At 49.5% G+C, this 139,632-nt stretch overlaps 6 protein-coding genes across 8 annotated transcripts; 4 read left to right on the plus strand and 2 right to left on the minus strand.

The window, feature by feature from the left end:
• Nucleotides 1-2,035: 2,035 nt before the first annotated feature.
• PRSS45P lies at nt 2,036-4,410 on the plus strand. The gene is made up of 4 exons (XM_003257289.1): nt 2,036-2,148; nt 2,651-2,925; nt 3,720-3,883; nt 4,213-4,410. Exons 1-4 carry the CDS (start codon nt 2,036-2,038, stop codon nt 4,408-4,410), a joined length of 750 nt encoding a protein of 249 aa, XP_003257337.1.
• A 3,085-nt stretch (nt 4,411-7,495) lies between these two features.
• Nucleotides 7,496-24,474, plus strand: PRSS46P. The gene is made up of 5 exons (XM_012512127.2): nt 7,496-7,577; nt 9,623-9,800; nt 9,970-10,229; nt 10,986-11,149; nt 24,220-24,474. The coding sequence occupies exons 1-5, from the start codon at nt 7,496-7,498 to the stop codon at nt 24,472-24,474; spliced, it is 939 nt and encodes a 312-aa protein (XP_012367581.1).
• Nucleotides 24,475-26,347: 1,873 nt separating this feature from the next.
• PRSS50 (serine protease 50) lies at nt 26,348-32,567 on the plus strand. Its single transcript, XM_003256989.3, has 6 exons — nt 26,348-26,509; nt 26,591-26,791; nt 28,524-28,686; nt 29,758-30,041; nt 31,617-31,783; nt 32,202-32,567. Exons 1-6 carry the CDS (start codon nt 26,401-26,403, stop codon nt 32,436-32,438), a joined length of 1,161 nt encoding a protein of 386 aa, XP_003257037.2. The 5' UTR covers nt 26,348-26,400; the 3' UTR covers nt 32,439-32,567.
• Nucleotides 32,568-33,794: 1,227 nt separating this feature from the next.
• On the minus strand, nt 33,795-50,132 carry TMIE (transmembrane inner ear). 3 transcript variants are annotated; one of them, XM_030810182.1, is made up of 4 exons: nt 49,294-50,132; nt 38,737-38,854; nt 35,403-35,552; nt 33,795-35,096 (listed from the first exon to the last, which is right to left on the minus strand). In XM_030810182.1, the coding sequence occupies exons 2-4, from the start codon at nt 38,786-38,788 to the stop codon at nt 34,993-34,995; spliced, it is 306 nt and encodes a 101-aa protein (XP_030666042.1). In that variant the 5' UTR covers nt 38,789-38,854; nt 49,294-50,132; the 3' UTR covers nt 33,795-34,992. The 3 variants fall into 3 exon arrangements, with proteins under 3 accessions (XP_030666042.1, XP_030666040.1, XP_030666039.1); XM_030810180.1 differs by lacking the exon at nt 49,294-50,132 and adding an exon at nt 42,526-42,773; XM_030810179.1 differs by lacking the exon at nt 49,294-50,132 and adding an exon at nt 42,526-42,769 and having other exon boundaries at nt 38,771-38,854.
• A 48-nt stretch (nt 50,133-50,180) lies between these two features.
• On the plus strand, nt 50,181-74,729 carry ALS2CL (ALS2 C-terminal like). Its single transcript, XM_003256987.3, has 26 exons — nt 50,181-50,251; nt 54,444-54,571; nt 55,617-55,815; nt 56,229-56,294; nt 56,764-56,929; nt 57,472-57,603; nt 58,264-58,383; nt 59,861-59,919; nt 60,060-60,126; nt 60,583-60,779; nt 61,813-61,878; nt 62,308-62,406; nt 62,499-62,660; nt 63,365-63,476; nt 64,619-64,696; nt 65,516-65,646; nt 66,888-67,061; nt 67,172-67,268; nt 67,508-67,665; nt 68,224-68,292; nt 69,171-69,344; nt 70,523-70,565; nt 71,688-71,749; nt 71,856-72,005; nt 72,329-72,425; nt 72,848-74,729. Exons 2-26 carry the CDS (start codon nt 54,469-54,471, stop codon nt 72,926-72,928), a joined length of 2,862 nt encoding a protein of 953 aa, XP_003257035.2. The 5' UTR covers nt 50,181-50,251; nt 54,444-54,468; the 3' UTR covers nt 72,929-74,729.
• A 37,318-nt stretch (nt 74,730-112,047) lies between these two features.
• On the minus strand, nt 112,048-127,057 carry FAM240A (family with sequence similarity 240 member A). Its single transcript, XM_012510903.2, has 3 exons — nt 126,884-127,057; nt 121,979-122,124; nt 112,048-113,486 (listed from the first exon to the last, which is right to left on the minus strand). The coding sequence occupies exons 1-3, from the start codon at nt 126,914-126,916 to the stop codon at nt 113,396-113,398; spliced, it is 270 nt and encodes an 89-aa protein (XP_012366357.1). The 5' UTR covers nt 126,917-127,057; the 3' UTR covers nt 112,048-113,395.
• Between the last annotated feature and the right edge of the window lie 12,575 nt (nt 127,058-139,632).

Genomic DNA, 139,632 nt, shown 5'->3' on the forward strand with positions numbered 1-139,632 from the left:
TAATTTTGGAAAAATTACATCTAAAATATTTAGCTGTTCTTTCTTTTTTTTTTTTTTCTGAGACGGAATCTTGCTCTACTGCCCAGGCTGGAGTGCAGTGGTGTGATCTTGGCTCACTGCAACCTTCCGGCCCCCAGGTTCAAGCAATTCTCCTGCCTCAGCCTCCCGAGTAGCTGGGATTACAGGTGCCTGCCACCATGCCCAACTAATTTTTTTGTATTTTTAGTAGAGACGGGGTTTCACTATGTTGGCCAGGCTGGTCTCGAACTCCTGACCTTGTGATCCACTTGCCTCTGCCTCCCAAAGTGCTGGGATTATAGGCGTAAGCCACCGTGCCAGGCCTTAGCTGTTCTTTTAAGAGCAGGGACTGTCTTGCCATTTATGCTGATCATTTTCTGTGTCCTTTATTAGAGTTTTAAATTTATTACCACAGGAGTCTTATGTGGTGTTAGGTAAGTTAATTCCTATGAACTTTTATCATTTTTTTGCTGCTGAAAATGTATCTTACTTCAGTATATTTTCTGGTTGGTTGTGCTGGGATAGAAAAACATTATTGTTTTTAAAAGGAAATTGTTTTATTGAAGTATTATATGCATTCCAAAAAAAGTGCACAAATTATGAAGGTCCAGCTGAAGGAATTGTCACACAGTGAGCACACCTGTGTCATCACCACCCAGGTTAAAAAGTAGAATAAGTATATAGAGAGGCTGAGGTGCGAGGATTGCTTGAGCCCAGGAGTTTGAGACCAGCCCTGGCAACATAGCAAGACTGTCTCTATAAAAAAATTTTAAAAAATTAGCCAGGTGTGGTGGCAACTGCCTGTAGTCCTGGTGACTTTCGAGGCTGAGGTGAGAGGATCGCTTGAGCCTGGGAGGTCAAGGCTGCAGTGAGCTGTGACACTGCACTGCAGCCTGGGTGACAGACCGAGACCCTGTCTCAAAAAAAAAAAAAAAAAATAGAAAAAAAAATAAACCAGCACCCAGCAGCCCCCTTGCGTTCTCTCAGTTATTTCCTCTGCCCTCCTTCCACAAAGTGTCCTTATTCCTGGTCTCTGGTGGGATAGGTTCTTTTCTGCCTGTTCTTTAGTGTTGTATGATGTTTGTTGTAAGTTTGGGGCAGTCTAACTTTTGTAAAGTTAAGGATTTTCCGTCTATTTCTAGTTTAAGTAAGAGGGGATTTTTTGTAAGTCATAAATGTGTGTTAAATTTTTCAAATGCCTTTTTCTGTGTGCATGGAGGAAAGCACATGGTCTTTCTGTCTTCAGATTGTTAGAACCTTTTATGTGGAGAATCCACTGAGAATTCTTCCAATGTGGAACCACCCTTGCACTCCTGGGCCAATCCTTAATCATCATGGTGCATTGTTTTTTAAAAATACAACGTTAGCTACTATTTTATTTAGAATGCTTGCATCTGTGTTTCTTCATACATTCATACAACCATATAACTTGACTGATAGAACTGTGTGAAAACTGAGTGTGTGACCTGTGAGTGAGGGGCCTCTGGGGTCTCCCTGCTGGCACTTTGAATGTTCAGTGTGAAAACTTCTGACACAGAAGTCAGGAGCTTTTCTTGACTCTGAGCAGTGTAGGGGACAGAGGCCTTCTGCTCTAAGAAATGCAGCAAGCATTATAGCTTTTCAGAAGTGGCGGAGGAACTTCCCCAGATGCAAGAAAATGCATTTCTTGCTTTGGGGCTCCTTCTCTGCTTGCCTTTGTTTTGAGTTCCTGGGCTGAAGGCTCCCTGTGACTCAGAATCTCTCCCTCTCCATGTCTCTGCCTTGATGCTTTTTACCTCTGTCACTGTCACTTTCCCTTAAGCTCAGTGCCTTTGGGCAGGCCACTGCCCTTCTCTCACCCTCACTCTCCCCATCTCTGAAATGGGAAGAGGTCCTGAGTTTACAGCTTTGTGCAAATTGGCCCTGTAGGGCATCTAGGTCTCAGTCTTTCTCATGCTCCTCTATGTGGTTCCTGTGTCTCCCTGGCACACTTCTTCCTGAAGTTTGTGGTGAGCCCTGGTGGTCGGAGGATTTGGAAATGACCCGCCATTGGCCCTGGGAGGTGAGCCTCCGGATGGAAAATGAGCACGTGTGTGGAGGGGCCCTCACTGACCCCAGCTGGGTGGTGACTGCGGCCCACTGCATCCAAGGGTGAGTGTGGCCCATGTGTCCAGGGCTTGGAGACCCCGAGCTACCATGGGCCCAGCCCAGCTTCCTCATTTCCTGAGTGAAACAGTGTGGGAGGGAGGTAGGGAGTGGGAAGGGCATCTGGGATAAGTGAGAATTGTGCTCGGGGTCTCCTGGGGGCCAGGGACTATGCTAGGGCAGGAGCCCCAAGCAACAAAGACTGCACCCTAAGCTGAGCAACAGGAAAACCCAGAACATGCCCCCTACCCCATCACGCGTGAGAGCGTATGTGTATACCAACACTTCCACACCTGCACGCACAATACACAGACCAGGCCACCTTGAATCAATTTGAATGGTGAATGAGAAGGCAGTCAGCTCTCCGACCTTCAGTGCCCTCAGGCTGGATTAGGCAGATTGGGTGGAGGCAGGACTCCTGCTAAAGGGGTAGGGCTGCGGGGAGGTAGGAGTGTGTTCCTGCTTGGGAGTCTGATACCTACCAGGTGGGGCTCTCTGTCTCCCACAGCACCAAAGAGTACTCAGTGGTGCTTGGCACCTCCAAGCTGCAGCCCATGAACTTCAGCAGGGCCCTCCGGGTCCCTGTGAGGGACATCATTATGCACTCCAAGTACTGGGGCCGGACCTTCATCATGGGTGACGTTGCCCTTGTCCACCTTCAAACACCTGTCATCTTCAGTGAGTACGTGCAGCCCATCTGCCTCCCGGAGCCCAATTTCAACCTGAAGGTTGGGACGCAGTGTTGGGTGACTGGCTGGAGCCAGGTTAAGCAGCGCTTTTCAGGTGAGTGGGATGGGATGGGGGGTCGGTGCAGTACCACCGAGAGCACACTCCTTTCCTTCTGGGGCCTTTCCTGCTGGACCTGGTTCTCTGAATGTGTTAGGACCACTCCTCATGTGGTGACCATTGTCACTGTTTATGTGGACACCTCATTCAGGCCTGGTAGCGCCTGGGCTGGGCATGACCATCTGTGTCTTATAGAAGCTCAGAGCTGGGCATTCACTCATCCCTTCACTTGACACACTTTGAGTGTCGGCACCCAATCCTTGGGATTAGAAATGCATGCCCTGCCTGGAGGGAAGTCATGATTGGGTGTGGCTGTGGGCACAGGCTGAGGAGAACAAGGCAAAGTTCTTGTCTGGTGGTCTTGAGATCCAGCTGGGAGGGATCTGGAATGAGCTCTGGGCAGAGGGACTGCCTTGAGGCCCTGGAGGAGGAGCAAGTGTTAACGAAGGTGGAGAGAGTGGCCGTGCCAGCAGAGCTGAGAGTCTGCAGGGAAGCAGCGCGGGGCTGGGCCCCAGATTGGAAGCCCCTGCACTGAGACTTGAGTTATGGCTGGCTTGGTTCAGAAGCAGAAGTTTCCCAAGAAGGGGATCTGGACTCAGAGCCTTAGAGGGCGGGGGCTTTTCAGACAAGGCCTGCACTGCAGGGGGAGGGGCCGGTGAAGGAGGGGAGGGCTTGGAGGTATGACAGGCGGTGGCTGGGCTGAGTCTCCAGGGTGAAGGGGACAGGACCCTGGGCAGAGGTCAGGGTTGGGTGGAGTGAGAGGTCACTGCTCACCCTGCTGGGCTCCACAGTCAACTCCACGCTGACCCCAGAGCTGCAGGAGGCTGAAGTGTTTATCATGGACAACAAGAGGTGTGACCGGCATTACCATAAGAAGTCCTTCTTCCCCCCATTTGTCCCCCTTGTCCTGGGGGACATGATTTGTGCCACCAATTATGGAGAAAACTTGTGCTATGCGAGTTTCTGGGAGGTTCTGGTAGCTCCGCTTCTGTTGGGAACCACTCCCAGGTGGAGGCAGTTCCCTGGGGCGGGGTTGGCCCGGCCTCCCTCCGTTACCATCACCCGGCAGTGCTCTGCTCCTGTCTTCCTTTCCCTGTGATGCTGACTTTTGCCCTGATTCTGGGGTGTGGGTTCCAGCTGAGGAGCCAAAAGGGGACCCCAAGTAGTGAGGTCCTGGAGGAGTGAAAACCCTCCCAGCAGAGCTCAGAGAGTGGGCATGGGTCCCCAGGGCCTGGCAGGCCCAGCTGGACCCACAGCCTCCATCACTCCTCTCTTTTTGCCTAGGGGGATTCTGGAGGGCCATTGGCTTGTGACGTTGAGGGCAGATGGATTCTGGCTGGGGTGTTGTCCTGGGAAAAGGCCTGCGCGAAGGCACAGAATCCAGGCGTGTACACCCGCGTCACCAAATACACCAAATGGATCAAGAAGCAAATGAGCAATGGAGCCTTCTCAGGTCCCTGCGCCTCTGCCTGCCTCCCGTGACACAAGTTTACCTAAGTAACAAACCTGCGCATGTACCCCTGAACCTAAAATAAAAGTTAAAAGTGTGTGTCTTAGAACAAAGTTTGAGCCATAACTGATTGGATCAGGCTTGTTGATTGTGGTATTCAAATTATCTCAACACCTGACATATTTTACGGCTACATAATTTGTTGATTTCTAAGAAGTTTACTGCAAAACTTAAGAAATTGTCTATTTCTTCTTGCACAATTCTTGCTTTCTATGTTTCAAAGCTGTGTTGTTAGGAATACAGGGTTCATGCCTGCTGTATTATCTTAGTGGGTTACACCCTATCAATATAAAACATGCCTGTTGTCCTGTGTAACATTACTTGTTTTTTCAAAGATCCAGATCGGAGTTCATTCTTAATTTTGGCAGTTCTAATTGATTAAGGTACAATTTTATATTTTGTACTTTTTTTCCTTCAGATTTTCCTCTGGTTTATTTTCTACTTTTTATAGTTTTTAGATTTGAGTATTTAGGTCATTTATTTTCATTCTCTGTTATTCAATAATAAACATCTTTAAGGTTACGAATTTGCCTTGGGCACACCCAGTAAGGTTTTTTAATAATGTATTGCTCTAATTATTAGTATTATTTTATTAGTAGTTTATAGCTATTCCATCTCTCAAGGACAGAGTGAGTTGGAGAAGACTCTCCCACTGCAAGAGAGATTTTCCAGTTTCTCCTGTGTTGCTGATTGATTTTGTTTCATATGTTTGATGTTATTTTATTGATGGACAAAACTTTATGATGTTACATATTGCAATTTGTGCCTTTTTCAATACAAAATAGCTTTCTTTTTCTGTTTAAATCATTTGTCTTGAATCATTTTTAGAGATTAACATTGCCATTGCCACTTTTGCTTGCATATAAATATATTTTTGCCTATCTTTTAAAAATTTAATTAATTTCTAATTTTTTTAATTAATATTTTTTGAGACAGAGTCTTACTCTGTTGCCCAGTCTGGAGTGCAGTGGCGTGATCTCAGCTCACCACAATCTCAGCCTCCTGGGTAGCTGGGACCACAGGTGCATGCCACCACTCCTGCCTAATTTTTTTTATTTTTTGTAAAGACGAGGTCTCACTACGTTGGCTAGGCTGGTGTCGAACTCCTGGGCTCAAGCCATCTACCCGCCCCAGCCTCCCAAAGTTCTGGGATTGCAGGTGTGAGCCACCAAGCCCAGCCACATCTTTTTACTTTCACCTTATTTATGCTACTTTGTTTTTGGTGTGTCTTTAATAAATGGTATGTGGATGGGTTCTTTTCTACCCAACATGAGGATCTTTTTATTTTAAAAGTAGAATTCTATGCATTCACATTGGTTGTGATAACAGATATGCCTGATCTTTATTCAGTTATCCTGTTTTGTTTTATTGATTGGTTGTTTCCCCCAAAGAATTATTTTCTGCAAAGGCAGAAGAGTGATAGCGTTTCTCTTCTCTGAAGTTTCTCTTTTCTTTCTCCCTCTTTCCCTTTCTATGTCTTTCCCCCTGGAGGGAATCTGATTGTACAGATAATAATTTCCTTGATTTTCTACCATATAGCCCTAAAATTAGTTTGTTTTGCCTGTTTTTTAATTTCATACAGTACACAGACTGTATCTGACTTTTGTATCTGAGTTCTTTCACTCAGAATAGGGTTATGAGCGTCACCTTCCAGCTAGGTGTAGCAGCAGCTCATCCATTCTCACCGCTACTGAAGATTCTGTGTAGCTGTTGCACCTTGGATGGCAGTTGGGTAGTTTCCAGCTGGGACTCTTCCCAGGAGCGCTGCTAGTGAACAGTCTCTTGCACCTGTTCTGCTGCAGCTGTGCAGTTTCTAGGGCATGAAGCCAGGAGTGGAACTGTGGGTTGTGGGGTAGGCACACTTTCTGCTCTGCTAAATGATTCCAAACAGTCCTTTATAGTGGTCATGTCAGTTTATCTCCCCAGCAGTGTGAACGACCTCGTCACTCCATGTCCTTGGCAGCATTGGCTGCAGGGTGGAGCAGGAGCTTCCTGCGTGGACAGTGTGAGGAGCCTGGGATCCTTGGGGGGGAGACCTTGGGGGAGTGGTGACGAGGTGTCCCCAGCTGTCATTCATTCTGCTGATTTGTGAAGGCCCAAGTCTGCAAGTGGCTTCCTCTCAGGAAGCCACCCTCCCAGGTTAAACATACCTAGATTTCCTCAGCCCAGGAGCTCTTTCCTTTGAAAATACAGACCCTGGGCTGGGCACAGTGGTTCATGCCTGTAATCCATGGAGCTTGAGACCAGCCTGGGCAGCACAATGAGACCTTGTCTCTCAAAAAATTTTAAAAAAATTAGCCAGGCATGATGGTGCACACCTGTGGTCCTAGCTACTTGGGAGGCTGAGGTAGGAGGATTGCTTGAGCCTGGGAGGTGGAGGCTGCAATGAGCTATGATCTCACCACCATCACACTCCAGGGTGGTGACAGAGTGAGACCCTCTCTGAAAAAAAAAGAAAAAAAGAAAAGAAAAGTAAAGAAAATACAGACCCTGAGGGAAAAAAGAAACCTCCAGTTCCACCTCAATCACATCACATACTACAAGAACTAGTTATCGCCCTCTCAGTGCCTCAGTTTCCACACCTCCAGGGAGGCATGAGAGGGGGTTCACAAAGGAACCTGGGCTGGGCACTAGGGTGCTTCATGGGCCAGGCACCAGGCACTGTCACGAGCCAGGCACATCGTACTGTCACAGGCTCAGAACTACACACCGGGGCACCATCAAGGCCAAGGCTGGACATAGGGCACACTGCAGAGAGCTGGGCCCAGAAGGCACTGTCACGGGCCGAGCACGAGGAGTACCACTCCAGGGAGGTTCCTGACAGCAGCATCACCTTGTGGCCCTGGCAGGGCCTTGCCATGACCACACTGCCTCCTTCTCAGAGTCCTGTGACTGCCACAGCCAGGTAGGCCCCCAACCTTGGGGCAGATGCCTACTCCCCACAGTCATGAACACACAAACCATGAGTTCTAGAATCTTGGCATAGTGGAGGTGCCCCACCCCTTCTGCCTCCACATCCCGTTAGAAGGAGCATTGAGGAGTAGATACCCGCTTGCCATGGCCTGTGGGCTGGGGGATCTTCAAGGCCTTACACCTCCACTTTCTTCTGCCAGATTAGATTATCAGCCGTATATTGAAGGTAAGGCTTCAGGGACATGGGACGGAGGCTGGAGGGGTCTGTTTGCCGGGTGCCTGTGTCGGGCTGTCCTCATGCCTGAAGGGCCTTGGTGTGTCCATGTCCTGGTGGGTGGTACATCCTCAGCAGACTGGGTACCCAAACGGTGTCAGGGCAGTTCCAATTTCCAGGGTGACCATGACAGGAGGGAAGAGCCTTATTAAAAATGGGGGAACACGGCCGGGCACAGTGGCTCACGCCTGTAATCCCAGCACTGTGGGAGGCCAAGGAGGGCGGATCACTTGAGACTAGCCTGCCCAACATGGCAAAACCCTGTCTCTACTAAAAATACAAAAATTATCTGGGCATGGTGGTGCACATCTGTAATCCCAGCTACTCAGGAGGTTGAAAGCACGAAAACAGCTTGAACCTGGGAAGTAGAGGTTGCAGTGAGCTGAGATCACACCACCGCACACCAGCCTGGGCGACAAAGTGAGACTCCATCTCAAAAAAGAAAAAAAAAAAAAGAACAGACTAACACTAACATCCATGGAATGAGTGAGCTTGTTTGGGAGGCACAGTCATAGGAGACCCCATCTTGCGATGATGAGGGAGTGAGGCTTAGTGCCCACTCTCTATCAGCGCGGCTGAGACTGACTGTGGTTGCCACACCCTGTGTGGTGAGCTTCACCAGCATCCCATTTCACAGTGGGAAATTGAGACTCACAGAGCTTCAGTGGTTTGCGAGTGCTGTAGCAGAATTCAATACCTGTGTTCAATAGACTCTTTGGGAGTGAAAAGAGGATGGCATGCACATTCGTGAAGTGTTCCATATTTAAAAAAAAAAAAAGAGTAAAACTTTTTTAGAGACAGGGTCTTGCTCTGTCTCCCAGGCTGGAATGGAGGGTGCAATCCTAGTTCACTGCAGCCTTGAACTCCTGGGCTCAAGTGATCCTCCCGCCTCAGTCTCCTGAGTAGCTGGGACTACAGTTGTGTGCCACCAAACCTGATTAATTCTGCTTTTGTAGAAATAAGATCTCGCTATGTTGCTCAGGCTGGCCTTGAACTCCTGGCCTCAAGCCATCCTCCCTCCTGGGCTTTCCAAAGCTCTGTGATTACTGGTGTGACTTTCTCCCTTTGTTATCCTTTATGATGTTTAGTTAGTAAATACCTGTAGCAATCCAGACTGGGCCCGTTTAAAATCTCCATCTCATACCTGGTTCAGTGCAGCCTGCTCTCTTCTCACCCCTGCTGCTGGGGCCAGTGAGAGTCAAGGAGGGAATGGACGCACATCTCTATTCACTTCCCTACACGATCACATGGACTGCACCTCCAGGGGCATGGGTGGCCCCTGGAGCAGTGCAGTGTGACATTACTCTTCACTGGGGACAGGCAGCCTGGCCGACTTGTGCCACATCACCTATCCCCTGGCTGACAGCTCACCCCTGTGGTGATTCTCTCTTCTGCTTCTCTCCCCCAACCATCTGTTTGTGTAAACTATTGGCAAGGATGAGTCCTGGGTGATGGCTTATAACAAGCCCAGGAGGAGTTGTCTGGTCCTCATTGTTTGGGAACTCTAGAACATGGGGTACCTGCTGACCCTGGCCTTTGGTTGCCTTTTTTTTTTTTGAGATAGAGTCTGGCTCCATCACCCAGGCTGGAGTGCAGTGGCATGATCTCGGCTCACTGCAACCTCTACCTCCCAGGTTCAACCGATTCTTCTGCCTCAGCCCCCTGAGAGTAGCTGGGATTACAAGCACATGCCACCACGCCAGGCTAATTTTTGTATTTTTAGTAGAGATGGGGTTTCATCATGTTGGCCAGGCTGGTCTTGAACTCCTGACCTCAAGTGATCCACCCACCTTGGCCTCCCAAAGTGCTGCGATTATAGGTGTGAGCCACCGTGCCCGGCTGGTTGCCAGTTTTGAGGCAGTGGGAAAAGCCCCTTCTCACATGTGCATGTGTAAGTGGCTGCTTATGACAGGGCTGGAAGGCGGCTCTGTCTGTCTCAAATCTGTGTCCAGGGGTGTGAGGGCTGCCCTTTGCTGCCTGAGATCCTCTTTCCTCAGGGCCCTGGCTCCGGGCCTGCGGTCAGACCAACGTGTCCTGCAGGGTGGTGAAGGGGAAGCTGGTAGAGGTAGGCAAGTGGCCATGGCAGGTGAGCATCCTGTTCCTGGGCACGTACATCTGCAGCGGCTCCCTCATCCACTACCAGTGGGTCCTCACAGCTGCACACTGCTTGCAGAGGTCAGTCAGCGGGAGCTGGGGACTTTGCTTTCTGGCCTCGGGGGTCCCTGGTGAATCTAGGGATCTGGGAGCAGAGGGCCTGGCTGGGTGGTCCTGAGCTCAGGGCCCGTCTCCTCCCTTACTTATGGCCTTACCATTGGCGACCTGCCTCCTACCCATGGTCCTGCAGATCCAAGGACCCCAGCATGTACTCCGTGATGGTGGGAGTCCACCAGCTCCCAGAAAATGGCACTCAGCTCCCGCTCACTCGCATGGTGATTCATAAGGATTTCAGCAATCTCATGTCTCAGGACATTGCCCTCCTAAAGCTCAGGGACTCCATCTCGTGGTCCCCCTTCGTCCAGCCTGTCTGCCTCCCTAACATCAAATTCAAGCCATCCATTGGAAGCATGTGCTGGGTAATCGGCTGGGGAACTACAGGGAAAAAAGGTGAGTGAAGGCTGGCAGAGGTTACAAGACACTCGCCTCTTCGGAACACAGCCCCATCACGGGCTCCTTCATTCATTCCTTTATTCACTCATTCACTCAGGCAGCAAACATTTCCTGACCTCTTGATACAAAGATATACCCAGTGCTCTAGTGTAAAAGACACATGTGACCTGCATGGACCTCAGTTCCCAAAGTGAAGTTAAATGAAATGCCAAGTGCTTACCCTGCAGCACGGCAGGAAGTGAATTCTTGGTTATTAATGGAGTTCCCATTAATGGCATGAGGGCCACGATCTCAGGACATACTGAGGTATTGAGGCTTCTCTATCCATCTTGTGTACTGGTTATCCTGAGGTACCCCCAAATTCCTGGAGGTCTGGCCCCTGTTGGTGCTCTCCTTGGGTCCTAGAATCTGGGAGGCTTTGTGGGGGCCTCTCTAGGGTCTTGGCACCTTGCCAGTGGCCATGGGGCAGAGCTGAGCTCTTCACTCTCATAGAACCTGAATTCCTGGAGAAATTCCCTCTTGTCCTCCTTGTCCTTTGGTGCCTGGATATCACTCCAAGCCCCTTGGGACACTTTTGTGTAGTCTTTGTTAATGAGCTGGGCTGTTTCAAAAGTTAGGCTGTGGGCTGGGGCCTTTATCAATCACCATCCCAGGAAATGGCCCTCCCTCCCACCTTAGCAAATGTGGACAGCTCTGTGATGGGGATGGCCGAAAAGCTGAGGGGATGACAAGGCTGGCTCTCTGTTTCCTCAGTGACCCCAAGTACCCCCTACAGTCTTCACGAGATGGCTGTCAGGATCGTGAACAATGACGTCTGCAAACAGCGGTATCAATTCCTCTTCTTGAAGGACAAGAAGAGCTTCATCGGGAATGATGTGCTGTGTGCCCGCTCTGAATGGGGCTTGGACACTTGTCAGGTGCGGAGCTTGTGGACTGGGGCAGGAGAAGGCTTTCATGAGTCATGCGTTATTTACTGTTTTTTGACTTTTAAAATACCATTTGATCCAGCAATCCCATTACTGGGTATATACCCAAAGGAATAAAAATCATTCTACTATAAAGACACATGCTTGGGAGGCCAAGGTAGGCAGATCACAAGGTCAAGAGATGGAGACCAGCCTGGCACACATGGTGAAACTCTGTTTCTACTAAAAATACAAAAATTAGCTGGGCATGGTGGCACGCACCTGTAGTTCCAGCTACTTGGGAGGCTGAGGAAGGAGAATTGCTTGAACCCAAGAGGTGGAGGTTGCAGTGAGCCAAGACTGTGCTACTTTACTCCAGCCTGGGTGACAGAGTGAGACTCTGTCTCAAAAAAAAAAAAGGGACACATGCACATGTATGTTTATTGCAGCACTATTTACAATAGCAAAGACATAGAACCAACCCAAATAGCCCCATCAATGATAGACTGGATAAAGAAAATGTAGTACGTATACACCATGGAATACTATGCAGCCATAAAAAGAATGAGATTATGTCCTTTGCAGGGACATGGATAAAGCTGGAAGCCATGATCTTCAGCAAACTAACACAGGAACAGAAAACCTAACCACCGTATGTTCTTACTCATAAGTGGGAGTTGCACAATGAGAACACATGGACACAGGGAGGGGAACAACACACACCAAGGTCTGTTGGAGGGTAGGGGGAAAGGGGAGGGAGAGCATTAGGACAAATATCTAATGCATGTAGGGCTTAAAACCTAGATCATGGGTTGATAGGTGCAGCAAACCACCATGGCACATTATACCTATGTAACAAACCTGCACGTTCTGCACATGTATCTGAAACTTAAAGTAAAATAAGAAAAGAAAAGAAAAGAAAAGAAAAAATCTCCTTCCCCTGGGCTTCCATTTAGACTGTAAAATAAGGGTGACATACTCTTGTCCCTGCCCACAATGAAGGTTGCAATGGCAGTCCTTCTCAGGTTAGTTTACCACTTCTGAGCATCAGCTACATGCCCAGATGTGGGCCATGAGCGGGCAGAGCTTGTTTTGCATAAGTGTTTTACATTCATTCTGCAAGCATAGAATGAATACTTCTGCCACCTGCCACTTGCACCTTCTGTTCAACATTGGTTTTGAGATTTATTCATATGGATACATGCAGGTTTTATACAATAACTGCTCTACAATATTGTCTTTTGTGAATATGCCACAATTTACCCAAGCTCTTGTTTATTAACACTGAGGGAGTTTCCAATTTTTTCATATCACAAACTCTGCTGCTGCTCTAAGTATTCTCACACACATCTCCCTATTTACATGTTCCACAATTTCTCAGCAAGATGTATCTGCACAGGAGTGCTGGGTCATAGGCTGTATTTATCTTCATCTTTAATAGTCATGGTCAAATTGTTTTCCAAAGTCATCGTAGTAATTTATATTCTAACAGCAGTATTTGAGAGTTCCTTCTCCATTTCTTGCCAGCGTTTGGTATTGTCAGACTATAAAATGTTTTCCATTCCAATAGATGGGAAATAGTACCCGTTGCGGTTGTAATGTGCATGTCCCCAGTTACTAATGTGTTTGTGCAGTTCATATGTTAATTCACTATTTGTGATTCCTCTTCTATGAATCACTTATTCATATACTTTGGACATTTTACTGTTGTTTTCCTTTTTCCTTTTTTTATTTTTTAATATTCTGGATACAAATTCTATGTTCATTGTGTATATTGCAAAATCTTCTCCCAGTTTTCCATTTATCTTTTTATTTATTTTTTGTATTGTACTTTGCTGAACAGCAATTTAGGTTTTATTTTAGTCAAATATATCACGTCTCTGATTTATGCTTTTTGTGTCTTATTTAATCATTCCTTTTCCCAAGGTCATAAAGACATTCTCCTATATTTTTTTCCTCAGAATTTGGAAATTATGGTTTTCATGTGTTGAAACCATGTGGCATTCATTTTGGGAATGGTGTAAGATAGGAATCTATTTTTATTTATCTTCTCATGTGGACCACCAATTTTCCTAATGCTATTTATTGAAAAAGTCATTTCCTGCACTGGCTGTCACTACCTCTCTCATATATCAAGGTTGTGTAAACACAAGGGATAGTTTTTTTCAATTGGACACTTACATTATTTATTTTCGTTCTTTCTTCCTTCTCAATACAAATTTTTGAGGCTACATATTTCCCTCTAAGTATGGCTTTAGTTTCATGCCACAATATTTTATAAAGTTTCTATTTTGATTTTATTTTGACCTATGCATGGTTTTTTTGTTGTTATTGATTTCCAGCTCAGTTTCCTGGTCTTAAAATTAGTTCTAAAGTGGTATCAATTATATGGAATATGCTGAGAAGGTTTACTCTTTCTAGTTTTGTGTTTAAAGCATTTAAGATAATAAAATCAGTTTTGATTTGAACTTTAAATTCATCTCTTAAATTTTCACTGTTGTGATTCCATCATCACTAGTTTATTTTAAAATATGTTCTGTGATTTTGAAAAAAATGCACACATTTTGTTTAAAAAGTAATACATAAGTGCAAAATTAGAAAATGAGACTTTCCTATAATCAAACTACCTAGAAATTTCTACACTAAATTGTTTGGTTTATATTCCTAATACTTCTTTCTATACATATAAAATTCTACATTAGTTTTTTTTTTTTCTGGCTTTGATTTTTTTTTTTTGAGACGGAGTTTTGCCCTTGTTGCCCAGGATGGAGTGCAATGGCGTGATCTCAGCTCACTGCACTTCTGCCTCCTGGGTTCAAGTGATTCTCCTGCTTCAGCCTCCCAAGTAGCTGGGATTACAGGCATGTGCCACCACACCCAGCTAATTTGTATTTTTAGTAGAGGTAGGGTTTCACCATGTTGGTCAGGCTGGTCTCGAACTCCTGACCTCAGGTCATCCACCCACCTCGGCCTCCAAAAGTGCTGGGATTACAGATGTAAGCCACCGTGCCCGGCCTCTGGTTATGATTTTTAATAAAGGACTGTTATATAATTTATCTCCAACTTTTAAATTTTTACTTAAAATATATCTTGGACTCCTTTCTAGGTCTATACATATAAATATATTCCATCTTCCTTGGATAATAATTTTCTCATATGGCTATGCCACAATCTACTTAACCATTCTTCTATTGACAGATATTTGAGTTCATTTCAATATATTTTTTACTATGCCAGAATAAAAAAAATTGAATACCTTTTCACATTTGTTCAAACATTTAGCTACAATAATTTTTTAGAAGTGTAATTACAAAATCAGTTGTATATATATTTAAAATTTCAAGAGATATTTGCAAATTAGCCTCCCAAAGATTTTATCCATTTATATTAACACCAACAGTAGATAAATGACTTTTCCTGCATCATCACCAGAACTAGGTATTATTTTTATTTTAACTTTTGTCCTTTTGGTAGACTAAAACTTATATCATATTTTTGTTGTTATTTCATGACATTGAGAAATTCTGTAAATTGCTTGTTTAATAGGGTAAGTAGGAAGTTTCAATAAAGATATCAAAATACAGTAAGTATCAGAATTCAAAGAGAGTTGTGTGACTGATATTTGGCTACATGTCTGTATCAAAGGGTCCAGAGGGTAGGGTTGGAGGTGATTTTGTGAGGAGAATTTCTCTGGAGAGAACTGCATCTATGAGCTCACCTTTCTCCGTTTAAGGGGACAGGGATGAGCAGGCTGGGGATGCCTGTTCCACACGGCAAGTCTACTGGGAGTTGTACCCACAGGCTCACTCAGAAAGCCTGATGCGTACCCCTCAAGGTAGGGGGAGAGTCAGCTCTAAACCTCTCCAGGCTCAGAGAGCTCACAGTGGCCTGGAGGGGAGGGGTGGGGGCGGTTAAGGCAGTTCTTTCCCTCTCACTCTGCTGCTGTTACCTTGGCAGGTCAGGAAGATCAGGTTAGTAAAATGGGGTAGGAGGAGTGGAAGCTACAGGGAGGGAAGCCTCCTACTTGCCAAAGCCCTGATGGCAATGGGGAGAAGTTTTACTTTAAATCAAGTCTAACATTGTGATTATTATATGGAAATGAATATTCTGATTTCTGAAGTGACATGTTCATATGACACTTGGTATAATCATGGCGATTACAATTACATTAACCACAGTGGGCAAAATGTTCTGGTTCTGCCCAAGTTTTTACCCGGGGTCAGGGAAAAAACTCGCCTTCTAAATCAATTTTAAAAGAACAAAGGAAGTCCAAATAAAATGCTTGCTTCGTTTAATGTACCATTTACACTTTTCCATGTCCTTTGCCCATGTTCTTCTATTAAACTACTTTTGTTTTTGTTGATTTATAAAAACTCTGGATATTCTATTCTGTAGTAACTAGTGGTAAAGGAGCATTGTGTCTTTTTCAGCTTAATTTCAAATGGCTCATAAGCATTTATATATATATGTGTATATGTATACATACATTTGGAGACATAGTATAAAACATATGGTAAAACATCAAAATTAGTGAATCTGGATAAAATATTATACCTGCAACTTTTCTGAAAGTCTCAAATTATTTCAGAATACAAATTTACCCCCAAACTTTGAGTTACTGGAAGTTTTAACCCATTGTAAAATGCTTTACAATATTTTACCCTATTTGTACCTCATTTACCCTTTTTTTCTGGTGTAGGTTTTTTTTCCCATAAGGTTATGTAAAATTTTTATGTGTTTACATCTATCATTATTTTCCTCCATGATTTTAGTTTTTTTTTTCCTATCTTGGCCGGGTGCAGTGGCTCACTATTGTAATCCCAGCACTTTGGGAGGCCGAGGTGGGCGGATCACGAGGTCAGGAGATCGAGACCATCCTGGCTAACACGGTGAAACCCCGTGTCTACTAAAAATCTCCCCAAAATATTAACTGGGCGTGGTGGCGGGCGCCTGTAGTCCCAGCTACTCGGGAGGCTGAGGCAGGAGAATGGCCTGAACCTGGGAGGCGGAGCTTGCAGTGAGCTGAGATCCCGCCACTGCACTCCAGCCTGGGCCACAGAGCAAGACTCAAACAACAACAACAACAACAAAGAAATACCTTTCCTATCCTAAGATTATAAAATGATTTACTCATCATTTTCTAATTCTTTTCTTTAAATACTTTAAATTTTGATTCATCTGGATAATTGAGAGAGGAAATTCAGTATTATTTTTCTCCAAATGTGTAGCCTGTTATATAAAAATATTTTGTTGAATACTTGTTTTTTTGGCTATGAATCAGAAATGCCCCCTTTATTGTATTCTAAATTCCCACCCTATTTTGGTGTCTTCCTACCATTTACATCTCTTTGCTGCCACCACTCTGAAAGTTATTGTAGCTTTAGAATTCTTTTTTATGTGGTAATGCAAGTCCTCTTTCATTCTCCATCTTTTAAAGAATTTATCTGCTGTTCTCCCATGTTCCTTTTCACAGTCTTAGAATAAAGTTGTCAAAAAGAAAATCACATGGGGATTTTGGTGGAAATTAATAGAACCTTTTCGGGAAATAAAGACTTTTTATTTTGCACTACTTCTTTATGTCTATAGAGCAGGAGTTTGTAGCTTTCTCCACGTAGTTACTGCATGCTGCTTCCTGAGTCTATTCCTAAATGTTATATATTATGTCCTTATTGTGAGTGGTGTATGTATATTTTTAATTAATTAATTATTTTCAGACAGAGTCTCGTTCTGTGGCCCCAGGCTAGAGTGCAGTGGCGCGATCTCGGCTCACTGCAACCTCCGACTCCTGGGTTCACGCCATTCTCCTGTTTCAGTCTCCCGAGTACCTGGGATTACAGATGTGCACCACCACGCCCGGCTAATTTTTGGTATTTTTATTAGAGATGGGGTTTCACCATGTTGGTCAGGCTGGTCTCGAACTCCTGACCTCAGGTGATCCACCCTCCTCAGCCTCTCAAAGTGCTGGGATTACAGGCCTGAGCCACTGTGCCTGGCCTGGTATATTTTCTTTTGTTGTATTTTCTGTTTTTTTTTATTTTAGATTTTTGTGTATTTACTTTGTAATAAGCAACCTTCCTGGACCTAGCTAATTCTCTTCAATTGAGTGGACCACAGACACATCACCTGCCAATGTGTATGTGCATGACGTGAGGAATCTGTTCAGGGAACTGAGTGCACATTGAGTTAGAGCATACAGTCAGAAAACACATTTAGAAAGCTGAGCATTGTTTCCTAAAATAAAATCCTGTAAGTCTTCCTCTTATTTCTTTTTCTTGAGTAATTGCAAATATTCAGAACCATATTCCAGAAAAATTATTATTTCCCATGAGACAATGTGTCAGTTTTAGATGTATCTCTTGTAAACAATACAAAGCTGGATGCTCTTTTTTTCAACACATCTGAGAGATTGTTCTTTAATCTATTTACCAAGAAGACTGGGGATTTTTTTTTGTTCCCTCACCTTACATTTTCGTTTGATTTTTTTTTCTTCACTCTACTTTTATCCTCTAGCGGTTTAGAAGTTATGTATGTACATTTCCTTCTGCTATTGGTCACCTCGTATTTTCCACATATATATTTAAAATTGAATTATCACGTAGTTAATCAGTGTCTACCGCCTCCTTTGCAGGGGGCCAGAGACTTCCTGCATTTTTGCTTTCTTCATTTCCATCCTCCAGACTCCCCCTCTTGTTGAAGACATCTGGGACTTCAGCTTGCTTGACTCTTATTATATCTAAGAATTTTTAGTGGACTCTTGAGCTTTATAGGCCTACACTCATGTGAGTTGTAATTAGTAATGATTTCACCTCTTTTATTTGAGTTTTACTTTTTTATTGTTTTGAGTCCCCCTCTCTCCCCAAAACAACCTAGAGTCATAGCTGTGTTTTCTCTTGCTGCCCACTTTGATGGAAGTGCTTCTTACATTTCACCCTGAAGCATGCCATGGTGCTGATTTGGCCTGTCATCTGTTGAGGGGAGAGCCATTCCTTTCTGTTTGACCACAGCATTTGATTTCAGGAAAGAACGTTCTCCTTTATACATGTGTTTTCTGACTCTCTGCTCTAACTCAGGGTGCAGAGTCTGTTCCCTAAACAGATTCCTCATGTCCATGCGCCCTGCATTCCAAGATCATTCCTCCCTGCTTATGGTGTACTTTTGTTTCATTCATCTGTTGGATTCAGATTCATAATATCTTTTTGCCGGAGCACACTTTAATTTATTTATTCATTCAACAGACACCGTATGCTGGGCTCTGGGCCAGACATGGATAACACTGGGGTTAAGAAAGGTCTGGGCCCTGGGGAACAAATGGTACCACGTGGCACGGTCCACACAGCACAATGCACACAACCTTTTTACTTTTTCCTTCAGGGACGCTGGGCTCCACTTTAAGGTATGTAGAGAGAAAGGCACCCCTTTGTCAAGTGATAGTATCAGGACGATGCTTCACTTCAAAAATATTTGTTCATGTTCTGGAACATTTGAAATAACACAAATTATGTCCTCCTTGAACGCTGGATAGCAGTTGCCTATGAAACCACATAAGCCTGTTTTCCTTTGAGTGGTTGCTCTTGGGGAATATTTTAAGTTGTTTTGCCCATAGTTATTGGACTTGTCGGGCTTTCTGTCACTCTTTAAATTTGTTTAAATGATTTCTGTTTCATAGAAAAAGGTCATTTCATCCAGAGTGTAAATCCACAAAGAGGAAAAACGGTAGTCTTGAGATTCTGAGAAAGTATATTTTCCCTGGATGTGTTCTAGTTTCTTTTCTACTCAAACCATGAAGTGTTTCCATTTTTCCTTCTCTTTCTGTTTTTCTTGGTAAGAGTCACAAGGTGCTTATCTGTTTTGTTGTTCTTGTTGTTTTGTTTGAAACAAGGTCTCACTCTGTTGCCCAGGCTGGAGTGCAGTGGTGTGATCATAGCTCACTGTTACCTTGAACTCATGGCCTCAAGCGATCCTTCTGCCTCAGCCTCCTGAGAAGCTGGGACTACAGGCGTGTGCCACTATGCCCAGCTAATTTTTTAAATTTTTTGTAGAGACAGGATTTCACTATGTTTTGCCCAGGCTGGTTTGGAACTGCTGAGCTCAAGTAATCCTCCTGCCTTAGTCTCCCAAAGTGCTGGGATTACAGACGTGAGCCACTGTGCCCAGCCTTGTTGTCTTTTAAGAATAAGCTATTGATTTTTATTTCTCAAGTCTATGATTTTTCTGCTTTGTAACACATGAACTATCCTCTTTTTGTCTTTATTAATTCCTTTTCACGTGTCTTGAGCTGAATGTGCAATGATAATTGATGATAATAACAAATAATTTATTTTTATTCTCTCTTGCTTGATATTAAAAGTACTTTAGACCAGGACAATCTGTGCCCAGTTTAGGCCCACATCCTGTGCAATACGTGATGCTCTCTTTACTCTACATTCTAATTGTAGATTTTGTTTTTACTTTAACGTTTTGAAAGTTATTTTTTCCTGTTGGTGGAGTGACTCACATTTTGTTACTGAACTCTGGTTTTATTTCACTGAGGTGAGAGGATGCTTACCTACAGTGGATCTCTCTCTCTCTCTTCTTTTCTCATGTTCTTACTTTCTCTGGGCCCCTAGAGTCCCATCAGTCCTATCTCAGGCAAGGGCCCTCACACTATCCTTGCTGGTGTGATTATCACTGGCTTCATTTTCTCCTTCATCTTCCATTTGCCCTTCCCCCCAAAAGAACATCAACTCAAATCTGTCTAATATGTGTAATTAGGCCAGGCACGGTGGCTTAGGCCTGTAATCCCAGCACTTTGGGAGGCCAAGGTGGGTGGATCACCTGAGGTCAGGAGTTCGAGACCAGCCTGGCCAACATGGCAAAACCCCATCTCTACTAAAATTCAAAAATTAGCTAGGCCTGGTGGCACGTGCCTGTAGTCCCAGTTATTCGGGAGGCTGAGACAGGAGAATTGCTTGAACCCAGGAGGTGGAGGTTGCAAGGAGCCAAGATCGCACCACTGCACTCCAGCCTGCTTGACAGAGCAAGACTCCATCTCAAATAATCACAATCATAATGATAATAAAGTGAAATTAAAGATATCTGTCTTTGAAGAATGCGTAGTGTTGCTGTGTGTGTTTTAATTGGCATAAATTATATTGTGCTGTGTATCTCCTCTTGTAATTGTTTACTGAGGCATCTGAATTTGTTAAGGTATTCACATTAAATGGTTGTATTCTTTCAAATAATTGCCCCCACATATCCTATGTCAAATTTTCCTTCCTTCCCCAAACATCATTTTGGGCAGAGTTCATAATTTTTAGTCACTTTCAGTTATGAAATGCCTTGTGCCATTAAAAGTTTTTATTTAAATTTAAACCTTACTTCAGGAGCCCCCCACTCTCTGGTGCTCCTGGGGATGGGGTTCCCTGCCCTGCCAGATCAGGAAGCTGGCCTGGTGTAATCTCCATGGTGAGGCTGTGGAAGCCCCACATCTCCCCCAACTCACTCTGCTTGTTATTTTCTTTTCTTATTTTTTTTTTTGAGATGGAGTCTCGCTCTGTCGCCCAGGCTGGAGTGCAGTGGGGCGATCTCAGCTCACTGCAAGCTCCGCCTCCCGGGTTCATGCCATTCTCCTGCCTCAGCCTCCCGAGTAGCTGGGACTACAGGCGCCCGCCACCACGCCCAGCTAATTTTTTGTATTTTTAGTAGAGACAGGGTTTCACCGTGTTAGCCAGAATGGTCTCGATCTCCTGACCTCGTGATCCACCCACCTCGGCCTCCCAAAGTGCTGGGATTACAGGCGTGAGCCACCTCGCTCGGCCTGCTTGTTATTTTCAAGAGGTCCTTAGATATGTTCAACACTGACCTCTGGTTTGTTTTAGGCAGAGCCCTATCTTAATTCATCAGTCTTCATTGAGATTTGGTATCCTTTAGTGAACAGATAGCCTTAGTTTTGATGTAATCAAGCCTAACACATTTCTTCAGGTTTGTGAGTTTTGTTTTGTTTTGCTTTTTTGAGACAGAGTCTTGCTCTGTTACCCAGGCTAGAGCTCAGTGGCATGGTATGGTTCACTGCAGCCTCAACCTCCTGGGCTCAAGCGATCCTCCCACCTCAGCCTCCTGAGTAGCTGGAACTAATTTTTAAATTTTTTGTAGTCATGGGGTGTCACTATGCTGCCTAGCCTGATCTTGAACTCCTGGGCTCAAGAGATCCTCCCACCCCAGCCTCCCAAAGTGCTGGGATGAGCCACTGCACCCACCAGTTTGTGGGTTTTGAATATTATTTTTAAAAATATGCTTCATCTCAAGTCATAAAAACATGGTCCTATATGCATTTTGGTTTTGGTTTTATTTTTTATTTTAGAGACAGGGTCTGGCTCTGTTGCCCAGGCTAGAGGGCAGTGGCATGATCATGGCTCACGACAGCCTGGAAATCCTGGGCTCAAGCGATCCTCCCGCCTTAGCCTCCAGAGTAGCTGGGACTAAGGTGTGTGCCACCATGCCTGGCTAATTTTATTTTTGTGAAGACGGAGTCTCACTATGTTGACCAGGCTGGTCTTGAACTCCTGGGCTCTAGCGATCCTCCCACCTTGGCCTCCCAGAGGGTTGGGATTACAGGTGTGAGCCACTGTGCTGGTCTTATATGTTTTAATTAGCTTTATCATTTTTACTTTTCACATTCAGAGTTTTAATTCCTCTGAAGTTTTGTTACGGTAGGATACAACTTCCCTTTTCTCCTTCTGGTGAGCCAATGTTGCCACCATCTACTGCAGAGCCCTCATTTCCCGCAGACGTGATGCTTTGTGTAACATGTGTCAAGTGTCCTCCTGGGTAGGCATCAGGTTACGGGCTCTCCCGGCCCCCACTGGGCTATTTTTTTTTGTTTCTATGCCAGTACCCCACTATTTCTATAATTATAGCTTTCTCATCTTTAATTATATTTCTATAATTATAGCTTTAAAATATATGTAACTATCTGGTAGGTCAAATCTGCCCCCAACCTGACTCTCCAATTTTCTCTCCTTTCTCAAAACCATCCTAGAATTTAAGGACTATTATCCTTCAATATCAATTTTAGAATCAGATTGTCAAGTTCCCGAGAAAACCCTGCTGGTGTTTTAATTGTAATTGCTTTGAGAGACTAATGTAAGGAGAATTGACATTGTTATGATTTTAAATTGCTTTTACTCTGTATTGAATAGGCAAAAGGATATTTATAAAACATATATGGAGAATAAAGAACAACATTAGCAACATCCACGTACCACCAGCAAGCCTGTGAGAGAGTGCCCTCACGGGCATGTTAAAGTTTCCCTGTGGCCGTTCCTGTATCTCAAGCCTCAAAGGCTCTGACTGCTCCCAGTTATTTTGCTGGCTGACATTTGCTCATGGTGCCTCAACTTCCTTGTGTGGTGTGCAATGTTTTGAGGAGCGAAGACATGCTCCTTAGAGTGTTAATTGTAGGACTACTCTGAGGTGTGGCTTGAAAGACAGGTTCCTCCAGACAGAATCTACGTTTGCTTCAGCCAGGTGCCTGCAGGTGTGACCAACCCAGCATCACTTTATTTATTTACTTATTTTTAACTTTTAAGTTCAGGGGTACAAGGGCAGGTTTGTTACACAGGTAAACTTGTGTCATGGGGCTTTGTTGTACAGATTATTTCATCACCCAAGTTTTGAGCCTAGTACCTATTAGTTGTTTTTCTTGATCCTCTCCCTCCTCCTACCCTCCCCCATCAAGTAGGCTCCAGTGTCTGTTCCCTTCTTTGTGTTTATGAGTTCTCATCATTTAGCTCCCACTTACAAGTGAGAACATGTGGTGTTTGGTTTTCTGTTCCTGCATTAGGTTGCTAAGGATAATAGCCTCCAGCTGCAACCATGTCCCTGCAAAGGACACGATCATATTCTTTTTTATGACTGCATAATATTCCATGGTATATATGTACCACATGTTCTTTATCCAGTCTATCATTGTTGGGCATTTAGGCTAATTCCATGTCTTTGCTATTGCGAATATCCCAGCACCACTTTAAACCACCTCCATCCTTGGTTCAGGTTTTTTGAACCACCCAGACAGCGTGAAGTCATGTTGTGAGTTCATAAGAGAGTGTTTCCGGTTCACCCTCACTGTGAGGGTGTGGTCATTTTCTGAAGGCATAACTTTTTGCAGGGGTCTACTCTGAGTGAGGCTCCTCCCCTTAGTTAGGCCCTCGGTTTTGTCTTTTGTCTCCTGAACCCATGAACAAGGCTGAAAACTGAAGCTCAGTTTTGCTGGGTTTGACAAAGGGCCTTGGGACAAAAGCTGTCTTCTGGGCTCTACTGACCTCTATATTCTAACCCTCATTTAGGTTTTGGACTCTGAAGAGTCTTTATTTTCTTGCTAGCTTACCTATGCATTTAAAATCATAATTTAAAAAAAGTCTCACATTTGTAGGTATCTTTAGCAATAAGTTTGGTTAGGGTATCTTGTCTTCCATACTGCAGGAAGCCAAATGCTGAGAATTGACATTTTCACGTTGTTTTAAGTTATTTCAGCTTTGAACAACAGTATATCTGTACATTGATGTAGGTCTTTTTTTATGTTCTTAGGCACAGTTTATTTTTTCCTTAAAAGTCTTTTGCATTCTTCATTAGATTATGTCCTGTAAATCTTGGTGTGCATTATGTTTTAAAAATAAATATAATTGAGTGGTTTTTCTGATTTATAAAATTTTCTGACATTACAGAAGAGTGTAAAGAAAGTTTTAAAAAATCATAAGAAACCCACTATCAGCGGCAATAACAGCTATGACCTTTTGTTGTATGTCATTGTAAATAGTATTCTTATCTGTAAACCCATGTTTGCACAAAAAGAGGAGAACTGGTTTGCATTTCAAACAGCTCACTCTGCAAGCAGGATTTCAGGAAAGAAAAAGACCACCAGGATTTAAGGGGAAAGCAGAGGAGGGGATGGGGGGTTAGGGTCAGAGTTAGCAGGAAAATGAAGACAGAGGCTGGCGTGGTCCAGTGCAGAGCTTACGTGTCACAGAGCTCATCCTGAGGGGCGGGCTCAGGCCGGGGATGCCCTCCTGCTGCCATCCTTATGCCCTCTCTCCTTTTCTCTACAGGTTGACTCTGGCAGCTCCCTTGTCTGCCAAATGAACAAGACCTGGATTCAGATAGGAGTGGTGAGCTGGAGCTTTAGCTGTGGCCAGCGTCACTTCCCAGGTATCTACACCAGCACTGCCCACTTCAACCAGTGGATCAAGACTGAGGTTGCTGACATGAAGTTCGTCAGTAGGGCTGGCCCTGCCTTCCTGAGCCCAGTTTTCCTCACTGGTTACATTCTGCTGGGCTCCTTGGGCTCCCTGTGGCTCCTGTGAGCGGTGTTTCAAGGACAGTCCCTCCCGGAGGCTGCTTCTCCCTCCCCTCTGTTCTGCCCTCAGAGGTGGAGATGAGAGGTTGCACAGGATGGCAGGGCAGAGTGAGGGGGAGGGTCCAAGAGCCATTGTTACTTTCTGTTGTTCAATGAAGATGCTTTTGAACTTTGAGCCACTCAAGTGATCATCTCGCTTCCTGACTTCCGCCAGAGCCCTTCACAACCTTCCTAACCCCCAAGCAGTCCTGGCTGTTCTCTCAAGCTGAGCCTTCTCTGACAGCTTTATGTCGTGTCTGTCTTGTGCTTGTTGTGTGACCCTGGCAGACTGTTCCCCTCCCTCTTCTTCCAAATGTGGGACTGCAGCTCCTTCTTAGTCATCCCAGCACTCCAGTAATCCCCAGGTCCCCATGGCCCTCCCCTGGGTATGTGACAGACACTTTCCCTCAGGCCTTCCTGCGAGGCCTGGCCTTTTCCCAAGTAACTCACCATGGCCAGATCACAGACCCACAATCATGGACCGTGTTTCAGAACCCACTAGCTTCTCCCAATCCTTCATATCCTTCCATGGGTCTGCAGAGCCTGACCAATTCCTCCTCTCTCTCTGGCAGAGGTAGGTGATGTGGGGATAGGGCAGAGTGCCTGCCTGGGTAATGAATGTGTGAGATGACTGTGCCCTGAGCTCCTGAGCTGTCTTGGTGACCTCCATTAGACTCTGCAGCATGAGCAAGGCTAGCTGGAGGTAACCAGGCTGAGGACAGAGCCTTGCCCCTGTGTGAGGAATGAGGGGCTGCTCAGACCTGGTGGTCCTCAGGTGCTGAGCAACCATCCACCCCCATCCCTCAGGGCACCTGAAGGGTGTGATTTACTGTCTTTTCAGAGATTGGAGCATGGATTGGCCAGCTCAAGTGTGTATCCCAAGACCACAAGCCTGGACACATGTTCGAATATCTGGGCTTGATTTAACTTTCCCCATATCTTAGAAAAAATCATTTTCTTGTAGAGATGGGGGTGCTATGTTGCCCAGGCTGGACTTGAACTCCTGGGCTCAAGTGATCCTTCTGCCTCAGCTTCCTGAGTAGCTGAGAGTAGCTGGGACAGGTGCATGCCACAATGCTGGATCACCTTATCTTCTATTAGGCTAGAATTTTCCAACAGCTTTGAGTACCCCACATGGCTTTTTAAATGTATTACCCTCCTGTGTCACTGAACCATCAATGTGTTCACCAAATTGTAACGTGCAAAGTGACCTCCTCATCCCACAGTGGCGCAATGGTAAGCACCAGTGTTCCTCTGTGGAGGGACCCTTTGCCTGCGCTCTCTTTCCTAAGCAGATGTATCTGTGGGGCAAGGGCATCTGCTGAATGGGGTGGGGGTGGGGTGTAGTTGCTTTAGAATGAAGCAGTCTTTCAAAATCATTATTTAAAACACATCTATCTGCTTAATTTCAGTTCCTTGGGCAAAGCCCCACTGGAGGGGCTGGAGGGAAAGTAGGGTCACCTGGAGATCCTGGATGCCAGCCCCTGAGGTTTGGTCTTCTTCTCACCGCGGGAGGGGTGACACCATGAGCCAGTCCAGGGCAATGGGCTGCAGGGGTAAGAAGGTCTGAGAATCGGCCGAGGTTAAGTTGAGGGACTCCAGGAGACTGCTTAGACCAGTGGAGTGAGGAGAGGGAGGGGCCAAGGAGGGAGGTCAGCCGGGGCGTACCCAGCCGGGGAGGTATAAGGGAGGGCTGTCACTAGGGACGCCCTTGCAGGTCAGAGACCGGGAGCGCCATGGCCGGTGGCCCCTGGGGGGCGCCACGCAGGCGGGGCACTAGGAGCATCCCCACCCAGCTCACCAGAGGCCGCGGCATGCGGCCAACAGGGGGCGCCGTCGTGGGGGCGGCACCGGGAACGCGTTTCGGAGAGACGCAGTCGGCTGCCACCCTGGGATGGGTCCCTGGTGCCAGAGCCTGGCCCGCGGGCAGCGCCCCCGGACGTCTGCCCCCTCCCGCGCCGGTGCCCTGCTGCTGCTGCTGCTGCTGTTGCTGAGGCCCGCAGGTGAGTCCCTTCCAATCCCTACCCCACCTGCCTGACGAGGCCCTCGCCTTCCACCTCTAATCTGCTCGGCGTTCCCCGCAGGTTGCTGGGGCGCAGGGGAAGCCCCGGGGGCACTGTCCACTGCTGATCCCGCCGACCAGAGCGTCCAGTGTGTCCCCAAGGCCACCTGTCCTTCCAGCCGGCCTCGCCTTCTCCGGCAGGCCCCGACCACCCAGACACCGCCCTTGACCACCATGGAGACCCAATCCCCAGTTTCTGAAGGCAAAGTCGACCCATACCACTGTGAGTACCAGGAGTGTAGACTCCGTGGGGCAAGGAGGGTGACAGAGGAGTCTTAAGGACCTTGGCTGGGGCTAGGGGAGCAGAAGAGACGGGGGCGAGCAGGACAGAGCAGCGCCTCCTTCTACAGGTGTTCATTGAGCACTAAACACCTGTGGGCCAGGCCTGGTCCTGTCTGGAGGCCCAGAGCTCTGGGTGTCTTGTCCTCACAGGCCTCCCCTCCTGCTGAGGTAGGGGGCAGGAAAGTCAGAGGGGCCTGGGGCTCGCTGTGTGTTCCTGCCCCGCCTGAGCTGGCTGTGGGGCACGTGGCCTCTCACCCTGCTCCAGGCCCTGACCCATCGTGCCTCTGACCCAGGCTCCCAGCCAGGGACCTCTGGGATCTCCAGCACAGCTTTCAGGGCCAGGCTGTGTGAGCCTTCTTGTGGTGACTCCAGGGTGCACACCTAAGACGTTCTCTTGCCCAGTGGCTTTCAGGCATGTTTAACAGACCGACGTAAGACTGGGAGTCAGCAAATAGCATTTAACTGTCACAGAAAGTCACCCAGACAGGACTTCCAGTACCCTGTGTTGTGCATGCCGATGTTTTCTTGTCTATGCTATCGTTTAAAAAGGCCAGTCACGGCCCACTTACGTTTACAATCTGCGAATCCATTTGGAAAACACTAAGAATGGGACTCCTGGGATGTTGGATACGTGCATCTTCAATCTAGAGAAACTGTTTTCCAAAGCAGCTGCAGCAGTGAGCACTCCCACCAGCCGTGGGTAGGCATTCTGGGTGATAATCCTCACTGACACTCGGTGTCACAGATGTTGTGTTTTTGCCAGGTGGGTGGTACACAGCAGAATCTCATCGTGATTGAAATCTGCATTTCCAGGCTGGAGGTAGTGGGTCATGCCTATAATCCCAGTGCTTTTGGAGGCTGAGGCAGTAAGATCACTTGAGGTCAGGAGTTTGAGACCAGCCTGGGCAACATAGTGGGACTCTATCTCTCCAAAAAATTAAAAAATAAAAAAATTAGCTGGGTGTGGTGGTGTGTGCCTGTAGTCCCAACTATTCAGGAGGTTGAGGTGGGAAGATCATTTGAGCCTAGGAGTTTGAGGTTACAGTGAACAATGATCATACCACTGCACTCCAGCCTGGGTGACAGAGCAAGACCTCATCAGAGGAGGAGGAAGAGGGAAGAGAGAAGAGGAAAGAAGAAGCAGTCTGCATTTCCCTGCAGACTAAGGGCGGAGCAGCTTCTGTGGTCATTGGCTACTGGGATTTCCTCCTTGGGCTATGCCCATTTTTCTGTTGGGGCATCCACTTTCCTCTCATTGAGCCACAGAAAGGGGTTCCCAGAGGAGGGAGAGACCTCTGCCTTGGCTGAAGTAGGGGACATGGTGAGGGTGGAACTAGGTGGAAAATGAGAACAAGTTAGTGAAGGATCTGATTGGAGCTGCGAGTGTGTTGGTGACGGCAGAGGGGCTGGTGGTACACTGGGCTGGTAGGCTGGGGATGCTCTAGGGCCCGGGCTGTGGGAACAGGGAGACAGATATCTGGGCAGTGCTTGGACCCTTCTGAGGCATGAGACTCCAGTCCACATGTGGACAGCATGATTCCATGGTGACAGGTGGAAAGGGAGCACCCCTGGATGGGTGCAGGCCAGTGGATGGAGAGGCAGGAGGTCAGGCTGGGGGAGGGGAGGGACAGGGAAAGATCCATCCCTCATCAAGCTCTCACCTTCCTCCTCAGTCTGTGGCTTTTCCTACGAGCAGGACCCCACCCTCAGGGACCCAGAAGCCGTGGCTCGGCGGTGGCCCTGGATGGTCAGCGTGCGGGCCAATGGCACACACATCTGTGCTGGCACCATCATTGCCTCCCAGTGGGTGCTGACTGTGGCCCACTGCCTGATCCGGTGAGTCAAGGCCGAGGTGGGGTGGGTGGAGAGGCATTTGGAGCTGCTGTGGGCCCAGTCACCCCCTCCCTGCCAGCCGTTCTGGCAGTGGTGGCAGCAGTGGCAGCTATGTGCTCTGCAGAGCCCCACAGTCCCAGCCCCAGCCTCACCTGGGCTCCAAGCAGGTGGAGGCTGAGTCCTAAAAATTCCTTCACGGCTCCAGTCTTTTCAGTGTCCCACCGTTCGCTCCCCTCGCCTGGCCTCTCAGTCCCGTGCAGTCATTCCGCAGATGGGAAATGCAAGCTCAGAAGCCATTTGTCTGGCCTCATGCCTCCTCTCCATGGGAAGAAGCTCCTAGTTCCTTCATTTCACCCCCTTTGCACCCACATCCTTGTTCCTCCCTTCAATCAACCGTCTCTGACACTTCTTTGAGCAAGGCCCTGGCCTGGACACTGGGGGCAGAGGAGGGATGGATCATTCCTTCCAGCTTGGTGGGGGAGACAGAAAGGAAGATAGATGCTCACAAGGGTGCCTGGTTGGTGTGGGGACAAAAGAGGGAGTGTTCTGATGTTTTGGGGCCAGGAGTGCTGGCTGTGAGAGCTGACGAGTGAAATGTGTTCCAGGCCTAAGGGCCAACATACAGACTCCAAGGGGTACCCTAGGGGTGCGCAGCTAGACAGCCAGGCCATGGCGCATTCCATGGAGCTGGAAGGAGTGGAATTGCCTCCTCCAGGGCACAGCATGGGGTGAAAGAGTCCATGCCACGGACTGAGAGTAGAGTTTGGAACCAGAGAAAACTGGGTCCGCATCCCTTCCACTGCCTCCTAGCTATGCAGCCCTGAGTGGCTCCTTGGGCTTCTCTGAGCCTCAGTTTCCCCCTCCATAAAATGAAAGGTCGTGAGGACTGGACCACACAGTGAGTGTGCAGGGCCCTGTTCATGTCTGTGGTGAGGAGTAGGCTCAGGGGCTTGAAGCAGGTGGGTGGCCCCTCCTGGATCATCTGGGAGGGCAGCAGACTGGGGGAAGGCCCAGGCTGGAGGCTGGGGCAGGGGGCCTGGAGCTGATCATGGCCTCCCCTCACGGCCCCCCTAGGCGTGATGTTATCTACTCAGTGAGGGTGGGGAGTCCATGGATTGACCGGATGACGCAGACCGCCTCTGATGTCCCGGTGCTCCAGGTCATCATGCATAGCAGGTACCGGGCCCAGCGGTTCTGGTCCTGGGTGGGCCAGGCCAACGACATCGGCCTCCTCAAGCTCGAGCAGGAACTCAAGTACAGCAAGTACGTGTGGCCCATCTGCCTGCCTGGCACAGACTATGTGTTGAAGGACCATTCCCTCTGCACTGTGACGGGCTGGGGACTTCCCAAGGCTGACGGTGAGTCAAAGCCTCCGCAGACCAGGGCAGGTGCTGTGAGAAAGGACGTGGGTGCAGGCCAGGGTGCCACCACAGATGGATGTTTCTGAGGCACCTTCCCCAGGGAGCCTGCCGCTCCTGGGACCTTCCTGCCAGGCTGTCATCTCTGAGGTCTCCTTCCCCTTGAGGATCTCGCAGGGAACACCTCACTGCTGCTCCAGCCTCAGGGGACCTCAATTGCCTCTGAATCCTGAGCCAGGCCAGGGCATGTAAACAGAACTTCCTTGAAGGCAGACAGGCACAGAGTAATACCTCACAGTCCACACCCACTGCCCAGGCATCGGCAGCTTGCCGCAGAGCACCTGCATCTTCCCTCTGTGCATCTTCCCTCCCCCAGGTGCTATTTGGGCCTTTGTCTTCTGGTCAGAGATGCTTCTTTTAGGTGCCCGTAGTGGGAAATGGTAGAAGAGGAAGCTGCAAAGAAGCTGGCGCTGTTATGGTCAGCAGGCAGAAGTCCCTGCTGTGATCTCCTAGGGCCCTGGGACCTCCCAGCACAGCTGGGCATAGAAGGGGCCACCAGAACAGCCCGAGGTCCCCCTTGGCTTCTTAAACATACTCTGATTCCCAAGAGGGGCCCAGACTCCAGCTCTCTTTCCTGCACCCTCTAGCCCACTGGCCTTTAGCTCTGTGTACCCCTGACCCAGCCCTGCAGCCCCCAGCCCTGAGCTCGAGCCTCGGGGCCTCATGCCGGGCCTAGCAGCAGCCTCAGCTGCTGGGGGGAGCAGCTGTGGGGGGAGCAGTCTTCTGTGCTGTAAAATGCTGCCCAGAAGGCCCACATGGCTGGCTGGGGACCATCTGCATCTGGAGCTCATGATTTCCTCTCCCCTCACTGGGCCTCAACTCCTTGTCATCCCAATTCAGGAGCAAGGCCCAGAGAGCAGGTGTGTTCTCTCAGGAACATCCAGGAGACCCTAGAACTGTCCACTTCCTTCAGGGGGTCCCCAGCCCATAAGAAAGATGCCCTTCCCTGTGGCCTGAAGGAACGAACTTACTCTCAAAACAGCTCAAGGGGACTTCAGCCCATGTGGGAGGACCTGGGGGTTACTTTGTCATCCCTGCTGTGGCCTGTCTCCTGTCTCCCAGGAGCTTAGGCCAGGGACAGGGACACACTAGTCAGGGAGGCAGGAGGAAGAAGCAGTGCCTGGCCTCCATGGAGGGGTCTGGGAAGGCTCAGCAGGGAAGAGGCCTGTGGAGGAAGGGATGCTTGAAGAGAAGGAAGGTTTGGGCCCTGAGAGGCTTGGCAGGCCCTCAGGAGGGAAGGAGTGGCAAAAGCCAAGAGGCTGAGTGTGGTGGAGGTGATGTCAAGGGCCCCAGTGGCCTGGGCGCTGCAGGAAGCGAGAGCAGGCCCAGCAAGGCTGGGTTGGGGGCAGTCTGCTCTGGGGGCTCTGTGTTGAGGGCCCTAGATGGGTATGGGCTAGAACAAGAGCAGGGGTGTGTGGCTAAAGCAGAAAAGGTGGGACGTGGGGAACAGTGGAGAGAAGAGGAGGCAATGGGCAGTGGTGAGTGGCCACGCCTAAATGGGGCCCTGTCCCACAGGCATGTGGCCTCAGTTCCAGACCATTCAGGAGAAGGAAGTCATCATCCTGAACAGCAAAGAGTGTGACAACTTCTACCACAACTTCACCAAAATCCCCACTCTGGTTCGGATCATCAAGTCCCAGATGATGTGTGCGGAGGACACCCACAGGGAGCAGTTCTGCTACGTGAGCGGCCTCTCCTCGCTCCCTCACCTTCAGGGGCACCTGGGGGAGAGGCATCTGGGGAGGGAGAGGGGAAGGGTGGAGGATGGGTAGAGGAAGGGAAGGGGGTGGGCAGGACTCTGGGGTATGGGGATGGAGGATGTAGGGGGAGACTGGGAGGAAACAGATGGGGGCTGGGAATGGGGATGGCTGTTGGAGGTGAGAGGAGTTGGGGGTCCGTGGGGAGATGGAGGGTGGGTGTTAAGAGGTGGGGGATGAAACCTTTTGAGGAAGATCTCCTGGGTCTGGAGCACTTCTCACCTATGTTGGCACTGGGGGGCTGTGGAGGTGTGGTGTGAGGACATCCTGCCTGTCCTGGAGCTGGGTCGTCTCTGGCCTTGCCTGGCCTCCCTGACCCTTACTCCCCCAACCCTTCCCGCAGGAGCTAACTGGAGAGCCCTTGGTCTGCTCCATGGAGGGCACGTGGTACCTGGTGGGATTGGTGAGCTGGGGTGCAGGCTGCCAGAAGAGCGAGGCCCCACCCATCTACCTACAGGTCTCCTCCTACCAACACTGGATCTGGGACTGCCTCAACGGGCAGGCCCTGGCCCTGCCAGCCCCATCCAGGGCCCTGCTCCTGGCACTCCCACTGCCCCTCAGCCTCCTTGCTGCCCTCTGACTCCGTGTGCCCTCCCTCACTTTTGGGCCCCCTTGCCTCCGTACCCAGGTTGCTGCGGGTGTAGCTCTCACAGCCCTGAGAGTCAGGGTGGAGACGAGGTGCTCAATTAAACATTACTGTTTTCCATGCCTCCTTCTTCCCCGGCTTCAGAGGCCCCGCGTTTCCTGGGCCTGCTCTGTTGGGAGTCCACAGGTGAACCAGATGAGGGTGAGGTGGGGAACTCCAGGCAGTTTACACTGAAAATTGCAGAGCCTCCAGGATCTGCCCCCATTCAAAGGTTCGGGGTGGCTCCCGCAGAAGGTGGAGGGGGTGTGAAGGGGTGATATTAGGGTCAGATGATCGAGGGGCCTGGAACATACCGCCCAGGCTGAAGCTGGGGCTGCCAGAACCCAGCTGGGGTGCAGCTGTCTGGGCTGGAAAGTGGGTGCTCTTTCTGTGATAACTGTGGGAGTCGGGCTTTCCTTGACTTTGGCTGATGTCTGGCAAGAGGCTAGAACACAGCCTTTCATTGCCCCAAAGAGCCATAGTGAACTTTGACCCTCTATCTCTGTCTCCTGTCTGGAGACAGTGACAGACACCCACTGGAGTCAGCCATTATTCCAACCATCAGCAGCCAGGCCTGCCCATAAAAGGCTAGTGGTGGCCCCATGTCAGGGGAGGGGCAGGTGGAGCTCAGGCCTGGACTTCCCCCAGTCTTCAGCAACTGCTGCTCTGTGTGACCCTGAGTGGCCCCTACCCCTCTGGACTTCTGCTGCCTGGCCACATAGGAAAATTCTGCATAGAATGGCCTTTGTCACCCCTATGTATGAGAGGCCCATGGGTTGGACCCTAAGGGCAGAGGTCAGTCAACTGCCTCCATCTGGTGTCAGAGTCCTCAGCTTCCATGGCGGGGCCTTTTGCCATGGCTCTGCCCCTCACTGCTCCTAAGACCCCATGTCATGCTCCTTCCTCATCAGCCTGGATTACTCTCCTCCCTGTACAGTGATGATCCAGGTCCAGGTCAGGAGCCAGGTTTGACTCTTCTGTGTCCCCAGCGCTGGGCACAGACCATCACAGGTCTATTGAAAGTCATGAATGCAGCCTTGTGAACTCAGCACCCAGAGAGCTGGCAGCGTCCCTCCCGAGTCCCGTGCCTGCTTCCGGGGTGGGCCCAGGTGACTGCAGCTGCCCCTCAGCCTCTTGGCTCCCATTTCTCCCTCTATCTCATCCTAATTCAGGCTGGGAGAAGAGTCAGGGAGGGGACTTTAGCCTGGCCTGAGCCATCTGTCACAGACTGCTGCATCACCCTCCACACAAATGCCCCAGGAATAGCGCATCCCGAGGGGTCATCTCAGGAGGCCGTTTTCTAGGCCTGGCTCTGAGAAGGCACTCAACTTTATTCACAGACCTCTGCAGGCTGCTTTTCCAGCAGGCTCTCCTGGCTCAGAAACCTCTGGTGTCTCGAGACCTTAGTGTTCAGGCCTAGGTTTCAGAGCCTTAGTCTGTTCGATGCCATCTGGAAGTGCCTCTGTGCATCTTCCCTCCCCCAGGTGCTATTTGGGCCTTTGTCTTCTGGTCAGAGATGCTTCTTTTAGGTGCCCGTAGTGGGAAATGGTAGAAGAGGAAGCTGCAAAGAAGCTGGCGCTGTTATGGTCAGCAGGCAGAAGTCCCTGCTGTGATCTCCTAGGGCCCTGAGACCTCCCAGCACAGCTGGGCATAGAAGGGGCCACCAGAACAGCCTGAGGTCCCCCTTGGCTTCTTAAACATACTCTGATTCCCAAGAGGGGCCCAGACTCCAACTCTCTTTCCTGCACCCTCTAGCCCACTGGCCTTAGCTCTGTGTACCCCTGACCCAGCCCTGCAGCCCCCAGCCCTGAGCTCGAGCCTTGGGGCCTCATGCCGGGCCTGGCAGCAGCCTCAGCTTCATCACAACGTGTGAAATGAGGGTAGCCCATTGCCTTGAGCTTAGTATCTGCTGGGCTGGGGGGTTCCATTTCTGAAGCCACCTCTACTCATTCCCTTGAGCTGGATCCCTTGCCAGGCTTGGGGAAGTCTCCCCACCATCGGGGCTCCTCCCTGGCCAGACAGAGTCCCTCCTGCTGCCACAATGTCCCCAGTGACCCTCTCTGCCTCCTCATGGCCAGTCTGGGTGTGGTCTCACACCCTGACCCATGCACTTCAGCCATTTCGTGCCAGAAAGGGTGGCTGAAGTAAACCCTTATCCCATTAATCCTTCACAGCTACTGCCATCCCTGGCAGAAAGGGTGGGAGACAGGCAGGTCTGGGTGGGGAGAGCAGTGTATCTGCAGAGGGATGGTGGCACCAGACCACCTCTGCCGAGACAGTACTCATGTGGATGGGGTGAAAGGAGCCAAGCCTAGGCTGGGGGGCAGGACACCTACTAGATTGTCTGGTTCCTGCCCCTGATGGGCCATGAGGATGTGGCCATGGGCCTCAGCTTCCCCCTCTGACCACAGAATCTGTGGTCCCCAAATGAGCTCAGAGTCCAACATGCCTGGTCCCCGGCCACGGCTTGAGCTCCAGGACCTGCCAGCCCAAGCTGTCCAGGATGTCTTCATTTCTCTCCTTTCTTCTTCTTAGCCTCATTCTTCTCATCCTCCTCTACCTTGATGGCCACTGTGTCCACACTGTCCTTCTTCTTCTTCTTCTTCTTATCCTCTGTGGGGCAGGGGGAAGAGACCATGTGATAGTGGTGAGACAAGGTCCTGGGGTCTGACTGTCCCGAGGGGAAGAGCCCCAGAACCTCCTACACTCTGTCTTTTTAAACTTCCTTCTTCCTACTGGAGAATAGGCTCATCGTTCTACTTGCCTCATGCCAACCAATTTCTGTGCTCTGGTCTCCAGGGGCAGGGCTGGGGCCCCTCCCTGAACCTGCTGCGGTTGGAGCAGAGGAACAGGGTGACTCCAGGCAGCAGGACTGAGGAACTGGCTGGCGCAGCAGGGCTTGAGCCAGGGCCAACTCACCTCCTGGGACTTCTGTGAGCTCACTGAGGGGTGGCACAGTCTCCAGCTTGTCTGTGTACATCTTGGCTGCCTTTCGCTGCAGGTACCGGGCTTCAATCTCCTTCCGGGTCCGTGGCACACGACAGTTGAAGACACAGCACAGGGTGATAACTGTAGGGAGGACAGAGCAGGCTTGGCTGGGGCTGGGGTTCAGACACCCCAGGAATGGCATCCGCCTTCCTTCAGGCCCGCTCCCATCCACCCACATATGTCTCACCCACCAGACTCTGGCAGGAGGCTCAGCATCTTGACAAAACCCTGTGGACCCTATGATGACCAAGGTGGCCTTCCTAAGCAGGGCTGACTTCATGCAGCTGCACAAGCCCCCGTGCTTGGAAGGGCCCCTGGCTAAATTATGTCACCAGTCCTGGTCCTGAGGGTCTTTCTGACTGGACTGAGAGTCACTGGAGGGTAAGTCTGCACCATGACTTAAGCCATAGCTTCCTGGGGGCCACCCAGCACTTCCAACCCAGGCTTCCAGGTGTGCAACTTAGCTTCTCCTTCCCACGCCACTGAGAGCTAGGCCAAAGCTGCCTCAGTCATGAGAGGACGTGGCTCTGCATGTCCTCCTCAGCCTCCCTCAGGACATCCCTGGGCTCTCCCTGGCTAGGGCGGGAGCCCATGAGAGGGCACAGACCCTGCCCTGAGGCGTTCACCTCAGACGGAGTTATTTCAGGAGTGGTTTTCCGGCTGAGGGCAGCTGCACCCACGCCAGTTGGGCCAGGGCATGGAGCTGGCCTGTCTAGTGATGGGTAGGGCAGATCAGGGCTGCCAGGACCTGGCTGGACTGAGTTTATTTTTCTAAGGTCCCCACAGCCTGACCACCTTGGCCCCAACCCTAGGGGAGGGGATGGAGCTGGTTCCTATTATAAATCAGATGACCAGACATAACTTCCTGGCAGACTTCTGGGGGCAGAAGGGCCCACGGAGGATTAGCCAGGTCTATTTTGGGGAAGATGGATCAGATCTATGTAGCCTGGACTGGAGTACCTTCTGGGGTCATTTTATGCAACCAAGTCAGAACCCCTTCAGACAAATATTGTGGTCCCACTAGGTCTCACCCAGGCTCAGAATAAACGAAAAAAATCAATGAATGAATGAATGGGATGATCTCAAAGCCTTTGCTGCTGGGAACAGGACTGGACTCTGGAGTGAATGAATTGGGGAGCCAACAGCATCCAGGCATACACTTGGAGGAGGGTGCTGCACAAGGGCCCCAGCTGTAGATCTGACTGTCTGGGCGTGGACCTGAGCAGACAGTAGGCCTTATCCAAGAAGCTGGGTCCTGGATTTCTCCAGAACCTGTGCCCATGCCTGAGACCCAAAGTTGGTACCCAATCCTAACCCTCCTGGCTTAGGCCACCTCTTCTAGCCACCCCACCAGGAACCTCCTTGGGACCATGCCCACTCAGGGGCCATGCAGGCTGGTCCCAGGCCCTGGGAGGCTGGGGCTTCCAAAGGAGCTCAGTGGGCAGCTGATGGCAGCCAGAGCAGGGCTCAAACACCACCCCTCACTTCAGGCCTGCCCCACACAGCCTGGCCTGGTTGCTTCTCTTCAAAGAAGGGGAGATGCAAAGAGCTTTGGGTCAAGTTCCAGGGCCCAGGCAGGGGCTTGGGATATAAGTCTCTGGGGCTGGAGGAGACCTCCAGGGGCACCCCATCTAGCCCCAGCCCCTTTTCCTGCAGGGCTTTGGGGGTGATGCTCCAATAACAACAGCCCAAGCAGACTGGGAAGCAGGAAAAATGTTTCCCCCCAGGAGAGGGAGCTGTGTTGCCCCCACTGCCTGGATCTGGCAATGGAAGGTAACAAGTGCTGCCTGCTGCTCAGGCGTCTTGGGACTATCCTTCACCCTTTCTAGGAAATGGGGTTAGAGATGGTCTGTGTGGTTGATGTCCAAGTGCCGCTTGGGGTCTGACACTGCAATTTTCTCATGTGGCCCCAGGCACCTTTTTTGTGTATTGAGGCCCACAGTGCTCTCCCTGCTGCTCCCTAGACCTGCATCCTAGGCTGCGCCTGTGGCTCCTGTAGGGCAGATGACCCCCCAGCCCTGCAGAGGGCTGTTTCCCTCTCTGGACACCTGGCTGAGGCTGCAGGCACACCTGTCTGTCTGTGGGGCCTCCACGAAGATGCCTGACTGGTTCTCAGCCTCGGCTGGGAACAAAGCATAGGCTCTCGCTCAGATAGGGGGCGGGGATTTTCTGCAGGCAGATATTTTCTCTTGGGATGGCACTTCTGGTGCCAGGAGAAGCACATGCAAATCAGATGTCATGTCTTCCTTGGAGCCCCTCACACCTGGGTGGGCTCTCTGTGGGCACCTCATCCCGGGACAGCTCCAGCTGGGACGAAGTGCAGCTTTCACCTCCCCACCCGGGGTGCACTCAGCAAATGTCCACTTGGGGTCATCTGAGACCCTGTGTGAGGCTGCATTTCCTCCAGCCTCTGCTCACACTATTCCCTCTCCCAGAATGCCTTTTCAGCCTTCCCTCCTGCAAAACCCCACCTACCCTCCCGCTAGTCTGCAGCTCAGAGGACCCTCCTCTGTGACACCTTTGCAGGGGAGTGGGCTGCTCCTCCCTTTACCGCCTACATCCCCCCCACACTCTGCTTTTGCCTCATGGGAACCTCTGTCAGACTGCTTTGTGTCATGGCAGCCTCCCCACTCGGCCTCCGTGTCCTGTGCCTTTCTGTCCCCTTCCCCAACTCCAGACCTCCATTCTGAGGGGAGGGCTAAGAGGAGCAGGCCAAGCCCATTTCTGCTGCAATTTTGCATCAAGAAGCTCCCAGGGCCCAGGAGAGGAATGGGTTTCCTGCTTCTAATTGAGGCGGGTGTGAGTCACTCCCGGAAAATGGTATTTGACAAGGCAGGGATCGAAGCCTGGGAGCCACATCTGCTGGGCGTCTGGGGAGCCTCTAGTGGAGGATGGCCTTGCTGGGGCCCCTGGGTGTGGGCCTTTAAGCTGGCCAAACTGCAGGAAAAGCATCAGGAGGCCAGCCATAGGGAAAAATGACACGTCCTCGTCCCAGTCCTTGGTTCAGTGCAGTTCCCTGTAATTACCGTAATTGCCATGTGGCTACCTCCCTGGGTCCGGCAGAATACTTCAGGTCACCACCGGCCTGTCAGCCCTCCACGGGGAGTTTGTGTGGATCAGGAGGTGCCAGAAACCACTGCGGGTCTCCTGCGGGTGCCTGGCCTACTTGCACTGCCCAGAATTGCTGCTCCGAGCCCTCTGGGGGGGCAGGGGGTGCTGTGTTCCCACTGCAGTGTGGTGGAGAGGGAAGGGAACAGCTACTCACTGACGGACAACACGAAGAGCGAAAAGATGCCCACCACGTGCCACAGGCGCATGTCCCAGAACACCACTGTCTCCTTGGTCAGCGGGGGCGGCTTCGGCTTGGGAGGGGCCGTGCTGGGCTGTGGGTCAGGAGAGAGGGGAGTGAGTTAGGCAGAGGCCAGCCGGCTGGAACCGGCTGAGAAGGGCCCAGGTCTCAGCAAACACTCAGCCCAAGCATATCAGAATCTCCTAGAATCAACTCTCTTAAGCATGTGCTACCAACACCCTAGACCTTGGAAAGTTCCAGATTTAGAGCAAGAGAACTGAGCAGAGCCAGGGACTTGAAGTGGGAGGGTGGTTGATGCTTGGGGAAAGCAAGGCCTGGAGGAGCAAACGTGGATGGCTTGTCCTGGCCAGGTTTAAGGCCCCTACGAACACACCCTCCTACTCCAGTCCTGGGCTCCACCCAGGCAGATGGGGTCTCAGGACCAAGGCCAGAGACCTGGCGAGGCCTGGGGGGTGCTGGCTAACTGGCTTTGCTCTCACATCTCCCCAGTGAGGGTGGGGTGTGGAGCTACGAGTCCGGGCCTCATAGTTCTGCCAGCTGGCCTGGACCCCTGCCAGGTGGCCTCCTTTGGTCGCCTACCCTACTAGGAGTCACCCTCTGAACAGAAGACTCTGACAGAGTGTCCACAGGACAGGCACTGGATAAATAAAAGGTCTGCAGTGCTGTGGCGACACCTGGAGGCCGAAAGGCAGAAGTGCGGCTGTAGCAAGCCTGAATAGAGCACAGCCAGACACTCCCACTTTCCAGGGGTACATGACCCTGCCCTGGGGGACTGAGGGGTTAGGACACTGCCCCAGGGTCTAGAGGCCACAGTCCTGCCCCAGTTCTGAGAGGACATGGCCTCGTCCTGGATATCTAAGGGACATGGCCCAGCCCCAGGTCTGAGAGGACACAGCCCTGATCCTGGGTGTCTAGGGGACATAGTTCTGCCCAGGTCTGAGGGGAGACAACCCTTCTCCTGGCTGTCTAGGGACATGACCCTGGCCCTGGGTGTCTAGGGGACATGGTCCGCCCTGGGTGTCTAGGGGACATGCTTCACCCTGGGTGTCTAGGGGACACGATCCACCCTGGGTGTCTAGGGGACACGATCCACCCTGGGTGTCTAGGGGACACGATCCACCCTGGGTGTCTAGGGGATACGGTCCTGCCCTGGGAGTCTAGGGGACACAGCTCTGCCCTGGGTGTCTAGGGGACACAGTCCTGCCTAGGTCTGAAGGGACATGGACCCACACTGTAGAATTTGAGTAAGATCCGTCCCTGACCAGAGATGGATATGACCCCATGTCTGTCACTTAGTGTGGCTGAGGGACAGGGAGAGGGGTCTGTCCTCTGAGGGAGAGAGAACCCTGGGGCATATGAATGAGATGTTGTCCACTGATTACCAAATAACGACAGACACGAGAAGTCCCTTCTGGTTCTCTGAGAAGAAAGGCAACCTGTAGTTAGACCATCCAGCCCTTCTTCCCCCAGGTCCATAAACATGGATTAGGCATCTGTCATGAGCCAGGCGCTTCTTCATCTAGTGAATGCCACCCTTCAGTGTGGGTTGCAGAACTCAAGAGAGGATCAGCAACCTGTCCCAGGTAACCCAGAGGATCTGTGGGCTGGGATTGGTACCTGATTCTCAGGCTTTTTTCTCCTTGCCAGGGTGAGCTATTGACAAGAAGACACCATTCCTCAGTACTGTCCCCTGGCTATATGTGTGGGGTCAGACATGTACGTAAAGTTGGGGAACATGTGTGAGGTTGGGCACATGTGTGGTTGGCGTGCATGTGGGTGTGGTCAGGGACATGTCTGTGCAATTAGGGTTAGGGGCTTGGTGGTGGCAACTGCCCTAATTCTAAGGCCCAATGTGTTGGCCCTGCTGGTTGTACGACTGGAAGACTCTGAGGGCCATGGCAAAGTTCTCAGGTTCTGAGCCAAGGCAGCTCACTTCCTACACATTCTTGCCCCAGCCCTGATGTGGGTGGAGCTGGGCCTACTCTCACAGATAGGGGTCTTGGGTGGACGGCAGCAGATAACAGCCGGTTTTCTCCTCATGGTGGGCCCTGCTGGGGTCTGATTTGTGGAGCATGGAGGCCCCCACCTCCTTCAGAGCCTCACTGGCTGATGGAGGGTGATGGTGACCCACGCAGGGCTAAGGTGGGTGGTGACATGGCCCCCAGCCCTGCCCATGTCTTTGGTGCTTCCGTGAGGGAAGAGCTAGGGCCTTGCTCAGGCTGTAAGCAGATGGCCTCCAAATGCAATTTCCCTTGAACTGGGAGAAGATGAGTTCCTGGGGGTGAGGGAGAAGAGTCCTTGGCTGGGAGCTGACTTAACCCCTGCCCCCAGCTTTCTGTCTGCACCTAGGCCAGCTCAGTTTCTGTACCCAGGCCTCAGGGCAGCCTGTGAGGAGCCCAAGTACGCCTCACAGGGCTCAAGCCAGCATAGCTCCCCTTACAGGGACACTGGAGCTGACACCTGACTCTAGCCCAGCCTTGTGGTCACACCCTCTGGGCAACAGCAGGGACAGGCTACATCCGGGTCCAGGGCTCTGTCCCTATGTCCCCATCAAACCCTCCAGTTCAGGGCTGTGTCCCCCCGTAACGATTTCCCCATGGCTCTGTCCTCCCTATCCCACACTGTCCCCAAGTCCCCGCCCCTCAGGACTTCCCTGGGCACCTCTCACTGCCTCTTGCATTTCTGTTTTCCTGCTCCCTCTGGTCCGCCCCTGCCTGAACAGCCTCCATCCCCTGCTCCTCCCTGGCCCTGGCTCTTGGGCCTTCTCCCTCTAGCCTCACAATCCAGAACTCTAGGTCTGATCTGCCAGCTGCCTCGTTGGCTCCCCTTTTAGGCTCAGCAGGAGTGGGGTACAAGGGGGTTAGGGAGGCTACAGATGGCCCCACCCTTCCTGGCCCCAGCCAGGCTCTCCACCAGGGCTCTCCGCCAGCCATCCTCTCCACCTGCTTCTGTGCTATCTCAGCAGCTCCTTCTACCTCTCCCACTGTGTGCCTGCTCCCAGTTTACCCTCCTTCCAAACCAGAACTCATCATGAGTCATCTCTGAGCAGAAAGCTTCTAAAGCTCTCGGTTATCACCAGGACCAAGTCAGACTCCCCAGTCCCTGGGTCCTGCCCTGCCTGCCCCTCTGGACCTGGTGCTCCACATGGCTTCTCTGTAAAGGGTCTCCTCATCCTGCTGCCCCCACCCTCCGACTTGGAATGCCCTCATCTCCATCTTAAGGCTATGTCTCCCCCTCCATTAGACAGGGGTCCCTGGAGCATCTCTGGAGATAGAGACTGTTGCCTCCAGAAGACCCTAAATTCAGGGTCTGTTCCATCAGACTAGAGGTCCAGGATCTGCTCCATCAGATTAGAGGTCCAGGAAACCCAGGGCTGTGCACCTCCCTGCCAGTGAGACCAAAGGCTGGAGGATGGGGGCCCAGTATCCCCCATCAGTCTGGGCGGGGCTGTGTCCCCAGTCATGCTGGGACTCCCTAAGGTCAAGGTGAGTCTCCCCCGTCAGACTAATGTTCCAGAAATCTGGGACTGTGCCCTTCCATCAGACCAGGGACCCTAAGAGTGGGGCTGAGTCTCTCTCACAGCCTGGCAGGGCTTGGGGCAGGGCTGCATCGCCCAGGAGACTGGATCTCTCAGGGCAAGAGGAAGGGATCAAACAAGCTCCGGATCAGAAAGGCGTCCCCTCTCCCCCAGCCCCCTGCCTGGAGGGTGACAGCCTCCCCAGTCCCTGCGCGCCGCGGCCTCACCTCCACCAGCTGCCCGGCAACCCCCGCGAGGCACACCCCGAGTGCGGCGCCGCCCAGCACCCAGAGGGGACCCGCGCCCGGCCACCCCGCCATCTTCGCGCCACCGCGCCGCTTGCGGAGCCCAGGGACGAACCGGCCGGCCGCCGGTCACTGCCCCTGCCAGCCGGCGCTCGGTGGCCACGGGCTTTGGCCACGGGTAGTCAGCGAGCATCATTTATTCATCCTCGGTGTCAGGTTCCCGCGCCACCCGCCCCCGCCATCGCTGCGGTGGAGGGCCCGCCCCCTTCCTCCCGGGAGATCGGGCCGCAGGCTCCCCCTCCCTGCCCCCACCTTCCGCATCCCCAGGGACACTGAGGTGGGGGTGGGCGGCAGGGAGGACAGACTGGGGCCAGGTCCCTAATCAACAGGTCCCCCTCCCTTCTGCAAATGGGCATCAGTTTCTCCATCTGGGACAAGGGGGTGGGGCTGGAATCTGCTGATCTAGGAGGCCCTTCCCATTCTGTCATGCTGGATTTGAAAAATATACTGGATTTGAGTTTGGGGGGGGCAGAGAGGGCAGGTTGCCATGGTGACAGGCGCTCAGGGATGTCCTGGGCTTTCTGACTTGGCTTCCTGCCCAGAGGCAGCTCTGGTCACCCTGGACACCGGAGCTGGAGAGCAGGGCATGGTATGGTCAGAGCAGCCAGCCGGCAGTGTTATGGAGGGTTCCAGAAGAAGACAGCATCTTCAGCCCCACAGGACAGAAGTGGGCTGTCCTTGGAAGGGCTGGAGGACCATTTTCTGACCCTGGCTGCCCTCAATCTCTGCCCCAGCCTGAACACTGACTCTGACTTCAGTCTAAGCCAGGACCCTGACCTCATGCTGAAGTTGACCCACACTGCACTCTGGCCGTGACCCCATGTTGAGCCTTGACAACTGAGGGACAGAGGGAGGTTCTGAGGAGATGTAGAGATCTGGGTGAGGGGCTGAAGACTTAGGAAGAGGAGCGGGGAGGCCTGGAGTTGGTAGACTCCCCTTCCCTCCTTTCCTTCCTTCCTTCTATTCTTATTTATCTCCTGCTGCTGAGTGTTAGGAGAAGCAGCCCAGGTGTTGGGCCCCTGGAACCCTTATCACCAGGGGCACTGGTGAAGGCCTGCGCAGGCTGGGGATGGCCCAGCAAGGCCTGCCCTGAGAACCAGGGAGACCCTGTGGCTCCAGAGCCCTGTGAGGTTTTGGCCTGGACATGCCATGAATGGGCAAGGACCACAGCAGGCTGCAGCAGGGAGCAGAGGGCCACCTGCGGACACCTGCCAGTGTCAGGGCCTGGAGATGACAGCCAGGCAGGAAAACGAGAGCTGCTGGAGAAGGACTGCAGCCCAGGAGACCCATCGAGGAAACGCTCAACGAGGGAGGCAAAGTCTAGGGACTGAGTGGGCTGGGCCACCCAGTCCTCCCCAGGCATGCCCTGGCCAGGCAAACAGGAACTCTGCTAAAATCCAAATCACTTGTTGCAGCACTCCAATCCCCACTTCCTCATGCTGCTGGTCACAGCCAGGCTAGGGAAAGTCACACTGACCAGTCAGGGAGGTCACCCTCGGGACATGGGGTCAGGAAGGCTAGACAGGGTGAGGACTAAGTGAGCCTGTCAGTAATGCATTGAGCAAAGCATTACTCCTCTGTTTCTGTTTCTTATCCATGGCATGGGGAGGGCGAGACTCCCGTGATTGATGTGAGGATGATATGAATTAATGAATATGGGAGTGCTGGCTCTCCTTAGCAGGACAGGCAGCGCTCTGCTGCATACAGGCTCCCAATCACAGTTCAGCCCAGGGGAGAGCTGTTTCTGTTTTCTGTAAAGTTCATCTATCCATCCATCAATAAGTAGGGCAAGCCTAGTGAAGAAATCCGAAAGAAAATACAATCATGTGTGTCCCCCGGTGTCCCCTGAGATGGCCACTGCTCTGCGTGGGTTCCACTTCTCTGCAGACTCCTGAACACAGCTGAGATCTTACTGTACACTATTTCTAGTATACTTTTGTACCCAGAACTTTTTTTAACTAACTCAAGTACTCTAGATCCTCCTTGACTCCACCACAGCCAAATACTATCATACGGGCTTCAAAGTCAAACTGACTTAAATAGCAGGGTGTCCCAAAAGTCTCAGGGCAGTTTTAAGCTCTAATAACCTCAGAAGTATAAAGCTACAAATGTATGAGAAACACCATTTAGCCAGGCATGGTGGCTCACACCTGTAATACCAGCACCTTGGGAGGCCGAGGTGGGCGGATCACCTGAGGTCAGGAGTTCGAGACCAGCCTGACCAATATGGAGAAACCCCATCTCTACTAAAAATACAAAATTAGCTGGGTGTGGTGGCACATGCCTGTAACCCTAGCTACTCGTGAGGCTGAGGCAGGAGAATCGCTTGAACCCGGGAGGTGGAGGTTGCGGTGAGCCGAGATCATGCCATTGCACTCCAGCCTGGGCAGCAACAAGAGCGAAACTCTGTCTCAAAAAAAAAAAAAAAGAAGAAACACCATTTGAAAGCTTAAGTTTCCTTTTGTGCCCTCTGAAGATGGTAAAAGTTGACTGAAAGAAATTTAAGTCAGCTGAGTGTGGTGGCTTATGCCTGTAATCCTAACACTGGGAAGTTGAGGTGGGAGGAATGCTTGAGACCAGGAGTTTGAGACCAGCCTAAGCAATATAGTGAGACCCCTGTCTCTCTAATAAATAAAAAAGAAAAAAGAAAAGAAAAGAAAAAGAAACTTAGGTCATTCAAAATTCACAAAACTAAAGTAGCATAAAGAGAATTTAAACAAACTTTCAAAAAAATTTTTTGGTAAATTCGTAGCTTTATATGTCCTAACTTCTGAAGTTGTTAAAGCTTAAAACTGCACTAAGGTTTCTGGGACATGAGCATACTGACAGCTGTGAACCTTCAGGTGGGCTACTTAACCTCTCTGAGCTTCAGTCCCTCATCTGTAAAACAGGTATAATTCAGGATCATAGGCCAGGTGCAGTGGCTCACACCTTTGGGAGGCCAAGGCAGGAGGATCATTTGAGCCCAGGAGTTCGAGACCAGCCTGGGCAACATAGCAAGACGCCATCTCTATTTTTTTTTTTAATTCAGTATCATGCACCAGCATATCACAAGCCTTCATTAAATGCTAGTCATTATAATTATTATCATTCTTGTTAAAGGCTGTGTGATACTACACTGTATAAAAACTCAGCAAGGGCCAGGTACGGTGGCTCACACCTATAATCCCAGCACTTTGGGAGGCTGAGGTGGGTGGATCATGAGGTCAGGAGATCGAGACCATCCTGGCTAACACAGTGAAACCCCGTCTCTACTAAAAATAGAAAACATTAGCCGGTAGTACGTGCCTGTAGTCCCAGCTCTTCGGGAGGCTGAGGCAGGAGAATCACTTGAACCCAGGAGAAGGTGGTTGCAGTGAGCTACACTCCAGCCTGGGCCACAGCAAGACTCCATCTCAAAAAAAAGAAAAAAAAAAGAAAAGAAAAGAAAACAAAACAAAACAAAAAAAACAAAAAGCCTTGTTGGATCTCTGTCCTATTGTTGAACATTTCTGTTGCTTCCAATTCTCCAGTATTAAACACCATGTTAAGACAAACATCCTGAAAGTTACAGTAGTTTTGAAAACTCTCTCAAACTGTAGGCCTCAGTTCCTAAGACTGCCCACCCAGCCCCAGGACACCAGTTGCCAGTCTGGCCTCTGGAACTTCTGACCAACCGGCTTCACGTTGGGGTTCCTACAACCTCCTCTTTGGGCTTAATTTGCTGGAGTGGGTCACAAAACTCAGGGAAGCACTGATTTACTTTTACTGGTTTACTGTAAAGGGTATTACGAAGGGTACAGATGAAGACATGCATAGGGCGAGATATGGAGGAAGGGGTGTGGAGCTTCCATGCCCTCCTGGGCATGCCACCCAGCCTCCACATGTTCAGCTATTCGGAAGCCCTCTGAACCCTGTCCTCTTGGGGTTTATGGAGGCTTCACGACATCTGCATTCCTTCCTCCCAGAGTATAGGGCAGGACCCTCTCTGGGGAGGGTCTTAAGATTCGCAATCAGAAGGGCGTGGGAAAATTAGGGTCCTGGCTTGGGGCAGGTGAAAGCAGAGCAGGAGAGGGTCAGAGAGATTCCATTTCCTGGGGCCTGCCCTGAGGCCCAACACATTATAGCCAAAGACTGTAACAAGGGCAGTGGGAGCTATGAGCCAGGAGCCGAGGATGAAAATCAATACCTAACACCACATGGGTTTTTTTTTTTTCCCATCTTTGAGGGACTTTACATCTCTGAGGGCTTTTCAGTGAGGAATTTAAGCTCATAGAGGGGTTATGCCCTGCCTAAGGTCACACAGGAACTATGGCCTCCAACTCAGCCTTTGCCTCCAACCCAAGGCACTGCCCAGTGTCCAGTACTGTTTCTACTTCTTAGGAGGCCCCCACATCCCCCTGCACCCCAAAATCAGTTGGGCCCATCATATCTGGGGTTGGGGAGCTCTGGACTCCAAGTACCCCAGCCTTGCTCCCTGGAAGACAGTGTCCCCTCCATACATGGTGCTGTGAATGCTGGTCTGCAGAGCCCTGCTTCTCCCTCCTGTACTATTTTTAGCTCCTGTGAGTTTCCTGTAGGGACCCAATCCAGCCTCCAGGGCCTCTGAACTGGAAGCTGTGAGCAAGGCAGGCGGTAGTGGCCAGAGGACCCTGTGGAATGTTCTCTCCTGGAGCCTGAAATCCCAGGGCTTAAAGTTTAGCTCTGGGGAAGCTGGAGGTAGGAAATGAGGACCCCCAGTCACAAACCTAGGCTAGGATCCAGGGACTCAGCCTAGGGTGGGGGTGGGAGCTGGGCAGCCTACGCCTGTGCCACAGCAGCTGGGGCCTGCTGGGAGTTGGCTGTCCCTGACCTCATCGGCCCCAGGCTCAGCTCAGAATAGCTGTGGGGCTGGGCCAGGCCTGTGTCAGACCTGCGTGTGCTTGAGCACGTGCCTTGTGTGCTAAGGCACTGGTGCACATGGGCGTGCATGTGCATTCTGCACGCAGCTTTGTGTGTGGCTGGGTGTGAGTCTCAATGGCTCCAGAATCACAGGTGCCATTCACATATGTGTGTGTTCCCTGGAGCAGTGGCAGGTCTGTGTCCCTGTGGATGGGCACACGATCTGCACACTCGTACCCAGGGCTGCCACTAGAGTTGTGCAACTTGGAGTCCTTACTAGTGGGTTCAGTGGTAGATGGGTCCATGTGGCACAGGGACCCACCCGTTCCCTGACTGTGGAATTGTATCTGTGTGCAGCGGGTGCGGGAGTGGTGTGGATGGGTATACACATCTGTGATGGGATTGGCCAGGGGCCCTTGGCTGTGTTGCAGGGGACTGAAGGCAGGTGGACTCAGCAGAGGCTGTCCTTTGGGCACTACCAGAGGCCTTACCTGGCTCCAAGCCAAGAATGAGCTGGAAGAGAGGCTGGGCAGGTCTTGCCCCATTTAGCAGATAGGAAAACTGGGCTTGCAATGCCCATGAGGTCACCAGGGAATGGGGGAAAGGACTGGTCTGCCACACAGAGCTCAGTCAGCCTTCCCACTCCCCCAGATGTGGCTGAACAGGAAGTCTGGGCTCTAGGGAGGAAGCCGTGGGAGCCCTTCCCTTCCTGCTCCAGCCCAGGCAGCACTGCCTTCCCTCAGCTGCACGTACAGATGATGAAAGTGAGGCCAGAGACACCTAGCATAAGATCAGATCTGTCCTGCTCAGGGCCCTGCCCCACCTGCCCCTGTTTGTCACAAGTGGTGAGGCCATATGCTCCTCCTGAGGCCATGGCCACTCTCTGGCCCTTGTCTCCTTCCCAAGCCCCAGGGATGCCTGGTGGCCCACACCCATGCTCTAGGGGACCCACAGATCCTCTAAACCGTGCTCATCCCTGAAGGAGCCCCTTGAACCTACCATACCCCTCCTCTCAGAGTCCCACATAACCCCAAGAAGGAGGTGCAGGTAAGATATTTCACCAGCAGGGGCACTAAGCCATAGAGAGGCCACACACTGCCTGTGATCACACAGCAGGAGGAAGGCAGCACAAGGCCCCATACCAGGTCTCTTTCCAGAATGTTCCGCTACCTCCCATTGCCCCACAGGCACACAGGATCCCCACAGGGAAGGCCTGTTTAGAACCTGAAGCCTCAGTTCATTCCACCTGCTGGGGCGGTGGCTCTGCCAGGCTGTGCTGTAGACTCAGGGAGCCAAGTGCCGCAGCAGACAGTCCAGCAGGCCATCAGGGCTGTGAAGGGGGGTGGGGGCCGAGGTCTGGAGCCTGGGGGTGGAGGGCATGGGGAGGAGAGGCTTTCCCAGAGGGTCAGAGGGACACCTCACCAGAGGCCTCCTTGAGGCAGCCCCTACCCACCAACACAGCAACACCTCTAGCAGGCAGGGATCAGAGGAGCAGGGCCTTTGGGAGTGCAGCCCCTCAGGCAGCAGGGGGTGCAGAAGGGGGCAAGAAAACAAGGCTGGAAAAGGGGAGGCCAGAGCTAGGGCAGGCCTTGGCAGTGTGGGGAGGGATGGACAAGCAGGAAGGGGTGGCTCTGCAGGATTGGGACCCAGGAGGAGAGCAATGTGGGGCAAGAGGGTGATGTCACTGGGGCCTGCAGTCACTCAGGCAAGGGTCCCAGGCTGGAAACCCTCCAAGGGGTGATGTGCAGCTTGGCAGACGGTAAACTCCCACCTGGCGACAACACAGGGGAGCCAGGGGATGAGCTTGGCAGGCCCCTGGCTCCCACTTACCTCCACTGGGGGTCTCTTCAGCCTGGCAGGATGGGGGATGCCTCCCACCTCCTCACTAGGGGCTGAGTAGGGGGCTGGTGGGCCACCCTTTCTGCTCTTCCACGGCCGCCTTGGACCCTGAGCCTCCTCCTTACTGGAACCTGAGTGCCACTGAGAGCAACGGGTGACTAGTCTGGTGGCCAGAGGGGGAATCAGGCTGCTGACGGGGGGCTTTTTTGTTACAGGTTTGAACTAAGTTCCCTCCCGCTCCCGGGGGGTCTGTCCCAGATCAGTCTTCAGCCACCCTTTCCAAGGTCTCAGGCCTTCGCACAAAGCACACCCGGCCAGCTTCATACTCTACCAGGCCTGCGAGACTCAGGAGTGGGGAGGAAAGGGGACTTCCCCAAGGTCGCACAGGAGGGGCGGCCGGCCGTGGACACCCAGCCCAGGGGGCCGCAGGGCGCCTCAGTATACCCCTCTACCGGCTCCAAGTTCCACGAACCCACACAGCGCACCGCGTGTGCTGGCTTCTGTGACTCAGGGCAGACCCGGGAGGTCACGGGGCTGCACCACAGGCTCGCAGAGCGACTGACTGGCGGGGCGAGGTGGTGGCGCGGCGGTCTCGGAGCCTTGCAGGGGAAGCGGTGCCCGAGAGGCGAGCCTAAGTGTGCGCGTGGGTGCGCAGGGGGCGGAGGGGTCAAGTCTCCCACTATTCCTCCCCGCGCCGGGTCCCAGGGGCCTTCGGATCCCGGGGGACGCCAGAGAGAGGCCTCAGGAGAGGCTTGGGGCGGCGGGACGGATCAATGCCGCGCGCCACCTCCTCCGTGGCCCGCCCGTGGCCCCCGCAACTCCAGAGCAACACCCGGAGGCGGGGCGGGGCGGGGCGGGGCGAAGGGGGCGGGGCTGGCAGGGGGCAGGGTGGGGGTGCGAGCGAGGAGCCGTGCGGGCACTCCCGGCGCGGGGCAACCACAGCGCTCAGGTAAGGGCGCGACGAAGGGCGCGCGTCTGCGGGCGGGTGTCTGCGCTCCACGCTTAGCCAGTCCAGGTGGGCTCCCGCCTCCTCGGCTGCCGCGGTCCCCGCCCAGCTCCTTGGTCCCCGCGGGAGTCATCCCCCGGCCGTCCGAGTCCCTCGTAAGACCCCCCCGGTCCCCGCGGGGCTCACAGCGTCGTCCTCCCTGCCTGGCTGCTAGCCGGCTCGGGTTCCGGGCAGCGCCCCGGGCCTGACCTGAGCCGTGGTGCCAGGGCCACGGGCCCCCAGCTAGCAGGAGAGACTGCCAGGAGGAGGTGACGCCGGCTGGTTAGGGCGGAAGGGCCCGACCCGGCATTCCAGGAGGTGGCCTTTTCGCATGGGAGCGGCATGGCAAATGCCTGGCGGCCGGAACAGGAGTTCGGGTCTGGGAAACTCCAGCGACTGAGTGTGTGCCTGGGCAGGGAAAGGAAGGGAAGCTGGGACATACGCGACAGCAGGGAGGGGTGCTTGTCTAGGACAAGAGGCTTGGAGCCATGGAGGGGCCGAGGAAGGGTGCAGCTGGGAGAGGCGAGCATGAGACTGAGGGATCAGGTGTGACAGTTCAGCGCCCCCTCCCTTGGGCAGTGCGTCTAGTCTCTCTACTCTCCCCCACTGGGCACCGGATAACGAAGGGGCTTCCACGGCAGCCCATGAAAAAGCCTCCACAGCAAGTAGAACTTCCCTGCCTGTTCAGACCAGGAAATACCAGAGTGAGTGAGTGTCATGACAAGGTGTGTCAGGGGCCTGAGGAGCCAGGCCTGGGAGAGGACAGGGGAGGCCCCAGTGACCCTGCCCGGGAGGGACCTAGCGTGGACAGAGGCCAGGAATGCAGAGGAGAGACCAGGTCTGGCTACTGGTTAGAGCACCACAGGGGCAGCCGCTGACTCACCTGGGCACGCCGTGACTGGCCAGTTCTGTCCTCACCCTGCCCCACCCCACTCCACCCCGTGGTGAGCATCAGGGCTGCCTGAGGACAGCTATGAGGCAGGGCCCTGCCAGGATCTTGCTGTGTGCCTCAGGTGAGTTGCCCACCCTCTCTGAGCCATCTAGCTAGGTGAACCTGGTGGGCTGGAGCCAGAAGTCTGGGTCTGAGCCCTGCACAAGTTCTACAGATAGGGTCTCTGGATCCTCCCATTGTTCCTGGGCCTCAGTTTCCCCATCTGTACATTAGGCACAGCCTGCCACTAAGGAACCTTTGAACTGGAGGGAGGGAGAGGGTGAGGAAGCCATGCCCTTGACTGGATGGGGGAAAGTTAGGGATGGGACAGGGCTTGGGGAGGGGGGTACTCCTGCAGGATCCTCCTCATATTAAGGTTCAGCACCTCCTCCTCCTGCCCTGCAAACGTGCACACTCATGCACATTCACGCTGCCTCACCCCTGCACTTACACTCTCCTCATCACTTCCAGGATGAAGCCCCAGGCTCCCTAGCCTGGGAGCTGGGCCCCTCAGGGTCACCTAACCAGAATCCCAGCTTCCACTGCAGCCTTCCCCCAACCCACTGCCTCACCAGCCATGCTTAACTTCTGCCCGTTCCTCTGGGTGGTGTGACTCAGTTTCCCAGGGTTATAGATCCCTTTGGGGCCACAGATGTGGAAGACTCCCAGATTAACATTTGCCAACTTGAGTCTGGAGGACTCACCCCAGTGGTCGTAGGCTGCTTTGTGGGGTGGGGAGTCTAAAGACCAGATCCCCACACCCAGAGAAGCCCCCTTCCACCTGTTTGTCCTTTTGAGGAGAGACTTAAGTAGTTTGAAAAGCTGTGATCTGCTTTGGCTGGGTGCAGTGGCTCACACCTGTAATCCCAGCACTTTGGGAGGCCAAGATAGGATGATCACTTGAGGCTAGGAGTTCGAGACCAGCCTCGTCAACATAGTGAGATCCCATCTCTAAAAAAAACGAACAAAACAAAACAAAAAAAAAATAGAAATACAAATAAAAAGAAAAAAATGCTATGATCTGGTTGAACCCCCATTTCGTAGAGGGGTGGCTGAGGTACAGAGAGGATGAAGGCTGTGGATAAGTTGAGGCATGTCTAGGGCTGAGCAGCCAGGTGAGGGCTGCTCCTGGGGGAGCAGCTGAGACTGGGCAGTGGGGACGAGGGACAGGAAGCCTGAGGAGGAGAGGCGATCTCCAAGGTCAGAGAGCTCCTTGCCAATGTATGGTGTCGGCTGGGGTCGTGGTGCTGGCCTCCCGGAGAGTGTAGGGATGTTGGCGTTCAAGTCTTCCTAGCAGCGAGTTATTTACTGCAGTATCTTTTCAACTTGCACTGATCTGGTTCCTAGTCTGCATCTCCCATCCTAGCCTTACCCTTTCTTCCACTTCCCCAACCAGCCTTGGATATCCTCACCTCTTAGCTTAGACCCCAGCTGACTGCCAGCTGAGGGTGGAAAGGTCACCCCCAAAGGGCCTTTCCATTCCAGCAGTTTCAGGAGACATGGGTGAGAGTTAGGTGGGCCTGGCTGCACCCCTATTCCCTTGGCTGGGCTTTCCTGGTCTGCCTGAGCTGACCTGGAGCCCCCTGTGTCCTGGGGGCCTGGGTCTGTCTCAGGGGCCCACAGAGGGAGAAGAAGTTGCAGCACAGAAGCTGCAGCTGGGTGTCCGGTGGCTTCCCCTTCCTGCCTCTCCCTCTGCAGCCTCACCCTCCCGAAGCAGCAGTAGCAGGAAAGGTGGGGCAGGAATGCCTGGCCCGGGCCTTTGAACAGAGCTCTGAGGGACCCGCCCCACTCCATTCCAGAGCCAATTCCCTGGGAGTTGTAGGCTCTGCCAAGGGCCTGGGATGCCCCCATGGCACTCTCGGGGCGGGGTGGAGAGGGGAGGGCTGAGACCCCTTCCCATTCACCCTTTTGGGTCTGCCTGTGTCACCTGCCCATCATTGGCCGCCCTGATTATATCTCCTGCCCCACACAGGTTGGCTAACTCCAAAGCCTCAGCATGTCAGAGACAAGGAGAGAGACATTCTGCAGGTCTTGGGCTAAAAGACCCTCTAACTCTCCGCCCCAGATACCTGATCAGGTCATTTGGGCAGATGAGCGTTGCCAAGTGAGAGTACCAGGGTCTAGTGGGGGAGGGCTTTGTTGGAGCAGAGGCTGTAGACTGGCTGTTGGGGTGGGTTTGAGCCCAGGCCTCTCTTCGCCCTTCCCTTTAGGCAGGACGCCACATTCCTAGGTGATTCCTGCCTGATTGGGAATCACTCCAGGGCAGGAAATCTCAAGGCTCAAGCCCACCTGCCCACCCGAAGGGCCCCCACCCATCCAGCAGGCACCCCTTCAGGGTGGATGGTTGTGATCAGTGATCCCTCTGTCTGGTTGGGGGACCATGGAGGGTCCAGGCTCCCATCCACATTGAACTCTCTCTCACTGCCTGGCACCATCTCCTCTGCAACTGTCATACGTTTATTTCCCCAAATGTGACTTTGGATCCCATCATTACCTTGCTCTAAAGTCCCCCATGGCTGTCCATGGCTGACTGAGGCACAGTGAAGCTGTGGTCCTTTGGGGTGCTGCTTAGTGGGCTGCCCTCAGAGGCTGGGCTCTCACACCTATGAGCCTTTACTCTCAGGGTTCCCCCACTTGCCTGCTGGGTCCTCTCTTCCTTTTCATTTCTTGCCCATCCTTCGCGGCTCTAGCAGGAGGCCTCCAGACTCCCCCATACCTCCAAAACTCTCCTTGCTTACGCAGCCCTGTTGGGTGACAGGGAGTCCCGAACCATGGGCTAGAGGACAAAGCTGGGATCCTCTGACAGCATGGCCCTGTTTATAGAGACTGCAGAATCCCTGAGGGGAGACTTGATGGAAAGGGGGCTAAGACCAGGGCACCATTAAGACTATCCTGGGCACTTGGGATCCATGGTGGATATTTGAGCAGAGGAATGAGCAGGCCAAACTGGGCTTAAAGAACATCCACCCTTTGGGGAAGAAAGGGTTGCTTCCCTTGGCAGCTCTGAGCTCTCTCTCTCCTTCAAGGACCCCTCAGCTGGGCCCAGGCAGGGAGCAGGGCAGGGGTCAGTGCCCAGTCCAGGAACTCCCCTTTGAGGTGATCTGGGCTCACTGCTCAGTTCTGATGTGGGTGGTCATGGACCTTGCTTCTGGGCACCCTGCCTGAGAGGATGGGACTGGCCTTGCTCCTTCCTGTGCTATCTAGCTGTAACCTGTGCCTACCTAGGAGGCCCTGAGTCCGGCACCCGGCCATGTGCAACCCTGAGGAGGCAGCTCTGCTGCGGCTGGAGGAGGTCTTCTCGGCCACCCTAGCCCGTGTCAACAGCCTTGTCCTCCAGCCCCTGCTCCCAGCCGGTGAGTCTAGGCTTTTTAGTGGGGAGGGAAGGGCACCGAGGAATGATCCCAGGGACAGGAGTCCTATCTTGTTGGACTCGCTGAGCCACAGCTTTCTCAACCTCAAATAGGAGTGGTGACACCTGGTATCAGCATCTTCTGATGCAGGTGGTGCGATCTTGGCTCACTGCAACCTCCGCCTCTCAGGTTCAAGTGATTCTTGTGCCTCAGCCTTCTGAGTAGCTGGGATTACAGGTGCCTGCCACCACGCCTGGCTAATTTTCATATTTTTAGTAGAGATAGGGGTTTCACCATGTTGGCCAGGCTGGTCTCAGGGTCCTGACCTCAAGTGATCCGCCCGCCTTGGCCTCTCAAAGTGCTGGGATTATAGGCATGAGCCACTGGGCCAGGACCGACTGCTCCTTTCTTAAAGGAACCCTGAGGGGTCAGGCCATGAACCTACCTGTAGCCCAGACCAGGCTGTGCAAAGAGATGGAATTCCTCCTTTCCCAGGGTGAAAGACTGGAGACTGCCCTTTGCTTGAATTTTCATCTTGCTCCCACCTAGGACACCTAATGGTGCCGGGAGGGGAGCAAGACTGACTGGAACAGGATGCCTAGGTTTTACTTCCAGTTTAAGTCTCACTTGTGAGGCCTTGGACAGGTGCCTCTGTGCATCTGTGAAATGGCAGAGGACTGTGTGACCCTGTGGACTCCACATTCTGGATCTGAGGAGTCCAGGATGAGGAAGCCCAGAGCCAGGGGGGAATTCGTGTATGTACTTAGTTCCCTGAGGCTGTCAGGGTTGTCCCTGTTTAGTGAGGAGGTGGGTGTGTACTCCTATTTCCTCCTCGAGGATGCTGCCCGCTGCTCCAGCCTGCCCTTCCCCCGCTCAGCTCCAGGGTTCACCAATTCTGTCCTGCGGATCCCAGGGATGCAGACCCTGCCGCAGCTCCAGGGCTGGCCGGTGCTGGTGGCCCTGGTATGAACACCTGGGGCCTCTGCATGTTCCCTGGGAGATAGAGCCCATGTCCTCCACTCACAGTGTGATTGTGTTCCTGCCCCAGCCCCAGAGCCCTCGGATCCCTGGGGCAGAGAGTGCCTGCGGCTCTTGCAACAGCTGCACAAGAGCTCCCAGCAACTCTGGGAGGTGACAGAGGAAAGTCTGCACTCACTGCAGGAAAGGCTGCGTCACCCGGACTCCACCGGTCTGGAGTCCCTGCTGCTGCTGAGAGGTGCTGACCGTGTACTGCAGGCCCACATAGAGTAAGACCACTGGAGGTGGGGCTGGGGCTCAGCCCTGGTGTCAGAGTGACACCTGGCATTAAGGTTCACGTGGGGTTGGGGCTCACATGGGTCAGGTTTCAGGCAAAGGTTTGGGCTCGGTCCATGGTTGGTGCTCACCTGGGGTCAGCGTCACCTGGGCTTGGGTGTTCGCCTGACAGCAGGCTCAGACACTCCAGACCTGAGGCTTGGGGCCTCCCAGGGAAAAGAGACTGTATGTCAGCATTGTCTTGTTGGCCCAGGAGTTGAGGTCTCCAGTGCCCAGAGCCAGGCCACTGTCTGGGCCCTCAGGGCTGCAGCTGATTAGTGGGTGGGATCTGGGGATCCCAGGGACCAGGGGCTTAGGTCTGGGGCTGAGGACTGGGTTTGCAGGGTGTCCCCTGTGCTGCCTGCAGGTACATCGAGTCCTACACAAGCTGCATGGTGGTGCAGGCCTTCCAGAAGGCAGCAAAGAGGAGAAGGTGAGCACAGGGCTGGTGCACTGGCCCCTGACGGGGGGGAGTGCCTGAGTGAGGGTGGGGTTGGAGAAGTCCCCTCCCCGGAGCAGCGGGTGTCACAGCCCACAACTCATCCTGGAGGACCCCTGGCTCTACAAGTCTGCACTGATCCACACTGGAAGAGAAAGAGGGAAGGTCCAGTGAGGCCAGGAACAGAATCCAGACCCACTCTAGCTGGGCTGGCCTTGGGGCGGGGAAGGTGGGGAATCCCTTCAGGGTGGATGGTTGTGATCAGCAGTCCCTTCACACTCTGAGATATTGCTCCTAAACCTGTGAGGGTAACTCAGGTACCGTGTTGATCTGATAGGGTAGAGGTTTTCGGCCTGGGGCTGGCCCTGGGATCTGGGGGGATTAGCTGGGGCAGGGAGGTGGCGGTGTGGGTGCAGGAATGGAGAAAGGGGTGAAGGTGGTATGTGGCCCTCTCTACACGCAGAGAGTACTGGCGGGGCCAGCGGAAGGCACTGAGGCAGCTGCTGTCAGGTGTGAGCTCAGAGGGCTCGGTGGGCGCATCGCTGGGCCAGGCCCTCCACCAGCCACTCGCCCATCATGTGCAACAGTACGTGCTCCTCCTGCTGAGCCTCGGGGACACCATTGGGGAGGTGGGTACCAGGGGCAGCAGCATGTGGGGAAGCCGAGGGAAGGGAGGGATAGGGCCCAGACTCAGGGGGCTCAGCCTATACTCAGGAACCCTAGTACAAGAAGGACTCAGCCATGCCGAGGGGTGGGAGGGGGTTGAGGGAGTCACAGGCCTGTTCTGGGGTTTCCAAGGGACATGGGGGACATGGTCCAGCCCTGAGGAGGGGGTCCGAAGACACGGTTCCATCCTAGGGAATCTTCGTGGGTGACAGCACTGCCCTTCCCTGCGGTGTCTGAGGCATGTGGCCCTGCCCTGGTAGAGCCAGCAGAGACCCAGAGAGCAGGGATAGAATCACGTCCTGGGACTGGGACACGTGGGCCCAGGGCCAAGCTGGGGAAGCACCTTCATATTCCACCTCCTGCCCCACCAGCAGAAGAGGAGCTGTCAGGTAGAAAAGGGCAAAGTCTGGCCTAGATTCAGGCCTCTCCACCAGCCGGGACCAGGACTGGGCTAGGGAAGATTCCAATAAGCTCTCCTCTCACTGGCTGCCCTGTCCCCCTTCAGCGTCACCCAACCCGGGAGCTGGTGGTGAACGCAGTCACCCTCTTTGGGAACCTGCAGTCCTTCATGAAGCAGGCGTTGGACCAGGCTGCGGCCACACAGGCCCTCTGGCACACCTTGAGAGGCCGGCCGAGGGTGAGTTGGGGGCCTGAGGGGCAGTTAGGGAGGGAGTTCCACGTTGGGCATGGAGCTGTTGGGGGGCTTAAGCTGCTTGCTGTATTCTCCAGGCCTCAGTTTCCTTATATGAAGGGGGAGTGATGGCTGAAGCAGGTGGCCGTAAGGTCCCTCTGTCCAGCCATTCTTATCTGTCTGCTGAGCACGTCCTGGGCCAGGCCCTGACCTGGCCTAGGGAAGAGGCAATCAGCAGAACCGATCCTCTCCCCTGGGGATGTTGCTGATCACACCCTTGTGTCACTGCCCCCCATGGCGTGGACTGCCCCTGCAGGGAGGAGAGTCCCCTGTGCCCTGAGGTTTGGACCTGGTGTGGAGAATTAGGAGACTAGGTAGAGGAACGAGAATTGCGGAAGGGAGGCACGGGTGGCCGAGTACTGGGAGAGGACTGATAGGGGCATAGCTGGGGCCATGGCACAGAGGTGTGGGAGGAGACACTGAAGCTTCAAGAGAGCCAGAAATGTATATCAGTGCATTTCTGCCCATCACTGACCCAGGGTCCACTCCAGGTCTCTGGAGGGGGCCTCTGGGAGGTGTCTGGGGTACAGGGGGAGGTGGCAGAGTGGCTGGCAGCTTGCAGGACAGAGGTGCCTAAGCCTTGTACTGTCCTCTTTGTCCCACCAGGATGTGCTCTGCACCCCTGCTCACAGACTCCTTCAGGACAGCCAGGACGTACCCGTGACAGTCGCACCGCTTCGGGCTGAGCGTGTGCTACTCTTTGATGATGCCCTCGTCCTGCTGCAGGTTGGGGTGGGGCTGACCCGAGGTCTTGGGGCCACAGTAGGGTTCCGGGGTCTGGTTGGAAAAGGAGCAGTAAAGGGGCATGCTGCTGGGACTGAGAAAGTGGGCTTGGAGGGATGGTCATGGACAGAAAGGCATTGCGTTGGGGAGGGGCGGTCCACTGGAGCTGTCCCCAGAGGAGCATGGGCTGAGGGGAAAGGCTGTCCAAGGCTTGTCCCGGCTTCAGCCCTTCCCAGCTGGTGTCCTTGGTTACATGTCTTCACCTTCGTTTTCCCATCTGGTATGTGGGGGTCATTGTGAGTGAGTTTGTTCTACAGTAAACACCAGACAACTCTTAGTTCCCATTGTATTCAAATGAGAGAGGAACCCCAGACAGAAAGTTATGGGTGACTGAGGGGTGACTAAGGAGGACTGGATGAGAAGGCTTCTAGAGAAAAGTACCCCACAGGAGCCGTGCCTGGGCTTTCAGCACTGTGGAAGTCAGAAGGGAGCCAGGCCTGAGGCTGGGAGTTGTTACATGGCCAGTCACCAACTGTGGTCCTTCCCCCCTGAAATCACCTTGTCCTGGTGAGGTGCACAGCACTGTCTTCTCTACCCCTTAGAAGGTTGGCCTGGAGCCCCCTTGCAGACAGGTGGCAGGGGCCCGGCAGGAAGCTGCTGCCCAGCCTAGACCTGTGTCCCCTGAAGCCTGATTTTGGGATTGGTTCTGATTTAGTTTGAATTCCCCTCCACTCCCAACTTCACACTGCACTCCAGGTACACTGATGAGCTACTGTCCCTTCCCTGTGCTAGCCCTCTCCCGCCGCTGGACCTTTGCACATGCTGTTGTGTCCCGTGGGCCATCTCTTGTCCATGGCCTGCGGCTGGCAAGCCCCTCCTCACCCCTCAGGCCTGGGTCTCCCACCTCCTCCCCGTTCTGGTATGGAGCAGTGATTGGCCTGACTGGGCTGGGCAGGAAGTTGCTACACAAAATCTTCCCATAGGAAGGGGCTTTATTTCTGGCTCTCAGAGCAGGATGGCATTCCAGGTAGAAGGAATAGCACGAGCAAAGGTTCACAGTGAGGAGAGGTTGGGGCAAGCTCATGAAGGTGTGATTGTGGAGTGGCCGTGATGGCGTAGTGGTCTGTGAGGTCTTAAATGTTAGGCTCAGCAGTATCCCAACCTCCAGGCAGTAGGAGCCATAGAGAGGTTTCCAGCAGGGGTTGACCAGGTCCCAGCTTCATTTCCAGACCACTCTGGTGGCCACAGGGGGCTAGAGGCTGGTTATGAGTTCCTGGCCAAGCCCTGGGGTAGACAGGACATGGAGGAGCTGTCCCTGAGGTGGGGAGCAAGCCAGAGGGGAGGGGGACTCCGTCCTGGACATGCTGGGCAGAATAGCCTCGGTGGCCACGCAAGGTTGAGCTTAGGGCAAGCCTGGGCCAGAGGGTAGGTGAGCATCTGGCCTGGGCTCTGGATGACGCCTGTGTCCATCCTCTTCCAGGGCCACAACGTCCACACCTTTGATCTGAAGCTGGTGTGGGTGGATCCTGGGCAGGATGGGTGAGCAACCCCCTCGGCTGACAGCCCAGGCCTTCTTCCCTTTACCCCCATGACACCTGCCCACACCCTGGGACTCTGGCTTGGGCCCCTCCACCCTCCTGGACAGAGCTGGGGCCTACTCGTCACCTCCGTCTGTCTAGGTGCATGTTTCACCTCCTCACGCCTGAAGAAGAGTTCTCCTTTTGTGCCAAGGACTCCCAGGGCCAGGTGAGTGTGGGCGAGCTGTGAACTGCGGGAGTGGGGTCAGAGGACAGGGTAGGAAGAGGGCAGAAGTATGCAACCCTGCAGGGCTCCACAGGAGTGCCGGCGAGTGTCTGGCAGGCCTCTGGGGACCTGGTCAGAGTAAATCGGGGTCAGGCATTAGAATGCCAAAAAGAACAGGGTATTTTACTTTCTAAAGACAGAATTGGGTCCTGTGTTGATCCCTGCCCTGAGGTCTTGTTTGGCCCCTCTGGGCAGGCCCTGAAACTGCAGAGGAGGATCTCAGGTTGGGTGGAGGGCCCCAGAGAGTAGCAAGAAGCAGTTGAAGGGTCCCCCAGGTGACAAAACGGAGTAGGGGGTGGAGGGTGGAAGGGGTGGTACCTGGAGCTGCCCCAGAAGCCTTCTTGGAGGGAAAGCCTCCAGCAGCAGTGATCCCCTTCCCCATGTTCCCCCTCCCACCAGGCAGTCTGGCAGTGGAAGGTGACCCAGGCTGTTTGCCAGGCCCTGTGTGGGAAGAAGGACTTCCCCGTGCTGGGGGCTGGCCTGGAGCCCTCCCAGCCTCCTGCCTGCCGCTGCGCAGAGTATACCTTCCAGGCAGAGGGCCGGCTCTGCCAGGCCACCTACGAGGGCGAGTGGTGCAGGGGCCGGCCCCACGGCAAGTGAGTGGCTGGAGCTCTGGGTGGCAAGGTGGGACTCCTTGGGGGTCTGGGGGCAGAGAGCAGCACACAAACCTAATTGTCCCAGGACATGTACCAGGAGCGGTTACTCTCTGTGGACAGTCAATTCTCAGAGTCCCTCTTAAGTCCTCTTGGACTGGGCCTGGCCCAGAGACAGTCTGTGCCAAATAAAGTCTTGATGGTGACAGTAGAGGACAAGGGGCAGCAACCACGCGCTGGACTTAGAGCCTGCAGGTGCCATTCCATTCTTAGGAAGGTGGGAGAATAATTCTCGCATCTGTACCTTTTTGTCTGGCGGTGGTGAAATGGCTTGCACACATTCTATCTCCGTTGGTCCTCATAAAGACGCTCTGTATGGAGTGCATTTACCCATTTCATAGGTACAGACACTGAGGCCTAATGATGGGTATGACCTGCCCAAGGTCTCAGGGCAAGTGATAGGGTAAGCCAGCTTCAATCACAGGTCTGTGTGACCCCGCAGACGGGCAAGCCTTTATAGACCATGTGGCCCCACCCCATGCCACAGCTGGGAAAACAGACCCAGAGAGCAGAAGGGACTCACAAGGCTACACTCTCAAGCACCTCCGCTAGTTTCTAATACCCCGCCTCCTTTCAGAAAGGGCTCGAGAAGACTTATGAACAAAAGGACAGAAAAAACACAGAAGTGGGGAGGAGGATGGTAGAAACCCCACTGACTAGCATTAAACTTGAGCTTGATGCTTAGCTCTGAGCTTCCTGTTGGTCAAGGGAAAAAGGGAACCTAGATGTCTCCAGGGCTTTCCCTATGGGATGTGGTGAGTGTGCCCCATGAGGCTGCTGGTACAGTTCGGCCAGGAGTAGAAAAGGGCTAAAGGGGCTTTCTGCAGGGGATGTTTGGAGCTCAGGCAAGAGGGCTGGGTGGGTGCAGGGAGCCCAGTCCAGGGGAAGAGGAAGGGAGGGCGTCTGAGAAAGTAGGTGGCTGAGGTTGCTGAGGGGTGGGTGGGCATGAGGCTCGTGAACCTCTACTGTGTTCCAGGGGAACCCTGAAGTGGCCGGATGGGCGGAATCATGTGGGGAATTTCTGCCAGGGCCTGGAGCATGGGTAAGGCTGGCTGGGGCTGCTGCTGGGAGGTGTGTGATGGGCGCAGAGTGCTTTCCTCCCCTGCTGTGGTCGCCAGCCCGGCCCCATCCTGAATTCCCAAACCTCAAGCAGGAACTTAGAGACAATTTGGTCCAGCCCCCCGCACTGTACCAAAGGGGAACCGGGGACCTGAATAGGGGGCCCGTCTCAGCTCGAGGTCACGGAGGGAGTGGTACAGGCCAAAAGGTGCTCCAGGTTGCACGGGGGCCAGGCTGGAGGGAGGGGTCCTGAGAGGGGCCCATTGAAGAATAGGAAGGCTGAGGGCCTCTGAGAATCTCCTTATTGTCCGGAAGGCTCCTTGCGGGCAGGGATACTCCTGGGTGGCATGGAGTAGGTGTGATGGACGTCTCAGGTCAGGGCTGATCCCCATCCCCGCAACCTTGCCCTCAGCTTCGGCATCCGCCTGCTGCCCCAGGCCTCTGAGGACAAGTTCGACTGTTACAAGTGCCACTGGCGAGAAGGCAGCATGTGTGGCTACGGCATCTGTGAGTAAGTGACCCTGGCTGGGAGGCTTGTGGGCTGGGCCCATCCTCTGGGCGGAGCTCCATGAGGCAGAGTTCATTGTTGATGGCCCTCCCCAGGTACAGCACCGACGAGGTGTACAAGGGCTACTTCCAGGAGGGCCTGCGGCACGGGTTTGGGGTCCTTGAGAGTGGTCCGCAGGCCCCCCAGCCCTTCAGGTACACAGGCCACTGGGAGAGGGGCCAGAGGAGCGGCTATGGCATTGAGGAGGATGGTGACAGGTGAGCGCCCTGCAGCCACCACTCCCAGGACGGAGGGGTGGACAGGGCCCTCACAGACCAGATTGTTGCAGGACACGGGCTCCTGTTTGTCCCCCAGTGTGTCTCTCTTAAGCCCCTCACTTCCCCTCCAGTCCCTCGGTTGCTGCGGAGGCTCAGGCTGAGGGAATCCTCGTCACGCTGACTGCAGGGTCACCCCCGCCCCTCACCCCTCCTCATGGTGTTGGAGAGGCATTTCTGACCCCCTGCGCTATCACGTCTAAAAACTGCAGCCCTTGCTGGCTCTCTGGGCTGTGTGATAAAGCCCTGGATCCTTGGCCTGGCAATCACGGCCTCGCCTGCTTCTCTGACCTCACCCCAGCTGTGTCTCCTGTGCACCCCTCCAGCCTTTCTGGACCACTGAAGTCCCCACGTATCCATCACATGCTCCTACCTGAATGGCTTTGCACCCACTCCTATTCCACCTGTCCTTCCTGCCACCTCCACAGAGAAGCCTCCCAGATGCCTTTCCCGGGCTATCTCCCTCCCTTCTCCACTCTCTGTTCCTCTTGGGGGTCCTGACCTCTCTGACACTGTGTCCGTTGAGTGGATTCAGGTGATGTCACTGCCCCTTATCTGCACTCCCTGCCGCCCTGTGCCAGCAGAGTGCCCAGGAGGTACATTTGAATGAGTCTGATCCAACTCTGGCCACATTCCTCTCCCTCCAGAGGTGAGCGCTACATTGGCATGTGGCAGGCTGGTCAGCGCCACGGCCCAGGGGTCATGGTCACCCAGGCAGGCGTCTGCTACCAGGGCACCTTCCAGGCGGACAAGACGGTGGTGAGTGGAGTGTGTCCTGGGCTATCCCTCTCTTTGCACCCCACTTCTGCTGGGGGCCCTGAGGCTGAGCTGAGGCCTTTCAGGGAGGGATGGGAAAGGGGGCTGTGTTCCTGGGTGCTGGAGGAAGCCAGAACCTGGGCAGGAAGCCAGCTCTACCACCCATCTCCCCTGGCCCTGGCCAATCCCTGCTCTGCCTGACCTTGGTTTCCCCATCAGCAACTCAGGTTAAGAATACTTACCATAGACTCAATAAACTAGCAAGAATGGAGCACTTACTCATGATGATGCATTAGCTGACATTCATAGAGTCCTAACTTGACACCTGGCTCTGGGCTAAGCTCCCACCCTGATCTTGTGGGATCCTCCCAAGAGCCCTGCAGGTTGATGTCATTATTATCCCCAGTGTGTCCCTAGTGAATGACAAATGAGAGGTTCAGAGGGATCAGAGGACCCGCTCCATGTCACCTTCACTGAGTGGCAGAGCTGACACTCACACCCTGGTCTGCTGAGCCTGGCCGCCGAGCCTGGGACTCCCACGTTTGCCTCACCCATACCCTTCCAGGTGCCTGGGGAATGTGGGGCTCTGGCCTGATGGCTGTTCTTGTTATTATGGTCTGTTGTTTTGTTTATGCTCTACTTCATTCTCGAAAGGATTGAAGGAGGCCTTCGAGGAAAGAGGAAGACAAGGGGAAGAATAAGTACACCAAATAGATGTGGAAATAAGTTGAACACTAATTGTATCCCTTTCAGCTCTGAGCTTCCTAGCAGCCCATGGGGCAAGGGAGCCTGGTCAGCTCTGCCATTCCCAGGGCCAGTGACAAGCAGGGAAGCAGGGATGTTTCAGAGAAAGCCCCACAATTCTTGAGCTCCCAAGGGCTTCCTGAAGAAGCTGCTGGGGTGACGAGCCAGGGCAGAGGGTGTCATTTGGGGAAATCCAGGGATGGAGTCCTTGGGGCAGGTGCTCAGCAGGCCAAAGGCTAGAGTCCCAATTATGTACAGTCCTGTGGGGCGTGACGAGGCTCAGGGCCCCTCTCCCCATGCGCCAGGGCACACCTCCCTTCTTTGGCCATCTCTCTCCACCCAGAGTTTCCCGGCCCTTCCTCACCCGCCCTTTCTACCCTCCCTGGCTTCCTCTCCCCAAGGGCCCAGGCATCCTCCTCTCTGAAGACGACTCCCTGTATGAGGGCACCTTCACCAGGGACCTGACCCTCATGGGGAAGGTGAGGACCACCGAGGCCCCCTCCACACCCTGCCAAGGCCTTGGTTGGTGTCTGTAATCTCCCCACTTAGACTCAGGGCTGGGGGCAGGTAGGGGAGGGCCTGTCCCACCTCCCTTGGAGCCAAGGAGTGGGCACAGCGACTCCACCCTGCCACAGAGTTGCGATTGATTCTGGAGTGAGGTGAGAGGGGACCAGTGGCCTTGCCTGCTATCTGGAGGGTACCGGTTGTCTCTTGGCTGTGTCCCTCCGTACCCTCCTAGTTCAGAATACACGCCCTCCACCAGTACCAGTGCCTCGAGCAGCTGTCCCTGGAGGCACTGGCCTTCAGTGTGTGCCTCCCTGAGCTAACCCAGGAAAAGGCAATGTGTCCCCGCTGGGGCCTTTGGAAATGTAGGGGCTGTTTTGGTTTCATAATGACTGGAGCAAAGGGGTGGAGACCGGGTTGCTATGAATGGGACAGCCGCATATGGCAAGACACCGCCCTCCTCCGGCATTGCCTGTCCCTGGGCTTACCCCCACCCCAGCCCCTCAGTGGTGGTCTCCCCACTCTTGCCTGTGAGTCCCTTCTCCATCTCTCTCCTCTTCCTACCTCAGAGGCGAGCGAGCCCCTGAGACGTGGGCACAGCTGTTGGTGGGGGGCTCTGGCAGGCGTAGAGGATTATGAACCCCTCAGCATGGAGCAGCTTGAATAGATGGCAGGAAGCTCACTCATCAGTACTTAGCCTCTCTGACACTGATGGACAGGCATGTGGCCTGTCACGATTGGCTGGAAGGGTAACTGGGCAGACAGACATCCCTGCTCCTTCTCCTGGCTCCCAGGGCAAGGTCACCTTCCCCAATGGCTTCACCCTGGAGGGCTCGTTCGGCAGTGGGGCGGGGAGAGGACTGCACACACAGGGTGTGCTGGACACGGCTGCCCTGCCACCAGACCCGAGCAGCACCTGCAAGAGGTGAGTGCCTGGCCCCTCTGGCTCTGGGCCTATCTGGAGCCGTGTCTGTGTTTCCACCCCAAGGACTCAGGTCTCATCAGAGGGGCCCTTTTGCACCCACCTCTTAGGACTCTAGAGAGTTCAGAGAGTCCAGGGTGTACAACTCCAGTCAGAGACTCTTGGAATCAGGGGTTGTGTGGATATAATGAGGTACACCACAAAACTGGAGAGAAATATTATTTGTAGGCTTTGCTTAGGTCCTGCTTTTTTTTTTTTTTTTTTTGTCTCAAAAGGATACAATACGGTTTACAAACCAAACATACAGGAAAAAAAAAATAGAAAATAAGAGCATGTGTTAACCTTAAAACAAAGGGATAGGCAGACATGTCCTACAGCATTTACAACTGATCGTTAAGCCTGGCTCTGAGTTTCCTGGCAGTCAAGGTAAAGAAGGAAACTGGCTAAGTGGAATCACAGTCATTATCAAGGAGTATTTCAGGGGAGGATAGACTTCTTTTCCTGTAGGGACAGAGTTCCTCCTTGGAAAACAGTTGCTCTTGTTGTGTCTGTTGAGGAAGACTCAGTATTGCACAGAGGAAGGAATCTGTGTGGGTGGCAGTTCTAATGGGAAGTGGTCCCAGGCAGCATTTCAGATGTAGGGAGGGAGTACCGTTGACTACTTGGCCTGCTGTCTCTGCATGCTGCTTCTCCCTGACAGCAGGAGCTGGGAGTGGACAGCAATCCCTAGGGGCGGGCCCCAGCCTGGATGTGGGTGTGGGCTGCCTGTAGCCTACGAGCATGACACTGGAGTGCAGGGCTCCGTTAGACACGCGCAGCCAGGCCCCCAGCCTGTTGGCCAAGGTGGGATCAACTGCAGGAAGGAACCAGCTGTAAGGGAGGCCAGAGGGGTATGTCTTGGAGGGGAATCCCAGACTTTGGGCACTGGTCTCTCTTGGGCCAAGACCCACTCTCTGGCTTGGCCTCCAGATCTGCCCACCTTTCTGTCTCCACCTTTCCAGGATTCCATATGCTTCTGTCTGTCTTCTCATCGCAGGGTAGATTCTCTGTCCCTTTCTCTGCTGCTCTTCCTCCTGGAGCCGTGGAGGTCAGCCCCCTCTGCATGGTTCAATCCATCCACCCTTCTTGGGGCTTGATCCTGGGCCAGGCTGGTACCCTCACCCCTCCAAGGGCCTGGGCAGGGTCCTGCCTACCTCAGCTCCATCTCTCCCTGCCCCATCACCCACCCTCCATCCCCATCGCAGGCAGCTGGGTGTGGGTGCCTTCCCCGTGGAAAGCCGCTGGCAGGGAGTCTACAGCCCCTTCCGGGACTTTGTGTGTGCTGGCTGCCCCAGGGACCTGCAGGAGGCCCTGCTGGGCTTCGACGTGCAGAGCTCCAGGGAGCTGCGTAGGTCTCAGGATTACCTGTGCTGTGAGAGGTGAGGCCGGCTGTGTGTGCATGCACAGGTCAGGGTGGGCCAGGGAGGGCTTCCTAGGGGGAGGGGGCTGGGCCCAGGTGTGGGTGAGGGACGCTGTGCGTGGTGCCCAGGACCCACCCCGAGGACAGTGTGGGCAGTATAGAAGACATCCTGGAGGAGCTGCTGCAGCACCGGGAGCCCAAGGCCCTGCAGCTGTACCTCAGGAAGGTGAGAGCCCTGCCGGGGTGGCCAAGGGGGTGACATTCTCACTATCCCTGGTGGGGAAGGGCTCCCATTTTTCATAGCAGGGTGCTGACTGAAGGGGACAGGCCTGTGGGTCCCTTGTCCTCGGAGGACCTCAGTGTTCCCGTGTATGAGATGGGAGAAGTGTTGGGAGGCTGGTGTGGGCATGCCGTGCTCCAGACCCCGGTGCTTAGTCTCTCTCTGTTGCCTACGCACTGGCCCAGGCTCTGAGCAACTCACTGCACCCCCTGGGAAAGCTGCTCCGGACACTGATGCTGACCTTCCAGGCTACCTACGCAGGTGTCGGGGCCAACAAGCACCTGCAGGAGCTGGCCCAGGAGGAGGTGAAGCAGCATGCCCAGGAACTCTGGGCTGCCTACAGGTGAGCTCAGTGGCAAACGGGACAGCTACTGCCCTGTGACACTAGTGTGCCCTTTCCAGGCATCAGTTCTGCCTTGCATTTGGGAGGAATGCCAAGTGTCTGATTCAGCAACGAACCAGAGGCTTGGTCAGTGTGCAGCTGCTGAGCAAACGGGTTAGAGGGTGGGGAGGTGAGAGCAAAGGCCCAGCTGCAGCCCTCAGCTAGAGTGCAAGACCCAACCAGGCCCTGGGCTGACTCTGACCCCAGGGGCACTCTCACCCCACTGTAGGCTGAGCTTGGCCCTGGACTCGGAACACACCTGCAGTCCCAGGCTGGGCTGTGACCCCATGAAACACTGCAAATAGAAGCCTTAGATGCTATAGTTCCTTCTGCTGCTGGATTCTCAGGCTAACATCCTGGAGCTCCAACCTTCTAACTTCTGTGGTTTGAGAGGATGAACTCTGCAGGCCATGTCTACAGTTCTGAGAGGCCACCTGCTCTTGCCTTTGTTGACTGGTGGTGGAGCTCCAGTTCTGTGGGAAGTGGCAGCCACACCATTTCTCTCTCATTGACTCACAGGGGTCTGCTGCGAGTTGCCTTAGAGCGCAAGGGCCAGGTCCTGGAGGAGGATGAAGACACAGAGACAAGGTGACTGGCGCAGGTCTCCTTGGGGCCTGCCGAGTCCAGGGAGGCCTCATGCGTCTCCTCCTAGGACCTCCCTTGGGGAAAGAGGTGCTTCTGGGGAAGTGTTGGGCATTCACTCTATTGACCAAGCATTGTGCATTGATCGTTTGTGGATTAGAATGACCCATGACCTCTGTTCTGTGAGGAACCAGGGAGGGGGCACTGCTACAATGCATTGAATGCATTTTTGTTCTAAATGTATGATCCCAATCTCATCTTTCGCATGCAGAAGGTGAGTAGCTCCCCGAGGCACCCTCCTCTTCCTGCACACAGATGGGGAAACTGAGGGCTGGTAGGGATGAGCCTGAGGTTATACAGGAGTTAGGTGGGTCATGAAATCTGTCTCCCCTAGTCTCTGGAGCAAACCTTACAATTTGCCTTTAGATTCCAGACCTGAAAGTGTTCCTGATCAGAGAGGCTTTCCTGTCACTGCATTGCAGGAGGCAAGGGAAATGGGGTTAGACATTAGGGAGAACTCCCCGCCCAGAGTCCTAGCACAGCAAACCAGGAGGTGGAACTGAATCAGCCTGTAATGGCTGCTGAGAGCTCGGCTGCAAGTTGCTGGTCCATCTGGGGCCCTGGTTTTGCTTTCAGTCAAATGGGGATCCAACTCCTGCCCCACCTGCCATCTTGGTTGTCAAAGTCAAAGGAGGGAATGAAGTTATGAATTGAATTGGGCAAATGATGACTGAGAACAGGCTTGGAAAAGGTTTTCTGGGAGGAGGAGGCTGTAGGCCGGGACACTGTTTGTTGTGGAACTAGGAGCTCTTTGAGAGGAGACTCCAAGTAGTAATCCCAGACCCCACCTTGCTCATCCCAACCTGTTCCGGTCTCCCCATCAGGGACCTCCAGGTGCATGGATTGGTGCTGCCCCTCATGCTGCCCAGCTTCTACTCAGAGCTCTTCACGCTCTACCTGCTGCTTCATGAGCGGGAGGACAGCTTCTACAGCCAGGGCATCGCCAACTTGAGCCTCTTTCCTGATACCCAACTGCTTGAGTTCCTGGATGTGCAGAAGTAAGCCTTCCCTTCCCCCGTGCCGTGTTAGCCAGGACTCAAACTCGACTCAGACTGTCTTCAGCCAAAAGGTGGGGCTGGGGTTGATAGGTTCATGTATCCACCAAGTTCTAAGCTTAGGCATTCAGGTATGGCTGGATCTAGGCGTTCAACTGAATGACAGAGGGAAGCACCTTCCATTTCTCTCTGTTGGTCTTTCTCAGGCTCCACCTTGTGGTGACAAACACCATAAGCACCAACCGCTCAAGGTTCATACCCTCCCAGCTCCACTCCCAGAGTCCCCACAGGAGCTGGCATTGCCTTCCAACAGCTCCCTCAGAGCCCCTGAAGTCCCTCACTGGCTCGGCTTGGGTCTTGAGCCCACCCTTGAATGCCTGCCATGATTGACCAGGCCTGCCTGAATATCCACTGCTGAGGCTGGGGCAAGATCACCTGCTCTGAGCACTTGGGCTGAGCGTAGGGGAGAGGAGGTCCCTCAGGGGAAAATGAGGACTGCTCTGGGTGCACCTCGGGAGGTGTTTACCACACCCCAGGGCCTCCCTTCCACCCTCAGTCTCCAAAATGTCCTTTCTCTTCAGTGTCCCATCTATCCATTGATGCCACAAGTGACCCCACTGTCCCCAGTAGAGGGCACGGGCACTGTCTCTGCTCCCACATCCAGGTCTCCTTTGTTACACAGGGATGGTGCTTCCCACCCACCCTGCAAATCCCTGTTTCTTCCTCTATCTTGGTGACTGTGTCCTGCATCTGACCAGCCACCAGCCTAGAGATCTGGCTGCCAGTGCTTCCCAAGCGTGCCCCACCTCCCTCACCGCCTCAGTGTCGCTTCCTCACACCAGCCTCCAGCTCTGCTGCGTGAGGGCTGCATCCCCCTGCTCACAGCCCTGTGCTGGCTCAGCAGAGCCTCCTGGATGGAGTGCAGTCTCCTCACCCCTCCCTCTCTGCTGGTCACCATGACCTGGCTCATACAAGCCCCTGGGCCGCCCTCGCCTCCCTGGAGCTTCTGGAGCTCTGCCTTCTCCAGGAATCCTTCTGTCCTCCCCATGACCTGGGCTGATCTTCCCCTTTCCAGGACCCAGATCTGCCGGGGGACACAGTGGCATAGGGAATTTGCCCTCTGACCTCAGACTCTGCCCCTTGTCGAGGCAGAGCCTCCTGTCTCACTTTTTCAATTTCAGGCACTTGTGGCCCCTCAAGGACCTCACGCTGACGAGCAATCAGGTGAGAGGGAGGCCAGAGCCCCAAGCCAGGGGCCCCCAGAGGTCCTGCAGGCTTTGAAGAGCCCTTTGCCTCATGATTGCTGGGCGGAGGCTGCAGGGGAGCTGGGGAGGGGCAGGGTGGGTTGGGAGGAGACACCGTCATTCTGACCTCCCAGTGTGGTGGAGGTAAGCTGTTGGCCTATAACCACCAGGCTCAAACACAGGTTCTTACCTGGCTGTGTGACCGTGTGCAAGAGGCTCGTGCACCGTGCCTCAGTTGCCTCATCAGTAAAAGGGAGCTAACACTAGAACAACCTCAAAATTCTTATTTTATTTATTTATTTATTTTTCGAGAAAAAGTCTCACTTTGTCGCCCAGGTTAGAGTGCAGTGGTGCGATCTCAGCTCCCTAAAACCTCCGCCTCCCGGGTTCAAGCGATTAACCTCCCTCAGCCTCCCGAGTAGCTGGGATTACAGGCACGTGCCACCACGCCCAGCTAATTTTTATATTTTTGGTAGAGACAGGATTTCACCATGTTGGCCAGGTTGGTCTCAAACTCCTGAACTCAGGTGATCCACCCGCCTTGGCCTCCCAAAGTGGTGGGATTATAGGCGTGAGCCACTGTGCTTGGCCAGAACCACCTCAAAATTGTTGTGAGGGTAAAGTGGGCACATGAGGCAGCTGTTCTCAAAATGTGCTTGCCAGGCTGGAAGCATCAGGATCATCTGGGAACCTGTTAGGAAAGCAGATTCTTGGACCCGCCTCAGACCTACGGAGTCAGAAACGCAGGGAGTGGGCCCGGGAACCTGTGTTTCACCAAGCCCTTGGGTTTGAGAACCATCGACATAGGCACTCAGAAATGGGCAGCACCCAGTGGCCAGTGCCTGTTAGGATTATTATCTTCTTATCCATTTGGATCCTCCCAACCTCCTGGAGACTATTCACCCCGTTTTATGGTTGCACAAACTGAGGCCCATAGTGGAGCTGTGATTTGCCCTGGGTCACTCAGCCCTCAGGGTGGGGCTGCACTAAAGCCGGCAGTGAAGGGAAGGGTGGCCAGGGACTCAGGCCCGGCCCTGGGAAGGAGGGGATGTCAGAGCTGGGGGGTCATGGCCTCATCCAGCCCACTCCCTCCACCATGCAGAGGTACTCTCTGGTCAGGGACAAGTGTTTCCTGTCAGCCACCGAGTGCCTGCAGAAGATCATGTGAGTATGAGCCGTAGTGGGTTGGGGGTCCGGAAGCAGAGTGTGGGGTGCTCCTGGTTGGGACTGAACCAAGGGCCTTGACCTGGAGCCAGCTACCCTGCTGCAGGACCACGGTGGACCCACGGGAGAAGCTGGAGGTGCTGGAGAGGACATACGGGGAAATTGAGGACACGGTGTCGCGGGTGCTGGGCCAGGAGTACAAGCTGCCCATGGACGACCTGCTGCCGCTTCTCATCTACGTGGTGTCGCGCGCCCGGTGAGGCAGACAGGAGCTGGGGGTGCAGGGCAGGGGCAGGGGCAGGGGCAGGGGCAGGGGTAGGGTCCCACCCCCCACCACGATATCTTCTGACACCTCCGAACCCCAGGGTTTATGGATGCAGCTTCTCTCCGTACAGATGGGGAAGCCAAGGCCCAGAAAAGGGAGGGTCCCAGCCAGGGTGCTGGGGTGCTAGAGGCAGAGTGAGGACCACACCCCAGGTGTCCAGCCATCCAGGCCAGGGCTCCTTCCCCAGCTGCCTGTCCATGACAGCCCTCTTCTCCTTGTCTCCCTTGCTCTCTTGGTGGGGCGGTGTTCTCCAGAATTCAGCACCTGGGAGCCGAGATCCACCTGATCCGTGACATGATGGACCCCAACCACACAGGAGGCCTGTATGACTTCCTGCTCACGGCCCTGGAGGTGAGGGACAGGGGCTGTGGACCGAGGTGGAAATGCCCTGGCCCCTGGGGCAGACCTTTTCCCTTCCCAGACATCATAACACCATCGTGGGAGGGAGCTCCAATTCACAGCTCATGTGTGACTCTGGGAAGGGTCCTCACAGTGTCCCTGATCCTGCTTTTATTAAAAGAGCCAGGGAGGGGTCCCACAGTGCATCCCAGCCCTGGGGACCCTGGGGCCATGATTGCTCCAGGCTGCATTCCCAAGCACAGTGGGAGAGGAAGGGCCCCATTTTCCTTGCAGATTGTGGCTGAGGGCTGAGTTGGAGACACGCCTCCTCTGGGTTGGGAGGTGGGTGCACACAGCTATTGGGCCCTGGATTCTGTGCATGTGGTTGGGATCAGGCAGGTCAACTGGCCTCAGCCTTGCCTCTCTCCCGCCAGTCCTGTTACGAGCACATCCAGAAAGAAGACATGAGGCTGCACCGCTTACCTGGCCACTGGCACTCCAGGGAGCTCTGGTAGCTTGGCCTTTCCTGGACAGACTGCAGAGCTGAGCAGGGCACTACCGGCCTGTCCCTCGTTACCCAAGGCAAAGGGCGGGACAGGCCCTCAGAAGCAGCTCTTGGAGGAGATGAGCATTTTGTTTTGCACAGGAAGATGCTGCTGCTGCCCTGACTGGGATAAGGGTGAGGGGTGACGGGTGTGGCCCTGGATGCGGTGATTTTCCCTTGTCCACTAGCCCATCTCCAATGACCCCTTAATCTGCAGCAGCTCACAGGCTGGGGGTGAGGAGCCCCTGGCTTCTCTTAGCCTGAGCCTTTCTCCCAAGTTTGGGAGCCTCTCTGGGCCTCAGTGCTGCCACCTGTACAATGATGGGGTGAGTACGCTGTAAAGGACCTTCCATCCATTTTGCTGAATTCCAGAGTCCTTTTGGAAGACTGACTTTAGTCTGCTGGGCTGTACTGACCTCTGGCAGGCTCTAAGCCTCGCTGGGTATGCAGTCAACAGGATGGGCCTGGAGGTCCGTGAACTGCAGGCCACTTACCCATGACGTAAACGGCGGCACTGGAGCAAGCTGGGGCGGAGGGTGGGTAAACCCTCACTGCCAGCAGGCCCCAAGTGGCCTGTAAATCATTTGCCTGTGACGTCTGTGGGCCTGCGTGGGGACAGCAGGGGCACATGACGTCTGCCTGGGCCCTGACCAATAAACTCTCAGACCCGGGACCCGGGACCCTGCTGTAGTTGGGGAGCAGGAGTACCTTTGGGAGGGGAGGACTTTATTTAAACAGTGGTTCTAGTGTGGGACCAAGAGAGGCAGGAACTGGGTCTTGGGGCATTATTCCTGCTGGGCCTCAGTTTCTCTTCCCCACACAGTTTATCTTCCGTCACATTGTGCCGGGTGACGTGCATGGTCTCCCTCTGCCCTTGCAGGAGATGCATGATGACAGGCAGTGTGATGTGTTCTGAAAGGGTCCAGGGCAAAGCGTAGGGAGAGGGTGGATTTGTGCAGGGTGCAGCTCTGGAGAAGAAGCTGGATCACTCTCGGTCCCATTCCCTAGGCCCTGAGCAAGTCAGGCTCCTGGCTCTGGGTGTGGCTCCCCCAAATGAAGTACTGACTTCAGCCTGTGAGGGGAGGGTTGAGGGAGGCTCTGGAAAGCCCAGCCACACCTGAGTCCCTGGCAGTAGACTTGGGGCAGAGGGCAGCTGCAGAGTCCCAGAGATGATGTGGGCAGTGGGCAGAGAGAGCCTTGGTGCCTCTCTTTGCCACCACCTCCCCAAGAAGGAGGGACAGCATTTCTCTGGCTGGTTCCACTAAATGTGCCAGCCCAAATGCAGGGCACGGGCTCTGGTTCTGCTAGGAGCCTGGGACACTCCCAGGAAGGGGGTGGAACTGAGGAAGATCGAGGATATGCAGGGTGCACAGGGACTCATGCTTACTGGGATTGGGGCAGCTCACTAGGGTTCTATCCTTTCCAATCGGCATCAGCCAGCTCTTGTCCCCTGACAAGTGAGGACAGCCTGACCCTGGCCTCAAATGCAGCCATCCCTGAGTTCATGCGATGCTGATGGGACCCCAGCACACTTCCCTGCCTCCTTTGAGATCTGTGAGCCCTTACTGCAGTTCAGATTCAACAAGGCCCTCTGCCCACCCTCTCACTAGGCCTCACCCAACACCAGTGGAACTGGAGCCTCTGGCTGGGCACAGTGGCTCACTTTGGGAGGCTGAGGCAGGAAGACTGCTGGAACCTGAGAGTTCAAGACCAGCCTGGGCAACATAGTGAGACCCTGTCTCTACAAATATAAAATAAAATAATTAGCTGGGTGTGTTGGTGTGTTCCTGTGGTCCCAGCTACTCGGGAGGCTGAGGTGGGAAGATCCGTGAGCCTGGAAGGTCAAGGTTGCAGTGAGCGGCGATCGCATCACTGCACTCAATCCTGGGTGACAAAATGAAACCCTGCCTCAAAAATAAAAATAAAATAAATAAATAAATGAAAAAGAGCCTCTGGACAGAGCCTTAGGGGCTGCAGTGTTTTAAAAGGGTCCTGGAAGAGTCCAAGGGCAGACAGGGCTATATCAGACCCTTACAACAAAACCCACAGAGCAGGCAGGCAGGCAGGAGTCCTTCCTGTAGATGAGCCTGACCACTGCAGTGAGTGCTTCATGTACAGAAGACCCGCCCAGTCCACATTCCAGGGGTGACCTCTCCCAGCTGCTGCAGGAGCCCCTGGCTGCCCAGAGAGCACGATGGCGCCCAGTCTCTGGATGGCAGGGTTGGCCAGCAGGGACCCTAGCACCTCAGTGATCTCACTGATGTTCAGAGCAGCCTGGCAGGGCCCAGCTCTGGTCCCTCCACCATTCCAGTTCCCACCTCCTTCCCGGGATGAGGATTCGCTCTTCAGCCATGATCTTGAGGAAGTGTTAAGATTCTTCCTAATCAATCCCAAATGGCACTTCACAATCACCTGGGACAGAGTGGAGAGAGGCCCAGGGAGACACGGCCCATTCACGGACTCAGGCAGTTTCCTCTCCTGTAAGGGCTGAGTCCCAGGCTACAGTGGGACTCAAACACATTGGCCCTGCCCTCAGGGGCCAGGATGTGGGGCTGAGAATAACAGAAACCCAAGGGGCCAAAGGCCCTTTCAGGGAGCAGATGTGTCCAGGTTGCACAGCCGGACCAACTGCTTATCCTAGACAGCAGCCCTGGCCCTGTACACCCGCCCCACCCCCAACTGCAGCCCTGCCCGGGCCTGCATGCAGTCAATCATACAACCTCTAGCCCTGCTTCCCCCAGGCCCACTACTCCCTTCACCAGTCAACCCCATCTGCCACCCCGTTCTGCCCTGCCCTCCTGCTCCTGCCCCTCTCACTCATCTCTTTTCCCGCAGAAATGCCCTCCTCCAGTCCCACTGGGTCCTAGGCGGATCCATCCTTGCAGGCCTAGCTCATATGAAGCCCCTGTTCCCCTAGGAAGAAGCCTCCTCATTTCACAGCCCCTTTCCAGACCCAGGCCCATGTTTCATTGCTTTGGTGGGGGCTGTCTTGCCTCCAGAGTCAACAATCCTCCATGGTGTCTGCTTCCCATCCTTTCCCCAGGCACAGTGCAGGCCGCCTTGCCAGGGGCCCGTGCTCCACAGCAGTTGGGGACGAGGACAGAACACAGGTTGACATGGGAGGGGTTGGACTCTGAAGAGCCTGACTCCCAGAGCAGGTCAGCATCTCAGACTGGCTGGAGAAGCATCTGTGCAAACAACCCCTCTGGTGTGTCCAGGATGGATGGGCCCCAGGGAAATGGAGCCCCGGGCAAACACAGGCCAGGAGTAGACAGCAAGTTGATGCTGATGCCTCAGGAGAAGGGGAAGAAAAGATGGACACCCTCTGTGCCTTGCTCCATAGTCACACAGGGCACCAGAGGCTCAGGCCTGGCCCTCCTGGGGCTGTGTGCCCACACCAGGCAGCTATGATGCCAGTGTGGCAGGACACCTCCAGGCACTGCCCTACTGCTTGGTGTGGAGCTCCAGCTGCAGGAAGGCCATGGAGTGGTGTGGCCAGGCCATAACCAGTGACCCAGAGGTAGTGGTAGATGGAGAGGGCGTCCTGAAAGGGACCAGGGCACAGCATGGTCCCATGAAGTCCTCTGAAGGGACTGCTGACTTCTTTGTCAGCGAGCCTCTCCAGGGGCCTCTTGCATGGCAGCCCTGTTCCCTGTCTGGAGTACGGTCTGGAACAGCTACCCCACAGTGGGAGCTGGCAGGCATCCGAGGGACCCGAGTGCTGACCAAGCCTCTGTTTATTCACACCACCCCCGAGGAAGCTGGAGCCAGTGTGTGATCAGGGTGCTCACCGTGCATGCCCCTTGCCTGCTGCAGCTCCAGGGAAGGCTGGAGGGATGCTGAGGCCAGAGGGGTGACCAGGGGCTGCTGGAGAGGTGCTTAGTGTCACTGTGAGAGTGAAGCAGATGCTCACTAGTAGGGCCCTAAGGAGGGCCCCAGGACCTCAGCTGTCACCCTCCCAGAGGGACGGCTGACCACTGGGGCCCAGCAGGGGACAGGGGCTGCTCTCTTATGGGTGCCTGGGAAAGGATAAGGTGAGGGTCTGGGTTAAAGTCAGTGTGAGGGATAGAATTAGGGATTAGGGTTGAAGTCAGGGTCAGTGTCAAGTTAGATTTAGGGACTGGAGTGACAGTGAAGGTCAAGGTCAAGCTCAGATCGGGTCAGGGCTTTTCTGGTTGGCTTTGTCAAGGGTTGTACAGACACATACTCTAGTGTTTACTCTTGCTGTGGGCGAGAACCTGGGATGGGGTCCAGGCTGCCAGGTCTTGGTCTCTCTGGGACCTTGGCCAAGTCCTTTTCCTAACTGGGTCCTGTTTGTTGTCTGTAAGCAAAGGAGCTGCCCTGACACCCCTGTTCTGCCATCAGGAGCACCCTCTGCTGTGAAGGGCAGGCAAGAGATGCCGCTTGGGCTCTGGATGCGTTGAAGAGGACCCACGTGCGGGCTAAGCACTTTATGGACTTTATCTCAACTTCCTCATGACCAAAGCCCCAGGAATCACAACCCAGGAAACCTAGGCCCTCAGGGGCAAGCAGAAGCACACACTCTGTCCTCGATAAACAGGGGGCTGAGTAGCTATGTTGGACTGGACCCACATGGCCTCACACCAGAGAGTCCAGGTGCCAGCTGGGTGGACTGCACGACTCCAGCACTACCAGGTGCAGAGCTGGAGCCCAGGTGTTTGGCCACCTGTCCCTGTTCCTTGCCTTCAAGACAGGCAAATTTCTCCCAAAGTGATCTTCACATATGCCCCCTGGCTGAGGCCTGGCCCCTCACGTCCAAAAGTATTTGGGAAGAGGTGGAAATGAGGGGGTGTGGTCCAGTCGTCAGGGTCAGGTGGAGGATGATAGGTCCAGTGGCTCACTAAATTCAGAGCAGTAGCTATGATCTGTGAAAAGCACACTAGAGAGTGTTTGGTTTGTTTATTCGTTTATTTGTTTTGGCAGTAGGGTACCAGCAATAATAAGATGAGGCTAAGGGAGGCCTCATCAGCGTCTGGAAAATTAATCATGGTTCATTGCTTTGGCGGGGGCTGTCTTGCCTCCAAAGTCAACAGTCCTCAGTTGAGGCTCTCTTGAGAGAATGAGTGTCCAGGAGTTAGACTGAGGGCAGTGGTAATGGTCTGGGACAAGGTGACCACAGCATTCTGAGATGACAGGTGGGCCAGGTGTCCTGCAGGCGAGAGCCAAAAGACGCTAATGGTCTGGCCTCTCTATGCCTCCAGGAGCCTAAGGTGTTCCTTCTCCTCCAGCGGAGCTGCTCCCGTTTTCGAAATCCTCACCATTCCTAACCCACCGTGTCCAGCTGGGTCCTTCTGGAGGTGATTACTATCTATCGTCCCAGATGTGCGGGCTGCGCCAGCAGCACCATCTTAGGAGTGATCACTCCTGAGATAATGATCATCATCATTACCTTCAATATCCACAACTGCCCAGTGCTCGCACACAGAGCCAGGAGGTAAGAGTGACCGGATTAGCATCTCCCACACCAACCGCCGCCTTGCAGCCCACGGGTCAGTAGCCCGGGTTCCTCCATGCAGGGATGGAGGTGGGCAGAGAAGAGTGAGGAGGGTGAATTATGTGTCAGGGTCTCTCACAGCTAGCGTGGGTCTTTTCTTATTCCCCCTCCCTACCTCATAACTAAATATTTTATTTAAATGAGTGGTACCTTCCTGGAGAATTGCCACAGTTAGAGTCCACTTATGTTTTCAGTTTTTTTTTTTTTTTAGTTCATCTTTTAAGGCATCTGCTGTCTATGGGTGGTAGGGGACATGAAATGTCCCACACAGCAGCCCCCAGATAGCTGCCTATCGCTGCTTCTCTTGGCTACGAGGGCGGCACCATTGTCCGACCGGATGTGCTCCAGGAGTTCAGATATGCAGCAGTACATTTAGGACTTGTCAAGCAGCATGGCCCATGTTCCCCGCAGATGGGAATTGCTGTGTCATACCCAAGAAAAGCATCTACTGTCGTCAGCACCCAGTGGTGCTCCTGGCAGAAGGGGAAGGGGTCTGTGGAGTCTGTTTTCCAGGACTGGCCAGGTCTGTACTGGAGTGCACAGGTCGCTGTGTGCACTGGAGTCACTTTGTCCCCTGACTGTGGAGCTGGTACACTTGCAGGCTTGCTTGGCCTTGTGTGCTGGCCTCACTAGGCTTTGACGTGGGCCCCAGTCCTGAGCTATAGACAGATGGCCAGGCCTCGTGTGATGGTGTATCCAGGTGGCTCTGATGCTTACCTGGGCTATGCAGAATTGGTCAGCTTGTTGGTTTCACTGATGCTCACTGCCAAGGGGTCCTTTTCCCTGGGTTTTCAGAGGCCCTGGGCCCTGTGCAATCTGCAGCCTAATGTTTGTCGCAACCAGGGTTGGGACTTGACATCCAGTTGTTGCCAGACCACACGGTCAGCCCACTGGCTGTGAACTTAGGTGGGGGCAGTTTCCAGGGCAAGCACCACAGCCTGCACCACTGCCCCTGGGCAGACTTCTTTCTTCGTATGCAGCTTTCATCAGTTTTTTCTGTGGGGCCTGTAGCTTGGCTGATCTGTCTGTGAATCAGGCCCAGGCCTCCTCAGGGACTGCGCTGTGATGAAGTTCACAAGGAGCCTGAGATGCTGGTGCAGACCCCAGGACTGGGGTAGCTGCGCCTGGCGGCTGATTGGGCAGTTTTTCAGGCTGGTGGGAGATTCCATTGATGCCTGGCTTCCTCCTTTCTTGGCTGTCCCCCTGTCGTTTGATGACAGACATTTGCTGGGCAGTGTCCACTGTGTTGGTGTCTTTCCTCCAGACCCAGCCTATAAGGGGCTGCCTGGGAGGAACCATGCATGGGGAGCTCTACCCTCAGTGTCTACCTACACCCAGCTGCAAGCCAGTAATTGCCACTCAAGGGGGTATGCTGGGACCTGTCTGTCAAGTGACTGCTGTACTCAGAACACCAGGGGTCACCTTTGCTGACTGCCAGCATCCGGCTGCAACCGGCTCCAGGCTGAGTAATTGTCCGCCACGCACACTCATAATTTTCAAGGCTCTTCAGGACTAATTGGCTGGGGAGGGCAGTCTGCACAACTGCCAGATGGTTTCCTTACGCACCTCTTCCTCTCCATCTCTTTAGTGCTGTGGCCCCTGCCCTCTTCTATTCTATGCTGCTTTACTGCCACCAACTGGCAGGGCACGCAAAGCCTGGTGGGCTCCCAGGTGTGTGCTTGTCCCACTGGCCACTGTCCTAACTTCCCTTCCCCTCTGGGAGCAGACCTTGCAGTCAGGAGTCACAGCATCAGCTGATGTGCAGAGCTGCTCTCTCCTTCCAGGTCCCCTGACCCAGCCTCCTCCTCTATTTCATCCTGTCTGGTTTTTGTTTTCGTTTTTACATCTCCCTGAGCCCAAGAACTCTCTGGACATCAGGAGGGGCAGCATTTGGATGGCTGGTTTCAATTCTTCCTCTTGCTACTCAGCCTGCAAACATTCCTCAGGAGGTAGGACAGAGGGTTAGCCTGTTCCCCTCCTCTCACCTTCCCGGGGAGACAGCATGCCTAGGCGATCCTGGGGTCTTCCATATCTCTTCATTTGGTCGGCCACGTGGGCCTTTTCTGTCTTGTCTCCAGAAAGGCGTTGTACCCTTACTGGCCCCACGTTTGGGACCAATTTATCAAACTGTGAAGCAATTTCCAAGCGACAACATGGGTGGCTACATGACTGCAGCTGCGGGTGGATCTGGCGCACTTCCATGCATCCAGCCAGGGATGAGACGATGAGCCCACGTGGATTTAGACAGTTCATTATTTACAAGAACAGCAGAAGCAAAATGGGCAGGAGGTCAGCTCCCTCGTCCCTCATCCCACAGTCTGACTCTGGCTCAGAGGGATCGGATGACAGTGTGAGCAGAGGGTCACTCAGCCATGTAGGAGCTGCCTCATATTACAGCCAAACAATTTTGTAGCCTGCAGCTGAGAAAGACCTCTCAGTGGCTTCTCCCAAGTCTTAGCTGCCCTGGCTGCAGGAGGAATTGTAGGGCATTCAGCAGAGACACAGGTTGGACTGCAGTTGAGCCCTGCTTATGTGGCCTGCGTGGATACGTGCAAGATTCCCAGGGAGCTGTGCAGTCACAGCCCATTCTCCACTCCGTTTCCTAACGGAGACCTGACACCCCTCCCTCACCCATCTTCAGAGCTTCCCTTCATCCCTGGTCAGGCCCTGATTGAGAGTGCACCCCTCAGTGCTGAGCACTCTGATCTGGGATTCCTCCCTCCTCATCCCCATCTCTGCTCCATCAGCACCTCTGTCAGCCCGAAGGCAACATGGGTCTTGGGCACATCTGCTCTCCATGCCCATGCACACCCTTCTCCAGGCCCTGGTCCCCTCCCAGCTGGACACCTCCTGCCCCAGCCTCCTCCCTCGTCTTCCTGCTGCCTCTCCCGCCCCCATCCCAGCCAGGTGCCAACACTGCAGCCAGAGGCAGCTTCATGAAATCAGCCCTGCTTACATCCCTCCATGGCTTCCCAGTGCCTAGAATCAATCCAGCCTCTTTCTGTTGACTCACAGGCCCGGTCCCTGGGGTCGCCCTGGAATCCCTCTGCCAGCCCCTCATGACTCCTACCCTCTTTCCTCTCTGTGCTCTCTTCACTCTTGCCACCTGTCTTGATGTTCCTGGAGCCCCCTGAGCCTCTCCCACCTCTTGGCCCTGCACTGGTGTCCCCTGCCTGCCTGGCCCTCACTCTCCCTGGAGCAGGCTCATTCTTGTCCTTCAGGTTCCAGGCTAAACATTGCTTCCCACGAGAGGCTTCCCTGACCCACGGTTTGCTGCCTCCACCCTCTCCCTGCATCCTGTCATTGTGCATGTTTTGTCCTCACTGACACCCTCTCCTGGGTAAATCCCCTGCTCCTTGCTGGACTGGGTGCCTGGGGAGGGCAGGGAGAGGCCTCCTCTGTCTTGTCACTACTTCATCCCCAGGGCCTTGAACTGTGCTCTGCACAAGATCCATTAAGTGAATGAATGACAACAAGAAGGCTGCAGCTCCCCAGCACCTTCTATGCCCTCCCCCTCCCCATCTAATCTAGTTTAGTGAATGGAACAGCAGGGGATTCAAGGCAGCTGTTGCTCCTCAGTGTGGCGCTAGTTGGGGAGTCAGAGGGAAGGGTTCAGTTTGACTCCAGGACAGGGCTTGAATAATTCAGAACACTATTTTTTTTTTCTTTTGCCACGGATTCTCACTCTGTCGCCCAGGCTGAAGTGCAATGGCATGATCTCCACTCACTGCAACCTCTGCCTCCCAGGTTCAAGTGATTCTCCTGTCTCAGCCTCCCAAGTGGCTGGGATTACAGGCTTGCGCCACCATGCCTGGATAATTTTTGTGTTTTTAGTAAAGACAGTGTTTCACCATGTTGGCCAGGCTGGTCTTGAACGCGTGACCTCAAGTGATCCACCCACCTCAGCCTCCCAAGGTGCTGGGATTACAGGTGTGAGCTACCACACCCGGCCCAGAGCATTATTGATGACACCCCTGAGGCTGGGGAGCCATGACCCTGCCCCTTTAAGGATCCTGCTCCAAATTGAAACAGTAACACACATCCATGAGCTAGGACAGGGAAGAGAATGACAAGGACTCTAAACCACTCGGCAGTGAAACTTCCAATGGAAATAAGACCCACTGGGCCCCTCTGTGCTGGGGTTGGAGTCGGGGAGAGCAGCACTCCTGGAGACTCAGATCGGTTTTCAGGTTGTTTGTCCCAGCACTAAGCCAAGAAGTGAGCAAGGAGGATTTGAAGCATCAAGTCCATACCCAAGGTCTGCTCAGTGGGAAACCCTTCATCCCTGGACCCACCAGCAATTCCAGACCCAGGGGTGAAGGGAGGTGCGGGTGAGGGTGAGTATAACATGTGGCTTTTCCTGGAGGGCAGGGAACAGGAATGGGAAGTCACAGCTTGGGCAAATGGGACTGAGCTGCAGGGCCATGTGACCTTGTGCCCCAGGGGATTTGGCTGTCTTCCTTGGCTCCCAGGGCTCAGAGCAGTGCTGCAGCCCATGCCAGGGCGTGTGAAGACAGAGCTAACTGGAGTGCATGGGGTGCCTTTGGGTGGAGGTTGCTGGCGGCTGGGACAGATGCGCCCTGCCCACTGTCTCCTCTGGGGACAGTGACATCTTTCCCTGCTCTGATGGCTTGAAAGGACCTGCATGGCCGAGCTGCCCAGGGGAGCATTGAGGTGCTTCCTCTGTGTCCTGAGGAGCCAGGTGCTCTCTGCACCCCCAGCTGCTGGAGCCCAGAGGGTGGCAGCCTGGAGCTGGGGCAGCAGTGCCTGGTGCAGTGAGGGCTCTGGGTCTGTGTGGCCTGGTTAGCACAGGACCATGAGGAAGGGGTGAGGACCATCAATAAGGGGCCATCTCCAAGGCCTGCCTTCAGATGCAAGCTCTTCTCTCCCACACAATTGCTTTGATCCTCGTGGGAAATGTGGTGGACCCTTCTAAGGGGCGGCAGAGAGCACTGGAGGAGAGAGAAAGGGGCCAGCAGGCACATGGGAGATACCTTGACCTCAGGGAACCACTGTTTCAAACCAGAAAGGATCTTTTATACTTTGCTGTCATGCAGCCAAACCAGGCGGACATACGAGCAAGCAGGTGCACCCACGCATCTGTACATGAGCAGTGTGGACAAGTGGCTGCAGGAGGCCCCCGGCCTGTCTCAGGCACTAGCACAGGACTATCCATTACTAGTTCCTGCATTTCTTTCAGGTTTGGCCAAGGCATCCCCAGGGACAAGCACGGGTGATAGCAGGTGAGCTGAAATCAACCTGTGCTTACACAGTGAGTCTTGCCAGTGCCTCCGAGGAAAGGTGACCTTGGGGAAGTGAGTGGTCATTGGTTTCCTGTGTGCCCGGTCCTGCTGGAGAAAGAGCCTGGAAAACATGCCTAGTCTGTATGGTCACAGCAGGAAGAGGGCAGAGGTGGTGGCCCTGTCTTAGCAGACAGCACCATGAAACTGGATCTTGAAGAATGATTTTGCCAGAGGGAGGAATGGCTTGCCTGGCATGGGGGAAGGCAGAGACAAAGGCCCAGAGGTAGAAGAGCCTGACTTTCCAGAATGCAGAGAGCTGGGAAATGAGTTGCGGGGAGGTCAGGAAAACCCCAGGTGAGAAAGACTTTCAAAACCTGCAGGGGCATTTCCCCATATCCCCTAATGTTCAGCCTCTCAGCAGTTTTTTTTCTGCCCTGGTGGTGGCTTTCAAACATATCCACCAATTCTTCCACACTCTCCCCATCAAGATGCAGAGGCCACGAACTTCACCTTAAACCATGGCTCTTAATGATTGCAGCAGGAGAGAGCCGAGTGCCTTCTGAGGCTGCTTATAGAAAGCCACACAGGTCCTGCCAGTTCTCCTGGGATGCTTGTTCTGGGAGCCTTTAACCATCATGCTAGGAGTCTGGCAGCCCTGAGCTGCCATGTGAGGACACCTCAGAGAGACCTAGTAGACCCAGCCTATCCAGCATCCAGTGCCTGGAGTCTTACCAGCCCAGACACTGGGTGCGTGAGTGAGGACACTCGCGTGTGACTGCAGCCTCCATGGACTGGAACCTTAGAGATGCCCCCAGGCAACAGCTGCCTAGCAGCCCAGTCAGCCCCAGATTCCTGAGCAAAATAAACTCCAGCTATTGTTTCAAGCCATTGTTTTGGGCTGGCTTTTTAGTGCAGCACTAGGTAAACAGAACAGTCCTTGCCAAACCTACTATTCACCATTTAACTTTTAGAGTTTTTCTATACTTCTACTTAAAAATGGGAATCTATTAAAATGGGAAGCTTCATATCCCTGTGTACGTGGAAATCCAGCATCAATGACCATAAATGGAAGACAATTCTATAAACACAGAGGAAACAAAGGCATGTGTTTGGTTTCTACACAGATGCTGCTCTCTCTTGGGGTCTGCACCTCAGCAGAGGCTGATTCCAGCTTGCAGTTCTCCGCTACTAGCAGGTGCAGCATTGAAATCATTCCTTGGTATTATCTGTCTTTGTGAGTAATGATAGTTTAAGACGGTACACAGCCACAACAAGTAACATAATTTAGTTTCACCAGAAATTTTAAATTGCAGAGGTGAAACAACAGAATGCCCCTTGGTGAAAGAGCAATGTCAAGCAGATGAGTAGTTTTTCCACAGTAAAAGTAACTCAGCAATTAATATTTATTTTTGGTTACAGGCGGGCATGCAGAGCATTTTTTTTTTTTTTTTTGAGACAGAGTCTCACTCAGTCACCCAAGCTGGACTGCAGTGGTGCAATCTCAGCTCACTGCAATCTCTGCCTCCCAGGTTCAAGTGATTCTCCTGCCTCAGCCTCCCAGGTAGCTGGGATTACAGGCATGCGCCATCATGCCCAGCTAATTTTTGTATTTTTGGTAGAGACGGGATTTCACTATGTTGGCCAGCCTGGTCTCAAACCCCTGACCTCAGGTGATCTGCCCGCTTCGGCCTCCCAAAGTGCTGGGGTTACAGGCATGAGCCACCATGCCCGGGCTCAAAGCATTCTTTAAATGAAATGTTTAGTATAGTCAAATACTGATAACCTGCTGGGCGGAGATCAAGGCGCGACTGGACTAAATTCACCAGGAGCTAGTAATTGAGTGTCTGCTGTGAGGCAGATGCCTTGCTAAGGCTGGGCATTAAAAAATGCCCAGTAGGCTGGGTGCAGTGGCTCCCAGCAGTTAGGGAGGCCAAGGTGGGAGGATCACTTGAGCTCAGGAGTTTGAGACCAGTCTCGGCAACATAGTGAGACCTCATCTGTATAAACATTTTAAAAATTAGCTGGGCATGGTGGCATGTGCCTGTAGTTCCAGCTACTCAGGAGGCTGAGGCAGGAGGATTACTTGAGCCCAAGAGGTTGAGGCTGCAGTGAGCCTTGTTTGCACCACTGCACTCTAGCTGGGGCAACATAGTGAGATCCCACCTCCACCAAAAAAAAAAAAAAAAAAAAAGAGAGGTCCAACATTTAGTTCTTAACTCCATTGGTTCAACATGTAAATAATTCTTCTCTGCACTACCTCTTGTCCAGTTCTGCTACCACCCCTTAGTTCAGTTTCTCCTTCCTTCTGTCTTGCAAATGTCATGGGTGATTTCCTGTGGTTAGTGTGGATTCCCTCCACAGATCACAGAGCAACTTTCTAGCATCCCAGTTCTGAGTCAACTGCACAACAGGAAAGGCACCTTCTGGAATTGACTTCTACCCTCCTTTCCAGCCACAATCCTGGCATTTATTAAACCTTGTAATCTGTAATTCTGCCATATGAATCTTCTAAAACAGTGGCCCCCAAACTTTTTGGCACCAGAGACCAGTTTTGTGGAAGACAATTTTTCCACAGACTAGGGGAGGGGCGGGGAGGTGATTTCGGGATGATTCAAGCACATTACATTTATTGTGCACTTTATTTCTATTATTATTACATTGTAGCATGTAAAGAAATGATTATACAACTCACCAGAATGCAGAGTCAGTGGGAGCCCTGAGCTTGTTTTCCTGCAACTAGAGATGGTCCTATCAAAGGGTGATGGGAGACAGTGACAGATCATGAAGCATTAGGTTCTCGTAAGGAATCTGCAACCTGGATCCCTCGCATGCGCAGTTCACAATGGGATTTGCACTCCTATGAGAATCTAATGCTGCTGATCAGACAGGAGGAGGTGCTCAGGTGGTAATGCCAGTGATGGGGAGTGGCTGTAAATACAGGCAAAGCTTTGCTTACTCTCCCACTGCTCACCTCCTGCTCTGTGGCCTGGCTCCTAACAGGCCATGGACCAGTACCGTGAAGGGGGTTGGGGACCCCTGTTCCAGAATTTACCCTAATTCTCCATGCCCATTCACTCCTCAATGCCCAGCTGATTTTAATATTGTTCTTCTGACTTTAATGTTGTTCTGTATTGGTCAAGTTTGCAGCAGGAGACAGATGGTCCTCTTGATAGATGGAACCATAGGGCCTCTTTCCAAAAGTGTGGGCTGTGTTTAGAGAAACTAACAAGGAGAGGAACCACCCTGTGGCTAGCAATAATGGTGAGACACTTAGTATTACTAGCCTGATGGGGCAACAGAGAAAGACTTTAATGAGAAACAGATGAGAGAAGGGTTGAAAGAGGGCCCCTGCAGAGGCTGCTGTATGCGTTGGTGTTGGCACTGGGCGGCCCAGAATAAAACCACCACTCAATATGCTGCACCCAGCTGGGAGCCAGGGGCCCCAGAATCTGGTTACAGAGAGAGATGTAAAAGGGTGTAGAGCAGATCTAAAAGGGTAAATGGGAGCTATCCAGCTTGCCTCTTCAATGGATTTGTTTTTATATTTATTTCAATAGTTTTTGGGGTACAGGTGGGCTTTGGTTACATGGATAAGTTCTTTAGTGGTGATTTCTGAGATTTAGTGCATCCATAAAGCAGTGTATACTGTACCCAGTATATGGTCTTTTATCCCTCACTCTGCTCCCAGCTGTTCCCCTCCCAAGTTTCCACAGTCCATTATACCGTTCTTATACCTTTGCGTCCTCATAATTTAGCTTTCACTTATGAGTGAGAACATATGGTATTTGGTTTTCCATTCCTAAGTTACTTCACTTAGAATAGTGGCCTCCAGCTCCATCCAAGTTGCTGCAAAAGACGTTATTTTGTTCCTTTTTATGGCTGAGAGGTATTCCATGATGTATATGTATCATATTTTCTTGATCCACTTGTTGGTCAATGGGCACTTAGATTGGTTCCATATCTTTGCAATTATGAATTGTGCTGCTATAAATATGTGTGTGCAAGTGTCTTTTTCATGTAATGACTTCTTTCCTTTGGGTAGATACCCAGTAGTGGGATTGCTGGATCGAATGGTAGATCTACTTTTAGTTCTTTAAGGAATCTCCACACTGTTTTCTACAGTATGGTTATACTAATTTACATCCCCACCAGCAGTGTAAAAGTGTTCTCTTTTCACTATTCCACACCATCAATATCTATTGTTTTGTGACTTTTTAATTATGGCCATTCTTGCAGGAGTAAGGTGGTATGTTATTGTAGTTTTAATTTGCATTTCCCTGATGATTAGTGATGTTGAGAATTTTTTCATGTGTTTGTTGACTGTATATCTTCTTTTGAGAACTGTCTATTTTTTTTTTTTTTTGAGGTGGAGTCTTGCTCTGTTGCCCAGGCTGGAGTGCAGTGGCGCGATCTCGGCTCACTGCAAGCTCCGCCTTCTGGGTTCATGCCATTCTCCTGCCTCAGCCACCCGAGTAGCTGGGACTACAGGCGCCCGCCACCATGCCCGGCTAATTTTTTGTATTTTTAGTAGAGACGGGGTTTCACCGTGTTAGCCAGGATGGTCTCGATCTCCTGACCTCGTGATCCGCCCACCTCAGCCTCCTAAAGTCCTGGATTACAGGCATGAGCCACCGCGCCCGGCTGAGAACTGTCTATTCTTATCCACCGCCCACTTTTTGATGGGATTGTTTGGTTTTTTTCTTGCTGATTTGTTTGAGTTCCACAGGTTCATTTCTACTTGCTCAGAAACTCTTAGCACATGCATCATCTCCTTTGGGAATTCTCTGACCAGCCGAGGCTGCCACATTTCTCTCCTCTGGCTTTCCTCGCTTCCTGGATATCCCTCTGGTAGAACTTTCTACTCCATAGCAAAAGGATGCCTTTACTTGCCTTCATCATTTTTCATGAAATCTCATTGCTATTCCAATGCTATTGAGCTAGCAGGGAATTTGGAAGCACATAGTCTAAGAGTTAAAGCCTCACTCTGCTACTTTAACAACACTTAACATCAGATGCAACATTTAACTTCTGTTTAGAAAAATGTTGATGATGATAATACCTAATGAATTTTTACGGATTAAAAGGCAACTCACTGGCATCTTTTGTATTCTTGGCTGCATATCAGCTTTTCATTAGACTTTTAAAAAATAGCTTTTTTTGTTTGGTTAGGTGTGGTGGCTCACACCTGTAATCCCAGCACTTCGGGAGGCTGAGGTGGGCAGATCCCCTGAGGTCAGGAGTTCAAGACCAGCCTGGCCACTGCGATGAAATCCCGTCTCTACTAAAAATACAAAAATTAGCCCGGCGCGGTGGCAGGTGCCTGTAATCACAGTTACTCGGGAGGCTGAGGCAGGAGAATTGCTTGAACCCGGGAGTGAGCCGAGATGCCCCACTGCCCTCCAGCCTGGGCAACAGAGCAAGTGAGACTTTGTCTCAAAATACACACACACACACACACACACACACACACAGACACACACACACACACACACACATAGTTTTTAGAGTAGTTTTAGGTTCACAGCAAAAGTATACAGAAAGTGCAGAGTTCTCACACACCTTTAGCCCCTATCCATGCATAGCTTCCCCATCTATTAACAATCTGCAGCAGAATGGTGCCTGTTACAACCGATGAACCTTCATTAACATGTCATTATTGCCCAAAGTCCAAAATTTACATTAGTATTGTTCATTCTATGGGTTTTGACAAATGTATAATGACATAGATCCATCATTAATAGAATCATACAGAGTAGTTTCACTGCCCTAAAAATCCTCTGTGTGGTACTGGCATAGAGACAGAGATGCAGACCAATGAAACAGACTGAAAAGCCCAGAAATAAACCCCTTGCCATCTGTATTCTCCTTTGGTGAGGTGTCTTCAGGTCTTCTGCCCATGTTTAAATCAAACTATTCTTTTACTTACTGTTTTTTAAAGAGTTCTTTGTTTTGCATTACAGTCTTACGTCAGGCATATATTTGGCAGAAATATTTTCTCCCAGTCTATGACTTCTCTTCTGCTTCTCTTGACAGTGCCTTTCACAAAGCAGAAGGTTTTTTTTTTTTTTTTTTTTGAGATAGAGTCTCGCTTTCACTCTGTTGCCCAGGCTGGAGTGCAATGGTGCAATCTCAGCTCACTGCAATCTCTGTCTCCTGGCTCCAAGCAATTCTCCTACCTCAGCCTCCTGAGTAGCTGGGATTATAGGTGCGCACCACCACACCCAGCTAATTTTTGTATATTTAGTAGAGACGGGGTTTCATCATATTGGTCAGGCTGGTTTCGAACTCCTGACCTCATGATCCACCCACCTCAGCCTCCCAAAGTGCTGGGATTACAGGCGTGAGCCACCACGCCCGGCTAGAAGTTTTTAAATCTTTTTTTTTTTTTTTTTTTTGATACAGGGTTTCATCCAGACTGGAGTGCAATGGTGCAATCACAGCTCACTGCAGCCACGACTTCAGGTGATCCTCCCACCCCAGCCTCCCGAGTAGCTGGGACTACAAGCGCACACCACCACACCTGGCTAATTTTTGTACTTTTTGTAGAGACGGGGTTTTGCCATGTTGTCCAGGCTGGTCTCAGACTCCTGGGCTCAAGTGATCCTCCCACGTCAGTCTCCCAAAGTGTTGGGATTATAAGCATGAGCCACTGCACCAGGCTGAAGTTTTTAATTTTAATGAAGTCCAGCTTATCAATTATTTATTTCATGGATTGTATCTAAAAAGTCATTGCCATACCCAAGGTCATCTAGATTTTCTCTTATGTTGTCTTCTAGGAGTTTCACAGTTTTACATTTAGGTCTATGATCCACTTTGTTTTAATTTTTGCAAAAAGTGTAAGGCCTGTGTCTAGATTCATGTTTTGGCATGTAAATGTCCAGGTGTTTCAGCACCATTTGTTGAAGAGACTATCTTTTTTCCATTGTATTGCCTTTACTCCTCTGTAAAAAATCAGTTGGCTGTATCTATGTGGGTCTATTTCTAAGCTCTCAATTCTGTCCCATTTATCTATTTGTTTGTCCTCTCACCAATACCACACTGCCTTAATTACTATAGCTTTATAATATGTCTTTTTTTTTTTTGTTTTGAGATGGAGTCTCACTCTGTCGCCTAGGCTGGAGTGCCGTGGTGTGATTTTAGCTCACTGCAACCTCCACCTTTGGGGTTCAAGCAATTCTCATGCCTCAGCCTCCCAAGTAGCTGGGACTACAGACACACGCCACTGCACCTGTAGTCCCAGGCGTGTATTTTTAGTAGAGACAAGGTTTCACTATGTTGGCCAGGCTCGTCTTGAACTCCTGACTTCAGGTGATCCACCAGCCTCGGCTTCCCAAAGTCCTGGGATTACAGGCATGAGCCACTGTAGTGCCGACCATATAGTAAGTCTTAAAGTTGGGTAGTATCAGTGCTCTGACATTGTTCTCCTTCAATATTGTGTTGGCCATTCTGGATCCTGTGCCTTTAGGTATGTAAACTTTAGAATTGGTTTGTCAATATCCACAAAATAACTTGTTAGGATTTTGATTGGGATTGTGCTGACTCTATAGTTCAAACTGGGATGAACTGACATCTTGATAATATTGAGTCTTCCTATCCATAAACACAGACCAAGTATCGCTCCATTTATTTACTTCTTTGATTTCTTTCATTAGGCTTTTGTAGTTTTCCTGGATCTTGGGCATATTTTGTTAGATTTATACCAAAGTATTTCATTTTTTTGATTGCTGATGTAAATAGTGATGTGTTTTTAATTTCAAATTCCACTGTTCATTGTTGATATACAGGAAAGTGATTGGCTTATGTATATTAATCTTTTACCTTGCAACCTTGCTATAATTGCTTAGTAGTTCCAGGAGGATCGTGTGTGTGTGTTTGTGTGTGCGTGTGAACTCTTTCAGAAAAGACTGGGTGCATTCAGGGTGGTAAGGCCATAGACTTGTCAAATCCTTCAGACTTTCTACAAAGACAGACAATCATGCCCTCCGCAAACAAAGATGGTTTTATTTCTTCCTTCCCAATCTCTATACCTTTTATTTCCTTTTCTTGTCTTATTGCATTAGCTAGGACTGCCAGTATGATGTTGAAAAGGAGTGATGAAAGGGGATATCAGGGATATCCTTGCCTTGTTCCTGATCTTAGCAGGAAAGCTTCTAGTTTCTCACCATTAAGTATGATGTTAGCTGTAGGTTTTCTTGTAGATCTTTATCAAGTTGAATTCTTGTTCTCTATCAAGTTAAGGAAGCTCTCTTCTATTCCTAGTTGGCTGAGAGTTTTTATCATGAATGAGTATTGGGTTTTATGAAGTGTTTTTCCTGCATCTATGGATATAATCATATGATTTTTCTTCATTAGTCTGTGGATTTGATGGATTACATCAATTGATTTTTGTATGTTGAGGCAGTCTTGCATACCTGTGATAAAGCCCACTTTGTGGTAGTGTATGATTCATTTCATACATTGTTGGATTTTATTTGCTGATATTTTGTTGAAGATTTTTGCACCTATGTTCACAAAAGACATTGGTCTGTAGTTTTCTTTTCTTGTAATTTATTTGTCTGGTTTTGGCGTTAGGATAAATGCTGGCTTCATACAATGAGTTAGAAACCATTTCCTCTGCTTATATCCTCTGGAAGAGATTGTAGAGAATTAGTAGTTTTTTTTCCTTAAATGTTTGGTGTACAGTTAACCAGTAAACCCATTTGGGCCTGCTGCTTTCTGTTTTTGAAGGTTATTAATTTTTTATTCAAATTCTTTAATAGATATAGGCCTATTTTGATTGTCTATTTCTACATATGTGAATTTCAGTAGTTGTATCTTTTAAGAAATTGGTCCATTTCATCTAGGTTATCAAATTTGTGGGCATAGTATTTTTTTCTCATTTTTCTAATGTCTCTAAGATCTGTGGTGATGTCATCTCTGTTATTTCTGATTTGTGTCTTCTCTCTTTTTATCTTAGTTAGCTGGCCAGATGCCTATTAATTTTATTGATCTTTTCAAAGAACCAGATTTTGATTTTGTTGATTTTCTCTGTCGATTTCTTTGTTTTCAGTTCATTTATTTCTATTTGAATTGTTTTCAATTTCATTGATTTCTGTTAAAATTTTTATTATTTATTTTCTTCTGCTTTGGATTTAATTTGCTCTTTTTTATAGTTTTCTAAGGTGGAAGCTTAGATAATTTTAGATCCTTCTTATTTTCTAATATATGCATTTAATACTAGAAATTTCCCTATAGGCACAGCTTTCGGTGCATCCCACACATTTTGGTAAGTTGTATTTTCATTTTAATTTAGTTCAGAAGCTTTTAAAATTTCTCCTGAGATTTCTTCTTTGACCCATGTATTATTTAGAAGTGTATTGTTCAATCTCCAAGTGCTTTGATATTTTCCAGCTATCTTTCTGTTATTGATTGCTATTTCTATTATTTTAAATTTGCTAACATGTTTTTTTATGGACTAGAATGTAGTCTATCTTGGTGAATATTCCATGTGATCTTGTGTGTATTTACTGTTGTTGGGTAAAGTAGTTGACAGATGTCAATTATATCCTGTTGATTGATGGTGCTGTTTAATTCAACTATGTCCTTACAGATTTTCTGCCTGCTGGATTTGTCCATTTCTTTCTTTCTTTTCCCCACCCCAGATACATCAGACAAATGATAAATCTCTTCATGATCTGGATCTGTCCATTTCTGATAGAGAGGTGTTGAGTCCAACTATATTAATGGAATTCATCTATTTCTCTTGCAGTCTGTCAGTTTTTGCTTCAAGTATTTTGCCACTCTATTGTTAGGTGCATACACATTAAGGATAGTTATGTCTTCTTGGACAATTGACCCCTTTATTAGTATTTCATGCCCTCTTTATCTCTGATAATTTTTCTTGCTGTGAAGTCTGCTCTGTCTGATATGTAAACTTTAGAATCAAGCACGAGAATTGCTTAAATCCGGAAAGTGGAGGTTGCAGTGAGCTGAGATCACACCACTGCACTCCAGCCTAGGTGACAGAGTGAGACTCCATCTCAAAAAAAAAAAAAGACATATTATAAAGCTACAGTAATTAATGCAGTGTGGTATTGGTGAGAGGAGAGACAAATAGATAAATGGGACAGAATCGAGAGCTTAGAAATAGACCCACATAGATATAGCCAACTGATTTTTTACAGAGGGGCAAAAGCAATACTTACTCAAGTTCTCTTGAGTAGTGTTAGCATAGAACATCTTTCTCCATTCTTTTATTTTTAATCTATGCATGTCTTTGTATTTAAAGTGGATTTCTTAGAGACAACATATAGTTGGGCACTATTTTTTTATCCACTCTGACAATCTCTGTCCTTTAATTGGTGTATTTAGATCGTTAACATTTAAAGTGATTATTTATGGCCAGGTGCTGTGGCTCAGGCTTGTAATCTGAGCACTTTGGGAGGCCAAGGTGGAAGGATCATTTGAGGCTAGGATTTAAGGCCAGCCCGGACAACATAGTAAGACCCTGTCTCTACAAGAAATGTTAAGAAAGGATTAGCTGGGTGTGGTGGCTCATGACTGCAGTCCCACTTACTTGGGAAGCTGAGGTGGGATGACCAATTGAGCCCAGGAGGTCGAGACTGCAGTGAGCTGTGATCTCACCACTACATTCCAGCCTGGGTGACAGAGCAAGACCTTGTCTCTTTAAAAAAAAAAGTGATTATTAATAATGATATATACCATATTTGTTACTGGTTTGTATTTTTTTATTTCTATTTTGTCTTTCACTCTTTTTCTGACTTTTGCGGTTTTAATTGAGGATTTTATATGAGCCCAGTTTTTTTCCTTTTTTAACATATCATTTATACTTTTTTTTTACTTTTTAAAAGGTTGCCCTGGAGTTTGCAGTATGCATTTACAACTAATCCAAGTCCACTTTGAAATAATTCTATACTGATTCAAGGTAGTGTGAATACCTTATAATAACAAAATAATACTAATTCCTCCCTCTCGTCCCTTGCATCAGCGCTGTCATTCATTTCACATACATAATCAAACACAGCATTGCTATTATTATTTTGAACAAATGGTTACCTGTTATATCAATTAAGAATAAGAAAAATAACCAGGTGCGGTGGCTCATGCCTGTAATCCCAGCACTTTGGGGGGCTGAGGTGGGAGGATCACCTGAGGTTTGGAGTTCGAGACCAGCCTGACCAACATGGTGAAACCCCATCTCTACTGAAAATACAAAATTAGTCAGTTGTGGTGTTATATGCCTGTAATCCCAGCTACTTGGGAGGCTGAGGCAGGAGAATCGCTTGAACCTGGGGGGCGGAGTTTGCAGTGAGCGGAGATCACACCATTGCACTCCAGCCTGAGCAACAAGAGCGAAACTCTGTCTCAAAAAAAATGAAAATAAAAATAAGAAAAATAAAAGTTTTTATTTTATCTCATTTCTTTCTCAATGCTCTTCCATTATGGAGATCTAAGTTTCTGACCTATCTCATTTTCCTTTCCTCTGGATAACTGCTATTTTTTACATTAAATTTTTAAATTTTTTTCAGTTTTCTCTGGTGTGCAATAACTTATTTTAATATTTCTTACAAGGTTAAGAAATTCTGTTGGCAACAAATTCCCCCTATTTTTGTTTGTCTGAGAAAGTCTGTATTTCTCCTTTCCTTTTGAATGATAGTTTTGCAAGGTATAGAACTTTAGATTAGTGGATTTTTCTCTCTCTCAACACTTTAAATATTTTACTCCACTCTCTTCTTGCGTGCAAGGTTTCTGAGCAGTTGATGTAATTCTTTCTTATCTTTGTTCCTTTATAGTTAAGGTATTTTTTCCCTCTGGCCTCTTTTGCTATTTTTGTCTATATCTTTGATTTCATGAATCATATTTATATCAAATGAATATGATATGTATAGGTGTAGGTTTTTTGGGTATTTATCCTGTTTGGTGTTCTCTGAGCTTCCAGGATCTGTGGTTTGGTGTCTGTCATTAACATTGTACCTGAATGTTCATAGAAGCATATTCATTACAGCCAAAAAGTGAAAACAACACAAATGTCATATGTTGTGTGAGCTGGTGAATGGATAAAACAAAATGTGGTATATTCATACAATAAATTATTATTCAGCCATAAAAAAAATACTGATTCATGCTAGAACATGGTTCAACTTTGAAAATATTCTGGTGTGAAAGAAGCCAGATACAAAACGCCACATATTGTATGATTCCATTTGAACAAAATGCTCAGAATAAGCAAACCCATAGGGAAAGAAAGTAGATTGGTGACTGACAGGGGTTGGGGATGGGGGGAATGGGGAGTGATTGCTAATGGGTCTTTGGGGGGTGCTAAAACTATTCTGGAATTAGTGGGGATAATTGAGCGATGTTGTGAATATACCAAATGCTACTAAATCCTATACTTTAAAAGGGTGAATTTGATGGTATGTGAATGATATTGCCATATAAAACAATAGTATGGGGAGTACCAAAACAAATGATGGAGAGAAAAGACCATAAGGGACAGAGTGAAAGTGAGAAAACATCAGAGTCAGCTCAGTGAGAATGAAACGCAGGACAGTGCAATGGTTAAGAGAATGGACTTTGGTGTCTGGCAGACATTCTGGATAGATTATATAAACCCTGTGTGCTTCATTGTTGTTATCTCCAAAATAGGAATAATAAAGCCCATTTATGTAGAATTGTTGCAAGTAATAAATGGGATGATATATATAAAGTAGACTGAACATGATAAGTACACAACAAATAGTAATTTTAAAGCAATAAAAGAAACCTTTACTTTCTGTCTTATGTTTTTCTGCATTATTTGAATGCTTGTATTACATATTTATTAGGATAATTATTGTGAAAATAGGAGTGTAAAAGGGCCTGCTAAAGTGTAAGGAAGTGTGCAGGTGAAATGCTAACTCCCGGAATAAGGACAGAATTATCCAAACCTACTTCTTTCTCTCTGAGGTCATGGAGGACAATCAGGACTTGAGCACTTACCAAATCACCTTTGAAGTGGAGCCCTGTGTGTGCTGAGACCACTAGGACCCTGGAATGGGTGCCCATCACACACAGAGCCTGTCAGCTTCAGAGGCTGGAAATGGAAATCCCAGGCCTACTTCAGGAGAGGAAAGCACAGACCCTCTAGAAGGCCAAGCTCCGGGGAGACCTTGTACACAGGAATCTCCTGGAGCGAGGATGTCCTCTTTTCTGATACCCACAAAACTGGCATTTAAGGGGATGCCTGTGCAGTATAGCGAAGGATGGAGCCTCAGAAATAGCCCTTCTGGATCAACCACGTCTCTAGTTTCTATAAATGGAAACTTAACATCTGCTCTGCATGCGTATGCCAGATCCACCTTGTTCTGGACAACCCTGTGATGTGCCTGAGTCACCCAGCCTTGGGCCTTCCCTGCTCACTGCCTCCTGTCCCTCCTTAGGGAGGAGTCATCTTCGTAGGAATGTGCTTTCCAAATACAAAACAAGCAATCCAGAGTCCACACACAACCACGTTACTAACTGGGCTCTCATATTCCAGGCCACTGTCCTCCTGCCCTAATCACCTCAGGGCCAGGTACCAGACAACCAAGGACAGCACCTGTGCCCCAGAGCCTGCGGAGATTACCTACTCACCCTGCCTCGCCCATTCCTTCCTGCAGAAAACACAACTCAGACTCTTGCCCACAGTTCCCCAGCCCCTCTGCCTTGTGACTGACCCTGGTGCCTCCCCATGTGGCCCCACCATGGCGTCACGGGGGCTCCCTGTCTTGGGACCTGTGGGCATGATAAGCTATGTTTTCAATAGCAGCCATCTCCTGATCGCGGCCTCATCATACGTGAAGAATAATAAAACCCATTGAAACTCCTTCAGCTCAACGGGACAGACTGGCCCATTGGAGTCATTCAGACTTGCAGACATTTCGTTCATGCTGTGCAGCGTTTCTTCCAGGTACTCTGTTTCGCAGTGGAAAGAGCAGGGCTGAGATTCACAGATCTGACTTCAGATCCCCCTTCTATCACTTACTAGCATGTGGTCATCTGTAGCCTACATAGATGTGGAATAATCCACAGTTTTGAGTATTTTACTCTCTAGACCTGTGGAAAATCACTGCTTCCTTTAGTCCTAAATGTGGAAAAGAAAATTTGTGTTTATATTGTGCCACAATCTGGGGGAGGGAGGGAGAAAAGTGTCATATCTGAAACACTCAAACGAAAACCTTATATGTTACTACGTACATAAATATCCATATTCATAGATATGTAAATGTTTATTTACATGTCAGTGGCACCTTCATTATTGAGGATAAGTAGCCCTGGGCAAACAGTCTGTATTTATCAACATTGAGATTGAAATTAAGGCTAACCATTGACCTCAGCCTGCAATTTACGTAATTGACGCACTCTTTCAGAGTCAGATGATAGTTCATCAGTAAAATGAGAATAATAATAACTACTTCCTAATATGGTACAGGATTAATTGAGATACATTTTGTAAAGGACTCCACAGGATGTCTTACACAAAGGAGAAGCTTAAGGAGCTAGCTCCTCCCTCTAACTCAGTCACCTGAAGATCTCATGCGTAAAGTCAGAGACGTCCTCACCCTGAATAGAGTAGTGCAGGCCAGTGTGGGAATGCTGTGTGTGGCAGAGACGACTCTGACCCTGGTCTTCTAAATCATTTAGAAGAACCGTGTTCTTTCTGATGAAGATTCCCACCTGAAAATGTTCATATCAAGGTGACTGATGTTCTACAGCAGCATCGTCCAGCAAAACTTTCTTCAGTGATGGGAAGGTCCTGTGCCTCTGCTGTCCAGGATGGCATCCACTCCCACCTTTACCTACTGAGCACTTGAAATGTGGCGACTGCAACTGAGGAGCTGAATTTTTTTATTTAATTTAAATTTAAGTTTAAATTTAGGGAACCACACGTGGCTCATGGCTACCACGTTGGCATAGACTTAGAGCTCATCTAAAAAGTGAAACAAGTGTGGATCCTCCTATAACTAAGAAAAAAGAAAACTTACCCTTTCATCTTGAGGTAGGAGGTGGGACTCAATTCTGGAAGCAGGGCTCAGACATTGGACCAAATTGAGGGCTAGTTAAAATAGGAACTAGGAATGGGGTGGAGACATCTTTCCATAAGACATGCCCACCAGTGTGCCATGTCAATTTACCATTGCTGTGGCAACAACTGGAAGTTACCACCCCTTTGCTAGAAATTTCTTCATAACATGCCCCTTAATTTACATATAATTAAAAGTAGGTCTGGCCAGGCGCGGTGGCTCACGCTTGTAATTCCAGCACTTTGGGAGGCCAAGGCGGGCGGATCACGAGGTCAGAAGATCGAGACCACGGTGAAACCCCGTCTCTACCAAAAATACAAAAAAATTAGCCGGGCGTGGTGACGGGCACCTGTAGTCCCAGCTACTCGGAGAGGCTGAGGCAGGAGAGTGGTGTGAACCCAGGAGGCGGAGCTTGCAGTGAGCCGAGATCGCGCCACTGCACTCCAGCCTGGGTGACTCAGCGAGACTCTGTCTCAAAAAAAATAAAAAATAAAAAAAAATAAAAGTAGGTCTAAATATGACTACAGACCTGCCTCTGAGCTGCCACTCTGGGCACACTGCCTATGGGGTAGCCCTGCTCCACAAGGAGTCATACCTCTGCTGCTTCTATACATGGCCACTTCAGTGAAAGTTGCGTCTACCACCACCAGCTCATCCTTGAATCCTTTCCCGGGCAAAGCTAAGAACCCACCCAGGCTAAGCCCAAGTTTTGGGGCTTACTTGCCCTGCATCAATCTGATCTCCTTTTGAGCTCTAAAAATGTCCTACAAATGATTATTTTGTTGAAAAAGTGTAAGCTCTTGGCCGGGCACAGTGGCTCATGCCTGTAATCCCAGCACTTTGGGAGGCTGAGGCGGGTGGATCACATGAGGTCAGGAGTTCGAGACCAGCCTGGCCAACATGGTGAAACCCCATCTCTACTAAAAATACAAAAATTAGCTGGATGTGGTGGTGGGTGCCTGTAATCCCAGCTACTTGGGGGGCTGAGGCAGAAGAATCACTGGAACCTAGGAGGCAGAGGTTGCAGTGAGCCGAGATCACGCCACTGCATTCCAGCCTGGGCGACAGAGCAAAAACTCCACCTCAAAAAAAAAAAAAAAAAATTCCTCTGTTTATATTCAGATGCTATAAAAAGCCAGTCCAGCTTGATACTCTCAGAAGGAGATTTGGAGCTGAAAAGTTTAAGAACCACTGTTCAAGTGGAAACTCATCAGAACAAGAAATGAAACAGCAAATCTATTTTCATTCCAGTTATTGAACACCATTTTAACCTGGGATAGCATGACAGAAAAGGAATAACGTGATGGAGAAAGCAAATATTATTATTGTATATACAAAGGCAAAATATGAGAAAAATGATAAGAACTAAGGACAGAATTCAGTTAACTGTTTACTATTAAATAGTTAATTATGCAGATACACTTGTAAAGTATCTGAAATGTCTTGGTATTAAAATTAACTAAATGTGCAGGATACTTGTGATAGAAATGTCCAATTTTTACTGATGGATATAAAAGAAGTCTCAAAAACTTGGACATACAATCTACTTTCTTGGATATGAAGATTCCACATGATAAAGATGTCTAAAACCAACCACAATATACAAGGAATCTAATCAAATTTGCACTGGGAACATTTTTACATCAAACTAAAATAAATCAAAAGTAAACATAAGAGAACAAACATACTTAAATAGCTGGGTAATTACTGTAAACATGACCGTGGAAGGACTTATCTGAGCAAGTACATGAATTACAATAACTAATAAGATTTACCAGCATTAAAACACTAGGGACTAATATTTATCAGCATTAAAGAGAGAGGTATATTGTTGAAATGAAATATAAAATCTAGAAAAAGATCCAAGAACGCGCATGGTAATGTGTGGGATTTTGTTTTTGTTTTTGTTTTGCTTTTTTTGAGACAGAGTCTCACTCTGTCACCCAGGCTGGAGTACAGTGGTGCAATCTTTGCTCACTGCAACCTCCACCTCCCGGGTTCAAGTGATTCTCCTGCCTCAGCCTCCCAAGCAATTAGGATTACAGATGCATGTCACCACACTCGGCTAATTTTTGTAATTTTAGTAGAAACAGGGTTTTACCATGTTGACCAGGCTGGTCTCGAACTCCTGGCCTCAGGTGATCCACCTGCCTCGGTCTCCCAAAGTGCTAGGATTACAGTCATTTGCCACCACTCCCGACCATGTGAGGGATTTGAATGCAATAAGTAAAGAATGGTTTATTCAGGAATTGATGCATGTTAATTGTTTGGAAATTAAAATTCATGTTATCATTTGTACTTTGTGCATTCCCAAGTTAATCTCAAAATATTAATGAGTTCAACATAACAATCTACAGCAACAGATATTAAAATATATCAGTAAATATTTTTGTAAACAAACATGGTAAAGGTCATGATATCAAATTCAGAAAACATAAGTAAAAGAATGACAAAATTAAAGATTTGACAAATAAAAAGCACTAATTTTAGAGTAAAATTCCCATGAATTAAATATAAAAGTATTATTGGGAAATATTTTTGACAATATTATAGGTAAAATATTAAAATAATTATTAATTATATTAATCATCAATTATATTAATATTTTAGAAAGCTATCTTATATCAAAAGCAAAAATTTTCACGGTAGAAAAGGGGGCAAATGGACACCACAGGTGATAAGAATAGTGTATATAAAAATGGATAACAAAGAAAATGAGATCATTGTTACTTCCTTACATTGTTATATAAGGAAGCCAATATTTAAATTATCCAATATAATTTTTTGTTTACCAAATTTACTAAGGTTACAAAGAATGCTAACGCAAAGCTCTGTAAAGTACATGGACTGTATACTCTCACATAAGACTGCCGGAAAGGCAAATTGATTCACTTTTGCTGTGCAGTTTTTAATACGTATCAAAGTCTCAATGTCCACATGCTTTTACCTAGCACTTGAATTTTAAGAATCTTTTTTTTTTTTTTTTGAGATGGAGTTTTACTCCTGTTGCCCTAGCTGGAGTGCAATGGCACGATCTCAGCTCACTGCAACCTCTGCCTCCTGGATTCAAGCCATTCTCCTGCCTCAGTCTCCCACGTAGCTGGGATTACAGGCGTGTAGCACCACGCCCGGCTAATTTTGTATTTTTTTTAGTAGAGACGGGGTTTCACCATGTTGATCAGGCTGGTCTCCAACTTCTGACTTCAAATGATCCACCTGCCTCGGCCTCCCAAAGTGCTGGGGTTACAGGTGTGAGCCACTGCGCCCGGCCAAGAATCATTTTAAATCAGAGAAACATGCAAAGGAAAATGTACAAGGATGCTTGTTTATACTATGAATATTTACTTACATTTCTATACTTGAGTACTAGTAAATAAATCATGATTCATTGGTTTATACTACCTTGAGGTCATTAACATGCAAATATGTTTGTACATTAGACATTTGCTTAGGATAAATTGCTTGATTACAAAAACAGATATAGACAGATTCTACTTTATATACATGAATGAAGGAATGAATGTTTAAGGGTTTGGCACTATCATGTAGGAGGAATCATGTCCTTTTGGGCACAGTCATCTGTCCTTGGAGACACAGAGCAAGCATTTGACTTCTCAGATGCTTTGGGCTGGTGATAAGTTTGCCCCTTGCCACACTGCCTGGCATGTGAATATATGTTACAGACAAGAATAACCTTCCTCACCTTCCACAAGGCCTAAGAACAGGGATCACTATTTTACCCTCAGATCCTACTGCACTCATAAGGGAAGGGCATTAAATCAAGCACTTGATGTCCACAAGTACACAGACATGCAAAACCTGTCCTTTCCAAACTATGGCAAATTGTTACGAAAATATAAGATGCTGTGAGTGACAGATGGGTAAAGAAACAGGAGTACAGGAAACAGGAATATTTGATACAGGAATGAAGAGACAGAGGATGCTGAGGCATCACACTTAAATTCCTCAAATGCAAAACCACCTGGGGTTACAATGACTTTTTAGCTGTGACAGTGTATCTGCTTGAAGGGGACACACCATAATGGGCAGAGTGAGTCTCAACTTACGCTTGGTTCAGGCTCTGTTATTAACCAGAAATGCCATCTCACTGTTTGATCCTATATAGCACTCACAGAGAACAGAGCAAATCTGTTGAGCCCTACCTCCTGCATCCCCCTACAAATCGTACAGTAACTATACAACTTCATTTATTATCAACACAATTTGGTGAAGTGTGGGGCAAAAGCAGCCCGAATTACTGTTGTAAACAAAGTGAAATTTTTGGAAACGGATCCTCAGAGTATTGCTAATTTGTGGCTTGACCCCAAGAGTTAGAGGCCTGGCGCACCCCAGCACAGTATCATTGAGTGTGGCTATTTCACAAGAAACTCACATATTTAAAATTAAGGTCTGCCAGGTGCAGCTGCTCTTGCCTGTAGTCCCAGGTACTCAGGAGGGTGAGGTGGGAGGATTGCTTAAACCCTCAGGAGTTCCAGGTTACAGTGAGCTATGATCACACCACCACTCTCCAGCCTGGGCAACAGAGGCAGACCTTGTCCCCCCAAAATAAATAAATACGTGTCTTTTCCTTCAGTTGAGGAAGAGACATATTTGGCCCCTGTTGGGGTTCACATATCAATAGTTTCTCATCCTGGGAAGGGAAGCATGAGTTGGTCCTGGACCTGGTGCTGGTAAAGCGCTGGCCTTGCCTTTCAGCATTGACCTCGGCCGAGGGCCATGGGCTGGCCCTTTTCCTCTTTGCAGACGGAGGACAAGGGCAGTGGGGTTGGGCAGGGCCGGTGGGAGGTGACTGGAGCTTCTCTGCCTCTCTCCAAGCAGGGGTGTTCTTGATGGTGGGACTGTAGCAGTAACAACAGGAAGAGGAAATGATACTTAGGAGTTTCTTCTTTGAAGAGAAATCGGTTACAGAAGATGCGGAATGAGTGTGGCTGATGTGGAAGCCCAGAAATTCAAATTTCATAGATTAGAATTCTCACATCTCCCTAACCACCTCCTTCAACACTGGGGAGAAAATAAACATTTTTAAAAGGGGCAAAAACTTGTCAAACTCAATATTTTAAATCGGGCTGACTTGGAAATGCTTCCAGTGCAATTCCATATAGTTCATCTATTGTATAAACGGGAAAACCCACCGCTAACAGGGTCACCATCCCTGCAGACAGGGTGCTTCGGGGAAAACAAGCAGATCTTGTTTTCCACAGATAGTGGAAGCTGCATGAGAAGAAACAGAAAGAATCCATCAGAGCATCGTCTCCCAGAAACGCAGTCAATGCCCTAAATATGTGGTAACTGAGGCACAGCAGGGTAGCGACCAGCAAACGCAGTGTTCCGTCAGTGGTCCACTCTCTCTGCAAATGCCTGTGGAAACAATATGGGATTTGAATCAGGCCCATTCCAGGACAGGGCAATGCTGGAACACAGAGTTTATAGATATTATAGCTCTTAAGATGTCCCGTGAAGCTTTTGTTATGGACCTGGGAGGCTTCTGGCCTCTCTTTCTTCTCTCTTTTCTGCTGAAACTCCTGGGGAACCAAGGGGGCTGTTTTTGCCCTGGGCTTTGCAGCTGAGAACCTGTGCAAAAGTTGGATACAAACACCAACTTAACATAAGTTTGAAAATCAACTCATTGTACCCCCAAGGATCTTGATTTTCAGCAAGTTCTACGAGCAGCAATATTCAGAAATAGCCCGAGATGGCACCTTTCCTCCAGTGGTATGTGAAATGAGGAACCACATGAAATAAGTTGGCAACTGAGCACCTGCAAAGCCTGTGTGAGGGGCCAGGGTCAGAAACTTCCAGTCCTAGTTCCAGGGTCAGCAGAGAGTTCCCATCACCACCCCGTTGAGGCAAGCCCTACGTTCTGGTCAAGCTGCCCTTATGCTCCCCATATCCCAGGCAGTCCTGACCATGCCCTCGGGAGCCCTGCAGGGCTTCCTGTCACTCGTTTCAGCATCAGCCATGAGTCAAGCCTGATCAAGTGGCTGGCATTAACCATTCAGGAGATGGCTAATTTTTGTGTTTTTAGTAGAGAGTCTTGATCTCCTGACCTCAGGTGATCCACCTGCCTTGGCCTCCCAAAGTGCTGGGATTACAGGCATGAGCCACCATGCCCAGCCGGAGATGAATATTTAAAAGTCCATACACCACCACTAAGGTGGACAGGGAAATTGAGTTATTTTCCTCTAATAGACCTTCAACCTCTTTCCTATGCTCATCTTAGCTCAAAATATTTGAGCCATTCCCTTGGTGTTTGAATATTTGCTTTGAGCAAAGTCCAATGCCAGGCATAGAGCCATGAACACAGAAGACATGTTCAGTCTTCCAGGTTATCACAGACAACAACTGAACAGAGTTTTGTCTTTTCATGACAATAACACTGGCCACTTTTTTCTAGCTTTCTGTAACCATTTTATCACCATTTACCAGCCTATTATGTTTTCTTGTACTGTTTGGTACCTAAACTGCTGCTACCTGTCTTAGGCTTGTGTTATAGAACACTCACTTCTAGGTACCAATTTGTGTCTTAGTCAGCCTTTTGTTGCATAATAATCCCTGACCCCCAAATCTCAATGGCATATACAATAAACTTTTTTTCCTCACTCCGGTGTTCAAGGGTTGTTTGGATAGCTCTACCTCAGGCTGTGGGGCCCTGTGTCTGCTAGGGTGGCTTGCTTTAGGCTGCAGGCTGAGTTCAGATCTGCTCTGCAATGCCACTCTCTGCAGCCAAGGCTGGAGAGGGGCAGCTTCCTGGAGCGTGTGTTTCCGTCACAGAGGTCAGAAGCTTCCAGAAGGGCAAGAAGAATCTCACAATGTCTCTGAGCAGAGAGGCATCTGCTCAGAACTGGCCAGTTACTCTTGCTCATGTTCTGTTTGCTAAAACAGGTCATGGGGCCAAGCCCAGCCTCCCATGGAGATAGAGAGTGAGAAAGTGGACACTCATTGAACAGCTATCTAACATAGTAAAAAATATACAGGTTCAATGATCTCTAAAAATCTTTGCCAGTTTTGTTTTTAAAAATTCAAATTCTTTTATTGTGCCTTTTTATAATTCATAAATATTAAAGTTTACTATTTTATTACTCATGATATCTCCATTGTTGTGAATTTGCAGATTTGTAGTTATTGTTTCTTTACATATTAGATTGTTGATTATTGTTTTATTGATTGGTACAAGCATAGTCTATTAAGTTTATTATATGATATAAAAAGGGATATATTAAAATATTTCAAATTTTTCGTATGACTTTCTACTTGCTTTTAAATTTAAATCTATTTTATTTTCGGTATTCACAAGTTGGAATATTCAAAAATCATCATAATGTCAGATCTCTCAATATTTTTCTTTAGAGTTTCACCCTTTCACGTCATGCTTAGAAAATCCATCCCTCTGTTCCCCTCTACTTTAACCTCAGCTACTTTGAGGAGAAAGTTTGTTAGGGGTGGGGTGGAGGTCTCCTTTTCCCCAAGATGGGTGCACACACCCATCCATGTATGCTGGGGAAATTCAGAGAAGGGAAGGGCTTCATCTTTCATGGCTTTGTTGGATGCAGACACCCAACTCTCTATCCTATCAGGCCCCTGGGTGACTTGTACCTTAGGATTGGTCACGAGGGACCTCTGAGTGCTTAAGGAAATACCACCAGTGGATCATGTGGCCCTCAGACAACTTCTAAAATTGCTCCAAAATGAGTAATTCAGTTACTCGGACTCACTATGCATATATAGTCTCAGGACATTTTCCCTTATAATGGAAGCCACCTAATTAATGGTATGAAATTTGTCCCTGGTTTTAGCTGAAGTGATCACCACTTTGGCAGTGGAAGACATTCAGGGCAGCCTCAGCTCACTGGTTCAGGGTTATTACGGATAATGGAATCTCCCTAGACTTCCTCCATGAAGGCCTACGTGGAGTCTGTGCAATCACTAGTACATGCCGACATTCCTGGATTAATTAAGGCCTCTGGACAAGAGGAAGAGTCAATACAGAAACTCAAGCCATGTGGCTTTCTAAAGTAGGCCCTGAGAGTTTATGTGATTTGTTCTGCTATTTGGATCAAGGACCCTTGGAGGCATGGCTGTGGTCAGTACTGCAGGTTGGCTTCATCTTGCTGTTTGAAGTCCTTTCATAGTTGACTCAATTCAATGCTGTATGAGACACACTAAATGAATTTGTTCCCAGCTTCTGTCAGTCAGATAAATAGTCTCCTCTGGGGAAATTCACCAGAAGCCAAGACAGTATAGAAATAAGGGGTGGATGTTGTTGGGAGGCATTTTTCCTGGGTCTCTAGAATTCCTGCACATCTTCTGAGCAGAAGCACTGGCTGCCAGTGCTCCAGGCTACCTTTCCAGGGATGTTTGTATGATAAGCAGCCTTGACAGGTATGGAATCTCAATATGGGGGAGGGCAGGTTTGCTTCCAGAATTTGAAGGTAGGGATAGTGTTTTCCACCAGGGCAAAGGTCAGGCAAGCTTACTACCCCTTATTCAACATTTGAGTTTCCTAACGTCAGGGCTCTTCACTTGTCTTCCTCATGTTTTCAGTGGGAACTGAGGTTTGAGGAATGGGTGCAGGTGCCGATACCCTGGCTACTGCTATTGCTGTCAGTGCTAAACCATCCTGTCCCTGATCCAGGAGCCTTATGCCTCCTGCCACATCCATGAAACGATGGCAGGCTAGTGTGTTAACTTGTAAGCAGGGTAAAATCTCAGACTTGATAATGCTTGATAAATGTATCTTGAAAACAAGTAAAATGTCTGCCTTTCCCATTGGTTCACCTCATGCCCTAAATACTTTTTCCTGAGAAAGCTACACTGGAAGGACCTGCAGCACAACCATTGTCTCAGGAGCCACACACCCAGAATAGCCAGGCCACAACCCTGCGTGGGGTACAAGAGTCAGTGTGGAATGCAGTACCTGTCATCATGAAACAGAATGTCAGGTGACATATCACACCTCCACTCTGTCATTCCCAGATTCTGCCCAGATTTAGGGTCACCTCTGTGGTGGGAGAGACTTTAGCTCCTCCCGGGTCAATATTAGCATGAGGACCCCATTCTTTTTTTTTTTTTTTTTTTTTTTGAGATGGAGTCTTGCTCTGTCACCAGGCTGCAGTGCAGTGGCGCAATCTCGGCTCACGGCAACATCCACCTCCAGGGTTCAAGCGATTCTCCTGCCTCAGCCTGTCAAGTAGGTCTCTGGGATTACAGGCGCCCACCACCACGCCTGGGTAATTTTTGTGTTTTTAGTAGAGATGGGGTTTCACCACGTTTGCAAGGCTGGTCTCGAACTCCTGACCTCAGGTGATCTGCCCACCTCGGCCCCCTAAAGTGTTGGGATTACAGGCGTGAGCCACCGCGCCCGGCCGAAGACCCCATTCTTGAAGGACACAACCACCAGGCCCATTACCAGGTGTGGTTCCACCACAACGTCTCCTGATAGAGTTCATGCTTGTCTCACAGAAATTCAGATCTGGATAAACCCCTAAAGACCGCTTTCCATCTCAGAAGGGAATCTCGGAAAGAAAGGCCTGTCCTGACATTTCACAGAAAATGGAGAGGAGTCCTTATTCCCATCATTCTCGTTCGCATAGCGGGGTCCCGCTGACTGCGCAGCACCTGCCGCCGACCAGCTTGCGGCCACTGGGAGGCGCCGGAGGGAGGCCCAGCCAGGGCGCTTCTCACCTCCGCCTCAGGCGGCGCGCTGCTGGGTTTCAGCATCGCCCGCACCGCCTCCCTCCGCAGGCCCAGAGCTTCCTGGGGATACTTCTCCATGTGGTTCCAGTTCCCACCAGGCGACTCTCCTTTGTCCCTGCAGTGCTAGGGATTTGAGCAGCAACTTGGTGCTGAGGAGCCTTGGGTTGCCTGCTGTTTCCTGTTTGGCGTCTCAGCTGTTGCAGTACCTTAGTAACCAGATCTATGCAACAGCGACTCTGACGAACCACCACGAGTGGGCAGGGGCTGCCTCCCCGCCTCTTCCCCTTCTCCTCTCTTCCTTCTCTCCTCCTCCTCTTTCTCCTCCTCCTCTCCCTCCTCTTCCCTTCTTCCTCCTCGTCCCCTCCTCCTCCTCCATTCTCCTCCTCTCCCCTCTCCTCTTACCCCCTCCTCTTACCCCTCCTCTTCCCCCTCTCGTCGGCATCCTCATTCTCCTCTTCCTCCTCCTGGCTTTTTTTTTTTTTTTCCTGACTGGCCTCTGGCAGAAACAGCCATGATCAAGAATGAATTTTTCTAAACCCCGTGCAACAGCCTTTCCAGAAAGCTGTATTTTCTCTCCCTCTGAGGGTGTTAACTTTCCTCAGTTTTGTTCTTTGCCTCTTTTGTATCTTTCCCTCTTCTTGCCTCAAGTTCCGTGGACACTTGGGAGCTGTCCTCGGAGACAGCCTTCTGGGTCTAGGGAGGGCCTGAATGAAGCCGCTGTTGAGAACATGGTCATGGAACACCCATCACTAAAGCCATCGCTCTGTAGAAAGGCAAAATTATGTTTGTTGTGGGGAAACTGCAGGCAGAGAAGCAGCAGAGCACAGCCCGGAGTTGGGCTTGGGCTGGCACAGCTGTGCTGGGCGCAGGGTGGAAAAGTTCCATAAGCACCACACCCTGTAAAGCCCTTCACTCTATAGGCCAGATGGAAACATCTGGACAATTATAAAACCCTGGAAGCTTCCCGGTCAGGAAGTGGCCTTGTGTGGAGAGAAGCCCCTGAAGCTTAGCAGCTAGTCTCAGTGTGTTTTATGTTGACCAATTCAGAAAGCTAAGCCAGCTCTCTGCTAAATGAGGGAGGAAATAAGCCCCGAGCCGATCTATTCAGTCTACCTAGCCCAGCTTTGAATGGAGCTGCTCTTTAAGTGTTTCTTATAAGACTACGTGCTTGTGCTACAAGCAAACCCTCCATTCACGCATCCAAAAGATAATTTGTGTCTCATAATATACGAGTGTTGTTCCTGTCCCCACGGCTGTTCTGCTGCCAAGGCAGCCGAGATTTCTGCCCTCATATTCAGCCTCTGAGAGCCCTGAGGGGGTCCCGGGTCTTCCTGGCCTCACAGCTAGACTGTATAGTTGCAACCTTCCTTTCACAGCTGCTCCCATTGCACTTCTCAGGTTCTCCCAAAGCTGGCTTCCACACCCACTAGGGGCTTTATCCTGGTGACCCTTCCGTAGATTAGGGAAAGGAAGCAGCTCCTGCTCATCTGTGGGGAGTCGAGGTTTCCAAGGAGCAGCAACTAGGACTATTCAGATCTCTGGGAGGTCACCGAGCCAATGGTTCAGAGCGGCCTGAGAGCAGGGCTTCAAGGCCTGGGTCAACCTCCAAGGCTATTTTGAGACTGTGAACAAACCAATCCTATGTTATGCATCTACCAGGTTCCACAGAAACATATGTTCCCAGAACAGAGCCACTGGAGCCTTAAAAATGATGAGTTTCATCCATATCAGTGAATATGAAAATTTAACTTTATATGTCAGTCCTAATCGAGTAATTTCATTCTATTTGTATTTAGGTACTTTACAGAAAAGCACCTAAAACATTTGTAACCAAAACATACCAATCAATAAAAATCTATTCAATACACATTCAGGAGTTGGGACAGATACAGAGCTCTGAGAAGTCAGCTATGCTTGGGTATTTCAAAAAGCAGGATGCCGTTTTTAATACTCAGAGACAGAACACCCATAAACTGTTTCACCTGTCAGTGCACCTGTAATAAAATGTTTCCCAAGAAAACTGGCTATCCAAATCCAAAACTTCTTCTGCTCACTATCTCCTTGGCCATGGGTTCATCATTCTCCCTGAGGCTGACTCTGATGGATTCATATGCTTGCCCTGGATATTGGTCTGGAACCAGCCAAGATTTCTATCAGGTCTCTATCCCCCATCTAGAAAATCAGTCAGGCCCTGAGATACCCATTTCTATACTATCTAGGCAGCGCCCTGAGGAGGTAGTGTTCTAGAGTACCTGGGCAGCGACCTGGGAATAGAATTTTCCTCCATGCTCCTTGGCGCAAATTGCATGTCTCTTGGGTCCTCTCACTCATCATGCTTCTGATGTGTCCCCACCACCTCTATTCCCACATCATATTTCTCCTTCATATTCCCTCCCTCTTCACAGCCTCCAGGAACCTCTGCCACTTCTAACTCCCTGGACACACTCCTCCCTCTGCATCCCGTCCCTCAGGGAGCTGTGCGCTTCCCTCCAAGATGGTCCTCCTCCTTGTCTACCCCTTACCTTCCTGACCCCACCCTCCAGGGCACCAAGGCCTCCCCAGAGCCATCTGCAGGAGCTCGTGACTGGCCTCCCGCCTCTGTCCTCTCAACTCCTGTCGCTGGGCAGTGCTCCAGCCGTCTCCTTGCTAATACCCTTCAGGGGCTCCCTGTGCCCTTAGGCAAAGCTCAAATCCATCAGCTAGCAAGGCCCTGTGTGCTGTGCCTTCTCCACACTCCCACTCTAACTTTGCTGAATGTGTTTCCTCAAAGTACCCAGGACCTGCCAGCTCTGAATACTCACTGCTCCTGGATCATGTGTATATGATCTTCCTTAGGCCAGAGTGTGTTCCCACAGGGTGTGGGCACCATGGCCTGCTGTGACTCCCAGTGGCTTCTTCCCTAGACTGTGGCTTCCAGAGCAAACACCTCTGTTTTTTTCTGCTGGATTCTGGTTGTCTAGCACAGTGCCTGGCATATGGTGAATGAGTAAATGCACAGTGAATCTTCACCTATATTTCCCGCCTCACTCTACTGCATTTCAATCCCAGCAACAGCATTTGCAGTTTGTGAAGGCAGGCCTTTGCTTCTGAGAGCCTCTCAGCCCCGCAAGCTATGACTTTTCTTCGACCTCTATTTAATTCCTACATTCCTCCTACACCCAACAAAAATTCCTTCTTCATCTAAACGTCCTCAAATTTCCCCAGCTCGAATTTGTAATTTATTAGTTGAATTGAATCCAAGATTGAATAAGAGACCATAGAGGGAGAGAGGGCTCTAAGCCCTGTTCCTTGGATCATATTAAGTGTGGAAGCTGGGGAAATACTCCCCCAGTCCTGCTTTCCTCCAGGAGGTTCCCATTGGCCTGATGAAGCCTAATGGGTTCCCTAGGGATGTGGATAGACCTACTTAATGCTGTATTAGGATATTTAGAAGACTGCAACACCACACTCACCACTGGCAGAATTGGCCAGCCTGACTCTCTGCATCTCCTAGTAATGTTATGTCAAGACAGGCTTCTATTAACTCCAATGGAATGGCACCGTGTCTGAGAAGACAAAGAAGACACTCAGAGACAGCGAATGAGACATAGGGTTTATTGGGGGAACTTACATAGGGATGGTCCAATAGCAGCGGGCTGGACAAGAAAACCACTACTGTTTGTAAAAAGCATGCAGTTTATATAGCATTTTCACTTAGCACCTTCCACCTAGCAACCACCATCTAACCCAAAACAGAAGGCTTTGATCCCCTGTACAACCCATGTTCCAAAGGATGGCTGGGGGTTCAGGTGTCCTTCACAGTTAAGGTATGAAACTCCCGGTTGGCCACTCCCAGATTCCTTAGCTTGGGACTCTGAACACACATTCTTCTTAGACCATAATGTCATTCTCAGTGTATTTGCTTAACTTGTTATCTTGTTATTGCTGTCAGGTGCGTCTGCCATAAACATTGCCTCTGTGTATAGTATATAAGGCCTTGCAGGTGCTGCTTACAGCCAGCAAGTACCCAGGACTTTATATCATTGCATCTCTTCTCCCTTCCCTTGGTTAAAATAATTGCCTCAGGCCCAGTTACAGTTTGCACTCTTGGAAGCATCAAACCCTGGTGCTTCTGAACTTGAGAGATGGCAAGGGAGTGACTGTACCATTTCAAAATCCAGAATCTGTGTGGTAAGCACTCTGTGGAGTGGCTAGATATGCATTGGCTGGGCTGACAGAGAGCCAACCAGTGCAAACATGCAGAGATTAAAATAAAGCAATAAAATGAAGGCATGTGCATAGTGATGACAGGACAACCAAGTTTTATTAAAATTATTCTGATATTATTCTCGGTAAACATATTTTTGAAAAAGCTAATTAAATTTATATGAAGAAAAATGAATATTAGATCAATTTATTTTCAAACTGTACTTTGACTATTGATAATTTTTTTTTTAATTTCTGCAGATAGGTGCATTTCTCTTCTCATAAAAAGAAAACAAGAATTCCTTAAAGCTGTGTTTCCTAGGTGAAATGGTGGGGAACTACCACTGTGCAGTGTTTAAAGTTTGACCATGAAGGTTGAGGATTCCTCTTGGTGTGTTTAGAGTTTAAAATATTTGGATTTCAAAATTAGAAGATAATTATATAGAAGCAAGGAATGCTGCATGGAGTTTCGATATTAAATAAGCTATCTTTAGAGACATTTGGGATAATAACCTGGCCCCCATGCACAGAAGACTGACTTGGCCAATAACTGCCATCAAACACTCGGAAAGGATTTACAGGTAAGTCCTCTCCCAGGTGGGAGAAGGACCTCTCCCAGGTGGGGAAACAGTAGTGTGAGAGCTGATTGGTATAGCAAAGGGACTCAGGAATTTGCATTGACTTCTAGCAAAGTGACCTCAGTGTTTTGCATCTTCTTGTGTCAACGAAGCAGGAAGCTCTCAGCCAACATTTGTCCTCTTTTCGGTGTCCTCTGGATTGTTCCGCAGCCTCAGCTTTGTTTCCAGCCTCTGCTTCCATTCTTCTCTGAGCCTGAAAATAGAAACCAAACACGCACAGATGAAGCATTCATTTCCATGGCTGTTGGTTCAGGAGAGCTTTCTTCCTGTCCTTCCAGCCCCTGAAATTGCGTGTATGTGTTCAGGTTTTAAAAGGCATGCAGAAGACATGCAAGTTTAAATATATTTATATATTTATAATTTATTCATATTTATTTATTTATATAAGCGAGAGTAAACAGGCTCTCATTTTTGTTAGAAGTACTTAATTTTAATTCTCTGGATTTTCCTTTGAAAATGTATTTCAAGTCAGGGAGAGTAAACCTGTCAGTCTAGACTTCTTTACACAGCAAACCTATCTTTCAACAGCAGAAGTGAAATAAAGATATTTTTAGACATACACAAACTGAAAGAAATCACCAGCAGACTGTCACTACACGACATGTTAAAGGAATTCCTTCAAACAGAAGGAAAGTGACACAAGACGGAAATCTGGATGTACACATGGAATGAAGAGCATCTGAAAAGCAATGATGCGGTTATATATTAATACTTTTTAAAACTACTTAAATCTCTTTGAAAATAGCCCGCTGTGGTCAGGCACAGTGGCTCACTCCAGTAATCTCAGCACTTTGGGAGGCCAAGGCAGACAGATCACAAGGTCAGGAGTTCGAGACCAGCCTGGCCAATATGGTGAAACCCCGTCTCTACTAAAAGCACAAAAATTAGCTGGTCATGGTGGCGGGTGCCTGCAGTTCCAGCTACTCGGAAGGCTGAGGCAGGACAATTGCTTGAACCCGGGAGGCGGAGGTTGCAGTGAGCCGAGATTGTGCCACTGCACTTCAGCTTGGGCGACAGAGTAAGACTCTGTCTCAAAAAAAAAAAAAAAAAAAAGCCCACCATTGAAAGTGAAACTGTTAATGATGTACTGTGGGGTTATAGCATATGTAGAAGTAAAGTTGTACTTTGTAGAATAGCATAAAGGCCAAGAGGGGAGAAATGAGAATATACCATTGTAAGGTTCTCATGCTACACAAAAAGTGATAAAATATCACCTGAAGGCAGGCAGGCTGTGATAAGTTAAGGATGTGTACTGTATATCCTAAAGCAACCACTAAACACAAAGAACAATAGTTAAAAAGCCAACAGAAGAGACAACATGGAATCATAAAAAATACTTGATCCAAAACAAGGCATAAAAAGAAAAAAAGGGAATAAACAACAGATGAGAGAAATAGAGGACACATGGCAAGATGGTAGATTTAAAACAAATCATACCAATTAATGTTAATGGTGTAAACAATGCAATAAAAATGCAAAGACTGTCAAATTGGGTTTTTAAAAGACAATATCCAAATATATGCTGCTTATAAGAAATCCATTTTAAATATGAAGACAAAATAGGTTAAAAGTAAAAGGACGAAGAGATAGTCCATGCTAAACCTAATCAAAGAAGGCTGGTGTGGTTATATTAATATCAAAGTAGATTTCATAGCAAAAAATATTACCAAAGAGAAAGAGGGTCATTTTGTAATAAGGGGGTCAATTCATCAAGATGATATAACAATCTGAAACATTTATGTACCTAATAACAGAACTTCAAAATACATGAAGCAAAATGTGATAGAACTGCAAGGAGGACGGGCGCAGTGGCTCACGTTTGTAATCCCAGCACTTTGGGAGGCTGAGGCGGGCGGATCACGAGGTCAGGAGATCGAGACCACGGTGAAACCCCGTCTCTACTAAAAATAAAAAAAAATTAGCCAAGCGTGGTGGCGGGTGCCTGTAGTCCCAGCTACTCAGAGAGGCTGAGGCAGGAGAATGGCGTGAACCCGGGAGGCAGAGCTTGCAGTGAGCCGAGATCGCGCCACTGCACTCCAGCCTGGGTGACAGAACGAGACTCCGTCTCAAAAAAAAAAAAAAGAACTGCAAGGAGAAGTAGACAAATCTGTAATTATAGCAGAGATTTCAATACCCATCTTTCAATAATCAGTAAATGATAAGGATATAAAACACTTGAACAACACTATCAACCAACTTGATATAATCAATATTTATAGAATGTTCTCCCTAACAACTGCAGAACACACATTCTTTTTCAAATATACATGGAATATTTACAAAGATAGAAAATATTCTGGGCTATAAAACAAGTCTCAATAAATTTAAAAGGGTTCAACATGTTCCCTGTCTGCAATAATTAAATTAGACTTAATAACAGAAAGATATCTGGAAAGTCTCCTAAATATTTTGAAACTAAATAACAAATTCTAAATAACCCATAAATCAAAGAAACAACCATAAATTGAAATTTAAAAAAGTCAATTATAATAATATCAAAAATACAAAATAGAGGTAAATCTGACAAAAGATATATATGACTTATGTGCTGAAAACTGCAAACCATTGCTGAGAGATGATAAAATAGAGCTAAATAAAGGGACGTATATATTGTGTTTATATATCAGATACTCTAAATATTATTAGGACGTCATTTCTCCCTAAATTGACCTATAGATTCAATTCCATCCCAATCAAACCAGCAGGCTGTTTTACGTAACAGAAATTTACAAGTTGATTCCAAAATTCATATGAAAGTGCAGAGAACCTAGGATAACTAAAACAATTTTGAAAAACTTGTAGGACTTACACCACCTGACTTCAAGAATTATTATAAACCTAAGTAATCAAAACAGTGTGACACTGGGCCAATGGACAAATAGATCAATGGGACAGAAAAGGTCCAAAAACATTCCTACACATAGATGAGTTATTAATTTTCAACAAACATGCAAAGACAATGTAGTGGAGAAAGGATAGTCTTTTCAACAAATGGTGCTGGAACCACTGGATATGCAAAAAAAGTGAACTGCAGTCTGTACCTCACATTATATTAAAAATTAAGTCAAAAGATATTATTAATCTAAATGCAAAACTTAAATTCATAAGACTTCTAGAAATAAAACAGAAGACAATCTTTGTGACCTTGGGATAGGCAAAGTCTTCTTAGATTCAACAAAAGCAAAATCTATAAAAGAAATTTTTCTCGGCCGGGCGTGGTGGCTCACGCCTGTAATCCCAGCACTTTGGGAGGCCGAGGTGGGTGGATCACGAGGTCAGAAGATTGAGACCATCCTGGCTAACACGGTGAAATCCTGTCTCTACTAAAAAATACAAAAAATTAGCTGGGCGTGGTGGTGGGCACCTGTAGTCCCAGCTACTCGGGAGGCTGAGGCAGGAGAATGGCGTGAACCTGGGAGATGGAGCTTGCAGTGAGCCAAGATTGAGCCACTGCACTGGGTGACAGAGTGAGACTCTGTCTCAAAAAAAAAAAAAAAAAAAAGAAATTTTTCTCATAAATTAGACTTGATCAAAATTGAGAAGATCTCTGCAAAAGAATAAACCCAAAGAAAATGAAAAGAAGACAATGATGAAGATGAGAGACGAAACTAGTAAAATAGTTCTTATCTATTAAGGAGATATGGATATCAATTCAAAGAGTAAGAAAAAAATAAAAAGGAATAAAGAAAAGGGAAATCATAAAGCACTCTAAGTAACTAAGATGGTAGAAACAAGCCAGTTACAATAAATGAAAAAGGACTAAACTCACCAATTCATACTAAAATATGTCAGATTAGAAAAACATCCAATCCAACTATGTACTTTTTTTTTTTTTGAGAGGGCGGGGTCTCTGTTACCCAGGCTGGATTGCAGTGGCACGATCACTGCTCACTGGAGCCTCGACCTCCCGAGTCTCAAGTGATCCTCCTATTTCAGCCCCACTCCCCCTTTCCCCCCAGTAGCTGGGAATACAGGCTCGTGGTAGCACACATGGCCAATTTTTTTATTTTTTATAGGGACAGAATTTTGCCATATTGCCCAGCCTGGTCTCAAACTCAAGTGTTCTACCTGCCTTGGCTTCCCAGAGTGCTGGGATTACAGGCATGAGCCACCGTGCTCAGACAACTGTGTGCTGTTTAAAAAAGACACATCTAGGCCGGGCACGGTGGCTCACGCCTGTAATCTCAGCACTTTGGAAGGCCGAGGCGGGTGGATCACGAGGTCAGGAGATCGAGACCATCCTGGCTAACACGGTGAAACCCCGTCGCTACTAAAAATACAAAAAATTCTCCGGGCGTGGTGGTGGGCGCCTGTAGTCCCAGCTACTCCGGAGGCTGAGGCAGGAGAATGGCATGAACCCGGGAGGCGGAGCTTGCAGCGAGTGGAGATCGCAAGACTGCACTCCAGCCTGGGTGACAGAGCGAGACTCCGTCTCAAAAAAAAAAAAAAAAAATAAACAAATAAATAAAAAATAAAAAAGACACATCTAAATTATAAGGACAGAGATAAGTTGAAAATAAGAAGACGGAAAAAAGATATATAAGGCAGACGCTAATAAAACCAAGGTTGGTTTGGCTATATTAACAGACTTAATATAAAGTCTGTTAATACAGTTATAAAGTCTGTTGATAAAAAGATCTTCAAACAAAAAATCATCAGGGATAAAGTCACTGCCTAATAATAAAAAGGTTCACCTCGCCATGAAGATATTACACTTCTAAACATGCATGCACCTAATAAAATAGCCTCAAAATACAAACAGAAAAAATTAATGGAACTACTTGGATTGTGAGGAGGTGGTGAGGAAGAAGGGAAAGGGAAATTGCATTCTTTTTTTTCAAGATAACATTTTTTATAGTAGAAGATTTCAAGCATACAAAAAAGTAGAGAAACTAGTAATCTAAGAACTCCCCTGTAGCCACTCCCCAGCTTCCCCAGTTTAAGGCTGATCTTGTTTCCCATATCTCCCTTCTCTTGCATGTTAAACAAAATAACTGCATTTAGCTATTTTGTCCTTAAAGATAATAACTCCTTTAAAAAGAAACTACCTTGCCATTATCACACTTAAAAAATTAACCAGAGGTACTTGATATGATCAAATAAATATCCCACTGGTTCACAGTTCTGATTGTCTTTTAATGTTGAACGGTAGGTTGGTTGAATCAGGACCCGAATAAAGCGCATGCATTCCTATTTGTTGCTATATCTTTTAGGTTTTCTTTAATCTGGAAATTCTCCCTCATCTTTCCCCTTCCCTTGCAGTTTTTGTTTTCTTTTTTTGAAACCAGATTGTTTGTTCTGCAGAGTATGCACAGTTTGAATTTTGCTGACTGTATTCCTGTGTGACTCTAACCCATTCCTCTGTTTCCTGTATATGCTGTTAATTAGTGGCTAGCACTAGAAGTTTGATTAGATCCGGATTTTTTTCTTTTTTTTGACAAAACTACATTATGGGTGATATAATTGATGGCCATCAAATCTGTCCGGTTGTATCTCTCTTTTTTTGATGTTAGCAGATATTAATGATCATTAGATCCAATTTACTTTCATTAGGTGTTGCCAAATGTCGATAGCTTCTTTCTACCAGTCCCATTGTCACTTGTGTTTGGAGCCTGGAGCCATGGGGGAGGGGACCTGCAGCAGGAGCTGTAGTCCAGGAGAGATGAAGTCACTGCTAGAAAACAGGATTTTTAGATTACTAGTTTCTCTACTTTTTTGTATGCTTGAAATCTTCTACTATAAAAAATGTTATCTTGAAAAAAAAGAATGCAATTTCCCTTTCCCTTCTTCCTCACCACCTCTTCACAATCCAAGTAGATCCAGGGCAGGAAGGGTGTGGGGAAGAAATAGGCAGACTTAGCCTCCAGTCCTCTCATCTCCTGTTGACAGAATCTAGCCAGAAGCTGAAGGACAAGGTGATTCAAGGACTAGCATGGGAAGTGGGGTCAGCTGAGGGAGGAGAATTGATGGGGGTGGGGGTCAAAGGAGATCAGCCTGGCAAGGAAGCCAGGAATGGGAGTGAGTGCTGGGCCAAAGTAAGTAGGCAGCAAAGACCCATCCAAGAGCCAATTCCATGGTTTTCTTGGATACAGTCAAGCGTGCTTTTCTTGAGCACCTATTATATGTTCAGCACTGCAGTAGGGACTTTGGAGAATACACGAGCAATATATAAAAATGGCGGTTTCTCCATTCCACAAATAGGGCAAGCTGTTCCCTTGCCTCGGGGTGTTTGCATATGGCATTTCTTCTACCTAGAATGCTCTTGCCCATTCTCCCACATTTGCCCAACTCTCTCTTCCCTGAGAGATGAGATTGGAGGGTGCCATGCTAGTTACCTGGAGGGCTGGACCTCAGAGTGCGGGCTGCCAACCAGCATGCCAACACATCTGCACAGCAGCTCAACAAGCTGCTGGTGCCCAAGGGCCAAGTGAACCAGCTCTGAAGCTGGGACCCCCAGAAGACTGCAGAAAGAAACGCTCAGATCCTGTAGTGGACAGGCGGGAGATGGCAGCATCTGTGTCTCCTCCCTGACCAGTTCCAGAATGGGGGAGGTTTGTGCACACCCCTGTGTGCATCAGTAGCCCAGGTGCTCCATTTGTTAATGAAAGAAGATCAAGTCCGCATTCCCTCTGCCCACACTCAAAGGGCAGTAACTCTCCAGCATCCCTCTTACTTCTCTTAGTGTCTGTTTCTCTATGATGAAAATAATGATGAGGACACTGAGACCCAAGGGAGAAAAGGGTAAGCCCAGGCAATCAGCTGCAAAGTCTCTGCTCTTCACCACTATTCTGAGCTTGTTCCCACCCTTGCCCACTCTTGCAATTTTGTTTTCATCTTGTTTTTCTCCTCCAAGGGAAGTCTTCCTTTGGCGTATTGCTGCTGCCATATTAGATCCTGGATTGTTAAATGGGAGTGCAGAAGAGGGAGGGGAACTAACATTCCATTTTGTGAAGGGACAACATAGAGTATTAATTAGAGCAGAGCCTCTGGAGCCTGGCTACCCGGATTCAAATCAGAAGAGGGTGAGGAGAACAAATAAGCTAAAGTCTTCTGCCATCCTGTCAACCAGAAAGTTTATCTCCTTGCATTCTTTTGTTATATGCATACATAGATACTGCATGTGTGTGTGTGTATATATATATATATATATTTTTTTTTTTTTTTTTTTTTTTGAGACAGAGTTTTGCTCTTGTCACCCAGGCTGGAGTGCAATGGCAAGATCTCGGCTCACCACAACCTCCGCCTCCCGGGTTCAAGTGATTCTCCTGCCTCAGCCTCCCGAGTAGCTGGGATTACAGGCATGTGCCACCACGTCCCGCTAATTTTGTATTTTTAGTAGAGATGGGGTTTCTCCATGTTGGTTGGGCTGGTCTCAAACTCTCGACCTCAGGTGATCCGCCCGCCTCGGCCTCCCAAAGTGCTGGGATTACAGGCGTGAGCCACCGTGCCTGGCCGCATGTATATATTTTTAATGTTTTAACAGCCTGCACAATTTGCTTCAGAGGCTGTTTTGTTCACACCTTGGCCTGTGCCTCTCTTGGAGCCTTTGGTTTCTGCATCTTCCTTGGGCCAATTTCACTTCACCTGAGGCCTTTTGCCTGCTCCCCAGGGAACCCACACATGGTACAGGACTCTGAGTGGCCTGGCCTGGGGGACAAAGATGGCAGGAACCGCAGAAATGACTGGCCACCCAAGTCAGCTTTCTGTGCCCTACAGCTGTACTTCAGCAGGCGGGATGGTAGTCAGGAATAAGGCTGAGCAGATCTCTGTAAGTGGGAGGCTGGTTTCCCCTCTAGGGTTCAGGAGGGGCTTTGGGAAGGCAGCAGTAAGTTTACCACCTGTGAATTAAGGCATGTCATCAGTCCAGTGGCCATGGAGTCATGGGCCCTGCTGTCTGGACAGCACACAAGGTCTCATACTCCCTTACCACACATAAGCCATGGCCTCGTCAGACAGCTGGCTGAGCAGTTCCCTTTGAGGGGACAGAGGTCAAAAGGGTGGTCCCTCCCTGCAGCCCATGATGGCTTTCTGCTGTGTGTGTGTGAGGGCAGCGAGCCTGCACTGCTTCCACGGCAAGGTGACCCTCGTTTGCCCACGGGAGTCACTGTGCTCCACTGCTCGGCAGACTCACTGGGCCAGAACAGGGATGCACACAAGGGGAGACCCCGCCTTCCCTTCCAGGAACCACGCAGGCCATCTTGTGTTTTCACCCAAATGGGCGCTGAGAACTGGGCACTGCTTCCTTTGCTTGATTGCTTTTCACAGACACAGTGTTTGTCCCCCCACCCCCGCCCCATTTAGTGTAACCTTCATGTGCCAGAAGGTGACATGGCGACAGAGAGGAGAGAGTTTTCCAGTTCATAAAGATAAGAATTAAAGGCCTGTAAGCATTGAAAATTGAAATAATTACCTCCTCTAAGATGGCCATCTGGCATTCTTCTGGGGAAATTAATTTTGCTGTTACAAAACAGACAACATAATAATGACTTGAAAGTCAGTGAAAGTTCTTCGATGGTCACAAAGGTACCACTGGTGCAGATGTTGATAGTGGGGCAATTGCGTGGGGGCTCAGGGAATTCTTAGTACCTTCTGCTCAATTTTGCTGTGAACCTAAAACAGTTCTAAATTATAAGATGTATTTTAAAGATGAATTAATTCTAAAAAGTAGACAAACAAGCCACATACTTTCTCAGTGCGCTTCTTCTCAGACGATGTTCCTCCGATTCTCGGTAGTAAGTCTGTTTGCCAATTTCCCTTTCCCAGAAACGCTTGAGATCATGGCAGGTGTTCCGGCAGAAGACCTCCCGACGGGTGTATTGATTGTTCATCCCCTAAAAAAGAAAATAGCCATACAAATAACCAAAAAACATATGAAGAAATGCTCAACATCACTCATCGTCAGGGAAAGGTAAATTAAAACCACAATGAGATACCTACCATCTTACTCCAATCCACCTTACTCCAATTTGACTGTTTAAAAGTCAAAAAACTAATAGGTGTTGGTGCAGATGCAGAGAAAAGAGAACACTTATATGCTGTTGGTAGGAATGTAAATTAGTACAGCCTCTTTGGAAAACAGTATGGAGATTTCTCAAAGAACTGAGAGTAGATCTACCATTCGATCCAGCAATTCTGACTACTGGGTACCTACCCAAAGGAAAAGAAGTAATTATATAAAAAAGACCCCTGAGTGTGTTTGTTTATCACAGCACAATTCACAATTGCAAAGATATGGAGTCAAACTAAGTGCTCATTAACTGATGACTAGATCAAGAAAATGTTTTGTGTGTGTGTGTGTGTGTGTGTGTGTAATGGAATACTACTCAGCCATAATAAAGAACACAATACTGTCTTTTGCAGCAACCCAGATGGAACTGGAGGCCATTATCCTGATGAAGTAACTTTGGAATGGAAAACCAAATATTGCATATTCTCACTTATAAGTGGGAGCTAAGCCACGGGTTTATAAAGGCAAACAGAGTGGTATAATGGGCATTGGAGACTCAGAAGGAGAGAGGTTAGGGATAAAATGTCAGTTATTGGGTGCCATGTACACTATTTGGGTGACAAGTGCACTAAAAGCCAAGACTTAAACACTGTACAATTTATCCATGTAACCAAAACCCACTTATACTCCTAAAGCTATTGAAATAAAAAAAAATAGAAGCTGAACCCCCATAAACCATGATCCCTGAGACTCTGCAGGGTATAGGCATCCTAACCCCGCTGTTGACATGAGAGAGACCTGGCCAGCCACAGGACCTCTAAAAGTGGGAGGACAATGGTGGCCTCAGTGCTTGCTGCTGGCTGGTTGTCAGAACACAGTGAAATGTGAGTGCAGGCCTTCCGCAAGCTGGCACTGGCAAACGCCTCTGCCCTTCCTTCCTCCTCACAGAAGAATCATTTCTCAACTTCTGATAGCAGGAACATGCACCAGGAATTTTGTGCACCTAAGTCCATTTCGTTATCACAACATCCACATGAAATGGCCATGGCTTTCTTCATCTTTTAGGTGAGACATTTGAGGAGTGACAGGCTTCAGACTTTTCCAGGCCCTTTACTAAAGGGGTTTATCAGAGAAAATGGTTCCAGTGCCTGACACCCCCAGAGCAAGCTGCTTTGAGGTGTGTGTGTGTGTGCATGCACACATGTGGGCTCTAGTGTGTGGAATTATATATATCAGACACTCAAAATGCTCACTTTTTTACATGCAGAAACTCTGCTCAACTTTCAGACCAGCTGAGTGGATATAGTAGAAAGCTCAAGAGCAGGGGCTGCAGATGTTCCTGTCTGCTGGTGGGAACCCCTGCAGAAGAGTGTGGGGAGATGGGAGCCTGGAGAAGCTGGCCTGGCATGCCCCAGAGAGGATTTGGACCTTATCCCAGGAAGAGCTTTCAGTGGGGAAATGGTGGGTCCAGACAGGCATTTTGCCAGATGTTCTGGGGGCAGAGACTGGATTGGTAAGAGCGGATGCCGGGGGGAGGAGGAACTGGGCTGCCAGAGGAGCCCAGAGAGATGCTGTGACCAGGGTGGGAGGGGCAAAGATGATGAACAGTGGACAGATTCACAGGAAACTGCGTGGAAAATGAAGGAGAAGGGCTGTCAGTGGGTACTGCCCTGGCTCTGCCTGTGCACAGATGGGAAACGGAGGAGGAGGAGGGCTATGGGGAGCGGGATCAGGCTGTGCTGGATGGAGTTTGAGTTTCCTGGGTGCCGACTGCCAGGGGGAAGCACTGGAGGGGCGCCTGACGCATGGGTCTGGAACTCAGCATAGAGGTCTGGGCCACAGCTCTCAGAAAGACAGACTGGGACAGTGGGGCAGGATACAAGCAGAAAGGGGTTTGTAGCCAGATGTTCACTCCAGACCTGTGTTTCCACTGCCTTGATGTGCTGTCTATTTGTCACATGGGTTCTCCTGGCCTCAGTTTTCTCATCTTTAAAATTTCTCTGAAGGCCAAGTTTGACCCCAGATGTGAAAGTGTTCTGCAATTTATAAAGTTCTGAATAAATATAACTGATGAGCTTGGTCCTGGCCCACTGATTTTTCTGACTGTTGTCTGGCATAGGGAATCATTAGTCCGGCATAGGGACATCATTAGTCCGAGCTAATTAAATGTCATTGACAACCTTGAATAAGTGTGAATCTTTATTTACACACAATATTGAGTGTGTGGCTTCTTGGGCATATGACGGATTCATTTATCTCTATCCTTGGTCTGTTGGCCACCATTTAGGAAAGCTTGGATGACAGTAGAAGTTCTTAAGTTGAACCATGTTCTACGTAGGGCCATGTCCAGAGGAGCATTGGGTGAGAGCGTTTGTCCTGCGTTCTTTCACTTCTAGTATGTCAGAGATAAGCCTCACCACGCCCACTCACTGGGAGGTGTCACACATGTGTAAAATGGGAGATACATGTTTTTCTAAGAAATAGCAGAGGCCGGGCGCGGTGGCTCATGCTTTTAATCCCAGCACTTTGGGAGGCCGAGGCAGGCGGATCACGAGGTCAGGAGATCGAGACCACGGTGAAACCCCGTCTCTACTAAAAATACAAAAAAAAAAAAAAAAAAAAAATTAGCCAGGCGTGGTGGCGGGCGCCTGTAGTCCCAGCTACTCGGAGAGGCTGAGGCAGGAGAATGGCGTGAACCTGGGAGGCGGAGCTTGCAGCGAGCAGAGATTGTGCCACTGCACTCCAGCCTGGGCGACAGAGTGAGACTCCGACTCAAAAAAAAAAAAAAAAAAAAAAGAAATAGCAGAGCTCCCTCTGAGTTGAAGAGTGACATCCATCTCTACCTAGATCTGCATAACGTTATTTTACAAACTAACCAGCTGTGGGTGTGTGTTTTGCTGGAAAATGCTGCTGACACAATGGTGAAAACAAGTAAAATCTCTAAGAAAAAATGCATTGCACTTTTAAACAAACTACCTTGTCTTCTTAACTTTTTTTAGTCATTGTCCTCACTATGAGCAGAAATGTAGTGTCTACTATCACCAATTTTGTAGCTTCAGGGAAACACAATTAATGATAATCTTAGAAATATACTTTTAGGAAAAGATAAAAATAAGGCAGAAAGAGGGGATTAAAGATATTTAGGCCAGGTGCAGTGGCTCACTCCTGTAATCCCAGCACTTTGGGAGGCTGAGACTGGAGGGTCACTTGATCCCAGGAGTTTGAGACCAGGCTGGGCAACATACAGAGATCCTGTCTCTACAAAAATAAAAAATAAAAATTAGCTGGGCATAGTGGTATGTTCCTGTGGTCCCAGCTACTCAGGAGGCTGAGGTAGGAAGATTGCTTGAGCCCAAGAGGTCAAGGCCATAGTGAGCCATGTTTGTACCACTGCACTCCAGCCTGGGGGACAAAGCGAGACCCTGTCTCAAACAAACAAACAAACAAATATCTAATACCCCATCCTTCTTCGCTCTAAAGGGCTGACACTGGGATAAGACAGGGCCCCTCCTCAGGGGACTTCAGATAACAGGGAGTGAGGCACTGGCACTTCATGTGACAGGCACTGAAATGGGACACACAAGGAGGGTCCCCTCACCTGGCTGAGGGTTTGGGGCTCCTTCAAGGGGGAGGGACTTGCAGGAGGGGCGGTCAGGAGCACCCAGGGTGCAGGAAGTGGCCTGTGCAGAGACCTGCAGTAGAAATCTTGCAGAACAAAGAGTTGCAGAAACAGATTGAGGATTGGCTGAGGTCGAGTTGGGGGAGGGGACTGAGGGCAAAGGAGCATGGGGGCACTTTTTAGGGTAATGGAAATTTTCTGTGTCTTGTTTATTATTTATTTATTTATTTATTTAGAAGGAGTTTCACTCTGTCACCCAGGCTGGATTGCAGTCGCACGATCTCAGCTCACTGCAACCTCCACTTCCTGGGTTCAAGCGATTCTCCTGCTTCAGCCTCCCCAGTAGCTGGGATTACAGGTGCCTGCCACCATGCCGGGCTAATTTTTGTATTTTTAGTAGAGACAGGGTTTCGCCATGTTGGCCAGGCTGGTCTCAAACTCCTGATCTCAGGTGATCCATACCCGCCTTGGTCTCCAAAAGTGCTGGGATTACAGGTGTGAGCCACTGTGCCCGGCCTGTGTCTTGTTTATAGTGTTGATTATATAGCAGTATACAATTGCTAAAACTTACCAAACTCTACATTTTATATGAGTGAATTTCACTACCCACAAGTTATTCCTCAGTAAACATAGGGGAAAAGCTTCTTCTGTCTTTGGACTAGAAGTTCAAGTTCCCTGGCTCTAACCTACTGGGAGACTGTTAGCATCTTGTCATTAGGGTTTAGCCCATTCCTTCACAGGTAACATGTGTTTCTGTGAGTATTTGTGTTTCGGTTTCCTGGTGTCTACAATGAGGACAACTGCTCCTCCTAGTAGAAGTGTGATGAGGAGACTGTCCATAGTTGGAAAGCTCTTGATAAGCAAATAGCTCTATTCCTCTGTATCCCCTCAGCCCAAAACACCATCTAATCTTGTGCTTGAGAGAATTCGTGCTGCTGCGTCCAGTGAATCAGCACCAACTTGGACAAACCATAGCCTCCAAAACCATTAGGAATTTTACTTCACAAAATCAACAAACACTTACAGAGAACAACCGCATGAAGGGATGTGAAGACATTGATTCAGTCAAACCAAATGTGTCGCACTTGACCGCCTGTGAGGCCTCTGTGCTGCCCCAGGAGCCAACTCACGTTCGGCAAATCAACAAGAACAAAGGAACATTTGTCCCTCGTGAGCCTTAACGCTGTGCCAGCAATTTGATTTCCCAAGTCTCAGTTATCCAGAGTATTAAACTCAAATCGAGAAATCTGAGAGTTGCTTTTTTAAAAGAGGCTTTTGGCTTACACTGAGCGTGCTTGTGGCTCTTGGCTAGGGAGGTTCAATGCACACCAGCTGACTGTGCACACTACTCATGTACTTCTTGCCTGTTCAACACCTCCTGAGAGCAAGTATTGCATGATTATTTTTCACATATCCAAAAGTATGTTTAACCACCTTTTACATTTTTCTTTATGCTTGGGGCTTGAAATAGAACAGAAGGGTTCCAGTTCCAAGTAAGATGGAGGAAGCACACCCTAACCTGTCCTTCCAAAGAATGCAGCCTGGACAGAATGTGTGGCGCAGCTGTTTGAGGACTCTGAAAAGCAAACAGCAGCAGGTAGATTAGGGGAAAAACCCCAGAATTCCAATTACCATTGAACAGTGCTAAATTTTCTATTTTTACTCTGGTATCCCCAGTTTAGACTCAAGGCAACCCAGAAGTGGGAACAAGGATAGAAAGGGCTCTGAGAAGTCCTCTGGTTCCAGGGAGAAAGCGAATTGGAACTCTCACACATTGCTGGCAGGACTGCAGAATGGTACAGGTATTATTGTGAAAAACAGTTTGGCAGCAGTTTCTTTTCTTTTTTATTTTATTTATTTATTTATTTATTTTGAGAAGAAGTTTCCCTCTTGCTGCCCAGGCTGGAGTGCAATGGTGCAATCCTGGCTCACTGCAACATCCGCCTCCCAGGTTCAAGAGATTCTCCTGCCTCAGCCTCCCAAGTAGCTGGGATTACAGGCACCCACCACCACACCTGGCTAATTGTTTATATTTTTAGTAGAGACGGGGTTTCACCATATTGGCCAGGTTGATCTTGAACTCCTGACCTTCGGGTGATCCACCCGCCTAGGCCTCCCAAAGTGCTGGGATTACAGGCGTGAGCCACTATGCCCGGCCGGCTGTAGTTACTTATAAAGTTAAACTATACTCACCATATGACCCAGCAATTCCACTTCTAGGTATTTAGACTAGAGAAATGTAAACTTGTATTCAAGCAAAAACTTGCACACCTGTACACAGCTCTATTCGTGATTGCCAAAAAGAACCTAATAGTTCTTCAATGGATGAATGGATAAAAATCTGTCAAACATTCATACAACGGAATATTGTGCAGCAATAAGAGGGAACAAACTATTCAACACATGCAATAACTTGGATGAATCTCAAAGGCATTATGCTCGGTAGAACAAGGCAATCTCAAAAGGGTATATATTTTCTTTCTTACTTTTCTTTTTTTTTTTTAAACTGAGACAGAGTCTCACTCTGCTGCCCAGTCTGGAGTGCAGGGGCACGATCACAGCTCACTGCAGCTTTGATCTCCTCCAGCTCCAGGTGATTCTCCTATCTCAGCCTCCAGAGTGGCTGGGACTACAGGTGTGCACTACCACACCTGGGTAATTTTGGTATTTTTTGTAGAGACGGGGTCTTGCCATGTTGCCTGGGCTGGTTGGTATATGTTTTCTGTGATTCCATTTATATGGTATTCTTGAAAAGACAAAACTATCACGGCTGCCTGGGATTAGAGGTCGGGGAGGGTATGACTGCAGAGGCAAGGCATGAAGGAACTGTGGGGAACCTGATGGAATTGTTCTGCATTCTTCATGGCAGTGGTTACATGAAGCTATATGTATGTTAAAATTCATAGAACTGAGTATACACGAAAGAGTCATTTTTTACTGTGTGTTAATTTAAAAATAAAAACTTTAAAAACAGAACAGAAAACGCTTTTGGTAAAATGCATTTTGACTCTGCTGATTTGATAAGATTCAGGCATGGAAAAGTCTCAAAGATTATGTACTGTCACTGAGACCCCAGTGAGCCCTGCCACCCGATTGTCCCGTGAACCAGCAGCACTGGCATCACCACAGAGTTGGTACAAGTGCAGAATTTATCAAGGCCCAGATCGGAATCAAACCCTGCATTTTCATCTCATCCCCAGATGACACCTGTGCATACTGCAGTTTAAGCAGCTCTGCTTTAGAATTACAAAGGCCGAAGCTAAGGTACAGCCTCCTCAGTGCTAGTCTCCCGAGAAGCCCACTGTGGTCACGCAACTCTATTTGAACATTCCTTGAGAGTGTTCATTTCTTTGGGGTATTGGCATCTCACAATCCATATGTACTATTTTTCTCAGAGCCTGGTTAAGTGGACACTGGCACTGATTTCTGGCTTTCTCACAGTTTAACTTGTTTTGGTTGCATCATCTAATTATATAAATTAGATATGGAAAGGCCCCATTAGGATTTGTGAGTCATTCCCAAGCAGATGCAAGCAAGGGGGTTCAGGGGGAAAGCTGAATCCCAGCCACTGAGAAAGACAGGTTTACAGGCTTACAAGGGGCACATCCACTTCCCTCCCCGCCGAAGAGTGAGATGAACCTCCGCCGGGTTCCCATCCACATCAAGTTCAACATCCTTTACCTTTGAGATGAATCTGCTGCTGCCTTAATGTGTTGTGACGGAAGGCGAGTATTGTAACTCCTGTTTCCTCAGCTCTGGGTCTCTCAGAGGCCACGATCTGGTCCTGAAACCTCAGGGTCTTAATCTTTTATATGCAGAGAGGAGGAGTTAGAGAAATGCCTTCGCCTGACAAGGTTACACACACGAAATTAGCACTAGATTCATAGAGATCTTATTCCAGGGACAAAATGTTAAACAGTCCCCATCCCCTGCTTCCTCTGCCCGCCCCGGGGGCAGGTAAGCTTCTGCTCTGGCAGGTTCCACAGAGGCCATGACTTGGCTGGAAGTAAAGTTAATGTTTAGAACATGCCCTGGATCATCTGTGAGCATGAATCCTTGGTGCATCAGGCCAGGCTGCCCTCCACGGCTCAGGGGGTAAAGAAGGCGGGATGATGTGACAAGTCACACTTCGGGGTCACCTTACAGGGTGACTTAGAGAGGCATGTTTTTCTTTGGAGCCGCTAATCCAAGGATAGAGCTGGGTGAGGACATTTCACAATATGCTCAGTCCTCCCCCAATGGGGGCAGGAACAGTGACCATTTTCCAGTAAAAGGCATCAAACCAAAAAGTGAACCAAACTTTCACTTCTCAGTTGAAAATGCCCTTTAGGCATTTCAAGGAGCATGGTATGTTCTTGCGTGAAACTTCTGGGGTGGTCCCTTGTCTGGAAACAGACCCAGTTCAGGTCATGATCATACCCTGCTTTGCCACTAATAAGCCTGCTTCTGACTTAGGTCACAGGAGTCACAGTGTTGATACTAAGGGCAACACTGGTATCACTGGAATATAATTAAAGGCAACACAAATACCCACTTTGCTTTTCGGTTTTTTCTGCTGATAAATGTTATACACAAGCAGACAGAACAGGATAAACATGTTGTTTAACTATTTCTACTGTAAGTTTAAATACCCATTTCCTCTTTAAAAAATTAACAGTGAAACTGAATATTTAATAGGTAGAAGATCATCTTGAAGGATTGGGTTGTTTTGTTTTTGTTTATTCAATGACATGCTAAATGCTGGGAAAGTCTTTTTCATTACGTTAGATTCCTTAAACTTTATTGAAGCCATTAGCAAGTCCTCCAAGAAAAAGCTTATGAAATTAAGCTTAAGTGTTGCTACTCCTCTTGGGCTCACAAATGATAAAAAAAAACAAAAAAAAACCCCTAATCCACTAGCAGGAATTTCATAGCCTCCATAATTTGTTTACTTCAAAGCACAAACATTTACAATTTTCCCAGTTCAGCTGAATTTTGAATCAACAACTTTCCGAATTTCCAAATTTCCATTCTGTGTATAATTTATTTAATGGACAGAGACTCCTACAAGGGTCTTCTCATTCAGACTGAAGCCATGTATCTTATTTAGAGTTGGAGTATGTCTTTAATCCATGTTACCCGCAGACTTTCTCTGAGAAGTTTAAGAAGACTCCAGAGACAGAAGAAAATTTCTCTGTGGGGCTGGGAGTGGGCTGTGGCTGATTCTGTGTCTCCGTAGCCAAAGTTGTTCACTTGGACCTGTTCCTGAGGTGCTCTCTCACATTTCAGGGTTTACAGTCATATAGGGATGGAGGGAGAGATGTTTAGCACAAGGTCCTTCCTGCTCTGACACCAGTGTTGTTCACATTATAGGCTAGGAAGCATTTAAAATTGTACTTAAAAATCTTACAGCTTGGGAGGGGCCTGGGTGATAATAGGGCATGACCATTTCCCAATTTAGCAAGCTCCTATCTAGGTTTGTGTGTGTGTGTTTTTTTTATTTTTGCAAAGTTTTGTATTTGCCACTTCATGGCTTGATTTCAAATAGTTCTGGTTGGCCGGGCGCAGTGGCTCACGCTTGTAATCCCAGCACTTTGGGAGGCCGAGGCAGGCGGATCACGAGGTCAGGAGATCGAGACCACGGTGAAACCCCGTCTCTACTAAAAATACAAAAAAATTAGCCGAGCGTGGTGGCGGGTGCCTGTAGTCCCAGCTACTCGGAGAGGCTGAGGCAGGAGAATGGCATGAACCCGGGAGGCGGAGCTTGCAGTGAGCCGAGATTGCGCCACTGCACTCCAGCCTGGGCGACAGAGCGAGACTCCGTCTCAAAAAAAAAAAAAAAACAAACAAAAAAAAACAAATAGTTCTGGTTAGCTCAAGCTATTTATCCCACTGGAAACCAAGCTCCTACCTAATGACAGGGATCCCACTAGAGGAGGGAGCTGTAATAACCAAAGTGGACAGGCCCTTTGCTTCCCCAGCTAGTCCTGGCAGTGTCAAGGTTCCTTCCCTGATGCCCGGACCCATGTGGAACAGGAGCCCCTTCCTGGCACGCTTCCTGGACAGGGGGTGTGGTTGCCTTTACTAGTACTCGTGGACATTTCTGGCTCCCCTCCCTCTTTTGGACACAAAGAGGATGGCTTTACATGACTTCCATGGAGAGCCATGGGACTGGCTCTAGCAAAGGCCTGGAAAGGAGGCAACTTGTTCCCTGGTGTGAGGTTTTCCATGCTTGCTCCTCCTACTGCTGTGAACCCCAAAGCCTCATGTTGCTGGAAGATTGCATAAGCCTGGGGCTGAGTAAGACCTTGGATGGCCCTGAAACATTGGCTGTAAGTTTTGGGAACAAAAAATAAACTGCCACAGTTGTATGTTTCAGACAACTTGGTGTTGCCTATTATGGCATCATAAACCAGCCTTTCTGACTGATACACACATATATCAAATATAATTGTCAAAAACTAAGTATGCTCTGGCCGAACCTTTGTGAGATTTGTGTTGTTGTCATGGCAAAACTCCGTCTCTACTAAAATAAAAAAATTAGCTGGGCTTGGTGGTGAGTGCCTATAATCTCAGCTACTCAGGAGGCTGAGGCAGGAGAATCGCTTGAACCTGGGAGGTGGAGGTTGCAGTGAGCTGAGATTGCGACACTGCACTCCAGCCTGGGCGACAGAGTGAGACTCTATCTCAATAAATAAATAAATAAAATAGATTGGTATTGTTGCTTAGTTTTAAAATTGACTACTATTTTGCCTATTGATAAGGGAATGTCAAAGGAGAAGGGTGCCTTTCATGGTAGGAGGAGGATACTGGTTACTACCCAAGAGGCACTGTCCACTTCTTTCCTGTGACTCAACCTCAGTTTTGCTTGGGTAACCCACCCTTCTCCACACAGCCAGTTGCTTCACCGAGCCAGTCATGACAGTCCATGGGCTGGTGACACAATCCTAAGGCGCTGGTTAAGATTTCCCCTTCTTAAAAAACACATGTTGGGAGTAGTCTTCCTTCTCCTTTGGATTTTGTTGTGTGGAAATAGTGCAGTCATGTTGGGACCATAGTGGGAGCTAAACCATCGCTAAAGCTGGCAAAGCAGAGAGACAGAAAAACCCATGTTACTGATGACATTGCTGAGCCACTGAATTCACCAGCCCCCGAGGCTCCCAAACTTGGACATTCGTGGTAAGTATGAAAATTAACTTCCTTCATAGTTTAAGTAACTTGAGATGTTTTTTACAGTGGGCCCTTGAACAACTTGGGTTTGAACTGTGCAGCTTCACTTATACATAGATTTTCTTCCGTCTACGCCACCCCTTAGACAGCAAAGCCAACCATTTCTTCCTCTTTCTCCTCCTCCTTAGCCTACTCAGTATGAAGGCAATGACGATAAAGATACTCATGATGATCCACTTCCACTTAATAAATAGCAAATATATATATATTTTATTGCATTTCATTAATTTAATTTTGAAAAATTTGTTTTTTATGAAGACATTTTATTTTATAAAGATTTTTTAAAAATTCTCATTCTAGGCCGGGCGCGGTGGCTCACGCTTGTAATCCCAGCACTTTGGGAGGCCGACGGGGGCGGATCACGAGGTCAGGAGATCGAGACCACGGTGAAACCCCGTCTTTACTAAAAATACAAAAAATTAGCCGGGCGTGGTAGCAGGCACCTGTAGTCCCAGCTACTCGGAGAGGCTGAGGCAGGAGAATGGCGTGAACCTGGGAGGCGGAGTTTGCAGTGAGCCGAGATTGCGCCACTGCACTCCAGCCTGGGCGACAGAACGAGACTCCGTCTCAAAAAAAAAAAAAAAATTCTCATTCTATTGCCGAGGCTGGAGTGCAGTGGCGTGAACATGGCTGACTGCAGGCTTGAATTCCTGGGCTCAAACAATCCTCCTGTCTCAGCTTCTTGACTAGCTGGGACAATAGGCGTGTGCCACTATGCCTAGCTAATTTTTGTGTTCTTTGTAGAGAGGGGGGTCTTGCTATGTTGGCCAGGCTGGTTTTGAACTCCTGGCCTCATGTGATCTTCCCATCTTGGCCTTCTAAAGTTTTGGGATTACAGGCATGAGCCATCGTGCCTTGCCGATAAATTTTATCTTCTTTATGATTTTCTTAATAACATTTTTTCTCTATTTTATTGTAAGAATGTAGTATATAATACACATAGCATACAAAATATGTGCTAATATACTGTTTATGTTACCAATAAGGCTTTGGGCCAACGGTACACTTGTAGTAGTTGAGTTCTGGGGGAGTCAAAGGTTATAGGCAGATTCGACTGCATGGGCCATCAGCACCCCTAACTCCTGAGTTGTTGAATGTCAACCGTACAATCTTTCTTCCTGGGATAGAATTTATTCTTTTTTTTTTTTTGAGATGGAGTCTCGCTCTGTTGCCCAGGCTGGAGTGCAGTGGCACGATCTTGGCTCACTACAAGCTCTGCCTCCCGGGTTCAAGCAATTCTCTGCCTCAGCCTCCTGAGTAACTGGGATTACAAGCACCCACCACGACGCCCAGCTAATTTTTGTATTTTTAGTAGAGACGGGGTTTCACCATCTTGGCCAGGCCGGTCCTGAACTCCTGACCTCGTGATCCACCCGCCTTGGCCTCCCAAAGTGTTGGGATTACAGGCGTGAGCCACTGCACCCAGCCTAGAATTTATTCTTTGTCCTTTTCTCTGCTTTCTGGATTTTTTTTTCTTCTTTTGCTAGTAAGGTATCCATAGAGACTTAATCAAATAGGCATATTGACAAGGGCATAAACTTTGTCCTGTGACTAGTGGGCCCATTCTAGTTAATTAGTTTTGCCAAGACCCAGCTTCTTCATTGTAAAATAGGAATGTTAAAACTTGTAGAGAGATACAATAACATTAAGCAGTTGTTTTTATGAGTATTATAAATAACAACTAATATTTACTAACTCTAGGTGTCTGGTACTGTTCTAAGCTACATATACATGCATACCTCACACACACAGAATAGTCCTATGATATGGGTACTATTATCATCCTCATTTCATAGATAAGAAAACTGAAACACAAATGGGTAAGCACTGTATCTAAGATTTTGTGAATAGTGACAGATTGGCCTTTGAATCCAATAGCCTGACTTCAAAGTCCTAATCCAATGTGAGCTCCAGCATTCAGAGTTGATCCTGTGCTTAAAGGCTACACCCAGACTCTTGTGTGTCTCTGCCCTTGTACTTCCACCATCTGTTCCTACTGCTAAGATACATGAAGAAGGGGGCTGAGATCACATACAAAGTTTTGAGAGTTGCTATAGTTTGGATAATTGTCCCCGGAAAAACTCATGTTGAAATTTGATCCTCAGTGTTGGAGGTGGGGCCTAATGGGAGGTGTTTGTGTATTAGAGACAGATCCCTCATGAATGGATTAATGCCCTCTCTCCAAGGTGAGTGAGTTCTCACTCTATGTTGCCACAAGAGCTGGTTGTTAAAAAGAGCCAGATTACCTCTTGCCCCGCCTGTTGCTTTCTCTCTTGTTATGTGATCTCTACGCACACCAGCTCCCTTCCACCATGAGAAGCAGCCAGAGGCCCTCACCCAGTGTGGATGCTGGCACCATGCTTCTTGTACAACCTGCCAAACCATGAGCCAAATAAACCTCTCTTCTTTATAAATGAACCAATCTCAGATATTCCTTTATAGCAACACACAATGGACTAAGACGGGGGTTATGAGACAAGATAAGACAGGATGACAGTCTGAAGGACAGACTCTCCACAGGACATCTCTTGGGAGCAGAGTCACCAGTGGTATAGCAAGGGAGTACACACAGGCTTTGTCTTAGACTTGCTTTTTTTGTTTGTTTGCTTTCAACTTTGTATTTTGGAATAGTTATAGATTTACAGGCAGTTGCAAAGAAATGTACAGGGAGGTCCTGTGCACCCTTCCTCTAGTGTTAGCCTCTTGCATAACCATAGCACAGTATCAAGAGCAGGAAATGGACATTTGTACTGTCCACAGGGCTTCTTCGGATTTCTCACATGCACTTCTTTGTGTGTGTGTGGGCATGTATAGCTCTATTCGACTTGGTCATATTGTAACCAACCGGTGGGTTCATTTTGCCTGCTGCCTAGATAGAGCTGATTTATCAAGACAGGGGAAATTGCAATAGAGTTTAATTGCAAGAGTTTTATACACATAGAGCTGGCTAAATGGGAGACTGGGATTTTATTATTACTCAAATCAGCCTGCCCCAAAATTTGGAGGCTAGGGATTTTCAAGGATAGTTTTGTGGGCAGGAGGATAAGAAAGGAGGAATACTGATTGGTAGGGGATGCAATTAAAGGGGTGTGGAAAATGGTCCTGGTGTGCTGAGTTTGCTTTTGGGTGGGGCCACAGAGGAGTTGCCAGTCCAGGAGGAGCCATCAAGTCACTGGAATGCAAAAGCCTGAAAAGATATCTCAAAGGCCAATGTTAGGTTGGACAATAGTGATGTTAATTACAGGAGTATTTGGAGAAGTTGCAAATGTTGTGACCTCCAGAATAATGGCTTGTAATTATTTAACTATCTTAGAAGAATTCAGGCTCCTCTTGTAATGTGGTAGCCTTTCATGAGTTTTACAAAAAAGGTTTAGTTTTGAGAAGGGGTATTATCATTTAAACTGTAAACTAAATTGCTTCCAGAGTTAGCTTGGCCCATGTCCAGGAATGAACAAGGGCAGTTTGAAGGATAAAGGCAAGATGGAATTGGTTAGGCCAGATCTCTTTCACTGTCATAATTTTCTCACTGTTATGAGTTTTGCAAATGCAGTTTCAGTATGTGTAGATTTGTGTATCTATTGCAGTCAAGCTACAGGACCATTCCATCACAAAGGTCCCTCTGATTGTCCTTTTAGAGTCATAGCCTCTTCCCTCCATCCCTTTCTCCACATCCTCTAATAGTAGTTTCAGAGCACAAAAACTACAAATCTGTGCTCTGTAACATTTTGAGAACGTTATATAAATAGAATCCTACTGTGTGTGACCTTTTTTGAGCTTGGCTTTTTGTACTCAGCATAATTTCCTTGAGATTCATCCAAACCGTTGCATATACGAATAGCTTGTTCCTTTTTATTGCTAAGTAGTATTCCACGGTGCAAATATACCAGTTTGTTTAACCAGTCACCTGTTGAAGGATGTTTTGGTTGTTTCAAGTTTTTGAGTATTACCAATAAAGCTGCTAGGAACATTCATGTACAGGTTTTTAGTGGACATAAGTTTTCCTTTCTTTCGGATAAACACCCAAGAGCTCAATTGCTGGGTCATGTGATAAGCACATGTTTAGTGTTTTAGGAAACTGCCAAACTACTTTCCAGAGTGTCTGCACCATTTTATATTCCCACCCTACATATATCCTACTTAATATCTTCCTTTTCACTTGTCATGTTTTGCTTTGCTTTTTAATAAACTTGTTACTTTAAAATAATTTCACATTTAATAGCAAAGTTTCAAGAATAGTACATAGAATATCCTTCACCAAGATTAACCAAATGTCATTTTGCCACCATTGCTGTAGCATTTCCTGACTCTTTCTCTGTCTCTTGCTATACCCACCACCTATCTATCCATCTAGTTCTGTTTTTGAGTCGTTTGAAGGTAAGTTGCAAACAACATGCCTTTTTACCACGAAATTCTTCATTGTGTATTTCTTAAGAACCTCCAGAATAATGGCTTGTAATTATTTAACTATCTTAGAAGAATTCAGGCTCCTCTTTCATGAGTTTTACAAAAGAGGTTTAGTTTTGGGAAGGGGTATTATCATTTAAACTGTAAACTAAATTTCTCCCAGAAATTTAGGCCAGATCTCTTTCACTGTCATAACTTATATAACTACCATATGGTGATCAAAATTAGGAATTTTAACAAATGTTATCTAATATACAAATACTTTTCAGATTTGATGCAACTTACAGCAATTCTTTTTCCTAGGATTCAATCCCAGATCAGACACAACATTCAATCGTCATGTCTCTTTAGCCACTTTTAGCTTAGCACACTTCCTCAGCACCTTTTTTTCTTTTGTGACACTGACATTTTTAAAGATCATAGGCCAGCACTTTGTAGGATGCCTCTCAGTTTGGTTTTGGTTGATGTTTCATCATTACTAGACTCAGCCTGTGGATTTTGGGTATGAGTGCCACTGAAGTGATGATGTTTCCCATTGGGGCATCCTCACAGGAGGCGTAAGATAGCCATTTGTTCCTATATTGGTGTCAACGTTGATCACTTGATCAAGGTGGAATCTATCAGTTTTCTAACTGTAAAGTGACTATTTCTCCCTTCACAATGAATAAGCATCTTGTGGGGAGATGCTGTGAGACTAAGCAAACATCTTGTTGCCTGTCAAACTTTCAGGCTCGAGTTTTAGCATCCACTGATGATTCTTGCTACCAACAATTTTTATTATGATGGTTACAAATGTAACTTTCCTTTTTTTTTTTTGAGACAGAGTCTCCCTCTGTCGCCCAGGCTGGAGTGCAGTGGCTCGATCTCGGCTCACTGCAAGCTCCACCTCCTTGGTTCACGCCATTCTCCTGCCTCAGCCTTCCGAGTAGCTGGGACTACAGGCGCCCGCCACCACGCCTGGCTAATTTTTTGTATTTTTTAGTAGAGACGGGGTTTCACCGTGTTAGCCAGGATGGTCTCGATCTCCTGACCTCGTGATCCGCCTGCCTCGGCCTCCCAAAGTGCTGGGATTGCAGGCGTGAGCCACTGCACCTGGCAGCTTTCCTTTATTTTTAACTTATTATTTTTTACAGATGAGATCTCACTCTGTCACCTAGGCTGGAGTGCAGTGGCGCTATCATAGCTCACTGCAGCCTTGAACTCCTGGGCTCAAGGGATCCTCCCGCCTCAGTCTTCAGAGTAGTTGGGACTACACGTGTGCACCACCACACCCTGCTAATTTTTGTATTTTTTTTTCTTGTAGAGATAAGATCCCACTGTGTTGCTCAGGATGGGCTCAAACTCCTTGCCTCAAGTGATCCTTCTGCCTCAGCCTGCCAAAGTGTTGGGATTACAGGCATGAGCCACTGTACCTGTCCACACATGTAATTTTCTTTTCTTTTTTTTTTTTTTCAGACGGAGTCTCGCTCTGTCACCCAGGCTGGAGTGCAGTGGCGCGATCTCGGCTCACTGCAAGCTCCGCCTCCCGGGTTCACGCCATTCTCCTGCCTCAGCCTCTCCGAGTAGCTGGGACTACAGGCGCCTGCCACCACGCCCGGCTATTTTTTTTGTATTTATAGTAGATACGGGGTTTCACCGTGGTCTCGATCTCCTGACCTCGTGATCTGCCCGCCTCGGCCTCCCAAAGTGCTGGGATTACAAGCGTGAGCCACCGCGCCCGGCCACACACATGTAATTTTCTAACTCCATCTTTCCCTCGGCATTTATTAGTTGACATCCTACAGTAGAGAAGTTTCCTCTTCTCAACCATCAGCCTACTGATCTATTTACCTAGATATCAATTTACTATCAGTATGAATTTATAAATTATTATTTTATTTAATAGCTTATGTTATTATCACTTTTTTTTTTTTTTTGAGACGGAGTCTCGCTCTGTCACCCAGGCTGGAGTGCAGTGGCTCGATCTCGGCTCACTGCAAGCTCCACCTCCTTGGTTCACGCCATTCTCCTGCCTCAGCCACTCCAAGTAGCTGGGACTACAGGCGCCCGCCACCATGCCCGGCTAATTTTTTGTATTTTTAGTAGAGACGGGGTTTCACTGTGGTCTCGATCTCCTGACCTCGTGATCTGCCCACCTCGGCCTCCCAAAGTGCTGGGATT

Source organism: Nomascus leucogenys, chromosome 4 (genome assembly GCF_006542625.1).
Source record: "Nomascus leucogenys isolate Asia chromosome 4, Asia_NLE_v1, whole genome shotgun sequence".
In the NCBI taxonomy this organism is placed as follows: domain Eukaryota; kingdom Metazoa; phylum Chordata; class Mammalia; order Primates; family Hylobatidae; genus Nomascus; species Nomascus leucogenys.

What these genes read in the sequence shown, in the direction of transcription:
- PRSS46P (XM_012512127.2), top strand. Translation starts at nt 7,496, where the DNA reads ATGGCCTGTGGGCTGGGGGATCTTCAAGGCCTTACACCTCCACTTTCT. An exon ending in GCTGCACACTGCTTGCAGAG is followed by an intron (nt 9,801 to 9,969) that starts GTCAGTCAGCGG and finishes ATGGTCCTGCAG; the next exon opens with ATCCAAGGACCCCAGCATGT. An exon ending in GGGAACTACAGGGAAAAAAG is followed by an intron (nt 10,230 to 10,985) that starts GTGAGTGAAGGC and finishes CTGTTTCCTCAG; the next exon opens with TGACCCCAAGTACCCCCTAC.
- FAM240A (XM_012510903.2), bottom strand. Translation starts at nt 126,916, where the DNA reads ATGTCTTCACATCCCTTCATGCGGTTGTTCTCT. An exon ending in CCTTCATGCGGTTGTTCTCT is followed by an intron (nt 122,125 to 126,883) that starts GTAAGTGTTTGT and finishes TTTCTTTTTTAG; the next exon opens with GGGATGAACAATCAATACAC. An exon ending in AGAAGAAGCGCACTGAGAAA is followed by an intron (nt 113,487 to 121,978) that starts GTATGTGGCTTG and finishes TTCTATTTTCAG; the next exon opens with GCTCAGAGAAGAATGGAAGC.
- PRSS50 (XM_003256989.3), top strand. Translation starts at nt 26,401, where the DNA reads ATGGGTCCCTGGTGCCAGAGCCTGGCCCGCGGGCAGCGCCCCCGGACG. An exon ending in GCTGTTGCTGAGGCCCGCAG is followed by an intron (nt 26,510 to 26,590) that starts GTGAGTCCCTTC and finishes CGTTCCCCGCAG; the next exon opens with GTTGCTGGGGCGCAGGGGAA. An exon ending in CAAAGTCGACCCATACCACT is followed by an intron (nt 26,792 to 28,523) that starts GTGAGTACCAGG and finishes CTTCCTCCTCAG; the next exon opens with TCTGTGGCTTTTCCTACGAG.
- PRSS45P (XM_003257289.1), top strand. Translation starts at nt 2,036, where the DNA reads ATGACCCGCCATTGGCCCTGGGAGGTGAGCCTCCGGATGGAAAATGAG. An exon ending in GCGGCCCACTGCATCCAAGG is followed by an intron (nt 2,149 to 2,650) that starts GTGAGTGTGGCC and finishes TGTCTCCCACAG; the next exon opens with CACCAAAGAGTACTCAGTGG. An exon ending in GGTTAAGCAGCGCTTTTCAG is followed by an intron (nt 2,926 to 3,719) that starts GTGAGTGGGATG and finishes TGGGCTCCACAG; the next exon opens with TCAACTCCACGCTGACCCCA.
- TMIE (XM_030810179.1), bottom strand. Translation starts at nt 42,739, where the DNA reads ATGATGCTCGCTGACTACCCGTGGCCAAAGCCCGTGGCCACCGAGCGC. An exon ending in TTGCCGGGCAGCTGGTGGAG is followed by an intron (nt 38,855 to 42,525) that starts GTGAGGCCGCGG and finishes CCTGACCCACAG; the next exon opens with CCCAGCACGGCCCCTCCCAA. An exon ending in GCTCACAGAAGTCCCAGGAG is followed by an intron (nt 35,097 to 35,402) that starts GTGAGTTGGCCC and finishes CCTGCCCCACAG; the next exon opens with AGGATAAGAAGAAGAAGAAG.
- ALS2CL (XM_003256987.3), top strand. Translation starts at nt 54,469, where the DNA reads ATGTGCAACCCTGAGGAGGCAGCTCTGCTGCGGCTGGAGGAGGTCTTC. An exon ending in AAGGCAGCAAAGAGGAGAAG is followed by an intron (nt 56,295 to 56,763) that starts GTGAGCACAGGG and finishes CTCTACACGCAG; the next exon opens with AGAGTACTGGCGGGGCCAGC. An exon ending in TCGGGGACACCATTGGGGAG is followed by an intron (nt 56,930 to 57,471) that starts GTGGGTACCAGG and finishes GTCCCCCTTCAG; the next exon opens with CGTCACCCAACCCGGGAGCT.